The sequence below is a fragment of the Cryptomeria japonica genome, chromosome 11 (genome assembly GCF_030272615.1).
Source record: "Cryptomeria japonica chromosome 11, Sugi_1.0, whole genome shotgun sequence".
NCBI lineage: Eukaryota > Viridiplantae > Streptophyta > Pinopsida > Cupressales > Cupressaceae > Cryptomeria > Cryptomeria japonica.
The window spans coordinates 134,559,933-134,704,111 of record NC_081415.1 but is presented as its reverse complement, the minus strand read 5'-3'; the positions used below and the strand labels follow the sequence as shown (position 1 = coordinate 134,704,111).

General features: G+C 36.2%; 1 protein-coding gene across 3 annotated transcripts; it reads left to right on the top strand.

Moving 5' to 3' along the window:
• Window positions 1-56,463: 56,463 nt before the first annotated feature.
• Window positions 56,464-142,626, top strand: LOC131032632 (187-kDa microtubule-associated protein AIR9). 3 transcript variants are annotated; one of them, XM_057963648.2, is made up of 40 exons: window positions 56,464-56,636; window positions 56,800-56,905; window positions 56,995-57,043; window positions 57,412-59,243; window positions 59,758-59,829; window positions 68,584-68,649; window positions 68,897-68,968; window positions 69,083-69,148; window positions 69,310-69,372; window positions 69,472-69,537; window positions 69,828-69,927; window positions 70,244-70,345; window positions 85,774-86,006; window positions 86,132-86,246; window positions 94,012-94,132; window positions 94,211-94,386; window positions 94,872-95,007; window positions 97,201-97,301; window positions 97,400-97,447; window positions 105,713-105,900; window positions 106,126-106,243; window positions 107,776-107,903; window positions 108,033-108,201; window positions 108,338-108,456; window positions 108,598-108,766; window positions 109,841-109,925; window positions 110,048-110,121; window positions 125,588-125,707; window positions 125,824-126,019; window positions 126,143-126,303; window positions 126,416-126,623; window positions 126,752-126,825; window positions 127,068-127,206; window positions 127,286-127,464; window positions 128,319-128,474; window positions 129,863-129,994; window positions 131,713-131,771; window positions 131,875-131,907; window positions 132,122-132,259; window positions 141,965-142,626. In XM_057963648.2, exons 4-40 carry the CDS (start codon window positions 58,215-58,217, stop codon window positions 142,133-142,135), a joined length of 5,382 nt encoding a protein of 1,793 aa, XP_057819631.2. In that variant the 5' UTR covers window positions 56,464-56,636; window positions 56,800-56,905; window positions 56,995-57,043; window positions 57,412-58,214; the 3' UTR covers window positions 142,136-142,626. The 3 variants fall into 3 exon arrangements, with proteins under 3 accessions (XP_057819631.2, XP_057819632.2, XP_057819633.2); XM_057963649.2 differs by lacking the exon at window positions 56,464-56,636 and having other exon boundaries at window positions 56,658-56,905; XM_057963650.2 differs by lacking the exon at window positions 56,464-56,636 and having other exon boundaries at window positions 56,699-56,905; window positions 126,182-126,303.
• The last annotated feature ends 1,553 nt before the right edge of the window (window positions 142,627-144,179 follow it).

Here is a 144,179-nt window from a genome sequence, read left to right as displayed (position 1 = left end):
ATGTACTATTTCAAGCAAGGAATAGGTCCTAACCAAGAAACACACATGTACCTGCATGAAGAATAATTCTATGCAAGAAAGGATGGGTTGTGAAAGATGCGACTCATAAAAGAAAAAATGAGTCCTTAGAAAGAGGAAAGAGATAGAAAATCATCCTTGGCCCCCAAGCATACAGACAAGAATAAATAGATTATCATGTTATTCATTGAGTATGATTGGACATGGAATTGTACCAACATGAATGACAATGAGCCCCCAATAGGTAAGCTAACAATATCACATAGTAATGAGGAACATAATAGGAAATTGAATATAATTTGAAATGACCATAAGAAATAGGTCATTCATTGTCACATGTTAATTTTATGATATTTAAATCAATATATTGTTGTATTTTAATTTGCAAAGCTTGACATTCATTAGTGGAATGGCCATGGATTTGATGATACTTGCAAAAAGTAGAATTTTCATGATGTTGTCTATATTTATTTCTTTGCTTAGGCCAAAGAAGAGAAATTAAGTTGGTGTGAATAAGGTCAGATAAAATATTATATCATTGTAATGACATATTGGAATGAGAAGACATGGATTCACTAGACAATGGGGGAGGGGATGTTGATAGAGGAAGAGGTTGGAAACCTAGCTCTTCATTGGAAAAATGTGATTTCTTGTGACTTTCAAGAATTTGTTGCACAGATCTTAAAACATGTCCATTGTATCCATGTGTAGGATCAGATATACGTATTCAAATGTCCAGAAGAGAGGGTTTTTTCTTAGGTGGAATTGGATTGAAGTTTAAAGAGGCCCAATCAACATCTAGACATGTGTTAGGACAAAAAAATTGAATGTCAAATTCAGGCATCATAGATTTCCTACAAAAAGAATGTGTGAAATCTGATGACCCCCAATCATCCTCCAAGAGTTCCTCTTTAGGAACATCTTTAGTAGGAGATAGTGTACTTGTTCGAATTGGAGAGAAAAGTGTAGGAACTAAAAAACTATATCCTGCTTCGATTTGTACATTCTCATTGGCTTCCAAAGTAAACACTTTGTTATTATATGTGTAAGGTATTGCATGATAATCGAGTTGATGATTCACTCTACCCTTAAAAATAATTTTTGGTTTTTGTTGACGTTAAAAGACATCTTGATGGAGGTGGACAACAACCTTAGGATTCTCAACAATGTGAATGGCATTGATTTGATCTTGGTTAGGCTCTTCATTTTTTGGGAGAGGGAGCACTAGAAACATCATGATGATGGGAAATGGCACCATCCTCTTTCTCTAAGGTATCTTTATGATTAAGATAAACTTTAGGAAAGGGGCTATCATATATCATTAATGCTTCGTCTCTAGGGGGGAGGTCATTGAAATGAAAAGATGGTATGGTATCACTAGGAAAGGTAGCTATAATATCATCCACTCACAACAAAAGATCCTTATGGGGGAGGTAGATTTTAGGAGAAGGATGAATATAATTCTCCAAATCTTCATCTTTAGGAGGGAGATCTTCGAAAGAAGTGGTCATATTCTCTTCTTGCACCAATGTGTCCTCATTGGTGGGACCAATTTTGGGAGAGGGTCTAACATAGCTATGAATGCAAGGGAGAACTAAATTATCAATCTATGCATGAAAGGGAACACCATGAACGTCTTGAATGTAACTCGAAATTGAACTAGCAAAATGAGATGAGAACTCAATCTGCATTTATGATCAAACAAGAAACTCATATGCCATATGAAAGATGTAACCAAAGTAATGTGCACTCAATATATGTGATGGAATTATGAAAAATTATATTTGACAACACCAAATCATAAATATGCAAAATGTAAGAAGTGTCGTGTTCACCAAAATGTAAGGTAGTGCAATAGGGTTGACTAGTTTTTGCATGCAAACTAATAATCTTAGGCATATTTCACTCTCACACATTGGAAGGAAGATTATCCACTTGGCTCAAGACCCTTGAGAACAAGGTGAGTCCAATGATCCTTCAGTGTGAGTTGAAAGAAATGTAAATTGTGGTAAGAGTGAGGAGATGACCTTTTATGTGCGTACCAGATCATCACAGACTAAGAACCTAATTTTGAGAGAGGAGATAGTAAGGCAAAATGTAATAGACTTGTAGTCCAAATTTGAGGCAAAAGTGTAGGGACTCAGTCACCCAGCTCGACCTACTCATGGGACCTAGTCACACAACTCAATTCAAAGCTGTCAATTTCAGCTCTAATGAATTATATACTGTAGATCTCTAGCTTATTAGTTTGTACCCATTTCCATAGATTTTCCACCTATTCCTACACATAGAAAAGAGAAGAAATTGTTGGAGACAAAAGGGTTGCCTAAGTCAAAACTTGATTTTGGAATTAAACTTGAAATAGAATTGAAATGAACTTGAAAGGAAAGAGTTTCATTAGGTAGTAGAGGCTAGATCTAAAAATGGAAGTGTCTTATACTTTGTTGATGCAAATGCTTATTTGAAGATGATCATGAATGTTGATGTAATAATATGACTCCACACAAAAGACCTAAAAGGAAATCATAAAAGACATGCTTGCATGAAGGTTGTTGAAGGCTTCTACAATGGATGCTTGAATATTTGAATGATTGCTTGAAATCATGATCTCTCTATGACTTGATGATTTATTCCCAAATGAGGGACGATACCTTGGTTATATACCTCTCCCAAATATTTTGCGGTGCAAAACACAAAGCAAGCCGACACAAGAAAATATTTCCTGCTAAATCCACTTGACCATTGTGTGGATCAAATTTGGGACCGTATTAGGGGGAGCGGGGTGCCTAAGGCAACCTATCCCTAAAACAGGGTGCCCTAGGTGCCTTGCTCCCTCCAAGGTGGTCTTAAATTGGGACCTGAGGTCCTAAATGAGGAGGAGATGTTGGAATGGTATGTTGAATTGGGTTTTGATGAGAGAAACTAGATGCAAGAGGCCATGCATGCTAAAATAGGGTCCAGTTGAGCAAGAAATTGCGTAGGGATGCAATTATGATGCTACAACTTTGTATTCACCAATGTGAGAATTAGTGAAATCCAAAGATCCCCAATCATTTTCCAAGCATTCATTCACTTTAGATGGAGAAGATGTCTTAGTTGGAGATGAAGTAGGAATTGATCTAATACAAGTAGATTTGGGACTTTCTCCCTTAGAAGTGTCTACCTTTGGAGAGTCCTCTTTACAAAGATCATGTTTCTTGGATGATTCTTCTTAAAAAACAACTTCCTTATTCAAGCCCTCGTCTTTAGGGGATACCACAAAAGTATAAGTTGTTATATTAGAAGACAATGGTGGAATATAATTTTGAAATATGGAGTAATCATAGTTTGACCAATTGTTGCCATTTGACATAACTGCATAGCATCAAGGTCAACCTTGATTGTAATTACTTTATTATTGGCTAATTTTTTTATAAAACCATGAAAGGTAGATGAAACAACCCCTAGGGCATGCAACAATGGTCTACCTAGAAGAGTATTTTAAGGTAGAGGCCCTGACATTACATATACCAAGGTTGGAATTTAGTAACTGGTCTAATCTTCAAAGGAAAATCACAATACCTAAGGCGGTCTTACCAATATTATTAAAGCCATAGATAAACAACAGAGATGCAATGAGAATATTTGGATCCACTTTTTTTTTTGGTAGTAAGTCTAGACTACTAACCTTGAGCATTGAACCAGTGTCAACGAGAGCTTGTCTGCTACTGATGCCACTAACATATATAATTATCATCAAAGATTTTCTAGATTTCTCAATTCTAGAGATGGTAGTTTGTGTGGATAGAACGTGATATTTGGCATATCTGCATGAATATGATCCATCAATACATTTACATCCACTATTTTAATGGAAGAGGGTGACAAAATATTTTCAAGAGCTTCTTGAAGCATACCCTGATGTGTCAAAGTAGTTTGAAGCAAATCCTATAGTGATATCTTAGTAGGAGTAACATGGAGTTTCTCAACAGGATCATAGTCATCGGGTTGCTTGGCTATGGGTTTAGCTGATTGAGGAAGGTCAAGTTGAGAAGGTGGTAAAGAAGTAATAGGTTCATCCGCATTCTGCTTATTTCTTCTTGTATTATATGTATGAAAAACTGCATTATAAGAAGCATCCCTAGACTAAGTGAATTTTGTAAACAATTCAAGAGAACTACTTTCAAAAGACTTGTCATCGATAGACTTTACTTTCTTCAAGGAAGGGCTAGCTGTAGTCATGTAAATAACCAATCTCCTAGGCTTTTGAGCAGAACAGACTATGATAACCTTTACAGACTTTTCATTATTCAAATAAGACGAGTCTATGCACAATTCAACCTTAACGAGTTCACAATCAGAGGGAGATGCCCTTAGGAAATCATCTAAGGCATCATCCAATATGCCAAAGTCATATTTCAAGAACACCATATTGAATGCATCAAACTCTAAGAGGAAGATATTTGACATAAGGGTCCATGTCAAGTTCACCAAAATGTAGAGGAGATTTGCTACCCTTGAGATGATGTGATCTGAATGAACAATTCAACCCTCATTGCCTCAGTTGACTGGCACTCTAGTGAGCTAGTGAGATCAAGAATAAATAAAGGAAAAAACTATAATGGAAAACACTTAAGAGTAACTGAACATTAGAAATACGCAAATTAATAGGTATGCCTTAAATGAATATTGATTGTATATAGAGTTTACCCTTAATTTGATAGTCTCAATTTTTTAATGCTAGTAAATCACGAAGGTTTTTTCATGTTGGGTTGTCATCTATACAACCAAAAGACAAAGAATTACCATAAATCACTCCAAAACTAGCTCTATGTTCCTTGAATTTGTTCACCACCCACACACACACAAACAGGGAAACATGTTGGGGTTGTATGGGGGCTTACCTTAGCCAAACCCTCGCTTTGGTGTTTCCACCTCCACAGATAACCAAATAGATAGATTTGGCTAAAATGATAAATATATAACATAATAGAAACAAACCCCGCTTAATGGAGTGAAACCCCTATTACAAGAGATACAATTAATAACATAATAGAAAAAAACCCTACCTAATGAAATAAAACCCTTATTACAAAAGATATAATAGATAAACTAAATCAAAGGAAACTAGATGATAGATGCATTCAAAGATTTGATAGATTAAATAGCATTACAACTTGAAATATAAGAGAGAAGAAGTGTGTTACTCAACCAAGACCCCTCTCTTGAGATGAAAGTGTGATTGAGCTTTGAGATTGATCGATATATTGCGATGTTGAGTGAGTATTTTGACAAAAAATTCCTAAGATCATGAGAGCAAGAGACCCAAGAAATATTTCTCTAAAAAATGAGAAATAATGAAGGGTTTTGTTGCTCAGCATGGGTAGGAACGACTGTTTCAAATAAGAAAAATCCAAGGGATACATGTCAACAAAGGTCTGATGCAGAATATGCTAAGTTAAATTTGGGATATTCTTGGGATGTTTGCATGGTGTGTAGATGTTGTCATATAACCAAGTTAACCCCAAATCTAACTCAGGGATGGCTAGCACTACTTTGTCTTTAGGATTCATGGCGTTAAAATGATAATGTCTCGATCATGGATCTTTGTCATAAATGCATTAGGATCAATGATAAGGTGTAATAAATGCAATAGGTGCAATTTGTGACACTAAAGTGACATATTTTCCCTCCTTTATCATGAATGTGATCTTCAAGTAGACAAACCCTAACCAATCTTTTCATTGAAAGCTTTGACCCTTTCAAAACAACTTCCCTCCAAACAAAAATGTAACTTGATCTTGGGGACAAAAAGGCTTTGAATACTTTCTAACACTATTTAGGTATTTAAAACCTTATGAAATGTCAAAGTTCCTCATAAAAGATTAAGTCATGATTAATTAACTCTATGTATACAAAACACAACAATAAATTTTTATCTTGGAGACATTTTCAAACCTTTTCCCCATATTAGGATCCTAAAGACACTTAATTTGATGACTATTTCAACCAAATAATGAAATACAATAACAATAAATTCTCTGTGAGTTGCACTCAAGGGGGGGTGTTGTTGTAATTAAGGTGCTTTACCTTGTTTATTCTTCACCTTGGTCCAAATTAGGGACCACATAGGATCTTTTAGTCCAACATCTCCACTTTATGTGGTGTTATCATGTTATCACATTCCACTTTATGTGGTGTCTCTACCTTTATTGGTCTCATCATCCTATCACTTACCCTCCTTAAGTGGATCTTCCACCTTTAGTGATTTTGTCACGTCATTAATTTCCCACCTTTAGTGGACGTATCACACTATCACTTTTTCACTTCAGGTGGGATGATATCATTTTTTTTTATCTCATGTCATAAGATTATGACACTTTTTGTAATATTATGCACTCTTATGTCTCGCCTTGGCCTATTTAACCAAGGGCTATTATATGTACTTTCATCCCTTGTCATTCAATCCAATTAATTGATTCTATTTGCCTTATTGATAGAAATACAATTTATTCTTGTCATATTAGTTCTCTCTTGTTCTTGTGCTTTCCATTGGGCCTCTACCTTAATAGCCAAATCTTATAGGATTCCTCTCAAGGTCATAATATTGTTCTCCTTGTGTTACTGTGACTTTTGCATATTGGTCATGTTGAGAGATATGAAACACATTTTCAATTGCATCAAGAGAGGTATCCAAAATAATCTCTCCTGATAGGCCATAGAATATTCTCTCATCTGACTTTTTCATGAAACAAGATAGCACCAAGTCTAGATATTGCAAGGATACAAGGAAGCCTATAGCTAATACCAATCTTGAGCAAACCAAAGATGTAGCCCAAATTGTCTAACCATTAGGATTCAACATCCATCTTAAGAATGGACATATGGACATATGAACTATTGAAGAACCTAGAAAAAAATGGGAAAGAGATGGATGAGAAAAGGAAGGAAGATGATAGAGATCAGAAGCAATGGAAGCAGGACATGGAGGAAAAAGTTAAAAAAATGGTTGCTCAGATTGACTTGCTGGAAGAAGGGAAAGTGGCAATGAAAACCCTGTTGGGTTTTATCCCAAATATCTTGTCTGTTGTCACAAAAAACCTAGAGGATATTTTGAAGGTCCTCGACAACTCCAGCTCTCCCAAACCAGTGGTGGACCTCGATATGGATGAAGTTGCAATCGAGATTGGAAGTGGTGAAGCTACACCGAGTGGAGCTGCAAAGAGAACCAGAGCGAGTGTTAAGAAAGTTGATGCTGCTTCTGCTAAGGATATCCCTAATCTTAGGGAAAATATCAAAGACCTATATGGGATTAGCAATAACTTGGCTAATGCCCTGAAAAATATAAATTATTTCCTTTTATTGGGTCTGGCCATTTTTTGCTGGTTTTTTAGGGCTTTAGCTGGTTTTCTCTAGTTATTTTGTTGGTTTTTCTTTTGTTTGTTCCTCCTAGTTTCTTAATGCTTTAATCTTGTAAGTTCCTTTTGTAAAGGGTTTCGGGGCCCCTTCAAAACCTACTTTTACATTAATCAAAAACATCCATCTTAAGAAGTCTTGCAAATCTATGCGTCTTAAGTCTATATCAGTTATATTTTTGTCCACTAAGACCATCTTGGTTAGAGAGAGGTGATTGTTGAATTTGAACTTCATTGGTACTACTTTCTCTTGAGACATCACTAATTTTTCATGAGAAAAAATCCAAGTGAGAAGTTCATTATTTTGATAAAGGGAACTGTAAAGTGGAAAATTGGATCCTAGTGACTCCCCACCTAGGAGAGAGAAAGGAAGCCACTAGAATGATTTTCACTTGGAAAGAACTTTACATTGAAAAGAGGGGTTGAATCCACTAGATCCAAATCCAAGGGAAACAAGGATGTGAATTATGAGTGGATTGCAAGTTGTTGAATGATTTACCCTCTTTTGTAAATGAGAAAGTTGACTTGTTGACTATGTGGAAAAGAGAGAGGAAATGAGTGAAATGAGGTGCTACCAGTTCAAGATCATGATGTAACTTCAGATCTGAGCTAATTAAACTGACGCGGATCTACCCTGCAAATTTGGAGAAAACTTGTCAGGACCGTGGCGAGAATGTACATGGTCTGCCACAAAATCCGTGAAATGAAAAGGGTTCTTTCGTCTTTGCAAATGAAGCCCAAACCTACAATTACAGTTACGCACCTGCAACCTACACACATAAAAGAGGAGAAAGGGGGGTTGTGGATAGGGTTTTTCCTTAGTCAAACCCCGATTGAGGAATCAACCTAGAAAGAAAGTAATTGCAAATGCTTGAATGTAAACAATGGAGATGTATACCTTGTAGATCTGCAACTTGTTGATGACGATTGCTTTTCTTCTTGAATGTAACTACAAATGTTGTATGAAATGGCATGTAACATGACAAAATGCTAACACACACACATGCTTGCAAATGAATGTTGTAATGTTGCTCCAATGGATGAATGAAGAAGACTTGAAAGCTTGAATGCCTGATAATGACCTTGAAATCTTGTATCTTCTCCCTATGCTCTCTATCTCTTATCCCCTGTTATTTGTTTATGCGCTATCCATCCATCCTTTAATGAGGGTATTGAATTCCTTTTTATACATGCCTTGAGGATTAACTTCAACTAGCGAAGGCTAACAAAGAGGAATAACAAGCCCCAAAGACAAGAAGTTCATAGGAGATCGGGCAACCCACACACAGGACCACTCGAGGAGGTGGGGACTGTTAGGGTTCCCACAGATACTGAGAGGGGGGGGTGAATCAGTATCTGACCGATAATGAAATTTTCTTAAGACAGAACATGCAGAACATAAAGTAACAATATACCGGTATGCAAGAATTAATGTAATTAACAGAATCAAAAGTATCCACATGAAAAGAACACCATAACACAAGATGTTTAATGAGGAAACCCGGTGTGGGAAAAACCTCAGTGGGATTTGTGACCCACAATATTCACTTACTGGCCAATAAGAGAATATTACTTACAATAGGGGCCTGCACATGTAGGAAGGCCAACTGCCTAGAGCACACTGCTCAATAAGAAGTCACACTGACTTACAATGAGGATTATATAAATCCAATATTCTGTACTGCTTTACAATAGCATCTTCGATGCCAGATTCAGTACCGGTTCTTGCTCTTGTTCTTTGCATATACCCTTGACCTATAATTTGCACATTAGGTCTGCCTAATAATTTTCTTTATGCTTTCTATCCATCTCTTACAAATGTCTACAATGATCTCTTTTATATACAAGAGTCGTTTTACAAATTTGCCAAGTCGGCTTACAATAATAAACAAAATATTACATATCAAAAATCTTGTCGGCCTATGTGTCGGTATACATCTTTTCTTCTGTGTCGGTGCCGGTGCCGGTGTAGAGTGGTCTTGCTAATGTCGGTGCACTATCTTGCTTGAATAATGCTTTTCTGGTAGAATGTCTTGTCGATGCCATAGGATTGCAAGGTTGTCTATGTAATACTTTGTCGGTATGATGTCTTGCTGGTACCATAGGATTGCAAGGTTGCCTATGTAATGCTTTGTCGGTATAATGTCTTGTTGGTGCCATAGGATTGCAAGTTTGCCATCAATGACAAAACCTTCAATCACACACAATGTCTCATTGGAGTGTCCATATGCCAACAATCTCCCCCTTTGGTATTGATGGCAACACTCATGAGAAATTTCAAAAAGATATCCAAAAATGTGTAGACCAAAAATGTTACCAAAAATGTGAGAGTTCCCCCTGAGCATATAATTCCTATGTTTTGAATTTTCTCATCCTACTACTCCCCCTTTGGCATCAATGACAAAGGTTGTCAAGATGTCAGTAGAGTTTGTAGGTTCAGCTGTCCATATCCTCAACCTTGTAGCTGGGTAGTTATTATCTGAAAAAGATCTCCCAAAATTAATTTTATACTATCCATAAACTTCTTAATGTCTTTTATTGTTGTCTCAGTTCTTTTTACTGTACCGATGAGATATTGCAAATGCTCTGCCGGTGTTTTGCTTCCCTGTGTTAATGCCTCTGAAATTTCTTTCTGCAAAGATGCTAAATAGTCCAATCTTGGACTTAGTTTAGATCTCAAATGTTTTGCCTTATTTATTTTTCTCTCTTTCTCTCTTTCCAATTTGAGCAATTCTTCCTCAAAATTTGCTATCTTCTCTTCAAAAACTGATAATGAATCAAGTGAGTTGACAAAGTTGTCTGCAAGTTTATTTATCTCATCTTGTGCCTTGCTTGTTTTCTTGTCAATATCTATAGTCAAAAAGTTTGTTTTACATGTATCTTTATACATGTTTTTGTACTCTTTTAACAAACTACATAGTCTCGGTAGAAGTGTGTCAAACTCTCTGTTACACTTCTTTATTCCTTCCTCAAAGAATTTATGTTTCTCCTTTTCTACAATTTCCTTTACAGATTCTACCTTTATTTGCTCAAAATTTCCAGAAATATATTTACATAGTGTATCCAGCTGTCCTAAAGAATCTTTATTGTCTATATTACAATTAGGAGCTATTGATTTCAAAAATCGGATTGAATCATCTATTGATTTGTAAGCTTGTGAGCTATAGTCAGTTATTTTCTTGATAGATTCAAGTAATACCTCAGTAACATTTGTTGACTTTGATGGTGATCCAACAAACTGAGTACCGATGGAAGTGACCATGCTTGTATTGACCTCTGGTAGGTCTATTTGTGTCTGCATTTCTTTAAGCACTGGTTTTCCTGCTTCATTTCTTACCGGTGGCATCTGTTCTGGAGCCTTTAGCTCTATTGGTTTCTCTGTTTGTGTTCTAGATTCCATCTTTTTCTTTGTATCCGCTACCGTTTGCTCTGTATTTCCTGTTACCGGAGGCTCTTTGGCTATATCTTATTTATCTGTTGTATCCTTATCTACCACTATGTTGATCTTTTGAGTATCAACATTCACAGTATATAGGACTTCAGGATTAGGATTATTATCCTTTGTATCCATGCTCTCAGCTGTCGGTTGATCTTCAGTAGTTGTTGATTTTACCGGTGGGGTATTTAAAGGAGGTGGGGGTAAGTTGTCTCTAACCTTGATACTTGGTGGTCCACCAACTTTACCTTTCCCCTTGTCTCTATCTTTCTAATAAACCTTAATAGGCTTGGGATTCCTATATTCTTCTTGTTTTTCTTTTTCAACCAAAAATATGTCCCAACCATTTTTTGTTTCCTCTGAAACCTCTATAACTCTACCTGCCATTAGTGAAATTTGCCGGTGTGCAGTGGAAAAAACTATTCGGTTAGCCTAAGCTATCAAATCATCAATTTCTTTAGGTGATTTTACCGGATATACAGTAAGTAATTTCTCAATTTTTATTTTCTTATCCAATTCTATCACTCCTTGCCTTCTGGCCTCAAGTCTTTTGTATAAGTCATCAGGAATTTCATTTAAGACTTGCATCAAAAAAATTTTAAACATGTCCATGTGTAATATTACACTTTCCTCAACTTGCCCTTTCTCATCATCCGATAGGGTGTCATAAATTTTCCCTATGTTCTTCAGTTTTCCTTCCTCTGTGATCTCATTTAACAAATTTTCTAGAGGTGCCAAGTCAGTTGTTGTCTTTTTCTTTTTCTTAGGGGTCAGCTTCCTTTTAGGTGTGACCTTTCTGACTGGAGATCTCACAGCTTGTTGCTTCTGCCTTGTCCTTCTAGGTGAAGGAGTGGTTTTCGGTGAGGGGTCTCTTTTCCTAACAACTCTTTTGAAAGTTGCTGGCATATCTCCTTCTGAGGAAGTACCTACTGGTGATAGATGAGCTTCAGGTTGTTGGGCTGCCAACTCATCTTCAGTTATGTCGGTTTTCTTAAATACATCTTCCTTTATGGCTTTTGCTTGTCTGGATCCTTTTCTCACAAATGCGTCAACCTTTTTCACTCTTTTCTTTGACTGAATTTGGTTTTCTATGGTCTTAGCACTACCAAATACTTCTTCCTTTGGTTCCCTAGGTGCTTCCAGAAGTGCTTTAGCATAAGTTTCAATGATATGATCATCGGTCTCATAACCCATCTCTATTACCCAAATTGTTCTAGGGATGACTGCTTCCATCCATATTTCATCCATTTTTATTACAAAACATATATCATCCTTGTATTTGTTGACAATTTCCTGTGATAGTCTGATTCTTTTGTTCATTCTGACCTTTAGTGCTTGAAAATACTCATTGATATTCTTTTCCTTGTTTTCACCCATGTTGTTAAATAAGTCAGATAATTGTTTTCCTACCGGTATGTCAAATCCAAAATCTTTGTTGCCTATACCGAGAACCTATTTGGTTATATGTAGCATTAAGCATACAAGTAAATTTCCAAATCTAAAAGTTCCTTTCTTATCCTTCTTGATCTTGCCTAAGTTATCAATCAACTCATCTTTTAACCATTCACATACATCAATTTTCACATTTTCTTTTACCATATCATGAGCACTCTTAATGCATAAACTGGAAACTGAGTTAAGTCTGTTTGCATGAGTTGCTTTGTACCCTAAAATCATGCTAACAAATCTAACATTTATATCGGTCACATCATTAACCCTTAGAGACCTTCTGTCTGATGTTGCATCAGTTAAGTTCATTACTAGGTCATTGGAGACCACCTTAGTCTTGTCGGGCCTGTTATCGGTGGAAGGTAACCCTGTTACTGCTTTCATAGCTTCCTTTGTAATTTTGTGAACTGAATCAAGCCAAAAGAATGAACCATGTACCCTGCTTAAAACTATCCTAATCACTTCCTTGGGAAATCCAAGAATGCGGAGGATTTCAGTGAATCCTAGGGTTTCAACAACTTTACATTCAAGTTTTACATTTCCGAAATTGTCACATATAACAGTCTTATACATGTTTTTAATTTCTTCATCTCCTAATTCCTCTATGTTGCAATGAATATACATTCTAGGATCTTCTGCATAAACAACACCTTTTGGAATTTGGGAAAAAGCACCTGTATTGTCATCTTTCTTAGCTACCTCGGGAACTAGCTGAAATACGGGCCTAGGGCATTTTATAACCTCGACTACTGTAGGGTTTGCTATGAATTCAAGTGCAGAGGAGGATGCCATGATGATAAATACCTTTTTCTACCTTTGGATGGATTGATTGCTGAAATGCTTTGCCTCTTTGCTCAGAAATCTTCGCGCTCTCTGAAAGTTTGAATGCTCGGTGAAGTGAAATGGAGCCAAAACCTTGTTTTATAAAGTCTTTTTTGCTACCTAGCACATTAATTGCTTGTCGGTAATGTATTAGCTTAACTTTATTTTCGGGTAATGAGTGATTTTCAACTTCTTTTCTCTAACCAAGGGAATAATAGCACATGTGTCATTAGATTGCCAAACCCTCAAGATAATTTTCTTCAATTTGATGAAGAACTTCCTGCCGATGGAGCACTGCTCTGTCCTGCCGGTGGAGCATCACATTGTCCTGCCGGTGGAGCATTTGTTGGTTCTACCAGTGGAGGAGTATTCCCAATATTTAGATCACCTTTTCTAATCCATTGCTTTGAGAATTCTTGCTTAACCTCTTCAACCTTTTCTTTACCTTTCAAGATTGTACTTTTGTTGTCTACCGGTGTACCTTTACTTGTACAAAATTTAGCAATATGACCAATCTTGTTACATGCATAACAAGTTACATTATTTTTCTGAATAGCTTTCCCATAACCTATGTCGGTTTGTGTTCTGCATTGATTTGATAAATATCCAAATCTTCCACAAACATAACATCTTACATTCATTCTGCAGTTTTCAAAGTTATGACCAATTTTGTTGCATTTGGAGCATTGACCGATGGGAGGATTGATATTCTGATAATTCTTAGATCTACATTCGTTTGCCCTATGACCATATTTATTACAGTTAAAGCATTTTCCATTGAATTTGTAAGTATTAGGAGGTCTTACCGGTTTGCTGTGATCCTGAGTATTTGCAGTACTGGAGCTTTCTCCAACTTCAAATCCAATTCCAGAAGTGTCACCTTTGGGTTTTTGATTCTTCAATAAGGTACCAAGTTCTTCTGAGTTTTTCTTGAATTTTTCTTTGTGTTGATTTGCAGTTTCCAATTCCCTTTCCAAGATTTCTTTTTGTCTCATTAGTTCATTCGAGTCATTCTGAGTATGCATCAAATATGTCTTCAACATGTCATTTTCATAGCTAAGTCTTGTGTTCTCATTTGCTGCATCACTTAGTCTTTTGGTCAATTCTTCTTCATTCTTCTTTCTGTCCTCAATCTCTTTGCAAAATCTCATAGTTATATCCTGCATTTCATTTTTTTTTGTCATGATCTCTTGTTTCAACTTGCTTATCATATCATTAAGTGATTCCTTTTCATCATTCTCATTTTGCAATTTTTCACAAAGTTCTCTTCTCTTATTTCTTGTAACAGTAAGATTTTCTTGAAGTGCCTAAATGATATCCTGAGCTACTTTTAAATCATCTTCTAATTTGATATTTTTCAACTTCTCTGCATCATAGTCAGTAAGAGCTCCTTCAAGTTGCTTCATCAAATTTTCCATCTTTACCAGTGTCAAGATCTTCCTCAAGCTGTTAGGCTTCTGAAAATAGAGGACCAAGCTCTGATACCAATTGTTAGGGTTCCCACAGATACTGAGAGGGGGGGGGGGTGAATTAGTATCTGATCGGTAATGAAATTTTCTTAAGACAGAACATGCAGAACATAAAGTAACAGTATACCGGTATGCAAGAATTAATGTAATTAACATAATCAAAAGCATCCACATGAAAAGAACACCATAACACAAGATGTTTAACGAGGAAACCGGGTGTGGGAAAAACCTCGGTGGGATTTGTGACCCACAATATTCACTTACTGGCCAATAAGAGAATATTACTTACAATAGGGGCCTGCACATGCAGGAAGGCCAACTGCCTAGAGCACACTGCTCAATAAGAAGTCACACTGACTTACAATGAGGATTATACAAATCCAATATTTTGTACTGCTTTACAATAGCATCTTCAATGCCAGATTTAGTACCGGTTCTTTCTCTTGTTCTTTGCATATACCCTTGACCTATAATTCGCACATTAGGTCTGCCTAATAATTTTCTTTATGTTTTCTATCCATCTCTTACAAATGTCTACAATGATCTCTTTTATATACAAGAGTCATTTTACAAATTTGCCAAGTTGGCTTACAATAATAAACAAAATATTACATATCAAAAATCCTGTCGGCCTCTGTGCCGGTATACATCTTTTCTTCTGTGCCGGTGTCGATGCCGATGTAGAGTGGTCTTGCTGATGCTGGTGCACTGTCTTGCTTGAATAATGCTTTGCTGGTAGAATGTCTTGTTGGTGCCATAGGATTGCAAGGTTGTCGGTATAATGTCTTGTCGGTGCCATAGGATTGCAAGGTTGCCTGTGTAATGCTTTGTCGGTATAATGTCTTGTCGGTGCCATAGGATTGCAAGGTTGCCATCAATGACAAAACCTTCAATCACACACAATGTCTCATTGGAGTGTCCATATGCCAACAGGGACAGGGGTGCCACACCATTGTCTTAGGGGGGCAGGGGCACCACACCCCTGCTCTAGGGGGGACAGGGGTGCCACGCCCTTGTCCTAACCTATTTCAGAGCCCGAACAGGGTCTAGAGAAAATACAAGACATGAAGGAGGAAGAGAGAAGGGTCAGAAATGCAGAAATAGGTCCTGGATAGGGAAAAAGATGTCATCGCCAAGGTGAGGACCCCAAATGTGTTTTAAATTGTAGGGATCACAATTTGATGACACTAATTTAGCCCCCACTTTAGCGGGAATATGTCTTACGCCACTACTATCGATAAAGTAGAAGAAAAAGAGAGATGAAGATGAGAGATGCAGAGCAAAACCACAAGGAGTATAAGACATCACTAATATTGAGGAGCAAAAATCCCCCAATCTTAGGGTCTTAACTCATGCCAACATATGCAAGAGCACACAAAACAAAAAGAAACAAGACACACAAAATAAAGACAAAGCGCAAAAAGACACATGACAAGAACAAGACATAAGATGACAAACTAACTAGTTGAAGAGATCTCAAGCTCAGATGTCTCAACAACTAATCAGGACACAAAGACCAATTCCATCACCTAAACACGAGCGACTACATAAAAGAGCAAAGCTGACATCATCCATGAATTGTCAATAGTAAAACTGTGAGTTCGTGAGAGGAAGAAGAGAGAGAACATGAATACACACTTTGGTGATCAATGAGAAGAAAAGTGAAGAAGAAAGAAACTATGGATGTCTTGCCCCTAAAACTAGGTGATCCATGGAGAGAAGGACATGGAAAATCTTGCTTCTAGAGCTTGCCTAGGTGATCCATGTAAAGAGAGAGAGTGAGAACTTTGTTAGTTCCACTCAACCTCATGTGTGTGTGTGAAAGTGAGGTTTGAAGCGCCTCATAGGAGTCTATGCTTGAGTATGCTACAACCTGTATAGAATGTATAGTACAAGTGTCAAGAAAGGTGTGAGATCTTTCTCTAAGAGACCATGCTCTAGTTTCAAGAATAATCACCCCACATAAGAGAAAAGTGGTGTGATCTTGCTCTAAGAGATCGTGCTCTAGTTCCCAGAATGACCCATTATACAAGAGAAAAGTGATGACATCTTGCTCTAAGAGGCTTTCCTCTAGTTCCAAGAATGTCTCACTGTACAAGACAAGAATAAGTGAAGACATCTCGCTCTAAGAGACTGTGCTCTGGTTCCAAGAATGATCCATTGTACAAAAAGTGACGACCTCTTGCTCTAAGAGGTTTCCCTCTGGTTCCAAGAATGTCCCACTATTCAATGCATGCAAGAAGTATGGTATAAAGGAGCAGTGTGGGTGCGCCCCCCCCCCCCCCCCCACCTTAAGATATCAATCATAGGTTGATGTTGATATAATAAGGAAAGTAGAACAAGGATACCTACCTTCGTCACAAAGAAGATATCTGCTATGCAGCAATGTCATAAATCCAAGCAAGAGAGGGAAAACCCTTCAAACAAGGATAAGATAGTTGAAAAGAGATATCTTGTTGTGAGTGTAAAGGTGATCCTTGGAGGAGAAGATATCTTTGTTCAAAAAGACATCTACCCCCAAGAGGAGTTTTCTTGGACAAATATAAAATCTTCTAGAACAAGAATGCAATCCTTCCTCCTATTTCTAGGTGAAAGGGATTCCTGAAGAGGGATGACTCACGTTTAGCCCCCAGAGGGATGGTTGGATTTATCATATATGTACATAACCAAGTGTAAAAGAGGTCGTAGTCAAGGATTAACACTTCTTGTATAAGAGAGAATCCTTAAGTCAATAACCAACAATTATGCACAAGGAATGACATCAAGTAATAGAATTCACACCATCCACTTAATAGGAAAAAGTGGATCCCTAGAGAAAGAGAGAGAGATCATAGCCCACCAAGCTAAGGGAGAATGAGAAGAGCTTACACAATTTACTAGAGAGAGATTAAACATAAGCAAATGTGCAATGAACTTACATGAACACATGCAAGAAAAGACATTAGTAAATGTAAAATACATGTCTCAAGAAGTGGTAATCTTTGAAAAGAAGAGAGAAAAAGCATCATACATTCCCCAAGGGAGATTAATCATAAAAGCATACCATTGTAAGAAATGATAATCACATATGAAAAATGCAGCCCCTAAAGGAAATAATGATACAAGAGAAAGGAACGAAAATCCTTGCCCCCCAAGTGAGGAGAACAAGGAGAAATATTACACATTTTCTGATGTTGATTAGTTTCAAATGATATGTTGTCCTAGTGGAACAAATCCTTTCAAGGAAGGGATACATACTTCTCAAGAGATCATTCCCTACTAAGGGGCATATCATACTTGCAAATAATCGAAACCATAGAAGAGGTAATATTTCCAAGAGAATGAAGGAAAGAGAAGAAGTGTAGTACTCCTTAAAGATGCCTCTCTCCAAGCAAAGAGGAAAACCAAAGAACAATTATATGCTCACATAAGAACAACCTTATGCAAGAAAAGAGATCTAATAATGAATAATGCACCAAGGTAGAGAGATATGTATAGAAGGGAGAAGAAAAATGGACTTCATGTTACTGCCCCAAAGTATGTTAAAGTAAAATACTACCACCACTAATGATAAAGAGCCCCCATTAAATGGGCTAGTTATGTCATTGGGTGAAGAGCAACATGAAGGGAAAGGAAGTGCTAAGGCATGATGTTTTTACCAAGAAATACAACTAGATCCTTTGTGAGACAAATGTGTGCAAGATCGTATTGTAGTTGAACAAATTTCTTAAATGCGTAACATTTTCAAAGAGAATGTGAATATAAATCATGAAAAATGCAATATTCAATACCTTTCACTTGCTTAAGATTTTTGTTTTTATTTTGAGGAGGAAAGGAAATGTTCTTGTCATATTTCAACCTCCAATAGATTCTTGTAGCTAATTTGTCATAATGGTAAATATTGTCTTCCCACGTAGAAGAAGGTTTGTTAGAAGAAGAAGTTTCATTATCCACAATTCTAATTTTGCCACTTTCTATGCCATCTTGACTAGATTTTTAAAAATCAGGGCAATCATCAGCATTATGGTCATGAGTTTGATGAAATGAACAAAAAGGACGCTTTGAAGAAGAAGCATTCTTGCGGGCTCTCTTGATTTGTTGTTTTTGAAGGTAATCTTGAAAGTTTTGAAGCCTAAGGAATTCATCCATAGAAAGAGGGGTACCACTTCCTAGGCCTCTTGTAGTAGTTTGTGTAGGAGGAATTATAGGAACATGAGTTCCATGCTCAAATTTCCCAATTCCTTGTCCTTTAAAAGCTTGTTTTGTGATTATATGGAAGCTACATTTATAAGAATGTTGCAATTGACTAGATGGAGGAAAAAGATCATGAATATATTTGAAATCTGATGTGTAAGGAGGCAGAAAAGGATTTGTAGATGAAGGAGGAGTATCATGTGAAATGAGAATCTCTTTGCCTTTATCAAGCTTATCCTTTTTGGAAGATTGGGGAAGAATATCCTTATCATCTAAAAGCTCATTTTTAGTGATTTCTATGAGAGGAGAAAGATCATGAATAAAATGCATGACATCATCCTCTCTACATAGACTTTGATGTTGAAGATAGGTCCTAGGAGAATAAGGAGGATCTAAAGATGTAAGAATATTGATATTGTCATATTTCCCCATTTTCTCAAGGGTATGTGTAGAAGAAGAAAATGGATCCACATTACTTTTCAATGCTTTCTCTCTTGTAGTAGAAAGATCATTGGGTAAAGCATTAGATCTCATTTCTTTCACACAAGATACCCTAGGAGAGGTACAAGGGTTAGGATCTCTAGGTCTAGGATCTACAAAAGCTTTAAGGTGATTAACATAAGAAATTCATTTTGTTAGCAACATCACCATAATGCAACATAAATGATTCATGAAAGCTTTGAGATCTAAAGAAAATAATTTGGAAATCCTAACAACACTATAGGACCAAGTGCTATGAAGAAAGAGAAGCAACAGAAAATGGAATAAACTCTTATCCAACACATGATAAATATATGCAAAAATTAATGTGATCACATGTGAAAGAGCAAGTAAATCCAATTTAGTAATGGCCATTAAAATGTCTGTTAAGTGAGATCTGAATTTGCTAGAAAAGCAGATCTAAAATTAGGACCTTTTTATGAAATTTAATTTTAAGATTTGAATTTGATGAAATTTGAATTTTTGTTTAACCTTAGAGAGTGTTAAGATTGATAAAGTATGTTGATTTTCTAGATCTGAGCAGAAAAATACAGTCAATTTCGTCTCTCAAAATTTTGGGAAAAAAGTCGAGGACCATGGTGGGAATGCACACGGTCTATCCAACTTTTTAAAAAATTTACAGGGATGATAGAGATTATGATTTTAATGTGGAATCCAAAAAAACAATCTATTTGGAGATGTCTAGATCGGTCAAACTTGCAGTCAAATGTCAAAAATAGAAGAATCTTTAAAATTAGGGTTTTATGATTTAACCACTGAATTTTCAGAATAAAGAGACAGATTTGAATTGCAATTTTTGAAATAGAAATCAGATCTAAAACAAGCAATTAAAATTTTACACCTCACAAGCTTAATTTTCTCAAATGAAAAATTAGGGTTTTTATGCAATTAACCTCTAAAATTTGCAAACAAATCAAACTTGAAAATGAAAATTTGAAATTCAATTGCAATTAATCAAATCTAAGAATGAGAAATTAGAATTAATGTGTAAGACATCGGGTTCACCAAAATGTAAAGTGGAAAATTGGATCCTAGTGACTCCCCACCTAGAAGAGAGAAAGGAAGCCACTAGGATGATTTTCACTTGGAAAGAACTTTACATTCAAAAGAGGGGTTGAATCTGCTAGATCCAAATCCAAGGGAAACGAGGATGTGAATTCTAAGTGGATTACAAATGGTTGAATGATTTACCCTCTTTTGTAAATGAGGAAGTTGACTTGTTGACTATGTGGAAAAGAGAGAGGAAATGAGTGAAATGAGGTGCTACCAGTTCGGGATGGCGCTGTAACTTTGGATCTGAGCTAATTAAACTAACGTGGATCTTCCCTACAAATTTGGAGAGAACTCATCGAGACCATGGCGGTAATGTACATGGTCCACCATAAAATCCTCAAAACGAAAAGGGTTCTTTCGTCTTTGAAAATGAAGCCCAAACCTACAATTATAGCTGTGCACCTGCAACCTACACACAGAAAAGAGGAGAAAGGGGGGTTGTGGATAGGGGTTTTCCTTAGTCAAACCCCGATTGAGGAATCAACCTAGAAACAAAGCAATTGCAAATGCTTGAATGTAAACAATGGAGATGTATACCTTGTAGATCTGCAACTTGTTGATGATGATTGCTTTGCTTCTTGAATGCAACCACAAATGTTGTATGAAATGGCATGTAACATGATAAAACCCTAACACACACAAATGCTTGCAAATGAATGTTGTAATGTTACTCCAATAGATGAATGAAGAAGACTTGAATGCTTGATAATGACCTTGAAATCTTTTATCTTCTCCCTATGCTCTTTATCTCTTATCCCTTGTTATCTGTCTATGTGCTATCCATCCATCCTTGAATGATGGTATTGAATTCCCTTTTATACATCCCTCAAGGATTAACTTTCAACCACTAAAGGTCGACAAAGAGGAATAATAAACCCCGAAGAGAAGAAATGCATAGGACATCGGGCAACCCACACATAGGATCACCCTAGGAGGTGGGGACAGGGGTGCCACGCCACTGTCCTAGGGGGGACAGGGGCTCCACACCCTTATCCTACCCTATTTTGAGGCTCAGACAAGGTCTAGAGAAAATACAAGACATGAAGGAGGAAGAGAGAAGGGTCAGAAATACAGAAATAGGTCCTAGTTAGGGAAGAAGATGTTGTCGCTAAGGTGAGGACCCCAAATATGGTTAAAATTGCTAGGGTCACAATTTTATGAGACTATAAGAACAAATATAATTTACTTACTTATGTGCTTTATTGGAAATCAAATTTGAAAGCTAAAGCTACAAGTAACAACTAACTAACACCTATCTAATTATCTAAGCAACTAAAATTTAACAACAAACTTTGTTGAGAAAACCAAAAAAAACCTCCTTTTGGGGGGTCACCAGTGTCAATATCCCCGATCCCTACTTAAAGCCTCAACATAGGAAATTTAGGGGTTGGGAGTGTGGAATCCCTTGATCCATCAATGAAGAGCTGAGCTATGCATATTTGGGGGTCAAGGATATGGTGTCCCTAACACCCTTCAGATATCAAGGATGTGACATCCCCGATCCTCGCTTGTCGGTGGGAGGTGCAAGATAAGTGGTTGGAGATGTTGAATCTCCAATCCCTTTTTTTGGTCTCTATGCAAATTATGGGATTGAGGATCAAGAATGTGACATCCCCAATCCATTTTGACTCTTTTCATTCTCTAATCCTCATAGGATGACAAGTATACCGTGACCTTGGGCCATGGATTAGTACTTTGGATTCACTCTTTTTCATTTGACTCTTAGCTATTTATTTTGAATCGTTGTGATTCCATTGGAATACATATGTAAAACCCTGATTGCTATCTAGATTTTGAAGGACGAGGGCATCGCTAGAAAAAAATTTCATATAGACACTTTAACTAAACCCTAGTTGTTTTAAATGGACACCTCAAGACATAAATCATGCACATACACGAAGAGAGATGTCAGGCCAAAATAAAGAATCTTAGTACACCTTCTTCACACCGTGGAATGATGGGAGTTAATCCTACAAGGCCACACCAAGGAATCAAAACAAAAAAAACACATTCCTATTATACATGGACAATAACATAATAGTCATTCTTCCTTGTCTCCATGCTTGGGGGACAAGAACAACATTTCAATTTTCTATCTTTTTTGAGGATTGCCTTTTTCCTTTGAGTTGCATTGTTCATAACTTTTGGTCCTTTATTACATAGACTAGTGGTCCTCCATGTGAGTACATATCCCTTAGTTTGACTCAATCTTTGTTTGCATTGATGCATTTTCTTATAAACAATCTCTCCTTTATGAATGTGTGCAATCCTTTCTCCAAGAATCCACTTTTTCCCAACAATGGGAGAAGGTGTATATTCTCCCTTCTCCTTTTAATATATTTTCTATTTATCAAATATCCCTTCTATTTTTTGAGGTGAATATCTTTGGATAAATATTTGTGTATCCCTCAAAAGGACCCCTTTACACTAGTTGCAAGATATCTCTTTTACAACTATCTTTTCCTTGCTTGTAAGAGTCATGTCTCATTAACTTGGAGTTATGTACATTGTTCTTAAAGAACATCTCCTTGGTGATGAAGGTGTGTATCCTTGCTTATACATTCCTTAATACATCAACATAGCATTATGTTTACATCTTAAGGTGGGGGGGAGTGGAATATGTCATGCCCTCCTTGTACCATATTTTTTATTCAAAATGTGGGTTGCCTTGCATAATGCCTTGATTGGTTATCCTTTTGTATGTCTTATAAGGGGTGGACATGCTCGAAACTAGACCTAACTCTTAGACAAGGTGCTTATATGGGGTGTACATGATCATTCCCGAAACCAGACACAATCATTTTGTATGTCTTATATGGGGTGTACATGATTAATTCCAGACCTAACTCTTAGACGAGATTTTTTCATTCCCAAAATCAAACACATTATTTTTTTTCAATTGAATATCTTATATAGGTTTTTGCATGCTCGAAAGCAGGCATAAAGTATTAGACGCGATGTTTAACTCCCAAAACCAAATGGCAAAATATTCAGTAGGATGAGTTGACTAAAATAACACAACTTGGTAGACCTTTCTACTCTTCCTTTTTTGACTTCTTTAAGGTAGGTTGACTATCATAACACAACTTTCTAGACTATTCAACCCTCCTTGTGCAACATTTTAAAGATGAGTGGAACTAGCATAACACAACTTTCTAAACTATCATTACTCTTTTTTTATACATGAATCACACAACTTGTTATCCCATGAGTATTCATGCTTACGTGGATCACCTAGAATAATGTAGCTTGCTATCCAATGAATTTTGTGTTCTCTCTTGCTTTTCTCTTCTCGTGGATCACCTAGCATAATGTAGCTTGCTAGATCGTGACATCCATGTTCTCTCCTTTCTTCCTCTCATGAGCTTATAGCTTTGCTACTTGCTGGATCATGGTTCATCCCTCGATGCATTCTCTTTCTCTTTCCATGTGACCACTTGTGATATTGTAACAAAATTCCAAGAATGAGATTGGTGACTGATACATTTTGATTATCGAGGTCTCTTCGACTAGTTAACTTAGAGTTTTTTGTTTTTATTACTAACCCCTTTGTTCAGTGTCTTTTGTCTTCGTTTATCTTTGTTTGGCTTTTTTGTCTTTGTCTTATTTTGTGTATCATTGCATGTGATCGTGTGAGTTAAGATCTTAAGATCAAAGGCTTGGTTCCTCCAAATTAGTGATGTCTTATCTCTTTGTGGCCTTGCTCCTAGTTGCTTAGATTCTTTTTCTCTCTCTTCCTCTTTATACTTTGTGGTGAGTATTTGCATAGACTCATACTCCCATTAAAGTGGGGGCTAAATGTATCATTGTAAATTTTAACCTTGTACAATTAATTCACACCTCATATTTGTGCTCCTACTTTAGCGTGTCTTATCATCATTCTCTCCTAGGCCTGTTTTGGCCCCTTTTACTTCAAATTTGATGTCTCATTGTTGCATGGCTGAGTGGACCCCATATCGAGATCTTACTCTCTTGTTTTCATACTTTTTGGCCCTATTTTGGGAGGATAAAGGTGCTTGGGGTGCCCCTTTCCAAACTAGGGCGCCATGGTCCTCCTTAGACAAATCCTAATTCAAATAAGACTAGACACTCTCTCTCCCTGATGGATTTTGGTCCCTGTGCCTCAATGTGACCATTGGAGGTTGGCTTAATCAACACTTTACCTAAGGAACCCTATATAAATACATCCTATCAATTCATTTTTCAACACACTATCTATTTCATACCATAGCATTCACTCATCCATAACCAAGCATTTAAGGCAATATTTCATTCCACCATATTCTTCAAGAATCATGGAGTAAATCACATCAATATTCATGCAAGCATGTGTGTTTGATCAGGTCATTCATGTTTATGTGTTTGTCATGTTATTATATTCAACATTTATAATTACATCTAAAGAGCATTACATCATCAATCTTCAATCAAGCATCATAGATCTAAGGTATATCATTCAACATTTACTTCAGAATTTCATGTTTCAATTATCATTTCAATTCAAGGTTAAAACCTAAATTAGGGTTCAAGACCTAAGGCAAACCCTTATCCACAACCCTTCCTTCTCTCCTTATGTGTGCAGGAAATTGATTTAGGTGCTGCAAGAAGATTTCAACAGAGCAGATGATGACAAACAGGTTTAGATTTTATAGGCACGAAAAGTGGAGGACTAGGTAGTTCTAATCGTCCTAGTCCCAAAAATTTAGCATGATCTTCTGGCAGTGGATTCTATGTGTTCTCCTAATCCAAAAAATATCTTGCTTGTCTGCTCTGGAATTTGTAGGACTGCGTCACTCCCACCCTCTTGGTCCTAATAATTTGGAGTGGATTTTCAACAACAAGTTCTGATCAATTTTTCCTTCTTGAACCTCTAAGTATAGCTTTGTGTGAAATCTGGAGTTTTGGTCCACTTTCTCATTGTTTGCCCCAGAACTTGCATAATTTTAATTTAAGTTTTGACTCAAACAAGGAGGAACACCAGTCTAGTCCACATTCAATCCCTTGAGGATTGGATCAATCAGATTTGTCTTTCCCCCTTAATGTAGGTTTGGATCTTAGTGGCCTTATCAATCCACATAACTTTATTTATATGTATAATTTTTGTTTGTTTAATCTAACTATGAATACTATTGTATATGTCCATACCCTCTTTGATAGTATGGTGACTCTCTACTCCCATTCATGCATGCATGTAATTTGATACTTGATCTCCATCAGTCAATGTCCACCAATTCTCCTATGGTTCATTTTGAAGAGGGGAAAAACAACAAAGCAAGATTCAATGGTTGTATTCAAACAAATCATTAAAAACATAAAATAAAACCATTTATAACTTGTTATTTTTACCTTCTCCTCTGGATTGGGATTGATGAAGTGAAGATGCGCCCTTGTGCTCCACTTGTTTGGATTTGCCTTTCTTGATTGATGTGGATTCCTCCCCAAGATGTACAACAAAGATAAAAGGGATGGAGTGATATGTGCTCAAGTGATGGATATGGACTATAAATGCATAATTGAATATAATGGTAATGTTCTTGATGAATTGCTAAAGCTAAAATGACAGCATGAAACTACTAGACTTGGAGATGAAAAATGAAGGGGAGTAGACCCCAATTTGTAGATTTGAGAGAGGATGAATGGATGGTCAAGATTGAAGATGAATGGATGGTCAAGATTGAAGGAGAGTTAGCACATGGATTGAGAGGACATGAGGTGACAAGTGTGGAGACCAAGAGATTTTTCATAAAGGCAATTCTTGTCTCCACACTCCACAATGTACATGGGAAAGATATCCTCAAGTACATTGGGGAATTAAAAATTCCTTGGGGGATGGATTAGGAATTAAAAATTACTAAATAATGAACTGCGTGGGGAAAGGGAACGAGAAAAGGAATTTGAAATTCCTTGGGAAGGTGAGAGGCATAGGAGAATGTGAGATTTTGAAATCCTTGAAATGATCCAATTGGGTGCATTTAAGGTGGAAGGTGAGGAGGGGACAAGTGGATTTAGCCATTTATGGCTATGAGTTGACTTGGTGGTTAATCATGGGGATTAGCCACTAGCAAATGATTAAGAAGGTGATTAGGTGGAATAAAGAGAGATTAGAAGACAAGTGGGATTTGTAGGAGGATTTGACAAGAGGAGAGAGAATGAGTGGAGGAATTAAAAAGTGAAGAATAATGTTAATCATGATTACGGGGGATTCTAGAAGAATTAATTAGGCTAATGAGGAATTAGAGAAAGTGATTTGTAAGAATCACATGACTGAGTTAATTATTTGTCATTAACTAACTAAAGGGAGGTTTTGGAAGAATTAAATAATTAGATAACCTTAGAAGAATAGGGTGTAATTGATTTATTGAATAAATCAATTACCTAGACCATAGTGACAAGATTAATTAAATTTAATTTAATTAATACTGAGAAGAATAAGGACTAACATAATTAAATTAATTAATTATGTAGAAAGGATAAAATTAATTAATTTTGGACCTCTACATTTTTCCCCTCTTTTACCCAATGGAAAAATTGGTGATGAGTAAAAGAAGAAGAGGATGCCCCAGTGTGAAGACATGGCTGGTATATACCCCCTCAAGAATTGAACTGGGAATTTTTGAAAATTTTCGGGAAAATTCTCAAAAAATGAAGAATGAAAGAAGTGAAGAAGGGAGTAATGATGAGAGAAGAAAGTGAGTGAATTTGCAAAAGGATGAGAGAACGGGCTATGGTGGGCCCTATATAAGCCACATGGGGCCCAAGGAAGGGTCATTGTCACATACATCTTTAGAGATTATAATGAGCATAGAGCCCTTGGAGAGAGATAGAGCGCATTCGCATACACAAGCACCACGCAAAGACAGTCTAATGGCACCAGAGACCAAAGGAATATGGCCCACTGGTAGGTACCCTGACCCGACTTTGTGCTTTAGTAGGTTAGAGAATTTATTAGGGCCAATAAATGGGGTAAAAAGTCTAGTGGGGTGGAGGCATTGATCGCCATTTCAGCGTCTCCACAGGTGAACAACGCTAGCGCGAGCGTTGAAAGGACTAAGGAAGGGGATCGACGCAAGCACATGCGCTGATGGGGGTAAAAGGGGGTGGATGGGGGCAAAGACTGTGGGTTGATGTCTCTACCTATGGTGCAACGTATGCATCGCAGTTTTGATACCTCCATTGGGGATTAATCAACATCTCCGCTAGGGAAGCAAAGGGGGGTAAAATAAGGATCAAGAATGGAGGGTAATAGGTTCAAGGGGATCCTAGATGTCCCATGAAAGGGATAGAATAATAAATAGGCTAGGGTAAAATAGGATATGATTATGGAGGTTAACGAAATGAATTGGCTGGGTGCAAGTGGACGAGGAGTCACTTACATTACGAGAGCATTGGCCTTTGACTATGAGGCTATACAGGTGACTGCAATCATATGAGAGGGAGATCCTGAGCACAATGGGCTTATGATTTGTTAAGAGATGGCCCAGGATTAGGGCGTACACAACTATGATGACTGTATTGGTAGAACAATGGGACAACATGACCTGTACTTTCCACCTTCCTACTAGGGAGGCCACCATCACATTGCTAGACATCTGGAAGATCTTGAAGATCCCCATCTAAGGTGTCATCCAAGAGTATAGATTGGATGGCAGAGACTATTATCTATGATAGGTGTACGAGTATGTATCCCTACCCATGGAGCGGATGAGGATGCACCTAGGCTGAGCCATGCATATTCGATACATCTCATGCCTTGTACTATTTATTTGCGGATTGATTAGTGGACGGATGATGCTAGACCTGAGCGGACATGGATTCTTGATTGGATGGGCCCGTTGCGTTTACTATATGATCGAGGATTGTGTGACATACTGTTGGGGTGTGGTGATGATAGGGCTATACCATGATATGTATTTATGTTTATACCGAGATTACCAGAATCTAGGGCTAGGAGTTACACTGCTTCACATCTGGGCATGAGACCATATTGCGGTAGCTCAATCGATTGGTCGATAGGACAGGCAACGACGGTACCCGTAAGTTGACAAATACTGAGGTTTGTTACATTATCACCACTTGGGAGCCATGTGGTTTTGGAGGTGGTTATTTGAGGAGATGATATTCTTCTATTAGCGCTCTTACATGGGCTCCAATAGGTGGAGAGAGGACAGGCAACCAGCATGGGTACAGACAAAGTGCTAGCTTTTTGGTAGATTTGTTTATTTCATTAAGTACTATGCTCCACACTGGGTCATGCGTCAGTTCAGACACATGTAGAAGTTAGTGGACTATAAGAGGTTATACCCGCATATCACACTAGAGGTTGGGACATGGGGGTAGACACCAAGACCATTAGAGGCCCAAATCAATTGGGAGACAATAGATAACATTGTCTGGGACGAGTAGTATTAGGTGGGCGAGGATCCAGAATCTTCAGTGATGTACAACTGCTGGTGGGATGCTCACAGGCCAGTTCGTCTGAGTATCCCCGGAGTTTTGGAGGCCGATGAGTTGCGACTGCCAGCTAATGAGGTCATAGGGGGAGATGAGGATGGACTGATAGATAGGGTAGTAGTAGGGTAAGGAGGTCAGAGACGAGGAGGAGGAGGAGGAGGGAGAGGACAGGCTAGATAAAGAGGCTAGGGGAGACAGGAGGTGCCTCGAGATGAGGTACCACTATAGGTAGAGGCAACAACAACACAGATTGGATAGTACCTAGGGAGGGAGAGGTTATAGAGTCGATGGACATTCCAGATGTATAGGTCCGGGATGAGTAGGGTACATAGGCCATTGGTGGACAGGGAAAGGCAGGCTGGGTCTCCCAGGCGGAGTATGATAGAGTTCTCCGAGAGAGGGATGGAGCCAGGGAGAGAGAGAGGAGACTGGAGGCCGAGCTGTAGGTCTTGGAGGTTGGTCGGGGGAGGATAGATAGCTTGTAGGAGGAGCTAGCGGTAGAGTGGGCCAAGGCAACCAACTTAAAGTCAGAGATGGATAGACACATGAGGGAGGCAAAGGACCTAACAGAGAGCCTATAGGCGGCTCGGGTGGAGGTGTCATCTCTAAGGGAGGGAAGGGAGGATACATAGCGACTTTTGGAGAAGTCCAGGAGTGGGGGAGCTATCAGCCAGCTAAGGGTGGATGGGGAGATGGATGCACTCCACACCTGATTGTCCAGAGCAGAGACAAATGTGGTTAGATTATGGGGTGAGAAAGATGTGGCCCGCCAACTTTTGGTGCACGTCGGTTTTGCACAGGTATATGCAGATTTGACTAGTCAACAACGATGGGCATAGAGTTTGAGTTGGGAGGTTGTGTATTAAATGGGTCTATATCATGGGGCAGTGCCAGCAGAGCAGAGAGCAGCATCATATACTAAGAGTATGCAATCACACAGGGCACAAAACCAACATACGAGTAGATCAGTGGCTATGGGGCCACCCAAAGGAGGGGGTGTGGGACCATTTGGAGGTGCAGCTAGTGGTGGAGATGGTGATGGGGATAGGGAGAGTGTGGGGTAGCCCTTATGTATGTGACATTGTATTTTGACCCTTCGAGGGTTTTATATCATTGTACCATGTTTGACACATCCATTCATTTTTTATAAATGAGATGATTTTTGGCGGCATATATGCATGTACGAACTTTATTGTGGACTTTGATGGACTTTGATTATTATTTTATTTATAATTGATAGATGATGATGTTATGATTATGATTTGATGCATGTGATGGATATTATCTGACTTACCTATGATGCAGGATGGATGTTTATATGTTTATATGTTATATGATATGTAATGTTGTTGACATGTTTGTGGGTGCAGGATGCATGCTTTTATATGCATATGTTATCTATGATGGTGCTAACATGTTTGTGGATGCAGGATGCATGTGGATAATATGTTTATATGATATTCACATTTTGGATTTCTATGTGATGAGATCTAAATAAGATATCCCTGAGGTTGCACCCTTTGGGTCCAAATTGATAATCTGTAATGAAATTTGATAGCAGATATGATCTAGTATTGCCAGCATAATGATAAATTTTACCTTTTAGGTTGTTAAATTTCTTGTCATTTTCATTGTAGATAAATGATTCCTTTGTATACATATTGTGGAGATTAATGACATGTTCCAAAATAAATGATAACTAAATGCATCGGGTAATGTGATCCTAATTGTGAACATGCATGACATATGTTTTTTGATACATAGTTAAGATTGTATGTACCAGTTTGCATGTTTGTAATGCAATAAATATTGCAACTAAATGCACTAAATGAACAAAATGATTATGATGATAATAAAGTGATAATGCAACTAAAGGCTAAAATGATTATGCAACTGAATAATGCAACTAATGTCTAAAATTATTATGCAACTAATGATACATAGTTAAGATTGTATGTACCAGTTTGCATGTTTGTAATAAATAACGCAACTAAATGCACTAAATGAACAAAATGATTATGATGATAATAAAGTGATAATGCAACTAATGGCTAAAATGGTTATGCAACTGAATAATGCAACTAATGACTATGCCACTTAAATGTATGGCGCAATTAATGCAAGATGTGAATGCAACTAAATGAATAATGAGACTAAATGTTAATGAATTGTTTTTTGTTTTTTTTTTGGAATGTGCCAACCATTGTACAACAACATAGGACCTAGAATAAACCAAGAGAATGAATAAATTGAGGTCTCCAAAATGCATAGGGAAAATTATGAGATGGGGATTGAGGGATTTGTTGTGCAAAAATATGGAGAGAAAACCTAGTTTTTATTTTGCCAAGGATAGTCTACACTGCTGATTATAGGAATTAAGATGTTATGAAAAATCCAAGGCATGGACTGACTCTCAAACAAATAGGAATCTCTAGCACGCAGTCGTGTAAACACCATATAGATGTAGATACAGGACTCCAGGTTCATGTGAGAGAGACCTTCAAACACGCAACACCACAAAAGTATGCCCCAACTTGTAACATACCAAGATATAGATTGATCCTAGCAGCTATGGGTAGGAACAGTCATAGGACAAAGTGATGAAAATCAATGCAAATAGACCAAATTATTCAATCAATATGCACAAGGCCAACTGACATCTCTTTCCAAGAGTAGGACTTAGGATTTGAATAGGTTATCAGACATAGGAAGGATGCATCCCGATGGGTGGGAATGATTGATGGAACTGAACAGGCAATAGAGCAGATAGCGTGGGCACATGAATTCAAATGTGGTACTTGACTGCAAAGACTTGATGGAGTACATGTGGATGAATATTTGAATAACGCACAAGTAAAGAAGAAGCTCAAGCTCAAGACTCGGGATTAAGGTCAGCGTGACAAGTGAAAGCTCAGTTTGATGGGATGAAAGATCAGTTTGGTGGGATGGAAGCTCAGTTTGATGGGATGATCCTTATTCACGATTCAGGCAAACACTCATCATCATGTATCGGGGGGGAAATATATAACTGACCTGCTAAGAATAGTTTGGTGGGAAAAGTGGGTAGGGCTGTTGTGGAGGATACTAAAATGAATCACGACATTTGTGAGGTGGTGAAGAGCACCTTTTTCCTTCTTTTTGGGGGAGAGGGGATGGATGGTCTGGTCATTGGATCGATTTTCTTGATAGAATGAAGGAGACAACTGACAACGATCAAGGGGACAGATGCTATGAGAGAAGTTTTATGTAGTGGCATGGATTAAAGAAATGAATGGTTGCAAGCAGGGAAAGGCGAACAAAATAAGAATGTCTTTTTTTTTTTGTAGAATGAAGAAGACAACCGGCTGCAAGCGAACAGGTGGAATGTGGAGAAGTATGGAAGATCATACAATGACTCATGTCATGTTAGAGCATATTTACTCAACGAATCTGACTACTTGAGTCATGTCAATTAATTTTGCACACTTTAATTGGTTGCCTCCATGTATATCAATTCACCACCTTCAATTTAGAGTACAGGGTGACTAACTGCACAGATGTTCCTATCCTTGGGTGTTGAGCGGGGAAGTGCAAGATATGTGAAAATATTCAATTTAAGGAATGTGGATATCAGGTGAGTGGTTGGGGAAGATAGAGTTTGACCTGATAGATAATGGTTCTAGATTATTTACCTTGATGCCTATAAATAGGTTTTCACCAAAGTACTTGCCCATAATGCCACAAAGTGATTTTCACTGATGGAGGATTTGATTTTTCTTTACTTTTTTGCTTTTTTCATTTTTCATTTTTTTTACCAATTTTTTTGATTTTTTATGCTTTTAGACAATTGGTGACCTTCCGAGGTTTAGGCATAAAAACTCTTCAGGTGCATGATATTCATAGGCTCCTCTAAGAGATCACCTTTGGGAGTAGCCAACTGATATGCACCTGATCCATACTTTATGTTGGGATCTAAGAACATTGAGAGGGGGGGGGTGAATCAGTGTTCTGCTGAAATGATTAAATTTAACCTTATTAACACAACAACTCAACAACCTGTAAACATAAAAATAGATAATAATAAGTAATAATGCAACCACACAGATGAAAACCATAACACCATAGATTTATACATGGAAAACCTAAATGAGGAAAAACCACGGTGGGATTGGAGACTCACAATATCTATCCACTGATCAGATGAATAAATATTACAACAAGGGGCTTGCACATGCAGGAAGGCCAACAACCTAGAGCGCACTGCTCATCACAAAAGGAGTCTCAATGACTACAGAAAACATCGAACTACAATCTGGAATGAAGATTGAACTATTGGAATAGCATCTCCTATGCCTGAGTATAGTTTCGGTTAAGCTCAATACCGAAGGTCTTAAACCTCTTACACAAACCCAACTCGATCACCTATGATCGACCAAATCCTCTGCATATGATTACAACTTTATTTGCACACAGATAATCACATAACCATCTGTCCATGATCTACAAAGAGATCTTACATCATATTTATACCAACCCAAGACCTAAACAATTAGGTCAACCACATAAAGATAAATACAATAAATTCATTACATAAACCTACAAACCAATGATAATCCAAGTTGGCCTAAGACCGAAACAACATTAACCAAACAATAAATCCAACTAATAACGCATCGGGATCATACACCAACACGTTACATAAACCGGTCCATAACTTAACAAAATAAGACCGGACCTAAAATAGGTCACCATAAGCCAAATGAAATAACACCAATCAATTGGAACATGAACAAAATAACCATCAACATCCTAAAAACCTTCTAGAAGCCACACCAACACCACTTATCAAATCCATAAAAGATCTTCAATAAAGCTCTACTGGTAGAACCCTTACAGGTAACCAAAAGGCTTACTAGAACATATGATAGCTTCCGGATCACCAAATCCCAAACCAAATGAATGTGACACACATTTGAATAACATGAATGACTGAACCAAACCAATTCCAGCAATCGGAACATACTGGAGACAAATCTCCCGATCATCATCAAAGTCCAACCACTCTACCGGAGCTCGGTAAACAACCAAAGAAGCTAGTGTTGACATCAATGACAAACATTAATGCAACATATAATCAATTCTTCCAAATTGCCAACACTTTATTGTGATCACATAAGGTCTGAGTCAAATAGGTTTGAACTTGCCTTTCTTTTCTCTTTCTTGAATGTTTATCTGATTTTCCATAAGGACAGGATCACCAACTTGAAATTCTCGAGTTCTGACATTCTTGTTGTAGCTCAAGCGTAAGCGATTTTGATATACTCGAAGATGGTTTAAGACTTTGAGGCACCTTTCATCCAATAGTTCTAGCTCTTACAATCTGACGACTCTATATTCCTCGTCAGGGAGGATATTCTACAGTGATACCCATAGAGAGGGGATCTCAATCTCGAGAGGGAGGACGACTTTAGAACCAAAGACAAGGGAATATGGAGTGGCGCACGTGGGTGTGCGGTAAGCCCACATAGCGGGATGGAGTTGGAGGTGCCAATCATGATCAACTTCATTGATTGTCTTTGTAAGTATTTTGATTAAGGTTTTATTAGAAGCCTCGGCTTGACTGTAACCTTACGGGTAACACGGTGTGAGCGGTGCTAGATATCAAACTTCTAGAAGAGCTCTTTAACATCCTGATTCTTGAAAGGTATATCATTATCCCTGATGATAACTTTGGGGTTTCCATGACGACAGATTAAGTAGTTTGAAATGAATTTAGAGATCTGCTTCCTAGTGGTGAAGGTAAGGGGAATAACCTCCACCCACTTGGTGAAGTATTCAATGGCGATGATGATGAATTTATGACCATTGGAGGGTGTGGGGTGGATTTTCCTAATGAGATCGATCCCCCACTATGAGAAGGGGCAAGGTATGATAAAAGGGTGTAGATCCTGTGATGGAGCGTGAATCTTGTCACCATGTTTCTGACGAGGTATACATTTCTTTACATAATTATATGCATCTTCTTCCATTGTAGGCCAGTAGAATCATGTTCGCAAGAGCTTTTTAGCCAAAGTGAGACCACTTGAGTGTGCCCTATAGATACCCTCGTGCACTTCATGCAGTGCCCATTCAACCTCTTGTTTGTCTAAACACCTTAGGAGGGAACCATCAAAATGCCTTTTGAATAGGGTGTCCCCAAGGATGGTGTAATGAGCACAATGACGAATGAAGGTTTGTTGTTGGGTTTTGGTGAGGTGGGGAGGGATAACATTGTCTCTTAGGTAGGTGAAAGTCTCTTGATACCGAGGGGATTCAGAACCAATGAGTACAAACACTATTTCAGACTTAGGTAGATCGTATGTCGGTATGAAGAGTTGCTCGCCCAAAAACTCACATTTTTTACTATGTGTCGACATCTAAAGGAGAGAACCAATAGTAGTCATTTCATCTGCAACTCTATTGTTTATGCGTGGAATCTGATCAAACTTGATTGATGTAAAGTGTTGCTTGAGATCCTCAACCATACTATAGTAAGAAAGAAGTTTTTCATCCTTTGTTTGATACTCATCGTTGACCTGTTTAATGACAAGTTGGGAATCATCATAGACATGTAATTCCAATGTCTTCCATTGGATGGCCAAACAAAGTCCAGTGATCAGTGCCTCGTATTTTGCGATGTTATTGGTGCATGTAAAGGCTATCTTGTGTGATTTAGGGATTCAATATCCTTGAGGTGTAACCAATAATTTGCCTGCCCCTAATTCATTTTGCATGTAAGAACCATCAAAATATAACTTCCATGTGGAAGACGTAGTGATAGTCATTATGGATTCATCTCGGAATTCTACGAGGATAGGATGATCACCTTGAAGTGGAGTGTCTACCAGTTGATCTGCTATCACTTGTCCTTTGATTGCTTTCCTATCTACATACTCAATGTTGACCTTGCTTAGTAACATGACCCATTCAGTAGTTCTCCCTATGAGAGCAACCTTTGACAAGAGATAATTAAGGGGGTCAATCTTAGCAATCAATTTTTGTTTTATTGTTAAGCATGTATTGCCGAAGTTTCTGTGTGCTGAAGACAAGTGCTAAGCATGCCCTTTCAATAGGGGTATAATTGAGATCATACCCTACTAAAGTGCGGCTAATGTAGTAAAAAGCATGCTATTTTCCCTGATCATCTGTCTGTGCCAATAATGCTCCCAGTGCCACTGTGGTTGTTGATTGTACAAAAGGAGTGGTTGTTGTGGAATGGGAGGCATAAGAAGTGGAGGTGATGCTAGACATTCCTTAAGTTTCTCATAAGCCTTCTAGCACAAGAAATCCCATTTGAACTTGGTATCTTTGTGGAGTAAGTGTGCAAATGGGTGACATTTATCTATGAGCTGTGAAATGAATCATCAAATGGATTGGAGCTTCCCTTGTAAACTGTGTAACAATCTGAGAGTCTTTTGGGGAGGCATTTCCATAATAGATTTTACCTTTGTAGGATCAACTTCTATGCCTCTGTAGGAAACAATGAAACCCAACAATTTCCTAGATGTAACACCAAAGACACACTTCTTAGGGTTTAGGCGCAGCTTATACTTTTCCAATCTCTCAAAGATCTACCTTAGGATAGTGATATGCTCATCTCTTGTCTTGGATTTTCCTAGGAGATCGTCCACATAATCTTCCATGATTTTGTGCAAGAGATCATGAAAGATTGTTGTCATTGCTTATTGATAGGTTGCTCCAACATTCTTGAGACCAAAAAGCATGAATTGGTAACAAAAGGTGCCCCATGGCATTGTAAATATTGTTTTGTGTTGATCCTCTTCTGCTATCCTGATCTTATTGTATCTATAAAATCCATTCATAAGTGACACCATTCCATGTCTCATTGTGAGATCTATGATCATGTCTATGTTGGGAAGTGACAAGTCATCCTTAGGGCATTCTTTATTCAAGTCTCGAAAACTATGCAAATTCGAATGCCCCCAATAGCTTTGCTGATGGGGACAATGTTGGACACCCACTCAAGATAATCTATTGGTTTTATGAATCCAACATCCAACATCTTTTGAAGTTCTGCCTTGATGAGGAGTGCAATGTGCGGATGCATTTTACGTAATTTCTGCTTTACAGGTTTGGCATCTGGATGAACAACAAGATTGTGGACTACTAAGCCTGGATAAAGGCCTGGCATGTCAGCATATAACCAGGCAAAGTTAATCTTTATTTTTGTGAGAAAAATGATGAAGTTATGTTTTTCTTGATCCAACAAAGACTTAGCAATAAGCACGTTTCTTGGGGTATCTCCAGTGCCCATCGGACGTGCCAAAATGAAGAGGGGAAAAACAAGAAAGAAAGATTCAATGGTTGTATTCAAATAAATCATTCAAAACATAAAGCAAAACCATTTATACCTTGCTATTTTTACCTTCTCCTTCGGATTGGGCTTGATGAAGTGAAGATGCACCCTTGTGCTCCGCTTTTTTGGATTTGCCCTTCTTGATTGATGTGGATTGCTCTCCAAGATGCACAACAAAGATAAAAGGGATGTAGTGATTGTTAGGATAACTAGTGAACAATTAAGAGTGGGGGAGGGGGTGAATCAGTTGTTAACAGATTATAACTTTTGATCCACAATACAACCTTAAACAAATCAAGTATCGATAAAGCACATACATATGCCGATAGGAATAGATATCGGTAAACAATACAACTTAACAATTAGCCATATAATCAATGCAAAGCAACCATACCACATAACACCATGATTTTTACGTGGAGAACCCAAAAAGGGAAAAACCACGGTGGGAAGCCTACCTACAGTCAGATGATACTTCTACAAAAAGTATGTGATACAACAAGGGGCCTGCACATGCAGGAAGGCACACTGCCTAGAGCATGCTGCTCATTACAAAAGAGTCTCATTGACTACATAGAGGCTACAACCATCTCAAGATAAATGGACAACAATCCAAGAGAGTGAACTTCCAGAAACAACATCTACCATGCCTGATTACAGTCTTGGTTAAGCTCAGTGTTAGAGGACTAAATCCTCTTTTGAATCCAATTTGATCACCAATGATCGACCAACTCCTCTGCTTGAATGATATTACAATATTCACACATTACATTCCTTGATCATGACCTTTCCAATAACCATGATACATTACAAAGATTTTCCACCTCTGATTTATACAAACCCTAAGGCCTAAACCAATTAGGGCGGTCACCTAAAAGATATTACAATAAGATCATTACATAATTCCTTATTACAATGATATGCCATGTCGTCTTAAGACCAAAATAACAATAACAAATCCATAAATCATCTTGAAACATCCCGGTAACATGTAGAGTACACGTTAGCATGACATTGATCCATAACCTAGATAGGTACCAGACCTATTCTGGGTCCACCACACCAAAGCAATGTCTTCAAGAAGTTGAAGCATGATCAAAGAACATCTTCAGCATCCTGAAATCCATGAAGAAACTATACCAACATCAATTATGCATCCTATCACGATTCCTCAATGAAAGCTCTGTCGTTAAAGCCTTAAAACAATGTCGATAAGGGTTTACCAGAGTGTATGATAGCATCCGATTACCAAGCCAATAACAACTGACCAAAACATGTTCATGGAGCATATAACACGTGAAATCAAACATGCTTCACTAATCCAAACGTGCCGGAAGTGTCCAACAGATAGTCTCTTTTGTCGGTAACACTAGATCATCTATTGGTAACCAAAACTTGTTTATCGGTAATCAACCATAACAGCTAGTGTTGACATCAATGACAAAACATCAATGCAACACATAATCAATTCATCCACAATGCCAATAGTGATAGGTGCTTAAGTGATGGATGTGAACTCTAAATGGATAATTGACTATAATGGTAATGCTCTTGATGGATTGCTGAGCTAAAATGACAACATGAGATTACTTGACTTGGAGATGAAAAATGAAGGGGAGGAGACCCCAATTTATAGATTTGAGAGAGGATGAATGGACGATCAAGATTGAAGATGAATGAACAATCAAGATTGAAGGAGAGGGAGCACATGGATTGAGAGGACATGAGGTGACAAGTGTGGAGACCAAGAGATTTGCCATAAAGGCATTTCTTGTCTCCACACTCCACAATGTACACGGGGAAGATATCCCCGAGTACATTGGGGAAATAAAAAAGAACTAAAAATTCCTTGGGGGATGGATGAGGATTTAAAAAATCCTAAATAATGAACTGCATGGGGAAAGGGAATGAGAAAATGAATTTAAAATTCCTTGGGAAGGTGAGAGGCATAGGAGAATGTGACATTTTGAAATCTTTGAAATGACCCAATTGGATGCATTTAAGGTGGAAGGTGAGGAGGGGACAAGTGGATTTATCCATTTATGGCTATGAGTTGACTTGGTGGCTAATCATGGGGATTATCCATTAGCAAATGATTAAGAAAGTGATTAGGTGGGATAATGAGATATTAGAAGACAAGTGGGATTTGTAGGAGGATTTTGATGGGGAGGGATCCTCAAAGAGAGTCTCACCTTGCTCAATAGGAATTTGAGTGATATGTAGTGGGATCCTTTCACTCTACACTGGTCTTTCAACAAACCAAAACACTCAAACTCTTTAGGAGTGCTCCCTATCAAATTGTGCTTAATAATTGCTTAGGCATGGTTGAGATTCACAAGGGTAAATCCAACCTTAAAGCTATGCAATCTTTTAACATATACTTGCAGGGGTTGTAGTAGGTTTTCTCAAGGTATTTCCATTCCAACCAACTAGATTTACAATTGGCTTTCCTTCATTTCTTCATCGCTCCCTCTTTCTCCTATTTTCTAGGTCTAGTAGCCCTAGAGCCCCAGTTAGCCCTACCTAACCAGTTTTTGGGGAATTGCTCAAAAATAACTCAAATAACCTAGAAAACTCTTTTGTGATCTGAATACCCTTTTGGATGAAATTTTAAATCCATCAGGTGAGGAAGTCAGGTTTGTCCGTACAGGTACGAAACCCTAAAATGACATTTATGGAGGGTTTTGGGACTTTGTTGTCTTCTTCAAAGGGTTTATTGTCTTCCTTGCTCTATCACACCTCCAACCTTCCATGTATACTCTTCCACACCTTATTTACTCATGCAAAACACTTTGCATCTTCATGATTGATCATCCCTGCAAGCACATGCAACTTTTCAATCATTTTCCTAATCGGGCTATGATTGAGCTCACCTAGGAAATGATGCCAAATTTCCTTTCGATGACTTCCAGGCCAAAAAAATACTTATTTACACTATAAAAAGGTTCCATGGATCTATTCCAAAGGGTTATTGAGCAAAACTCAAGGGATTTCAAGTTGGAACCATAATTGGGCTCTTAAACCCTTGCTTGGGCTGAGAGCAATACAAAATCACTAACACGCTTCAAACCTGCACTAAAAACTATTACAAACACCTTTTGATCACTACAATGACATGTAAAAAGCAATCATGAAATAACATTAGTGAAATCAATCCATTAAGTACGAACTGCTACTCAAAACTTAAGAAAATGCAAGGTAAAATCTGGAAAATCTCTTCACAATGTATTCAAACGTGCTCAAGACTTTTTCCAACCTGTTTACATTCCTTCTCAGAGAATTTTATATACTATTTTAATCCTAACCAACTCTTCATCAGTTTCCTAACCACTAATGTGCTCAAAGATGCAAAAAGTTGCTCAAAGGTTGCAAAATGTTGTCGAGCAACAATGACAACTTTTGCCAAAATGTGCATTTTTATACTTCATGCATTGCCACTCATCCTAAACCTCCTAGAATGACTTACAAACACTAAAATGACATGTCTAAATTCCAAATAAGGTGTTACAAGACATTTTACACCAAAATGCAAGTTTATGTCGTTTTAGGCTTACAAGGGCTCATAAGCCAAAATTGAGTAAATACATGATCTAGTTGACATCCATCCTTCAAATGCATATCCAACACACAAGTGGACCTATGAGTAGTCCATTATTCATAAACCTCAACCAAAATAAAGACTAACACACCAAAATCTAGAAAATACACTCAAAACTAGGTGCTCCTGCACCAGATTTGACAAGAGGAAAGAGGATGAGTGGAGGAATTAAAAATTGAAGAATAATGTTAAGCATGATTATGATGGATTCTAGAAGAATTAATTAGGCTAATGAGGAATTGGAGAAAGTGATTTGTAGGAATCACATGACTAAGTTAATTAATTGTCATTAATTAACTAAAGGGGTTTTTTGGAATAATTAAATAATTAGATAACCTTAGAAGAATAGGGTATAATTGATTTATTGAATAAATCAATTACCTAGACCATAGTGACAGGATTAATTAAATTTCATTTAATTAATACTGAGAAGAATAAGGACTAACATAATTAAATAAATTAATTATGTAGAAAGGATAAAATTAATTAAATATTTAATTTAATTAATGTTGGACGTCTACACATTTCATTCTTAGTTATGAAGTGGCTCCATGTCAAATTGTGTAGATTTTCTATGATCACTTTTTGCATCACCTGATGGATAATAACACAAGTGGCGTCTAGGGTATCTATCACCAACATGTGCCTAAAAGTTTATAATTTTTATTTTCAACAAATCTTTATTGTGCATATCTGCAATATTGTTATTAGTGACCATATAAGGTGAATTGCAGGTAAACTAAATACCCATTTTTTGCTTCTACATTATGCATGCATGGCTTCCAAAATAGATAGCAAGTAATAGATTTCAGCTTCTTTATTATGTCCACGTGAATCCTTTATTATGTCCACGTGAATCCAATCTTTGTAATGTGCTAAAGTTGTATCTTTATTCGCTCCTCTTAGCTACAATCTACAAGGAATATAAGGCCAATAGGAAGAGGTTGGCTCGTCTTTGAAAAAGAAGAATAAATTATTTTAACGTCCACAAGACTAAATATAGGTATGGGACAAAACTGCCAACCGCACTAGATTAAGCATTGATTCCCTTTTGCATTTTAGCTCTCTTCTTATGCAGCGTGATGATAAGTGCTCCCAGCTTCTCAAGAATACCCTCACTGAAAAGATTGTCCCAAGAATGAGTTGTCAAGATGTTAATATAGATGTCCCTGTTGTCCTTGAAAGCTTCACATTCTAAAATGAAGTGTTTTTCCATTTCCACTTTACCCGTTGAGCAAAAACTGCACACTCTCTCCTCCCAATCTTCTTTAGGTCTTTTCCAATGACCGATTTCACTATGAAGCTGGTGAGAATTAGTTCTTAACTGAGCAATAAGGATTTTGGCTCTCCAAGGAATATTGACCCCTGTGTACGTCTTTTGTTGATAATTACAAGTGGGGTTAAACTCTTCAATATAGTGTTTTTTTCTTTCTCCCAAGGTTCTTATCCCAAGTGCACTTGCGAAACTTGTCTATAACAAATGCTTTTATCTCCTTGCTATTGGTGGGGCATGCGTTCAAGTAGATATTCCATTTACTTAACCATTTGTTATTTTGTTGCATCCAAGTCTTCTTTCTTTTGCATAGAGTATCATTAAAGACAATCCCAGGCCATCGGTCCTCATCCATTCTCTCAATTCTTTTTAAATAACTTATGAGTCTCGTCATAGCAATAGCCTCAATAGATGCTGCCCCCACTTCACTCAACTTAATGTCATAAGATACTGAATTTTTAAGCTTGAACTTGTTTGTAATCAAACGTTTTTGGATTTTCTCAATTTGTTTCCATTACAAGACAAAAGTACTACTGCCCCACACTTCACAACCATAAAGGACAACCAAAAGCAGTAAAAGACCAAAAAGAGTTTGAAAGGTCTTCCAGTCCCATAACTCAACCTCTCTACACCTATTCCAAAAGGCATAAAATTCTTTCCACCCTCCCAAAACTCTCTTGTTTCTACACCCTTCCAACTTAAGTTTTTGTTGAAGTTAATACCAAGGTACTTGTAATCCATTACTTCTTCAAGAGTATTACCTTCAAAATGGAAAACATGTTGGTCATGTTTTCTTTTGGTAGAGAAAATCATCACTTTTGTTTTGCTGATGTTAACTTGCATCCCCACAGTTCTACAAAATTGCTCAAGGGAGAGTAGGTGTTCTTGTAAACCAATAGCAGACTTAGCAATAATGATAAGGTCATTTGTATATAAAAGGAGCCTTATGAAAAACTTGCCCAAGTGAACACCATCCCCATTTTGTAAGTTTAACCAATCTTCGAGTTTATCTCAACTGCCAATTCAGAATCCATAGGCCTTGAATTTCTTCTAAAGTGTTCATCTATCTTCACATTTGCACTCTCAATGATTTTCTGCAAACTTTTATTAAAACATCTATATGCTTTGCTCTTAGATGAATAACCAAGAAATATCCCTTCATCACTTCTGGGATCAAATTTACCAATATACTCATCTCTCCTAATGTAACATTTGCTTCCAAATATTCTGAAGTACTTAAGAGTAGGAATATTACCAAACCATAATTCATAGGGTGTCTTACCGGTTTCACCTTTGATGTGAACTATGTTAAAAGTGTAAACCACTGTATTCAGTGCTTCTCTCCAATACACATGAGGTAGATTTGCTTTTGATTTCATGCTTCTAGCTGCATCTAGAATAGTTCTATTCTTCCTTTCTACAACTCCATTTTGTTGAGGTGTCCAAGGTGCTGATAGTTGTCTTCTAATTCCACTCACTTCACAAAATGTATTGAACTCCTTAGATGTAAATTCACCTCCTTGATATGATCTTAAACATTTGATTTTCTTACTAGTTTCATTCTCTACAAGTACCTTGAATAATTTGAATTTTCCAAATGCTTCTGATTTCTCCCTGAGAAAAGTAACCCAACACATTCTAGAATAATCATCAATAATTAGCATAAAGTATCTATCTCCTTGTAGACTTATTGTTCTTGCCGGACCACATAAGTCAGTATGAATTAAATCAAGAACATCATTGGATTTCTCAGATATACTCTTAAAAGTTGTTCTAGCTTGCTTTCCTATTTGGCATTCCTTACATACCAGATTATGAGGTTTTACAATCTTAGGTAAATGCCTTACTACCTTAGATGAACTAATCTTTACAATGCAATCAAAATTCACATAACAGATTCTTTTATGCCTTAACCAACTTTCATCAATATGTGCAATTAAGCATGTCTTTTCATTGTTATTCAAATGAAAGATATTACCTCTAGTCCGATTACCAATTGCAATCTCCAAACCAGTTCTATTCATGATTTTTCATTTACCATTCTTGAATTGTAACTAAAATCCCTTTTCAACTAATTGACCAACAATCAAAAGATTATGCTTCAAACCTTCAACATAATAAACATTGTCAGTTTACCATCAAAAGATATAGTGCCTTTTCCTTTGATCAAACAAGTTTTTTCATCTCCAAATCTTACTAGACCTCCATTGTATTCTTGAAAAGATAAGAATTTACTTTTATCACCAGTCATATGATGCGAACATCTGGAATCTATAATCCATTCATCCTTTTCTTCAATTTTAGCTACCAGGGCCTGCTCTACCAGTGGAACAGTAGGTGCCGGTTGATCTTCTGTTATTGCAAAAAAAGCCCATCCATTGTTTGTCGGTTCTTCATCAGAATCATCAGTAACTCCTTCATCAGCATAATAACATGATTTGTCTCTATTCTTCTTAAATTTGTATCTCTGATATTCAGGGTTAGGCTTATATGTTCTTTTAGCTTCTTCTCTCAATCTTGCATGTCTGACAGGACATCTAGATGCCATATGACCAATTTTATTGCAGTTAAAACATTTAAAGGGTGCTTTACCTTCATACTTACTTCCAATAGGACCTTTAGGCATTTTCCTTGCAAATAGTGCTTCAAGCTCTTCAAGTTCTTCATTTTCCCTCCTGATATCTTCAAGTTCTCTTGCATAAAGTGCTTTCCAATCAGATTTATCAGTTGATGATGATGATGCTTTGAAAGCTAAATCTGTCTTAATTGTAGCAATTCCACCAAATTCCTCAAGCTCAAATGCTGAAAGTTTTCCAACCAAGGTATCTTTGGATATTGATGTATTAGGCATTATTCTCAACTCATTAATAGCAGTTACTTTCATTTTGTATGCCGGTGGCAATGCTCTCAAATTTTTTGAAACAATTTCATCTTCACTCAAGGAACCTCCACAACATTGTATTCCTAAAACAATTTCATTAACCCTTTCCATAAAAGCAAAAACTCTTTCATCTTCTTCCATTTTCAAATTTTCATACCTAACCTCGAAGCATTCCAGTTTTGCAATTTTGACAGTGGTATCTCCTTCATTAAATGTCTCCAATTTATCCCAAATAGCTCTAGCACTGGATCGGTTTGATAATCCCATGATTTGTTGATCTCACAAGGCGCTCAAGAGTGCTTCTCTTGCTTTGCAATCATTCTCTTGATCCTTACCCAATGTAGGTGGATTAGGTTGACCCAGTGTAGGACCAACATAGCCATTATGTGTAACATCCCATATGTCTCTTCCAATGCAATTCAGATGTGTCTCCATTCTGATCTTTCATATACCATAGTTAGTTCCATCAAGTTTCAGACTGTCCTTCCCGAAAAAGTTAGTTGCCATAGAATCTTCTCAAGTTGTTAAACTTCTAAAAAAAGAGAACTTGGCTCTGATACCAATTGTTAGGACCCATAGAAAACTGAGAGGGGGGGGTGAACCAGTTGTCTATTAATTTCAACCCAATTATAACTTAATCAAACTTGATATACAATACCGGTAAACCAAACTTAATGTCGGTTAACAGGTTAACAGTTAATATTAATATCGGTGAAACTTAATGCATGAAATAGAAAGAGAAGCAACATCCACAACACATGACACAAATATTTGTACATGGAAACCCCATAAGGAGAAAAACCACGGTGGAAAACCTTACCCACAATCAGATGATACCACTACAAATAGTATGTGTGTACAAATGGGGTTTGCACATGTAGAAAGGCCAACCGCCTAGAGCTCACTGCTCAATCACAAAATAGGAGTCACGCTGACTACAATTGGATGATTAAATCCAATGATAATGTACTGCTTAAAGTAGCATCTCCAATGCTAGATTCAGTATCGGTTAAGCTCTGATTATCTCCTTCTCTATGATCTGCTCATATGATCTTCAATATTCGCACATACCATGTTACGATACCATAACCATATATTTACACATACCATGTTACAATACCATAACCATATATCTTTTCTTCCTTCTACCTTCTTGCTTCTTTCTTACATTATCTCACAAATGAGATCTTACATATATACCAAGACCTAAGACCAAATGTGTAGGTCAGCTAATTAAGAATATTACAATAAAATCAATTACAACAAGTAAGTCAAGATGCGATGCATTATGTTGGCTCAACAACAATACCAATTGATTAAATAATCTCCATAATGTGTCGTGCTGATCTGGAATAGATGATGCATGTCGGTCCATAACCTAGACCAATTTGTTGGTAACATCAAATATGTCAACCCGATTAGACTAATAACCAAATCACCAAAACCAAGTGTCCAAACCATGTCTCTGACATAACCAAGTGATCTCCGAATGATAACAAGTCATCCTCAGTGCCGGTGAACAATATAACCTGCTGGTGAACCAAATACTGGTGACTATGCATAAGTCACTGAACTTGCCGATGAACATAACCAAAGATCTCCAGAAGGATAAGTGTTGATAAGTGTTGAAATTGATGACAAAACCAATGCAACACATCCATAATACCAACAATTTATTGCCTTGTTCCACCCAATTGCTGATCCTGCTTTCTATCATACTCCCCAACAATTTTACAAATAAAGGATTGATCATAATGGTTCTATAATTGAAGGGATTGTTGATATCACCACTCTTGAAAAGAGGTATTGTTAAGCTAGTATTCCAATATGCAGGTAAGCTTTGTTGAATGATATTGTTGAAAATATTTGTAATATGAAGAGCAAGGATTTTCATACCCCACTTTAGATATTCCGCTTGAAGCTCAACTAAGTCCTTTGCTTTGCCAATACCCATCTTTTTAATACCCATTTCATTCTCTTGAACAGTGTAAGCTTAGTGTTGGTGTTGACCAAGGGTGGCAGGTCAACCTGAGAATCTTGCTCATAGAGTTGTATAGCATAATCAAACCACTGAGATGCAGTAATAGTATTTTCAGTTTGTTTATTTCTCGACTGGAGCTCCTGCCAAAATAGCTTGGGGTTGTTTTTCCCAAGGGAGATTAACTCTTCTCTTCTCGTGACCATAAAATCAACATTTTTCTTTCTTAAAATCTGCTTGTAGGCTTTGTGATTTATTTTCATTATTGTTGGTTTCTTTCATGACCCTTCTAGCTTTTTTGCATTCTTCATCAAACCAAGCATTAACTAGAAAGCAATTTGTATCAAACTTCTTATTCTTAGCTCTCTTGCATCCATTAAGTGCTCCTTGAATAATGTTTGTTAGTTCGGAACTATGAAGACCATGGAAAGGGATTTTTTGTTCTTGAGAGACCTCTCTAGAGCCATTTGGAAAGTATCACAATTTTTTTGAGATAATAAAATTTTGCCTTTTGATAGAGGTTGCTTAATATGAGTAGTTTTCTTCCCAAGATGTTGCTGCCTAGTCCAATAAAAACTTAAATAAATCGGTTTATGATCAGATTTCAAATCCTAGTGTTGTTCCCCAATAAGGATTGACTCCATTCTCTCAAAGAGGCCATGTGAACACATAATACAATCCACAACACTTGCCCCATTGTAAGTGTTGCAAGTGAAATTACCAGACTTCATCCATCTAGCCAACCCATTACAAATGAATAAATTAAATGTCCCACATAAAGCAAGCAGTTGCTCCCCAAAAAGATCCCAGCCTTTGCTGTCTTCTGAGACTCTATCCCACTGACGGTCACTTTCTTCTGTAAGCCAAATAGGATTACAATTTTCCTTATAACAGAGAATGCTAGCTTGTTCATTTGCAATTCTAGCATTAAAATCACCTACCAAAAGAACTTCTCCTAGTTGAGAATAGATTGTGATATCCTTTTTCAAGGCTGCAAAAGGGTCTTTGTGGTCAATTCCCCTACCCTTGTAAATTTTTGACACTTGAGGGGCGAAGTAACATGCTGCAATTCTGATGAAATTCCCATTTTCAGAGATTTTAAACCAAAGAAATTGTTTATTTGTGTCTTCTCTTTCTAGCTGAACCAAACGACCTTCCTTTTCCCTTACCAAGACCATGATACCACCATGCACTTTACCATTCCCTGCTACCTTGTTTCACGATGCCATCTTTGAGTACCCTTCAAACCAAGGTGTCTTGCACCCTTCATGATCGTGAGTTTCGATGAGACAAATAATGTCTTTGTCCCCTACAATAGGCCCTAACCTAGGTCCACACCTCTAAGGATATCCTCTGCAATTCCAACAAACTAAACTTAAAGAAACCTGGGCAGGCCTTGATTGCTATATGCTTTGGCATGTGAGACTCAAATTTGAGTCTACACCCCTGTTAACCCATAATGACCCTACTGCTATGTTTTCTGCCGAAGCTTTTATTGTCATTTCTTTGCTACCAACCTGCCATGCCATTTTAGAGTAGGACCCAAATGAGGCAATGACCACTTTGCCATTGTGCAACCATGCTCTTTTACCTCCATCTCTTGTTGTTTTGACTTTAGATATTTCTTCCCTCCTTTCTTCTTCTTGTTTAATAGTTAAATCTTCGTCTAAAAAGAAGCAAGAACCCCTAAGGAGTTGCTTCTTGCTTAAGAGTACTTGTTTGTCTTGGATGCATGGTAAAATAATTCTAATAGGTCTTGTCTTTTCCTCGTTAGGCTTACCCATCCTCCAAGCTCGATAGATCCGCCCTTGCTTTACAAGATCAAGAGTATGTTCATTCCTTCCGTAGTCTTTTACACCTTTAATAATCAGATTTGCTGCTCTATTTTCTCTTTCTTTGGATTCTTTATCCTGCAAATTACCAGCCTGGAAGTCTGGTTTTGCTACTTTGGTAGCAACATTATTAACAACTTGTGCCCCAGTTTTGGAACTGCTTGCACCACCCCCATCCTCTCCCGCTCTTTCTTTTGTTACAAGCTTGAATGCTTAGTCAACCAATATCTCTGCAGGTTGAGGTGTTTTATAACTTTCTATTATATATTCTTTCATGTTGTTCCATTCAGTTTTCATGTTTTGCCATTCAATTTTTCTGACCAAAAGGATTTCTTGCACCAGTGCCATTTGCTCTTTTAAAAGCTTGTTGCTTTCTGCTAGAGATTGATTTAATACTGTTAAGGAATGGATTATGTGATCTCTTTCTTGTGCCTTGAATTCCAGAGCCTCCAACCTCTCCTTGACATTTAAAAGTTCTTGCACATAGAGTTCAGATGACCAAGTGAGAGGTGTGGTAGTGGGGCCGTAAAAAATAGATTTTACAAAGTCTTTGTGACATTTAGGTGTGCTACATCCACCTCTTTGCAAAGGGGATTTTTGTATGTGTTGTTTATTGTGGAAAGCCAAAATGTTTTACTTCTTTGTCTCCTTTCGTCTTAAGCGTGCACGTCCGAGTCTTAATATGCCCTGAAATTATTTGTCATTAACCCAAACCCATTTTCCTACTTTGAGTGAGGAAGCAATTTTGACTTGGCCTAGATGGTTTGATTCAACCCAACCATATGTGTTTTGCCCATTTTGTGTGTTTTGTGCATTTTGCATGTTTAATGGTACATTTGTTTCCATTTACAAAATACAAGAGAAAGAGAAAACAAAATAAGAAACAACTAAATTCATGTCTGCCTATTGGAGGCAACCAGAATAGAAAAATGTTGTAAAGAGCACTCGATGTTACCAAGAAACCCTGATCCAATTATCCACATTTTTAGGATGAGAATGTCTTTGATTCTTTTATCCATGTGGGTTTTAGCCTATTGGAAGTCTCAATCATATCTTGCAGACAAAGTGTTACTAGATTAACTTTTTATGAAGGTGTTATGCCTTAGTTGCAAGTATATTTTGCAATTACTCTCTTGCATGCAACTTTAGTTAATAAGGTATTGTACTACAATGAAAATGATATATAGGATTACTCTATGAAAGTAATGTGTTTATGGAATAATGATTACATATTTTGAGTAAATACTTTGATATGTTCCTTTAGATACATCATTGTAGTTGCATCCTATAAGTAAATTATGGAACTAAGAGGGTTTAAAGGATAACTCAAACATGATATTATGGTCTTATCCTAAACAAATGTGTACAATTACTCTCATTAATAAATTTAAAGAATAAAGATTGAATAAAGATTGTAATCTATTTTATTAGTCATTCACTTTGAAACTTAGTAGGAAGTCCTTATATTAAGTGTCATAACTTGCATTAGAGGGAATTCATACTAAAGTTAGATGGGGATCAATATTTTAAGTATTTTCAAGAAGGTGCGATGTTAAACATATAGAGTTTTATTATATCCGTTTAGGAAATGAAAGACTCTAGAATTTTAGCACAAATTTCTATAATAGTTGTAGACATATAAAAATGACCATATTCCTAAATGAATATTTTATGTTCATTTTCCTATTTAATTAAATCCAATTTAATTAAATTATCCACATTCTTCTATTTAATTAAGTAAATCACTTGATTAAATTCACTATACTATTTAATGAATAAATCATTTTATTCAATTAAATCCCCCCTATCCACTTTTAATTAAATTCAAATTTAATTAAATAGTTATCCTAAATTGAATAAATCAAATTTATTTAATTGCAACCAAATTGAATGAAAATCAAATAATTCAATTAAATCCTACTATCCTCCATCCACTTGCAAAAACCCAAACCCCTTCCTAATCCCTTCTAGAATCTTCTAATCGATTCTAATTAACCTAACCCTCCTCTAAACTTTGTCACATCCCTAAGCAAAGGGAGGTCACTTCTCAAAATGGCCCAAAGTCTTGGATAACCATTGAAGGTTTTCAACCTTCAACCACCAAAAACCCCAGAGTCTTTGAAAACCATTGAAGGTTTCCAACCTTTAACCACTTAATCCCCAAAGTCTCCAATAACCATTAATGGTTATTTCAAACCCTCCCACATGGTTAAAACATTTGTTTTGACTCAACCTCTATCCAACCCAAGGGTCTCATCAGGTCATTAATGCTTTGACCATGATTATCTCTTAATCATTTGCACAAAGGTTTATCCTTGGATTAACTCTTAATCCAATGGATAATCTTAACTTAGACTTGACCCTTAGCCTTTAGATAACCATGAGGTCTCCTTAGGCCTTTAATGCCTCCAACCTCTTCTTTCAACCCAATCCTATGTTGACATTTGTCATCATTTCATTGGTGCAAATTGTGCACATGGATCCTCAACTTTCAAACCTGGCCCTTGATTAAACCTTTTAATCCTGACCATCCATTGCCCTGTTTGTGCTATAAATAGAGCTCTCATTCCTCCATTCTTAACAATCATCTTTCAAATTTGAAGCATCACACTTATGCTCAAATTGTTTCAAGCTTTCATATCATCTTATGCTCATCATTTAGCCTCTTTTAGATCAGAATTAATCATGAACATGCATGCTAAAGTAGTTTATTTATCATTTTAGTTCCATCATAGAGTAAATATAGTATGCTAGGATAATCGTCATACTAATCTCGTCATCTTATCATTCAGTTTGTTGCATTTCTAGCATCTCATCTAGCTTATAACACATCTCATATAAAAAAAACAGTTAAAATCTCTCTCGTTCTCATATTTGCCATCCCTAAACCATTTTGCTCAGTAATCTGAGAGCAAAACATTGGTTTGAGGGACATTGTGAGATAGAGAACCATGGGACCCTCCTTGGGAAGCTGAGTAACGCATCGTTACTCCATAGCTTGCATCAAGAAGTCCTGTGTGTGTGTGTGGATTGGTATATTTACATAATTTTCATGTTTTAAATTCTAACAATCCATTTTTCCCACATACAATAGTTTCATTCAATTATATCGCAATTATTTGATTAAGTAGTTTAGTATTATTATTTTCTATTTTCAAGCTTAAAAATCAATTATTTCTATAGGATGATATAGCTTAAGACTAAACATGATTTTTTACTTAGTCCATGACTATATTGTATCATGTTTATCATTTTGCATGAAAAGAATGAGAGTTATTTTTACAATTTGGCATATGCATGTTATGCTTGAATTGTCTTTGTTACGGAAAGTGGTTTTCTTTCTATGTGTGATTGGGTTTTACCTTTTGGGACGGGTGCTGAATATGGGCTAACAAAGGGAAGCAAATTTGCTTTTCTAGATCTAGCTACCATTTTTTGGTTTAAATACTTTGTCCAAAGCTATGTGTACCATTGAAATAGATAGACATTGTTTAATTGTTTTAATCTCTTTGCCATATACCGATAGTAGGGCATAAAATACGTGGAATGCATGTAGACATATCATATTGCACTGGATTCCATCTTACCTATTGTTTCCAAGTTGATAGGCATCTCGTGCAAGGTTGCGTATTCTTTGGGCAGGAAGAATTTTGCGAAAGTATAAGTTTCATGTCTGGGTAGAAAAGCACTTGAACCATGTTCTCATCTCTTGGTTTGCCGATAACAATTGAGTTAGTGGTGGTCAAAGGCTCCATTGATCACACACCACTCGTATTGTGGTGACTAGATGAACATGAGAGCCCTATACACATTCTTTGTACGTCATATTTCATGTACTATATATCCATGACTAGACATTTTTACATGCGAGATATAAAATGTAATTCATAAATATCAATGATATTCCATTCCATTTCTATATTAATGTGAAATTGAGTTATTTATTAATTTTTTGATATAGTTTTGGGTTATATCTCTAACACTATGTTGCATTGTTGTTCTTGTGATACAAATTTTAGTTTCAAGATAAAACATTTATTAGGTTTCAAATGAGTTTTGTCCATAGTAAACTCGTGGGTATTACATAAAGCTTTTGATGACCTTTAAACAATATGCACATTAATAACATTTAATTTTAGATTTTATGTAAAATCTCAATCCATATGAAATTTTATAAGATCTTCCAAAATATTTGGTCCTCTTAACCAGCTAGTTTCCATTTCATCTTACAAGATTATCATCATTGATGCACTAGAGGTATGCAATACTTGGGTTTTACTAAATTTTGACCTTTACAAGCTTACACATTATATGCAACTAACTAAATTCCCTTACTAGATATATTAGCCAAATGTAAGTAAGTCTCATGACTTGGACTTTACATGTGTTAGGAGATGTGAAATATTGAATTCATTCTTTTCATGTTATCATTTGAGATTCATGATTGATTAGTAGTTTAGAATCTTTGACTTCTTGATAAATTTCTTCTTACAATGATACTTAATATCCTTTACAATATGTTATTTTACAATGATACTTAATATCCTTTACAATATGTTTTCTTAGCCATATAGGGATTTTTTAGATTGTTATTCTTATCTTGCTTGCTAATTAATTCTTGTGGAAAACTATCAACATCACCATTTTTCTTTAAACTAAACAATTATCCCTCTTATTTCATGAAAATCTTGTCACAAATTTTTGAAATTTAAATAAATATTCTTATTAGACTTTTTGGCTATATGAAACACCTTCCTTTATCATCACCTACTATACTCCCCCCCACCACATTTAGATTTAATATCCCAAGTAACATTCTCAAAGAAATTTTATACATGTGTATAACAAATAATTTATGAAAACTTTTGATAAAATGTCCATGTAAGTGATATGAGTGGTCCTTGAAAGGTACTTATTCATAATCATGCGTTTATTCATGCTAAATGCATTAATTGAAATTTCATATTTCTAGTTAGTAAACCAACACATAAATTTGTTAGTCCTTTTTAGATAATCTTCATCCTATAATTATAAGAGGAATGCATTATCCACACAAGTGTAAAGTCCAATTTTCCCAACTCTAGGTAAAATCTAAATGTCTATTGTATATAGTATAACCCATCATGATGTCCTTTGCAAAAATTGGATTATAAAGAAATTAATATAGAAGAAATCATCTATCCATCTATCTTATTATCAAGGTTCAACTTAGGTTAAAGATTTCATGTTTGTCAAGGAGATAACCCCTACATAACTTTATTGGAATTACTTATAACTCTTGGATAATTATGATAACCCGATTTTAGAAGGAATTTCTTTATTGACGTGTGTGCAATATTATGCTATTTTTATCTTTAAAAATGTAAGATCTTCATATTTATTGTTGAAATTTAATCATATCTTTGAAAAACATTTATATCATACACACAATCAACTACAAGGAACCAAGTACATGGGGTAACTTTTGAATTCCCTTGTACTATATTATTAGGATACAAATCCTCTTAAACGTATAAATAAAGATGGTCTCCAACACATGCCTTTTTTTAGCTTATAATAAATCACTTCATTAGAAATTATATTATTTAGTCATATATATATATATATATATATATATTTTAAGTCTTTATGCTTTTGCTTTCTACACTTATGAAAAATTAATATTGCTGTTTTTCTTTAAATTATAACCATTATCCATCTGTTGTTTTGTCCAAATTTTAACACATATTCATGGACATTTAATAACCCTTTCAATAGGAATTTTGGTTGTATGAAACATCTTTATCTTCACCTACTATCCTCCTTCCCTTGACCACATTTAGTTTTGAGACTCCAAGGATCATTCTCAAAGAATTTATATAGAAATGTGTAGACCAAACATTAATGAAAACTTTTGAAAAAAATGAGCATATATAAGTGATACGAGTGGTCCTTGAAAGGTACTTATTCACAATCATGTGTTTGTTCCTAACATATACATACATTAAAAAGTGATATTTCTTCTCGGTAAATCAACAAATAAAATTTATTACTTCTTTTAAATAATCTCCATCCCATATTTTCAAGGGGAATACATTCTCCTATTCCACACGAGCATAAAGTGTAATTTTTATAAGTCTAGGTAAAATCAAGTGCCTAATATATTAATGGTATAACCCATCATTATGTCCCTTATAAAAAATGGGTTCTTCTTAATTGAATCTCGCTAGATCTTTCTAACTAAAGAAATCAATATTGAAGAAATCCTCTAGTCTAAGGCTAAGGTTTAATTGGTAAGAGGTTTCATGTTTATCAAGAAGATTAACTCTTTATAATTAAATACCATTGGACTTACTTATAACCCTTGAATAACCATAATAAACTAATTTTACAAGGAATGTCTTATATTCAATTATGTGCAATATTAGGTTATTTATAGCTTGAAAATACAAGATCTTCATATTTCTCGATGAAATGTATGCATAACTTTTGAAAGACGTTTCCTCTATCTACACATAATCAACTACATGCAACCAAACACGAAGAGGTCAATTTAGAATTCTCATTACTTTATAATTATGATATAATTTCTCTTAATTTTACACATAAGATTACTCTCTAATGATCATATATCTTTTTTCCTTTATAACAAATCCCATATCACATGATTTGAAATGTCTCTTGAAAAACTTCTAATTTTTATTAACTAACAACTATACTTAACTTTTATAAAATATAAAACTTTACATACATATAAGAAAAATATTTGGTACTAAAGCTTGGTACTTATCTTTGAATTAGATTTGAATGAAGTACGTACCTTACATTCATAATAGTTTACACCACTACACCAAACATCCAAGAGCAAAATGAAATTTTATTATTAATACTCAACATTTGTATAATGAATAACTTTGTATCAAAAGCTTTGCATATTTTTTATAATATGAAAACTTATATTTGTATCGCTAATCTAAAAGTAATATGTGATTTTTTTTCAAAGATATGTTTAAGACTGTTTTTTAATTGACATTATGAGATTTTTAGTATCAAAGTTTTTAATAAGATTTTGATTTATCATTAGGAAAAGGATGATTTTTTAGCATCAACAAATCATACTTAGATCCATCATTATATATCAAAGTTTCAATAAGATTTTTGATTTATCATTAGAAAAAGGATGGTTTTTTAGCATCAATAAATCACACTTAGATCCATCATTAAGAAGATAATAATGATAATAGACATTTTTAGCATCAACATAATCTATCTTCTTTGATTTTTAGCATAAACTCTTTGAACTACACTTCATGATCTATCTTCAAAAGAGGATGTCATCACATAGAATATCAAATGTTCTCTTCCTAATATGATCAAAACATTGATAATAGTTGTAATCGACTTACTCAAATTGTTAAAATAAACTATAAATATAATTTATTTAAAAAAAAAACATACTTATACATGAATGGAAATAGCGCACCCCTTAAAATGCTTATCCAAAAGTTGAGAAAAATGTTTTTAATTTTTAATTTTTAAAAAGGAAGCCCTAGTCTAGGCTTAAAAAGAGCAAAAACGTGGATGTATAGCCACGCCAAATTTCAGTGCTAACTTTGTCGGGACTGATTAAATCATAAATCTCGCTGCCGCTCCAGCTAATTTATCGGAACGCTAAACATTAAGTACACAGCTAAATCCCAGATGTCCGCTTTGGATTCCAAAATACCTTTTCCCTCCATTTTAACCACTACTTTAGTGCTTTCCCTCTAAACCCACGGTCACATGAACCGGCCCTCGCCAGCTAACCAAACAACTGACCGGTAAACCGAATTACAATCTGATAAGCCTAACTACCAGACGCCAGCCATTCTTCAGCTTTACAGCACAGGGCATAATTTTTACTGTAGCCCGGGCAGGCCCATTTGGCTTAGCGGGGGGTAACGGCGGTCACATGGTGACCGGGGGCTCAAATGTCAAAGCTGTTTAGTTGACAGGTAACAGCAGAGAGTAGTAGCAAGAACAATTGTAGATGGATGCAGGGTCTGTATGGTACAAGACAATACATACATTGCTTGCTATTTTTGCACCTTTTCTAACAAACAAACCCCACAGAAATCCTATTATTTGAGCACTAAAAATTCTTGCTTTTGCTACCAGATCGATGGATCTCAGCACATTCTCACCACATTCTGCTGCATTTTGAGCATTCTCCTCAAAATAAGCTTCTTTGCAGCTCAATCGCGGTACTGAACTCTGTGATAAGGTATTTGGCTCCTTTTTACTTGTTTAGAGCCGTTTAACAGGTTTTTTTACTGCATTTATGCTGATTTCATGTTATTACTGTTTCGACAGTGGGCAGAACTTGTATTCTGGTTTATAGGGAGTTTTCTGCAACTTTAAGGTAAGCTGATGTCGTATTGTGATTTTGAGCTTTTAAAACTGAGTTTCACAACAGACTGAGTTTAAAATTACGATTTTGGGATCTGGAAAGAGGCGTTTACTGTGACTTCAAGTTATTCGTGGTTTATGTAGTGATTTTATGATTTTGAATGCGGATATCACAGTGGTCTGAGCTTGGAATTTGTGGTCAGAGATCTGTATATGAGCGTTTTCACTAACTTAACGGCATTCTTTGTTTCTATAGTGATTTGAAGTTTTTGATTAACTTAAAAACTTTGATTTATTAATCTGAGTAAAACTCTCTTCAGCAATTTTAGATCATTTTGATATTCTGTACTGATTTCGAGCTTCCGAATGTGCTTTTCGCAGCATTCCGGGCTTGCCATGTCAAATTTGGTATTGGAGAAGCAGTATTTTCAGCAATCTATTCTTAAATCGCAGTAAAGAGCATCTTTATTTTGGATCTCGTCATTATGCAGAAAATTTAAAATTGTCTTTGACGTCCAGACGGCATTCCGATCTGGAATCGAGCTCCAAATCGAGAATTTTGTAACGTTCATGTCTGTAAATCATGAGCTCGAAGCTCCAAAATTTTACAGCATATTTAGGTCATCTAGCTCCGAGATAAAGCTGTTGGGCTGCGGTTGCCGTTTCGTGCCTTAAATCGAGATATTATTGACATTCAGGCCTGTAAGTCGCAAGTGCAGCCTTGATATTTAAAATCATTTTTAGCATCTTGAAACTCATCAAGCTCCCAGATAAGTTATGTTCAGCATTATGATCTGTCGTGGGGTTTAGAGCTTTAAATCGAGACATTACCAGCACTGTGCCCTGTGAATCCTGAGCTTCAGCTCGAGGAGAACTCCATTTACAGTACTTTTAGTCTCAGCAAGTGCTGAAGCTCAAATATTTACATTATTGACAGCATTAAGTTCTGAGATTCCGTTGGAGTTTGAAGCTCCTGTAAGATAAAATCATTCACGGCACTCTTCGCCTTGAACTTTGGAGCTCAAATATTTAGATTATTTACATCATTTTGACGTTTTGAGCTTCTGTTGTAATTAGAAGCTCCCAACATTTGAAGTCTTTTACAGCATGGAGGACAATTAAGAGTTTTTGAAAAATTATTTCCTGTCATCTGTTTGGCATTAAGCACAACTCGGCTCCACAAAATGGACGAAGATAATACTTTAGGTGTTCGTGAAAATCTCCCAGCAGAAAACGAGGACAAAGAGAAGCAGGACTTAAGTTCTGATCTGTCCGGTGGAGCCAACACTGTGAATTCTCCCGCCGCTGGAAAAGCGCGAAAGATAGCCTCCAAACCCTCAAATGCTGCCTCAAAAGGCCTGAAAACCAGCAAACCTGTGTCAAAACTCTCCACTCCCTCAAAGACACCGGTCGCATTGCGAGGATCCACAGACAAATCTGTATCTACAACACCGGGCACACGATGCTCACCATCCACAGCAGCCAAAACCAGAAAGATTGATAACAATGGGAAAGTAATGGAAAACAGCAGCATTTCAAGCTCAAAAACTGCCGTTGGATCAAATTCTGTTAAGAGACGGAATAGCATGGGGGCATCCACACCGGGAATTGCAGAACGGCGGTCAAGCATTGCCACTCCTATTGGTAGTACTACTCCCCGGCAGCGTCTCATGTCTACTCCCGGAAAGCCAAGTATGTTAACTGTTGAAACTCGCCGAGCTTCTCTGTCAAATGTTTCTGCCCGTCCAGTCATGAGTTCTACTCCCACGGAGCTCAAAAAACCCTCTCTGGGTTCCAAGACTTCTCCTTACACCACTTCTTCAATATCTCCATCAATTGTTGGGCCCTCGAAGTCTGCAACACCATCTGCTAGATCTTTGAAATCAACAGAAGCTGTTCGTCACACTAAACCCTCTGTTGTTTCCTCTCGTGGCACTGTGTCTCCTAGTTTGTCTGGTGCCACTAAAAAGAAAACCGCTTCTTCATCTCTGATAGAAGCTAGGACGCGAACTTCAACCTCTTTAGATGGAGGAACTAATGGCTTGAGAAAACCGGCGTCGTCTCTTGTTAGCAGCACAAAGAATACATCTTCATCTATGTCTACAGAAAGAATGTCAAGCCTTTCCAATCGCCGAAAATCATTGACTCCAGAAAGTAAGGATTCTCGGCTCATCACTCTTCCGCAAGTTGAAGTCAAGGCTGGAGATGATGTGGTATGTATCGATTCCTTCATTAAAAGCAAAATTTCAATTATGAACGGTTTTTTTGTTCAGTTTGAACGATGCTGGATTATAAGTGGTTTTCTGCATAAAATGCTATTTCCTAGGGAAAGCTGGTGCTGTAAATAAATGTTTTGCCGATTTTCTTGTTTCAAATTTTCCTTTCATAGATTCAATGTTATAAAAAGAAAGCGCAGACTTGAGTTGCAAAAAGTAAGCCACCTTCGATGAACATTGTGCTTTGAGAAGTATCCTTTCCAGAGAAGTTTGTGGATTGACTGTTTTTGAGATTTATTTATTTTACATTGCTCAGGATCCCAAGTTCGTCATGACTCTTGAGCCTGAAATGTCAAGCATCTAGTCTCAAATGTACTGTTCTTCATGACTATGGGACTTGAAATGTCAAATGAATAATCTCAAATGCAGTCACTTTAAAAGCTTCTTTGAAAATGAAATCGAACATTGGAAACTAGAAATATTAATTGTATATGTTCTGCATATGCCACAGAGGTTAGATTTGCGTGGCCAGAAAGTACGCAGCCTTGACTCCAGCGTGCTCAATTTATCCCCAAATTTAGAGGTAACTATTAAATTTCTCCCTGCTTTGAAGGGTTAACGTTTTTTGGATTCAATCAATTGTTCATATTATGTTTGAGGCTGATGTTCATTGTTAGCTATTGATGCTGCTGTGTTAAATTTTTCTTCAGATCCAGAGACTATATTTTTTACTTTTTAGATTGGTGGAAACGGTCTTCTGTATTTATATGTGTAATTAATTAATATTAATTTGCTGAATAAAATAATTAAGCATAGGCTAGTGTCTGTAAATATACTTGCAACAGAATACTGAGCTGGACCATCTAGCAGTCCAAGTTTATCTATTTTTTAGTATCATAAACCTGAAGCATACTACACGTGCACCATTGCAAAATAAACAGCACAAAAGCATAAAAGTGGAGAATTCGCAATCTTCTAGCATGTAGTCACTCACATGAAATTACTTTTAGACTGTACATCGTGATTCCTTATTCTATAGACGGTTCAACTATTAGGCCACATGTTTTGGCCATCTGAGATGTAACATTGGTTATGATTAGGCATGGTTAGACCTTTTAATCTAATATTTCTTACTTGGCGTTTGACCTATTTTGACATGCATATAAATTATGAAGTTATATAATATAAACTAAGCAAAAAACTTTAATTACAGCAGTAATATGGGCAGTATATTGGTATTTATAAGCAGGAAACAAACTATAAAAGCACAAGATTTTTGTTCGTTTTGAAAATTATTGTTCATTTTCTTATGAAAGGAGCATTTAACTTATTGGTTTTGCTGGATCTGTTCCAAATTGCACAATTGTTTCCGGGGATGAAAATTATTGTGGAGAAGTTTTTCATAATTGTACTTCAATGTAGAGTTTTACATTTTTGTGATGTTTGTAATTGAATATCAGACAGAGAGTTGGAGATAAATAAAAACCTCAGGGTAATGTGACTAATAAATTTGTTGAATTCAAAATGATTAAAACTAAAAGTCCAGTGCAAATGTTCACAGCTTCCAATTCAAGTTTCAGAACCAGTGCAAGTTGTATTTTCTGCCAAATAATGCAATTTGGGTGAAAAGTGGTTTAGATTTTCTACATTCTTTAGAAGGTATGCACTCAACAAGTTTCAGTTCAATTTGTTTGCTTGTGACAGGATAGCTTCCTGTGGGATTTTGGTTTGCCTTTTGGAAACATAAATTCATGTAGTATATTTACACCTGTACTTCAGATATGTTTTGATTCGTCATCAAATTTTTTACTGTGAATGAGACATTTGTTGAACCTCTTGTCTGGAAGGTTATTTACCCACTGGTTGTGCGCCATTGATTGAAGTTACTTGGGTCTTGGGGTCATTCATATTCTAAACAACAATTAATATGAATTGAATTATTCAAAAACTTTCAAAACTTAATTGTTTTACTGGTATAGGTACCTACTAGCTGCGTCTGGTTTGAGGTTGAGTTCATACAGACACATGTAACTATGAGATGTGCTAATTCATAAATTTGGCCACATTATTGTAAGCATCATATTATATAGTGGCTTTGACAGTGTTAGACTGTTGTGCATAATTAGTTAGTTTTGTTAGAATATGTAAAACATTTATTAACTCAAAAACTAATGCAAGTTATAGAGATTATTAAACTGTTAAATATAAATGGTTAATGAAATTAAAGTAGCACAACAGAATTAGTTTTTTGTCAGAGAAGCGCAAAAGCTCACAATAACTTCATTCGTTATGGTCATCAAGGAAGGAAGGTGTTACAATATATAGCCTGAAGATTCCAAATCTGATGAGGATGAAAAAGACGAAGGAAAAAAAAAGGAATTGCTTTCTAAATTTGTGAGGATAAGGAAAAAGCAGAATCCTACGAAAGAATGAGAATGTGTGCATCATTAGCCTGTCTTACCTAAGTACAAATAAATTAAGTAAATTTAATTAACTAGTGCAATATCACAATTAGAATAAAACATATCTAAAGTGGAATATTATACCAACACTCCCCCGTAAGTGCGATTGAGGTAAGAAGAAATGGGTCCCAACAAGACAAGCATGTCAGGTACCTATGTACAATTTGAAATAACAGCAAAGAACAAAGAGAGTGTACCTAGAAAGAAGCAGAATAGGAGAAAACCTGTAGTACAAAACTCCATCCCAACTGTGGTATGTGAAGGAGGACAAGATAGACCCCCAAAAGTGAGTGTCTTGAAATCCCTATAAGAGCTTCCACAAAGAAGAGAGAGAATAGTAATGTAGAATGTCTCATTATGAATGTTGTAATAGGTTCCTCTGCAACAAATGATGCACCTTCCTTTTGGAAGATAGAAACCACGAGCCATCAAATTGTTGAATTCCTACTTGAGTGGAATGCAAAAGGAATCAAGATGTATGGATTTGGAAGTTGCTCATGTTTTTCGATGCTGATGTTGAACTCTGACTGTGCCATACAAGATTTGAGAACAGTGATCTCTTAAATATGAGACATGGATCAATGTGAATCATGATGTGTCAAGTGAGTAGCATGATGTGGCAGAGAGAGAACAAGCGAATCTAGAATGAGAGGTGATACAACTCAACAGAAGTTGTATTCAAAGAGAAGACGAATATCCTCAATGGTGTTATCAAGATTTGAAAAGTAGAGGTACAAACAAATATGAAATGTTTGGTAAGTAGACCTTGGAGACACGAAGAATCCTGTTGTAGAAAATCGCTTGAAGCCCTTGAAGTAGTGACTCTAAATTTTCGTGAAGCAACAGGTGATAGCCCTGCAAGAGCAAAGCTAATCATCCTCAATGGTGTTATCTAGATCAAAATGTGGGACTCATCAAACAAGGAAGAGATATTTTGTAGGAATATGTCTCAACAAGGTGAATCTAGAAGACATATTTTGTTTCAAAGAATCACTAGAAGCTGTTGAAGAAACAACAATAAACTCTAAAGTATCTACAAGTACATGAGAGATGTCCTCAATTGAGGTGGGGTATTAGGAGGAGTATTAGTAGTAGTATCATCTATATGTGAAAGGTCCTCCAAGAAAGCATCACTTTCAGGTGAAGAAGCAAGGTCTCCATATGGCTGCTAGATGAAAGTCCAAGCAGTTAGAGGGCACTTGTACTCAAGCTGAAGCAAAATATACTTAAAAATAGTAAGACATTAGTTTGTAGACCATGTCATTTTGTTAAACCACAAATGCTTTTGTTCATAGTCACTTGGCTCAAGAACAGGTTCAAGGAGATAGGGCAATAGATCTTGCAAAATGTAATTATCTTATATCCCTTGTTTTCAGGACAAATAGACTTCGAATTTATCTTGACAATAGAATGATGGAATTTACTACCAAAATCCATTATGAAACCCCCCCAAAATGGAGCTTTATCTTAGTTTGTGATTACAAAATGTTTGCGTATAAGCTCCCCAAGTCGAGTACATGAAATTGACACTTTATAAGTTGAGTATGTGAGCATTAACAACCCCCAAATTGTTCAATTTTAACACCAGTAGTTGTTGATACGACCCCCCTAGCAAGTACAGTGTTTGACACTTTATTATAGTGTGCTTACAATGCAAGATTCCAAATTTAATCAAGTTTTACAAGGCCCATAAGTGGCCAAAATGTTCAAAGTAATATGTTCTTACAGAATAGGAACATAAAAATCACACCACTATGTAGAGCTTGGAAAATTACCCACAGCACCCAAAAAGGAGCTCATTTGTGAAAGTTACAAAAAACATGATTGAGCAACAAAATTTCTGAGAAAACTGAAATTTTGGAAAGCAGGCGCATTAAAGCAAAAGGTCATTTACACCACTGCAAAGAGCACTAAATTCTACCTGAAGTAGCAAAAAAATTGCACTTATTTTCAAGTCCAAATTAGTAAGTTAGGGTCTTCCAAAGTCAGGGTTAAAATCAAAAAAACCAATAGAGAGGGGTTTTTGAAGTGATGACATTAACAATCCATCCAATCATGTTAGCATTGCATAGTAGCAAAAGCACTGTGCACATATGTACATAAAGTATGGTGGTACAATTGTATGGATGAATAGTGCCAGGCCAAAAAAATATTCAACCTCTTCTAGAGAATGAATTCGAATAATGACAAACTTTTAATGGAAATGGGGATTTGGGTCTTCTGTGTGCAATGGTGAGGTTTGTTTGGCTTGAAAATGCCCCAAAATATAGCTGATTGCTTGAATCCTCAAACAAATCCCTATTTACAATTATGCTTTTCGATCTCTGATTTTGATGAAATAAAAGCCAATCTCGATTTTTTTGACCCTTTTAGGCACTATGGAACAATAAAAAATGCTGCTAGTATTACCAAAGAGATGTAATCACCCTGATCTCAGAAAAAAACAAGTGTAAATTTTAGTGGTTGAATTTTTAAACATTAACTGTTTTGATTTTGCAGATGATCTAGGGTGCAAGAGAAGAGCATATTGGGTATGCGGAAAATTTACATGCAAGATAAAAAGCACATTTTAATCTCTCACAATTAGGAACTAAAAACCTTATCCTAGCACAAAGCTTTGATACTATGTTAGAATTCTCAAAGCAGATATTAATCCAGAAATTAATGCAAGTGATAGAGATTATTAAACCATTAAATACAAATGATTAATAAAATCAAAATAGCGCAACAGAATTAGTTTCTTGAGAGAGAAGTACAAAAGCTCACAATAGCTTCATTCGATATCTTCAGCAAGGAATAAAAGAGTTACAATATATAGCTTCAAGATTCAATATCTGATGAGGATGAGGAAGAGAAAGAAAACCAAAAAACAAAAAATTACTCTCCAAGTTTCTAAATTTGTGAAGATAAGGAAAAAAGCAAAATACCGTGAAGGAAGGAGAATGTGTGCAACTCATTATTCTATGAATTATTTGAGTAAACTTCATAAACTAGTGCAATATCACAATTCACACTTTGGATAAAACATATCTAAAGGGAATAAAATATTATGCTAACAGTTTTACCTGCACTCTATGATGAGTCTTATATATTTTGACAACATAGTTGCAAAACCATTACTATCTTTGAATTCACATTTGCAGTTCTAGGGGCACAAGCAGATTTGTGACCATGTTGCTAAATATAGTGGACTTGTCACAGGGTACAGGTAAACAGGTAAAACCAAAAATTTATGCGTCTCTCTAACATATTGGTCCCATGTGGTATAACTCAGTTTTCTGGGCGTGTACCACTCAGAAAATGGCAGAGCTTTCAGCAGGAAAATGGTGCTATGTTTCATAAATTTTTATACTATGCTACACGATTTTTGGAATATCCATCAATGACTACCACTAAATTTTGCAAACAGTATCAGCAAAAAAAAACTTATTTACTCACAACTACCATTTGTCAGAATTTTCTGAAAATCTCTTAAGCCAGCGCTAGAAATTATCTGACCCTCACTGTTAGCTGCCACTGGTAATTCTCTTCCTAAGCAGTCACCTCTCTAAATTATAAAGGAAAGATTTATACAAGTTTGGGGCTGGGTTTGAGTTCTTAGATCCAATTTGTGGATCCATACAAAAAAATTTAAAAATCGCATATATATTTGCAGACTAAAAACAGGAATTAAGTTTAGAATACCACATAGCCTGATATAATCAACAAAACCACCATAAACTCTAATGTCGTTTAAAATATAAATGATAAATTTTATAAAATACTCGTTGTTCGAATTTCAAGTTCTATATTAAAATAATAATATCAAGTTCAACAAGCAATTTCCAATGTCAGAAGGATTTTCTAAACCATTAACACTAGCATCATCTTCGACATTAGATGATGTAGGAACATTTGAAGAACCACAAGCATTGCCACTGCAACTTGCACTAATAGTGTGCTCACTTTTCAATCTCAAGTGCAACATGTTGGAAACTGGAATCATCCAAAAGTCAATTTGCTCTGGCTTCATAAGCCATAAGCTTCATGGGGGTATGAGGGCACTACCCCCATTGGGGTCAAGGGGCAATTTTCTATGTGGGGGTTTGAGGGCAGTGCTCCTCGTGGGGTCTGGGGGTAGTTCTCTTTTCACGTTCCTTGTCGCAATACAGGGCAGGGTAGGGCAGGGTTGAGGGGTAGAGCCCTTGCTACCAAGCCCAAACGAAGACCTTCAAAACTATATAGATCTTCATGGCATACATTTTAATATGCAACATCAAAGATGAGTAGGATTGTCTTGCCAGAGAGAGTGACTATCAGATTGCCTTAATCCTCTATCCCCAATTTCATAGCGATAGGCCCGTCCATCCACCTAGGTATTTTTTTTTAAAAGCAAAAAAAAGAAAATGGATGGATTTGCCCTAGGTTTGCTTGAGCCGAAACAAACCAACACCATTCTCTTGCATCCTGATCATATTTGTAGGTGGATCGGACTGGATCACAGATCTGGTTCGAATTGAACTCAGTCTGGCCAGTCTGTAGGCAGATTTGGTAACAGAGAAAAAAAATGATGCAAGGAACATCCTCTGGTTGCCTTGGGACAACAAGATGTCCTCGGGCATCTCCCTTGGGGGGAACATTCTTGAATCTGCAGGGTCATCTTGGGGGTAGGTCTCCATGGAGGATGTCCTGGTTCCTGAAGATTGGGTAAAAATCCTGGGGACGCATCCTTAGGGAACACTGAATTAAAATAAAACAGTTTTGAAACCCGTACAGTTGATTCTATTTGATCCACATCCTAGAAAGAGACTAATTATGTGGAAAAGTGGACTGAACCTACAATTCAATAACTGTCATTGATATATAATTAAAAAGATCATGAGAGCCCCTCCTCCTTGAATTGTTTTTCCCTAAAAGAAATTGTAAAGCTGAATATTTGTGTCTTGAGATTTTCCTTCTCCATAAACATTCAATTTGTTTGTTGAGGTTTTCCTTCCCCATGAACATTTCATACTATCAATCAGATTATCATTACTGCAGCTTTGAAAGATTTCTTAATGGCTTTGTACTACAGATACATGCCATTGAAAATATCTAGCATGACAATTTTTTGTAATGCTTGTAACTGTTTCTATATGGAGAAACTTTATTGAAGATTTCACAACTACATTGGTGAGAGGCAGGTAATGCCCTTGGCGTCCACTAAACATTTAACATCACTGGCGTCATTTGCCGTAACGTTGGTGATTTTAGAAGCCAAAGTTAGGATAGCAATGAGAAAGATATTTTGTCTTGAGCAATTGGACTGCAACAAAAAGAGGAAGATCACAAAGGATTTCATTTAAGCACATAACGGAATTACTCTTAATACCTCTGCCGTGATTGCAAGGAACTTCTTGTTATTAAATTTGCTCGTTGCTTGAACCTTGCTGTTAAACTTTAAGAAAAATCTTAGGCATAGGTTCAACCTTTAAAAATCCTTTAAATGAGGCAAAATTGTTTCTCAGATATGGAACCCTAGTTTCTAGTTTAAATACAAGATATTTTCATTTAAACAAAATAACTGCATTGGTTTCTTGTCATGGAAACATGATACTGGATCAAACTAAGTTGCTTGAAGTACCTTTCTTTGTTAGATGTTCTTTACTAAGGGTTTCTCCAACAAAATCCTTTGTAACAAAATGTTCTAGCTAAATCTTCATTTCCAATCTTCATATCCATGAAAATTTTCTCTAGGTTTTCAATCTTTCCTGATAAGCTGACCGTTTATAATCCTTATATTCTTATTAGCATTTTATTCAAATAGCAGCAGCCACTTTCTTTGATCTTCTTCTCAGTGATTGACACATCCAAAAAATAGGTATTTATGAAACTCTTTATTGTCTGTTTCCCATAAATGTGAATATCAGCATTGATGGTTGAAATCTTTGCTACTTCTGTGAAAAGCTCTGCCATTGTTGGGGCTTCTCCCATGAGGGCAGAGAAGGGCTCTGATACCATAGTTATGATCCTAAACTGCTCACTGCTGGAAGTAAGCTGCTAATGCTATGAACAGATTTTGACAAGACTGAAATTTATAGAAGTCTAAAGCTACTGGAAATTTGAAATTGGTAGAAAAATCAATCTGAAGCTTTGGTAGAAAACAATTATGTAATATAACTAGCTTTCTTACATAAAGGTACTTTCACGAAACCTGAAATCAGCAGACCTTCAAGGTTGTGCTCCATTGACCATCAAAAGGCAAGACCGAGCAAATCAATCTCTTGTGGACTGTATACAAGTTGCCCCATTAGATTCACATCCCAGAAGAGCCTAATTACATAAAATATAAAGGTGGAATGAACCCACTACCTAATGACCAATATTAGCGTATATTTAAAATGTACATTCACAAAACTTGAAATCAGTGGACCTACAAGGTTGGACTCCATTGACCAACAAAAGACAAGACTAAAGCAAATCAATCTCTAGTGGACTGCATACAAGTTATTCCATTAGTTCCACATCCTAGCAGAGCCTAATTGCATAAAATGTAAAAGGTGGAATGAACCCTCTCTACCGAACAATCGATGTTAGCATAAATTTAAAACAAAATTTAATAGCATAATTTCTTCTCTTTAGGATATATCAAATTATTAATTGTAGGATGTTGTTATTGTCAGTTTTCATAATTAAAGGCATTATTCAGCTGTACTTCATGAAGGCTCTGAAAAAATATATGAATAAATGAGTATCTTTTTTAATTCCAAGGACTACCATAATGCATTTAGTCTGACCAATTAATGCGATATGAATATTTTTTATAATAATTGCATTCTCTCTTTCAGTTTGGTTTAAGATTTTAGTTTGACCGTGAAGCTGCATGACCTAAACTCTGGTTTTATGCAATTGTTCAGTTTGTTTATCTGAGGGATAATAAGTTGTCAACATTGGCTGGCATTGAGATTCTCAAGAAGGTGAAGGTGAGTCACAATGAAGGAACAAATCATGCTTTCAATGTAGAATCTTTACAAAAGAATCAACTTAGATTAGACTATTTTTTTCTAATATTCTATAGATAGATTGCTGCATAAATAAATAATTCTTTATGCATTCGAGAGGCATGCTTTTACAAACATATTGCAATGCACTAAAGTAGCTGGGTATCCATGCCTACAGATATTCTGTTATAGTGGCATTCTTATTCTTCTATATTCCCTTCACTTGTAGGTTTTGGATCTGAGCTTTAATGAATTTAAGGGACCTGGATTTGAGCCTCTTGGAAATTGCAAAGGTCTCCAGGTTTGTCAGGCCTACAATACTTTTAGCCTGTTGACATTCTTCTGCCATGAAACTTGTTTTCTGCGTAAAATTGAAATTGAAATTTAACTTGTTTTGTATATTTATTTGTAGCAGCAATTGTATTTAGCAGGCAATCAGATTACCTCACTCACTGGGCTTCCAGAACTTCCAAATTTAGAGGTATTTACATTTTTACAGTATTTTTCATATCTTACAGGCATGACAGACTATTTTCTTTCATTAAAAGACAGTTTCTATGCTTCATAAATGTAACCCTTTCTGAAGTTTCTATTTTGTGTAAAATGCCGCAATCCATCTGATTTCTTGATTTGGTTTGTTAGTTTCTTTCAGTTGCACAAAATAAGTTGAAATCACTTGCAATGGCAAAACAGCCTAGACTTCAGGTTTGTGATCTAAAATTGTCACCAATTTAAAGCAAGGTTTAGTTTTCACATGGAGATTACCATTTTTGCTTGAATCTTAATTTGTTTTTGTCATTAAAGGTTTTGGCAGCAAGCAAAAACAAAATATCAACTTTGAAAGGCTTTCCATATGTGCCTGTGCTTGAGGTTAGTTGCTTATTTAAATTATTTTATTTTGTTCTTTTTTTCTTGGTTGCTTTCTCCAATACCTGAAATCTAATATTAGCTTGTTGCTCTTATTCCAAGACATGATTCTTAGCAGTGCTTCTATTGTTCAGTTTATCCTTTTTTTTTTAAGTATCAACAATTGTTATTAACATGTTTTTGATCATGTGTCTTAGCAGTGTTTCTGTGGTTTAGTTTATCTTCAATTTTTTTAGTATCAACAAGTGTTATTAACATGTAAGTTCTATCCAATGATCAATTTATTACTGTAGCATCTGCGTTTGGAGGAAAATCCTATTTTAGAGATGCCTCACCTGGAAGCAGCTGCCATATTGCTGGTTGGACCAACTCTCAAGAAGTTTAATGACAGAGGTATTTGTGTTGAGATTTAGAATGCTATGTATGCTAGCTAAGAAAATCTGCATGCTAGAAATGCTACGTATTTCCACAACTAGTAGAGTGCTGACTTCTTGCATTTTTTGGTCTTTTATGGAATCTCGCTTGTATATTTTTCTTGTGCACAAAGGCCAGAATTAATTTGTCTAGTTTAGTTCTTTCTTTTGCAAATGCCAATTTAGCTGGTGATATTAGTACTGTGTTGCAAGTGTCTATTTGCCAATTATTGTTTGAGGGTTTGGACACTTGATATAGTGTCCTAGATTCATTCTAATGTAAGAATTCCTTGTAGATCTCTCTGTTGATGAGCAGAAGCTTGCAAAGCTCTATCCTCCTCACACTGCTTTATGCATTAGAGATGGCTGGGACTTCTGTGGTCCTGATGAGGCTGCTGGTGAGAATTCATTTCATCCCTCAACCTTTTACATGTGTCTGATTTCACTGTATTAATTTTAAATTCGTCATTTTTGTATCCAGTTTCTTTCTACATGCTACTGTGGTGTTATTGTTATATGCATTTATTTGTATCTTTTGAGTTTCCAATAGTATGGTCCAACTTATCTTATTCCATTTCATATTTCTTTCACATGGTGGAAGCAAATAATGTGTTCTTTCTTATGAGTCCAACTACACAAGGCTCTAGTATTTGCATTCTATTCTTAGTAATACATAAAATTCAATGGAAAATCTCCAGAAGCATGTTGCTGTAAGCTTTTTTAAGTGATCCAGATTAATAGACAGTAACAGCATTTGTCAAGCTTGATGATTTCTTACGAAAACATGTTGGGTTGTTACTGGGGATTAGGTTTTAAGCTAGTCACGCACTAAAAAAAGTTCAGTGCTCCCTGGAAAGGTGTCTTCTGGCATAGAAATGTATTCTACACATTTCTGTTACATGAGGGCACCTGCTGTACTGAAGATGGGAATGCCAGTGGATGCCCTCCTCAGGAAGGTGGATTCCTGTACATGCTCCAAAACATGAAATATAAACAATAAAGTAATTAAATATTCCACCCTTTATAATCACTGATTTATATGTGTTTATTTGTACTGATTGTCAAATAAAATCAATATTTTCTTATCCTTTTGAAATTAGTATATTTAATCATATATAGTTGTCCATGTGTCCCTCTTGATTTCCCTTGAGACTTAACACAGAAAATGCATTGTATTTTATTTAACATTAATATTAATTGAGCTTTAGCTTACCTTTATTGGTTGTATTCACCTTTGCTCGATGTACAATAATTGTTGGGAAAAAACCAACACTGTAACTTATAAATATGTTGAAATTCATAGTAAAGATCTCTATTTATTATCTAAAATGAAGAAGTTAAAATTCCATAGTATGCTTAAAGTACTGTTGTCCTTATGTTTTTCTGACTTTTCTATAGTTAAATCAGCATGATGACTTGATTCTTTATCATAGGTCTCAGGATCTCAGAAGGGCTAGCAGGGACAGGGTATTATCATTATGTCAAGTACTTAGGACTAGCAACTAGAAATCTTATCTAAGAATTTAATTTTCAGAAGTTAAAAAGTTGATATATTGGAACATTTCCTTACATATTTAAACTATTGGATCTGCCAATATTTTTCTTCACTAATAAAATCATTCAAAATCTTATATTTGCGAAAAATTCAATGGAAATGAAATTATTTGTAGGGTGGAGAAATCACTTTTAATGCTTTCTTCTATATAAATAACTTGTGCCACAACTTTGCAAACGGAAATACATACACCAATAGTTGCTTAGATTTTAAGAAGAGACCCAAGCTATGATTTTATTTTGTTTTATCAAATAGAAAGTGAAGTGCACATGGGTCATTTACAAAACTACAAAATGTTTAATAGTGTATGATCAACCCCATCTCCTTAGTCATTGGCTGCTTGGTACTCTTTGTTATCCTGCATACTTATTTCTATATGTTAATGATGTAATTTTGTACTCAACTATCCTTTGGGAGTTTTAGACAATCTCAAACTTAGTCCTTTTTTGGAGTTGTTTATATGGTGCTCTTGAGAATTTTATTTTTGTAATATTTATAATCCATTTGATGCTGCAAATTTTGACCAATTTAAAAGGAAAGTACAAAACAGTCTGAGAAAAACATTCTTTGAATTCAAAAGAAAAGTACACAATAGTCTGAAAAAAACATTCTTTGAAAGAAGTTCCCTATATGTGAGGCCTATCCAATTGGTCTTAAAATAAAAAAAATTAGATGCAAAATTTAACTGACCTATTATTCATTTGAATGAATTATTTTTATTCTCCATGATGAGCAACTCTGTTGAATTTTCATGTGTCCCCATTTGTTGTTGAGTGAGTTGAATGTGATAAAAATGTGCTATCAATCAAATCCTTAGGCATAAAAAATACCAAAATCTGATGAGCCTTAGGGTACATGTATATGAAGTGTAAGAGAGACTGTTACTATGATATGATCTTTAGGTAAAGTGGAAATCCTAATTCAGTTTAGTACTCAATCTCTCACTCTTATTTGCACTCAATTTCTTGTTATCATCATGCATGTTACTTCTGAATTTTTATATTATGAATGGATAATCCAAGTTATGTTTCATTAACTTTTTGAGTCTCTTATTCATTGTAACACTTTATACAAGTTACAAAAAGTACGTTACCAGGATTTTCAAGCTATTGTGGTGTACATGTTATTGCATGCTGGAGTAGTTTGGGAATGAAACATGGAGAGCAGCGATGCATCCACTATCATTTAATTCCAATAGTCAAGACTGCTGGGAGTTGCTTGCATCTTTAGGACAGATAAAATCTGAGAACTATGCAAAGTCAACACTGTCATAAAGGAACAAAAGGCAATGTGGATAATGTACTGCATCAAATGCTCATTCTTTTAGACACGAGCTTAGTTGCACGCTATTTGTTGGACTTGAATAATCTCTGTCATATTCCTCAGAGTCAAAATATGGAGTAATATTTTGTCTGGTTATGATTTGATGGCCACATGATGATGAGGATGTGCTTAGATCACCTATTAAAGCATTCACAAGAATAAATTTTGAACTGGTAATTTTTGATTATGGAGGTATGCAGATAGGCTCTGTTGATGTCTCTTTTAGCCAAAAGTTGTGAGATGCAGTGCGCTGGCTGCTACCAAGGGCTGTGAAGATTATGGATAGGGGAGCTATTGTATGGAAACATGATTCAAACCAAGAAGGAAGACGGCATGATACTTTTAGAAATTATATCCTTTATCATCAAACACATTTTGAATCACTTATTTATTGGATTGTGTATGGGTGTCTTTTGAGAGTTCTTGAGGGTCATTGCGTTGATTTTGCTTAGACATTGTGTTTTAGAGCAGCCTTCTAGCCTTCTTTGTTGCTCTCAGTGTTTATTCTTTGTTTCTCCCATTGTAGTGTTTGTTGTTTATTTCTAGATCGCTGGGGCAGTGTTGACGTGTATTTTATACACAATCATACACAGAATAAAATACCAATAGGCATCTTATCCTCTCTTGAGAAAATAGTCCCTAACTGCTGAAGATTCGCGTAAAGGATCAGTTAGGTAGACTCCAAGGTTCTTTTAGTAGGGTCTCTACGTGTGGACAAGCTTCCAGCGGTATGATGTGATTTGCTGTTTCCTCCAAGGGGCCTTACGTATTCCGAAAGTTCAAGATTTGCTAAACTAAGAAACTTTTCAAAAATAACAAAAGAGTAGAGTTTGAAAGAGGTCTAATCTAATCTAACCCTATGAATGACTTAGTATGGACAAGACTTGGCAAGATTCAACCAACTTCAATTTTGCCATAAGATAACAACTCAATTGAAATTAGTGCGATCTTCTAAGGTAATAAAATGATATTCAATGCATCAAAGATCACGGGCACTACCACGAAGGTACATATCCAAGATACGATAATGATTGAAGATTAAGGGATTCAAGGTATTCTCCAGTCGACCACGCAAGGCGTTCCTACAATCAGCAAGAAGCTAGTGGTTTGGATTACGAATCCTACCAAAGATCAAGTCTCACACAATGTCCTTCAAATTAACAAGCTACTTTGATTGAGCACAATTCAAGTAAATCAAACAACCATGAAGATAACTCAAGAAATTTGCAACAAAACACCATAACTTCAATATTTCATTGATTTCCAAATCATCATGTACAACAATTGCTTGAATTCCTCTCTTCAAAACTCAATCTTGCTACAAATAAAATTGCTTCTAGCTCTAATCTCTCTTACATCAACTATTGACTATTACACTATTAACTATTACCAAATGAAATGAAAAATGGGGGTATAAATAGCATCCCCAATTACAATGAAAGGTCCAGATCGAAAGTAGATCAACGGTCAAGATCATGACACCCAAACCCTAATTAGGGTTTGTTACAAATGGCCTCCTTTTTACTGAACAATATTAAATGCATAGCCAAATATTAAATTTTGGCACAAAAACCTAGGAGACATAAACCAATGAGAAATAAGATGTCATGTCATCTGTAACAACCTTTCATCTAGAATCTTATTCCCTTTCCAATTCTCTTTCTTAGCATGTGCAATGAATCTTGAAACGATTCCTTCGATTTCTGCGATTGGAATCTCGGGAAGATTCTTCATACTCTCTTCTAAGTGGATGACCTAATCGAATGCATCTAGAAGAGCTGCGTCCCATGAAGGTTCAAGTTCCTTCGTCTTTTCAATCAGGAGCATGGTGGCAAACATCTGATCATACTGCTCATCTGTAACATTTGCGTCCTTGCAAAAGATGATCTTGATTCTATTCTCTAGTTCCTGCATATCCACATCTGTCTCGACCTCGATCCTTCTGCCAAGAATGGTACGAAGTACCTCAAACACTCTGTCCTGGATCGGATTGATCACCTCCTCAACTTGGCTACATCTAGTACTGATGTCCTCAAAGAAAACATTCTTCATATGGAGTAAGGTTGACCAATGGAACAAACTGTGAGATTCTCCCTCCAAGATCTTCTCCTGCGCTAAAATCTTCCTTGAAGTATGTCTAATAACTTTCAAGACAGGAATGATAACATCCTTGGTATGGGCGAATGCAGCTACTGTTATCATCAAATTGTGGATCATCTCAAGAACCTGGATAGCTTGATGAATAATCTTCATCATCCTTGTAACAAACTCTATGGCCACTGTATGAGATCTATCCATCCAATTACTTGTACGTTGGACCATGTTCCTGAATCTTTCTGCCTCATTGATCGATTGAAGTGGAAGTGCCTGCACTGGTGATCTAGCTGGATCCTGACGTCCCAAAGGTTCATTGATGTGACTGAAATATGTCCTCCATGCACCTCTCTCTCTCTCAAGCTTTCTATTCTTCTCCATTTCTTCTCTAAGCTTGTCTTTCAATGCCTCAAATGAATCGGTAGCATCATCTAAAGTCTGCTCTGCTGTGGGTGGTCCTAACTCAAAAGTCTGTATATCATATTCTTCTGCTAGGATCTCACCTTCATATTTGTCTGCTGCCGGTGTAGCTATCTGCAATTTCCTGGATCCAGTCTCATCTCGAATCATCTTGGACATCTTGGTAGCCTTCTTCTTTTCTGTTACTTCATGTGAGCGTCCAACAAGGCTCTCTAAATCAATTGCATTGTCCTCGTCCTCTACTACGATCACCTTAGTTAACCTTTCCTTCAACCAATCTGGGATAATCGATCTTGTTTCTTGAACTTGAATCTCTTTATGCATTATTTCTTCTTGTCTGGGAGGAGATGTCATTTCATTGTCTTCTTTGTCTTCATCTAACTCATAGTCTTGGAGAGATCTATCGGGTGAACCATGCTGTGCCTGTCCTTCTTCCTGCCTATCGTTCTGTACCATCGACTCCATGGATTCTTCCACTTGAATTGTTCTCTTCTCTGGTCTAGAAGATGTACCGGATGATCGATCTCTGTTAGCCTCTTGTTTCTTCTTGGAAGATTCTCTCTTTCCAGGTCTCTCTTTCCTCTTCGAACCTCTTGGATGGAGATTGCCCTCACTGGCACATCGAAGGTTTCCTTCACCTGAATTTCTAGGATTAGGATTGCCTTCACTCACACTAGCTCCACCTTCGGCACGTTTCTCTTCCGAAGTGAAAGACATAGCTATGCCTTGTTCTCTCAACTTCTGATGTTGTATGTCAACCCATCTGCGAGTACAAGACAAGACTGGTGCCATCAAAGTATCTAAATCCACGACCTCGGGCTCATTCCAATCTAACCTTATTGTTTTGCTTTCTCGATCATAGGAAGACTGGATATGTCTGCCACTGTCCTGAGCTTGGTCGGCCACTCTGTATATCCTGCATTTCCTGATGAAATCCAAAGGTAATCTAGAATGCATTTTTCGTTTCACTTCAAGATCATCTAAGAGATTCATCATAAAATCTTCAATCTGATACTCATGTCTAAACTTCCTGCCGACTGTCTCCTCTAAATGTCCACGTGGGTCAAAGCTTTCTCTCAAAGCAAAAGATGAGAAAGAATACAAGGCTAACTCCTTCTCTGCGTCATCCATAGCTAAAGCATTAGGACACCCCTCAACTGAATTACCCAAAATGATAGGTACTGGAACTCCATTCTGATGTCTGTGTCTGAATGCCTTCACATATGCTGCCAACTGTCTTGTTACTTCAAGTAACACAATTCTGTCTGTCGGATATCTCGGCAACATGTATGGAGGTAAAGGACATCCATGCACTCTAATATAAGTGAACTTGGGAAACTGAATGAACCAAGCACCGTACCTCTTTATGAATTCCTGGGCATCCTGAGATAACCTGTTGTGAATTCCACCTTGCAACGTCCTTGTGATGTTCATCGTGAAAGTATCATTAACCAACTTATAGTTGCTCCCTGGCGGATGATGCAAGTAGGCATAGGAATCACAAGCTCTGACCTCGTCGGGTCCTCTTCCAATCACTCCTCTGTGAGGTAGTCCTGCGTACTCAACGCTCCTAATCAAGGCATAAATGACATATGAACTCATGTGGAAGGACTTAGTAGCCTTGAGTCTCCTCAACTGTACGTCTAAGCAATGGCTAATTATCCTAGCCCAATGAATTGTACCTTTCCCTTGAACAATCACCTGGATGAAGTAAAACATCCACTTCTCAAAATAGAAGGCATGAGGTGCTCCTGTAACTCGGTTGAGCATGGTAATCAAATCTCGGTACTCCTCCTGGAAATCAATCCTGTGCGGTGTGTTCGGGACCTTGCTCAGACGGGGACGGCTCTTAAGTAGCCAGTTCTTATTGATAATGCTTAGACAAGCATCTGGATCATCTTCGTACATTGATTTGGCTCCTTCTATGCTCTTGTATATCATGTCCTTGTGCTCTGGAAGATGGAAAGCTTCACTTATAGCTTCCTCTGAAAGGTACGCCAAAGTGTTTCCCTCTTTGGACACGATCGTCCTGGACTGTGGAACATAGTGACGAGCACATTCGATCATCAACTCATGGCACTGAATGGCTGGAGGAAAGCCGGCCGCCTTAATGATGCCACTCTCTATTATTCTCCGGGCGACAGGTGATGGCTTGCCAATGTAAGGGACCTCCCGAAACTTCTTCGTGCTAAAGTTCCCCAAGTTTGTATCTCCAATGTTGCTCCACTTCGACACGATCTTGGTCTCCACTTCTTCGGTCTTCTGATCTTCTTTCATGAGAGCTGAGCGACTGGTGGATGCTCCCGCCTTCGGGGTCGCCATACCTACACAACATTTCATGATGAGAACTAGATTTTGCAATAAATAACATAGATTAGAGAGTATTTTAGGAAACTTCATGATAAGTCTTTGAGTTATCATTTCCTAAAATAAAACGATTGAGCTAGGAATTCAAAATTCAAAATTCAAAATTTAGGCTATGACGATGAACAAAATAAAACAACAAAATTCGCCTAGGCAAAATTAAGGTATAGATGGTCTTCAACGTGATCTCCTCAAGATAGTAATTTCGCCACCTTTTGTGTCCTTGACGTGATCTTCAAATTCCCCTTTAACGTGATCTTCAAGCCTTGGCAAATTCGCTCAATATAGATTCGCACCACCTTGGAAGTTACTAGCGCCACCTTGTATTGATAGTTCGCACCACCTTTGATTAATAAACTTCCAAATCGCACTTTCAAACACAATTTCGCACCTTCTTCCTCAAAATCGCATGTAAGATAGGTAAAATGATGATGTGAAAATGAAGATTTCACTCTCCCTTTATAGCGCTCACCTCTCCATTCACCCCCAAGGCCGACTTGGTAAAAAATGAGGCAATTTAAAAAACGATTTTTAATTAAATAACAAGGCCGACTCACCAAACCATGCGCTCATTTTAATTTTTTAATTAATTTAATAATCAATTATTAAATGCCATCGTTTTTAATTAATAAACTTCGATTTTTTTTACAAGGCAAAAAAATAATAATTAATACCAAGCGCAATATTTAAATGCCATTTTTAATTAAAATATCGATTTCGCTAGCATTTAAATAAATTCAAAATGTTTATTTGAGCGCCAAAATGTTTTGAAAATGAAGTATACGTACCTCATCGCCCTGGTCCCTTGGAGAGGGACAGGAGCGATCCATCATGTTGGTCTCGATTTTTGCATTTTTGACGTTCAACCCCTGCATTTCTACGTTCAAATCATCATTTTGTCGGGTCCTTCGAGTTAGATCGACTTGCATGTGTGCATGAGTGCCTTTGGATGTATCATCGCCCTGGTCCCTTGGAGAGGGACAGGAGCGATCCTAATGTTTTCACTTGAAATTCTCCATTTTGATATCAACTTTTCCTTGTATGGTGAATAATAACCTTGCTCGTTCATTCCATGCTTGTATTACTTGACTTTTATGAGGCATTTGGACGTTAGAAGGATCATCGCCCTTGTCCCTTGGAGAGGGACAGGAGCGATCCTTGTCTTTTCTCCATTTTAAGCTCAAATCGGTGATATTGAACGTCCATTTCCCTTTGTATAGCCTTCCAAATGACGTTTAAAACCATATGCGACTTTATCTCAACGTGATCTTCAAAGGATATCATGCGTTTTGGCAAATATCGTCCTGGTCCCTTGGAGAGGGACAGGAGCGATCTCCATGTCCTGGCTCAAATTCGTAAACATTTAACTTTTGTTCTTCGTTTATTGCCTTCCAAATAACGTCCTTTACCTCGTCTATCTTTGCCTTGCCTTGATTTTGAAGGAGCATAAGTGTTTTTAATGAAATCGCTTTGGTCCTTGGCCAAAGGACAGGAGCGATATAAACTCCTTAGCTTGATCGATAACATTTGGACGTTCCAAACTTTGATATATCACTTTCAAAAGATGCCTTGAACCTTGTATGACCTTGTGAAGCCTTGTCTTAACGTGATTTTTGCATGAATCGGCCAATGCATTCAATATCGCTCTGGTCCCTTCCTGAGGGACAGGAGCGAAGTTCAACATTTTGAGCTTGTTCTTGTTTTGATCAATTTGCAATTATCTTCAACGCGTGAAATAAAGTCCCTTGATTCCCCTTGGTCGCTTGAAACTTGCTTAACTTTTGAAATCTATGCCTTTATGCAACTTTTGCTCTGGTCCCTTCCTGAGGGACAGGAGCGAACTGGGAATCTTAGTGCAAATTCCCTCAACGTGGCGACCTCTGTAACCTTGTGCTTGATCGAAATGTCTTGAAACGCCTTTGCCACCTTGTTCCTCGTCTTGGAATGTCTTGAACTTGAATAAGAAGCAATATAACCATCATATCGCCCTGGTCCCTTGGAGAGGGACAGGAGCGATTCTAGCTCTGTGGGCCTTGTTTCACTTCGTCATCTTCAAAATTTATATTCAACGGATTCGCAATGTTCCATTCCATTCATCTATGCCTTGAGATCGATTGAAACTTGGCAAGAAAATCATCTGTAACAAAAATCGCTCTGGTCCCTTCCTGAGGGACAGGAGTGAACTTAAACATTTAGGGTCCTTACTGACGTTTCAAAATCTTCAATTTGTCTTCAATAGCTTCATTTCACCGTCTTCCTTGCCCTCAAACATGAACTTGACTTGATCCTCGCCTGAATCTCGCCCTATGAAGAACATCGCTCTAGTCCCTTGGAGAGGGACAAGAGCGATCCTTTTCCTGGAGGTATTTCTGTGTTTGTGAAAATATTCAATTTATATTCAATGGAAAGATCACGCCTTTCTTCATCATTTCCAACTCGAAATTCATCTTGACCCTGCAGGAATAGTAAGATATTTGAAAACGAGCTCCTGTCCTTCACTGAGGGACAGGAGCGATTTTGCTCCTACAGGCCAAAATAACATGATTTTACACACTTTATCACTTCACAAGGCGAAAACAAATCATTTTCAATGCCCAGGATCAAAAATCAAAAAAGTCAAAATTTGGTCAAAATTAGTCAATTGGACAAAAATTCACATCTCACCCTCAACACTTAGACAAATTTAAGCTCTGCATTCAAAATTCCAATTGAAAACGGACCATCTTGGCGAAATCATAGCATTCAAAATTTGCATTCAACGAAAGGAAGCTCAAAAGCTCTCAAAACTGACTGGATTCTGGCTTGAAAAGACGTTAATTAAAACCCTAAGGCTAGACCCTAAATCCAGACAACTGACTGACTAACAAAATCCTAAAAAAAACGAAGCGAAAGGCGAGCAAAAACGAGCAAAAAAGAGGGGGTCCCCATTTGCAATGGGGCGATGTGTGAAATGGTCACAACAGGCAGGAAGGTCTGTTTGATGTAGAATGCTCTAAGTGTTGTTTGTTACTCGTTTCTGTGGGTAGGTAATCTACATATCTATCTTTGTTCCTTGACTTGTGGGTAGGTGGTACAGGGACATGTCATGTTAAGTTTATTGCACTTATGTTTTTCTATGATTGTGAAAAGGGTACTCAATTGTTAAAGTTCATTTGAAGATACCAATACATGGAGCTTGCTTATTCAAGGGTCAAAGCTCCTAGATGGCAAGTAGACCATGTGGCCCTATGAGTATGTGTTTCACGGTCTATCGATGAAGAGCGCTAATATTGCTTCCATTCTTTTCTTATTGGCATACCCTTCAATAAATTAATAATGAGGTTCAAGCTTCAATATGAGTTTGTTTCTTATCTTATTTGTTCTTGTTAATTTTTTTTTCTTACCGAGTAAAAATTGATGGAAACTGATCTTGTACTTGTTCGCAGTGGAGTCATATCTTTCGCTGAATGTGAAATCATACTTATAGTGAGCTTTAGCAAATTGGGAACTCCGATGTTAGGTTCAATTGCTTTTCAAATACACCCTAGATGTAGCTGCTTGATGGTCCTAGACTCCTAGTGACGACTTCAGCATTTTTGTCACCTTGAATATTAAAATAATTTTTTGTTTATGAAGATTTGTGAGATAAATGTAATAAGGTTTGAAATGGCTCAAGGCAACTTGTGACTAGTTTGATTTAATTTTATTATTTTCTCTATTATTTACATCTCCAACATTGTAATCTACATTCTTTGGTTGGTAATCTCTTCCCTAGGTTATATCAATTAGTAACAGCCCTAAGGTTATGAATTGTTTGACTTGCCAATGTTTTTTAATGATTATTTCACCTTAGTTAAGTTCAATCTGGGTTGTCATGATGGGTTTTGAGAATAAAGATCTTTAGTGCATACCGTTTGCCATAGGCTGGATAATGGACATCATGGTAAAGAGTTGGGTGGGCAAAAACTTAATTAATAACTATATATGTAAAAACTATGTTATCGATCCGCACTAGGTCTCAGGCCAGTCCGAATTTAGTTTGTTGTCTGGATTTGGGTTTGGTCATGGTTCCACTGTGGTATCATGCATTTGGCCCTAATGGACTTGGGGAGCCCATGATGTATTTTGGACATCCAAATGCCATTTTTGTCTTGTATTTGTTGGAAACTCAAAATCGTCATAGGGTGCAAGGGCCACCTTGGCTGTGTAGATAGGAGCAATAATGAGTGTGTAACCAACTCCCATGTCGGTCACCAACTTGCCCACCATGAGTTACGCAAAGGAGGGTGCTAGTGACATCACAACTGCACCCATAAAATATTTGTGTGCTATGAGAGCCATGGTTCATTTTTGTTGTATTGGTATCATAGGATTATCGCAACTTGAGGTTCTAATGTGGTGTCATATGATGGACCAATTGCACTCTCAAACAAGAGTTGAATATCATAATGTGAGACATTGGGACACCGTTCATGCCCATGTTGATTACTCCCACAAAATTTACATTGCATCCCTTATACAGATTCACTTCTTAAGATTTTCAAATAATTACAAAAACAAATACCCTCAACATAAATAGAAACCTCAATATGATGTATATTGAAAATGAAGTGATTAGATCAAAGAAACACCTATCCAATTGTCAATATGTCCAAATAATCCACCAGGATGCAAATGTAGCAAAACTGAATCAAATATATACTTGGGATGGAATTTGGAAAATGTGCATGGATGGTTTGAACAAACTCCTCAATATATTCCAATGTCGCAAGCATCGTGAAAATTAGAGATCGTAGCAAAAAAACATGACCTTGGGAAAATGAAGATTTGACTTTAAAAAACAACAAATTCTAGCAAACAATTTTTTTTGAAAAATGACTTGCACAAATAGAAAGTAGACGAAACCAACTTTTTGATAATATCTTGTTTTCAAAAAATTAATATTGTACCTAAGTTATGAAGAAAAGAACACCCCCACTTACCCACCCCCTTATAGGCACATGGGGGGTCAACACAAGCTCTTGAGTGCTAAAATTTTTCGGCCCTTGGTTATTCATATGACCGTAGGGTGCTCGGGCAAAAAAATAAGCACTGCCTCCGCAACAGTGGTTGTTGGCAGGCAGGGTTGTTTGTTCCCGCGTTGTCGGGGCTTAGCCCCCTTGCAAAGATTGTGGTTATTATGTAGACCTTGCGACATAGGATAAAAGCACTCGGGCGATAAATCCTCGCCCATGTGACCAAGCCACTAATAATTTTTAATTAATATTATTGTTGATTTGTACTCAAATATTTATAAAGCCATTGACCAACTGCATACGAACTGACCAATTGGAGTACCATACAGCATAGAGAGTATGATTGATGCAACAATGTTGCTAAAAATTGCAGAAGTGATGCCAGAAAAAGTTGAATATGCTTTGTTGATGTTGAAATACTCATAAATATTCTACACAAGAGTGACACACCAATGTCGCCAAAAATTGCAGAAGTGATGCCAGAAAAAGTTGAATATATCTTTTTGATGTCGAAATCCTCATAAATATTCTACACAGGAGTTTTTTTTGTTGCCAATTTCGACCAATCCATACAATACGATTGCGTATGGATACGTACAGTCGTACAGGTTTTGATGGACTATGAGAAAACCTCTGCGTCCCCCTGATAAAAGTGTTGGATTTCGACGATTTGACAATCAATCTATAGTTTTTGGGCCTTCTGAACACAATGTCAGTGTCAGAATTGGCGCAAAGTGCCTTGAAAATTCAGCTCTCTCTTGGATTTGGCTACTGAAACCCTTGCCCTTTAAGATCAGACAAGAAATAACAAAATTTGATGAAAGGAAAGGAAAGGCAAAATTGACTTTATTTGGTGCCCTAGATTCAACTATGACCTCCTTGAAACCCCAAAATGCACCTAGCAAATTCTTCAAGCCATAACATGTCCCTCGAATTTGGGAAGGAATCTGCAACACTAGAGCTTTGATACCATGTAGGAGTTGATTGGTGACTCCTTAACACCCCTAGAAACCCTGCAAGACCAAAATAACTTCCACAAGAAAGAATGGCAAGTGTAGCTTGCTTCAATAATGCAAGATTGAATAATGGTTGAATATAATATATAATGAGAGGCCTTTCTTAGAGAGGTATGATTAGATGGGATTGTGACATATGTCTTAATCCTATGACAATAAGAAAACTATATCAATCAAATATTAGATGACCTAGGTAACTAGAATTAAATAAAGGTCATAAAGCTATGATATGATGTGTCTTATCTTGACAAGTGAGACTTCTAGAAACAATACCTAAGACCTAAGTAAACTTAAAGTCATTTGAATAACTCCCCTACTAGGAACTAGCGAATACATTTGGTACAAGACCTTTACTAGGTGCAAGACCTTATTCTCAGCAACTTCAAATTATTAGCATTTTCCTAGCACCTAATGGTGCTATTGCTAGTAAGAATAGAATAGAAGATTTTTAATGCCCACAAGGCCGAGGTTAGCCTATGGGGCAGAAGATTGCCATATTGGCTTTTTAAAGTGCTTATTTTTTGCTATTTAGTTTGATGATGAACTTTCCTGATTTCTCAATTGTCTTCTCTTTTAACAAATCTTGTAAGGAAGCTACTACTAAAAGTACTTGTGTAACTGGTCTGGATGTCATTGTAAGCTTCACACGCTAAAATAAAGCGTTTTTCTGATTCAAATCCCCCATCTGTGCAAAAGACACAAACTCTCTCTTCCCATTCTTCTTTTGGCCTCTTCCATCTATTCATTCCACATAGAAGACGATGTGAGTTAGTCCTTTATTGAGCTATGAGATTCTTTGCTCTGCAAGGAATATTTGCTTGGTTTTGCCCATCTATAGGCCTTTTTCTGATGATCATATGTGGGGTTATATTCCTCAAGGTAAATGAGCTTCCTAAAAGTTCACCATTTCTATCTTAGTTGAAAGAGGCTTCTTAAATATTTAATGATCTTGACAGGGTTTTTATGCCTTCTAGCAATTGGATGTTGCAGCTGAACTTTTGCAGTGCTATTCATCCCTTCAAACAAATTGTGAAACTTGTTTTATGCATTTAAACCTTGAAAATCGTGGGAAACTTTAAAGACTGGAAGTTCTTATATCAATAATTGTACTTTAATACTAAATTCAAATAAGCTTTGTACAAAATATTGAGCTATTGTTTTGGGATATTTTATGATCTGAAAAATGCTAAAAGTTTAGCCACCTGGTTAAAGTTAGGTCATAACATTTTGCATGCTTTAGTATTGTTGCCAAGTCTGCTTTTTAGATTTTGTAAAATCATCTTCCTTACCAGTTGTTTTAAAGTCAACCATTTTAATAGGAAACATTGTGTACCAACTGCAGAATATTCTTTTCTGCTATTTCTGGAAATTTATTCAGTATCCCGTGAACAGGATTATTTCTTAGACTAATAGAACAAATTACAATGTATTTTCAAGCATCAGTATTTCACCAATTCTCAGCGGGGACTGATATACTTCTACTGATGCTCATAGAAAACTGAAATGTTTAAGACAGTGGTCAAAATATGAGTAGAGACCTGTGGATTAAAGTCCTTTTCTGCAAGCTCCAGAAACATGCTTCTGTTTGTTCTGTATTAGTTGATTATCATCATTTCCAGAGTCTCTCAGCTTGCTGCGTTCCTTTGCAATCAAATAATTATAAACAATTGGTTGTGGCTTGTGCACGCTGTCTCGGAATGTCTTGTTCCACTGTAGTGAGGGCTATATTTAAAGTTGCAAGATAACTGTTGATCTGTCTGAAATTCATCTATGCCAGTTCTGCTTTGGACTGTGTCACAGATGTCTTCTAATGTCTTGTGATAACTGTGTCCAATTACAGAATTTTTTCTGAAGATAATGGCCAGTATAAAGTGGTATCTCTGCTATAGAATATATTCTTGGCTGGGGTTTTCTATTTTCACATCTCCATAGACTCTGTTTCATGAGATCTGAGAATGTCTTGTACTTTAATAGCTGTTGCATAGCTTCAATTGCTTTCAAATCTATTTTTCTATCTACAATGTTTGCAGTCTCTAGTTTAATAGTATTTTTTTCAACAGATTCAACTATGCAGTTTCTCGTTGATCAATGGAGAGATCACTTACCACCAGGGCATGTGCTCAAGAAAGCTTCAATTGATCAGCCGTTTGAGGAGGATGCCTGTAGCTGCCATTTTGTTTTTATGAAAGATCGGAGCATATATGATGAAACTGAATTGGTTCTAAAATATCAGTGGTTTATTGGAGACAAGACACCAACAAATTTTGAGATTATTGAAGGTGCAGTGACTGAGGTAAGAAAAAGTAACTCATTGCTATAATTTTTTGGAACATTTGTTTGGTGTTTATACCTGAAGTGGGAAAACTTACAAAACATTACCCAGGCTTATATGTTTGTACATTTTCTTAATCTTACTAGGTTTATTGGCCAAAACACGATGAGATTGATAAATTCTTGAAGGTGGAGTGCACTCCAGTTTTGAGGGGGACTGAGTATCGACCCATTTTTGCTGTGTCTTCAGCAATTGCTACTGGTTGGTGTTTGCCATTTTTGCCAGTGAAACACTTATTAAATGATTGTTGAGACTTATATAGTTACACAAGTTTTTGCAATTTCTCAATTTTCACTTCTTTTTCAAAACATGTGATGAAGAGATTCTTTATTTCAGATAGTGCGTACTGCATTGCATATACAAATAGTGCAAAAGTAAAAGTTTAAAACAGATGTAATGACTACAATATCTCAGAAAAGAATTGCTTTGGTGAAAGAAATGTGTCATCTGTTCTCACCTTCTGCTGTCTTCTTTCTTGTAAACATGGTAAGCGTGTCTATTCCATTTGACAGGATAACTCAAGCTTAATGTGAACAATCAATTCTAATGGTGGTTTGCTAAAAGCAGATCCATAAAGCTAGTCTAATGTTATACTTAGGCTGCCAAGTTTACACTCAACTACAGGCAGAATTGATTATTAAATATGTCAACTTTCTAACTGGTCAAGTAATCCAAGATGAGTATACATCAGTGTAAGAACCCTGCTGGTTCTAACTCTCCTGAAATACTATTGCTGATGTGTTTTTGGATTTTCAAGGTTTTTGAACAATTTTAAAGCAAAAAATAACACATGTGCTAGGCAAGAATTGCACATAGAACCAAATAGAAATAAAATTGAGAGCAATTGAAACTATATTATGAATAAGATAACTACTACAATAAATTCTACTGCTAATTGTATACCCGTAGGTCCTTAGCTTATTTTAAATGAAGAAGTCTGGTGTTTGCCAACCAAAACTGGGAAACTGACCAAAATTGGTGTACAAGTCCAGAATGTGATTTCTCCGAGCCAGAAAGTTGACGGAATAGCCTGAATAGGCTTGGCGTTGGGAACTGTGCACTCAGAATACAAATTAGGGAGGCGTTTCAGCCTCCAGCCAAATCGTCCTTCTTGGAATCCCCATGTGGCAAGCTGAAAGTGTACGGCCAGAAAAGGAGAAGTGTACGACTGCTTTTATTGAATTCAAAATGCTGCAAATGGGACGTCTAAACTTGAATGCCCCTCTTCTTATTCAAAATCTATAAATAACTGAATAAATTAACCTTTGATGAAGCACATAAAGACTTTTAAATGAAGCCCTCTCAGTTTGCAATAATTTAGCTGATCTTTCACAGCCTCAGAATCACAGATCCACGAAGAATACACATTCTTCAATAGCAAACCCTCTGAAACCCTTGTCTCAGACAATCCATAGAGAAAAAATCAAGCAATGTCAAATAATCAATAATATGAGTTTGAATTGCCTTCAATTCCCATATAACCCCCAAATGGCTAGTTCTCAAAAAGTACGCCCAAATGCAAATTTAAATACATTAAATGTATTTAAATCACTTTTCAATAGTTCAAATTCATCTTGAACGCACTTTTTCATTTAAGTGATTTAAAATCACTTTTAATATTTAAAGTGACCTTTTAATTTTTTATAAAGTCACCTTTTATAATATTTAAGTGGCTTATAATTTTAGTAAAGTCACTTTATGACTTTATAATATCTTTATAAGTTAATTAAATAACTTAACCACTAAAATATTAATATCTCCCTCAATATTCAGTCTTTTGAGGTGCCATCAGAAGCTGAGGTCAACACTGAATAACTCCCATGTGTCTAGGTGCCCTAACTAAAAATATCACAATTGCCAGATTGACTTACAATAAGTAGTAAGTCCCTCAACCAAGCCCATACACTGACTGCAAAGGCCTTGGAACTGAAACCAAGACTGAATTGAAGAAGTGGAACTGCCACTGAGACTCTCTATCCCGAATGTTAGCCTATGAGAGTCCAAATAATAGGCTAATCCATCGAACTCTGATGCTCATGAAAACGGGGACGTTACAATCAGTAAGACTCATAAACACAAAATGACAAGAGATGGTAAAAAGTAGTATGTTATTAATTGTGATGATTTGGAATTTTGATTAGCATAGATTAGTTCACAAGGATAATGATAATTGCTTCCTATATTAGACTAAACGCATAAAAATTCAAAAATAGGTTTACAAAATCTATTCAAATATAAATTCTCAGTCAGGCTTTGTGCATTTGGCCTAGTGTACTTACAGTATTAACAAGAGATGAGATATTGCAAAGGTTATTCTCAGCTTTTCAACTGATATATTTTAATGTACCTTCTTTTTATAAATTTTGATATTTTCTGATATTTTTTGTATTTTTTGTTTTATTTTTCTGATACAACACAACTGGAACAGCAACTGAACTTGTAATATAAATGCTGATTACAACTACGAAGCTGAAAACTTAACAAAAATCCTTAAATAACCCTAAGATACATTCAGATATGATTTGGATAATTATGGCAGCAGCAAGAACACTGATTTTATTTAATTTCAATATGTAAAAATGATTGCAATTCTAATATACAATGTGGAAACAAGTTTCAGAATTACAACTTTCCCAAATCAACTCACAAGTAATCAAATGATGAGACTTATGCAAAATTGCTGCTGGTAGGGCACTCCAAATGATTTTCCAACACTCCCAAAGTAAGATACAACACTACAAATGTCTAATATAACCCTCTAATGATTGGTACAACACCTTAAATGACTGATGCAACCCTCCAAAATGCTGGTACAACACCCTAGATGACTGCAGCAAGGCTAGAAATGAATGTTGGCATCTAGGAAAGGGTTTAAAGTGCTGTGCTAGCCTCAAAAGGCTTCCCACCTGCAGATCTGCCTCCAAAAGGTTGTCCAAAGGGCAGATCGTCCAAAATAAGTGGTTAAAAATGTTATAGAGTGTTGATCACTTCCATCCAATATAATTTGCCCTTCAAAACTATGAAAATTGCCTCTCAAAATGGTTAATACTGTTTCCAATGGTGGTCGCCCTCAATAAAATACTGTTTTGCTTATCTAGGAAAGGTAAGGCAGCCTCAAATCATGCAAATAATGTTTTCAAACAACAACTAGTTCTGAAATCTGCCAATAGAAAAATATAATGACCTCCCAAAGTGTGGTGCTCAAGGTGGATGATGGAAATCAACTCCAAAACAGCGATCTATGATTTAGAGTCTAATTTTGATTTAAGCGAGGATGAGGTAGAGGTATAACAGTATTAATCTTAGATTGTCTACATTTTGTCATTTTGTACTTGTAGCCTTTTGACCTTTTCATTTTGTTGTATTATGTATATGCATTGGTAATGAAAACTCAAGTTGAAATGATTAGATATTGAAAGTTCGTTAATTTGTGTCAGCTTCTGAATTCTCTATTCAGCTCTAATTGTTGGATTTTAGGTTTCAGATTAACAGTAAGAACAAAAAACAGAATTGTATCTTTGACAACTTATATTAACATGAAGGTTAGCTGAACAATTAAACAAACATAGTCTAAATGAAATGCATAAACAATATAACACAAAACACGAGTTACCCTGGGAAACCTCCCTTTCGGAGGAAAACCCAGCAAGGAATGATCCTCAGATCTGATTGTTACCAATTGGATAGATTACAATACTTATCCCCTTAATGCTAATGATGATGAACAAACAGCAATCTGTTTGTTCTAATCTGATAACTAGGTCAGCACACAAGCTTGACCAAGACTGCACCAAATCAGATATAAACAGCCTTCTTCTTTAGATCTGCTCCAGGTCTGATATGATGTCTCAGAGCTTTGATAACCTGTCTTCAATATCAATATGAAGTACACAGGTCTGCACCTTTTGATGATGAAGTCTGCACTCTTTAATGGAGGTATTTGCATCTAGAATTATGTCCATGAATGGGATTTGCCTTTAGTCTATATAGCATCAGTTCTTCACATACAATGGATCAGATTCTTCAGGCACGGTTTGCTCCTAACAGCAGAGATAGTTCACATCAAGTTGACTCAGATTCTTCATATACTGATATACTGATTGCACATAATAGCTGAGAAGGTTCGTACTGCACGACTGGAGAATTTCGCACCATAGGGCAAAGGTAGAGTTCGCATCAATCTTTTGGAGCAGAATTATTTGCTTGAAAAACTTGTTTTATGCACTCCAAATGACACCATATATATATGGTGCTTGCTGACTTATTGGGTCAGCCCAATAAGTAATTGGTGCCAACTTCAAATTTGATTTCCCACGCTAATATATATATATATATATATATATATATATATATATATATATGAATGCTTCCACCTTATATCATATAGGGTCGGCCCTATATTGAATTTGGCGCCAGTGTTAGTTTGAATGCCCACGCTACCTTTGGGTGTGGATACAAGTAAGGGCAGGCCCAACCCTATTTAGCGAACAATCAAATGTTGCCTTGGGCAATTTGATTTTTGCTTTATAATTAATTTTCGAACTAGTTACAAACAACACTAATGTCTCACAAAATGGTTCTATAATGTATATGATGGATACCTTATATATGAGTAATTGAAATTTCCTATATTTAAATTTCTTTTTTCTATTTTTAAAATTGTTTTCCTCACAAAAGGCTTCCTGTCCCCCACTATACCAAAAATGCATCCCTTCGTTTCTTGCTATCATCGTCCTTGAAACTTGGTGTAACATGGTTTATTTAATTTAATAATTATTGAAAATTAACAAACCTCAATCTAGTTTCACCTTTCAACTTTGAACTTTTGAAATAGAAATCCTAAACTTATGATCCAAATGGATCACAAAAATTATAATGCAAAGACATGGATTTTATGGACAAGTGTTTGGAAGTGTCTCAGAGTTGGAAAACACAGAGATTGTACCATGATTGTGGATGAATTTGGACAGTACTGCATTTGCAGAAGTGTCCATTAATAGAACAAACGTCAGGACTTGGAATCTATGCCAAATTGTCACTGTTTTGGCTTGCTTTGTCAACATATCTTCTTCTTGGGCCCAAGAGAACTCTGAGACACTTCCAATATGTGATTGTGTTGGTTGTAAAAAGGCAACAAGAGGACAGTTGTTTGTTGTGCTTGGCAAAATTCTTTATTTTTTGCCACCGAGTCGGTTCATATTTTGATCCGCTATGTCTAAATAATATTCACATACGTAGTTAAGTGATTATATGTTGTAACTTCCTCCATAATTTAGGAGAATGATTGTCTGTTGTATTTCCAAAAGGAGAGACCAGAGATGAAAGGAAAGGAACATAGAAGCATATGCAAACAAGGGAGATATGTAGCTAATGGAGCAAGGAGCAGATTGCATCCACAGCTAAGGTCTTGAACAAATGGAACAAGAGGTAGATTCTATCAATATCAATTGCATAGCTCATTATACGCTGATTTGCTGCATAATATAGGTAGTAGGCAATGGCCATTACCACAGTTTGGTTTTGTTCTTGACCACTTGTATGGGTTGTCCCTTGTTTCATATTTCTTTGTTTTTGTTCTTCCTCTTTGTGGGGCTTTTCTAGGCTTCTTTTCCTACAACTTTCTGTTGTAAACTTGTTTACTCTGGAGTCCTATTGACCTACTTTTGGTCATCCATAGACATTATTATGTTGCTTTCTTTGTTCTCTCTTTCTCTCTTCAGAGGGTTTCTAGGATAAATCTGGTGATCATAATTGTCCTCTTCCTCTTGCACTAAATTATTAACAATTATTCTTTGAATTTCAAGCAGTATAGTATGTTAGTAATAATTCTTGGTTTGTAAATTCTAAGTTTAAGAGTTTATGGATCAATTTGGAATCATAATAGATTGTGAACCCTTGAGAATTGTGGAGCTGCACAAAGGTGATTGCTGGATTTGTCAAAAGGAAAGAAGGGTGAGTGCCATCATTTGTATTGGCATTTGATTGACACACAAAGATCTCACAAATGGTGTGAATCTTGCCATATCCTGAATGCAAACTTTTGTGGGACCAAAAGCTCCTTTAACAAGGGAGTTGTGATCCATATGGATCATAAAAATTATAATACAAAGACATAAATTTTGTGGATAGGTGTTTGACATTGTTGTAAAATTGGATAACATAGAAACTTTACAGCTGTTGCCAAAGCATCTTGGATGGTACTGTGTTTGCAGAAGGATCCACCAATAGTATAGGTGCTAGAATTTGGAAACTGAGCTGAACAGTTACTGTTTTGGCTTCCTTTGTTGAGAATACTACTTAAGTCTGAGAGAACTCTGTTGTGCATATAAATTTATAAATATGTAATTGTACTTGTTATGAAAAGGCAACATCAGAACAATTGTATTCTGTGCCTTCTTGTAGAAGGGAACAATTGTGTGTTATACTTCTGAAAAGGGAGATGAGAGGTAAAAGAGAAGGAACAAAGAAGCATAGGCAAGCAAAGGAGGTATGCAGCTAACGGAGCTAAGGGCAGATTACATCCATAGTCAAGGTCTTCAAGAAGGGGCATATTGTATCTATGTTAATTGAATAACTCTATTATATACTGATTTACTATATAATATAGGTAGTAGCCAATTGCCACTACCACACTTTGGTTTTACTCTCTTCAGAGGGTTTCCAAGATAAATATGTTGATAATTCTTCTTTTCCTCTCTCTCTAAATTATTAAGACCTATCATTTGAATTTCAAGTAGCATAGAATGCTAGTAATGATTCTTGGTTTATAAATTCTAAGTTTAAGAGTTTATAGATCAACTTATAAGGATAAGAAATGAAAATCATAAATCAATAAAAAACAGCTATATATTAGCTTTTAGTTTTATTTAATGTTCATGGAAACCCTAAAGCCCCCAAAGTAGTTATCTATATTCTAATTTGAGCTTGCATTGAAAATGAAAATAAGAAATGAAACATACCTCCACCTTTTCCTCTCGCACTTGCAACTTGCTGTTGGTGATTTGAAATGAGGATGGGCAAAGTAATTTTATAGTTTTTTAGGGTGGGGGACCTTGGGGGCCTCCCTTTTCCCCCCTTTTAGTTTAGGTTTAACATTTTTGTTTTTTAAATTGCTGTGGGGATGCCCTATCATCATAGGGATGGTTGCCTCTTTTAGATTAGGTTTAGCATTTTGGTTTTTTAACTTGCTGTGGGGATGCTCTATCATCCCAGGGATGGTTGAAGAATGTTTGCACATCCTTTGGTCGTTTAGGGGTGGCAATCCATCCTAGATGAACTTCCTTGAAAGGGAGAATAGTGACTTCCTTTGCACTGCAGGGCCGTCTTGAGGACTGCTCCTTTGGGGGTGGCACTTGAGGAGACGACAGGGAAATGATTTGTCCTATCCCCTGGAATGTCATATTTATGGTTTACCATGTGGATTAATCCCTAGGAAACATTGATCTGACTTAACTTATATACACAACAGGCTGTCTATTGATTCCTTGATGATGGCTCTTATAACATCTTAATTTGTATCAACAAGCAAGTCTATCATTATATTAGATACTAAAAAGAAACAAAGTGTGTATGTGGTGTGATTAACATCAATACATTTTCATTATTTTTTCTAGTATAGTACACAAATATCAGTACCACTTATTATAGGTGATAATTATAAAATTGTATGTATTCTAACCTTTGAGATTTGAACAAGCTTTAGGAATATTTGCATTATTGTCAATAAGCTGTAAAATGTGTTTTCCAAATTTCTATTGTGCTACACTCTACAATAGAGACCTATCTTGCTGGCATGCAGCTTCCTAGTTTACTGCTGTTTTTCAATACTTTTTGCTTCTTAAAATTTCTCAACAATGTTTGACCACGCTACATACTATACCTAGGACTTATTTAGTTATTTATTACAACAATGTATGCAATCCACTATTTACTGATGTTGATCGACCTTATTTAATATTTATTGCAGGGACTGGATGTCCAAAAGTGTTGAATTTGAGAGTAGAGGGTGAACTTATTGAGGGTAATTTGATTAGAGGCTTTGCTGAAGTGGCATGGTGTGGTGGAACTCCGGGTAAAGGTGTAGCCAGGTGAGGATGAATTTCATCATTGACTGTCAGACCTATTATTTGGTTAAGTATTTAATTGACGATTGTTTCTTTGGATAGTTGGCTTAGACGCAGATGGAACAGCAGTCCTGTTGTTATCGTTGGTGCTGAGGAAGAAGAATATCGATTGACTTTGGATGATGTTGATTCCAGTCTTGTGTTTATGTATACACCTGTTACTGAAGAAGGTGCAAAAGGAGAGCCACAGTATGCCATGACAGATTATGTTAGAGCAGGTATATGTAAATGTAGATTTCCAGTTGACGTCCTTCATATTTCTCCTGACAGAGTGAATCTTTGTATGGAGTAAGGGGGAGGGAGAATTGAGTAGCAAAGTGAAGGATTTGTTTATTGTTTACTGGGTTCTTGAAGCTTCTGTCTGGTCAGTGTGATTGCTTTAGGTTGCATGGCAAGTGTCAAGCTGGCTGCAAGTTTTACTTACTTTTGTGATGTCACTAGTTCTTATTTTAATGAGTAGGTAATTCTTCTTGGACTAATGCATTGGAAACTTAGCTGCGAAGTCATTATTTGCAACTGAGTTACATTGGGCAAATGTTTTTATGCCATGAAATTTAGAACTAATATTTTAGTTATTTAGTTGTTATTTCTAAGGACTCTTGGATGTTAGTTGTTTATGTAGCGCACCCTTTGAAATGATACCATGCTAAATTAACTTTAGGTAATACTACTAATGCTATTTTCGTCTCCTCTTTGGTCACAGCTTTTCCTTCTGTCACTAATCTGCAAGTTGTTGGAGATCTTGTTGATGGTAAGACAATTAAAGGTGTTGGGACATACTTTGGAGGGAATGAAGGACCAAGCAAGTTTGAATGGCTACGAGAAGATAAAGACTCTGGGTATGTGTTATGGTAATTATATTTGATTTGGTGGTTGCTTTTGAAAGTATAGGTAGTCTTATCTGGAGCAGAAAGCTCGTATGCATTGTAATAGATAAACTTGAAGTCTTCAGTAAATATCACGTCAAATGTTAAATTATTGTACTGGGGAGAAAGCTTTGAGAGATGATTTAGGATTCTTGTTGAACTTAAATTAGTTCTACAGATATCCTACAACTAAGCTTTGCATGGTTATAAATTTTTGTAGCTTTAACAACTTAATTTCTGTTGGCTATTTTATTTGATCAAACAATATAACATTCACAAATTGGTATCACAGTTTTTAAATGGTTTTCTAGGTTAGATCTTGCTATAACTATTACCTGCTATTTTAAACATCAGGTTGGTCGATAAATAGTGCATTTTTGAAAGTATAGTTTAATAACAATTATATGTTTTATTCCTTGTGGTTAAATTAATAAAAGTGTGGCCAACCAAGACTTTGGATAGACAAGTTGGTATCTGTACTTTTATTCAATGCTTCACAACGGATGTTGTGTACAATTTATGCTCTCAACCAATTTGAGATGTTATTCTAATAATGTGCTTCCTTAGAGTCTGGCCATATGTTTGAGGGTGAATATATGCAGGTCCTAGGATGATTAAGTGTATAATATTAATACACTATTTGTTACGTGTTAGGGTTTTCCATGCTTTGCCTCTAAGAGCTGCAAGTTTCATAGCTTCTGAGAAATGCATAAAAGAATCCCCACTCATTTTATATCTATCATCTCACCCATATAACTATCTGTCAGCTCATCTTTTACATGTAGTAGAATTGACCTACATAATATATTATCTTATTTCTCTTGTACAAGATCACAAAACATCTTAAAATCTGTGTTTCTTTACTTGGGAATGATTGGCATTCAATCTATGGAATAATAAAAGAATATTGCAAGGTTCCAGAAAGTAATCCTCAAGTATTTCTAACTGTTAGTTCAAGTTAATTATTTGCAAATGTGAATGTTGTATTAAACAATATCAGCCAAGATACATCCTGACATTCCTTATTCCCCTGGAACATGAAGGTGCTCAAGGGCGTACCCTGCCATACCATATGTCAACATGGTATGGGATGTCCTCAAAGTGGGAACTCCCATGCCTGCCCCTCAAGCAGGTGGGATTCCTAGGTGTGCCCCAATTATAATTCAAAAATACGAAGTATGTAATTCTTCAAAAGGAATGTGAAGGCCTGTAATGGACCACATGGTGCTTTTCACATATATATGAGGAACCAAACTCTAATATAAGGTCAAACCAAAAAAACTTTCTTGCTTGGAGCAGAAACAAACAAGTGGTCTGAGGAAACATTGATAACAGCAGAGAAGGAAGGTTTTCTTCTAGATTTTAAATGTATGGTTCTGAAATTGTCTGTCATTTTGATTTATCAGCAAGGCTTATAATGTTAACACAATCGGGCTTTATTATTTAGGGATTCCATTATGCTCATTTCTAAGTAAACCATAAATAAAAAAAATCTTTGTTACTGGGTTCTTCCTTATCGCTGGATGTACCCAAACTGAACCGGTCCAGGTTTGCTTCCCGTGATGGGTTCAGCCTGGTACACCCATAGCACATCCTGGTCCTGTGCATTTGGCCCAGGTATGTCTGACTGAATGTGCAGGCCTGGTAATGTGGCCAGTATGTACCCTGGGCAAACCCTGGCAAACCTGGATGATTTAAAAACAGATTAAAATAAGATTTGAAAAAAATGGCCGTGTTCTCAATTCTGTAAATTTTTATGCAGATTATGGTTATACATGTATGAATGCACTATGGCCAAATCCAGCTGTACAGAGCTCAGGGAAAAACTCTTTAAATCCAAAGCCAAAACCTGAACCGGCAACATAGAAAAACATCATTGTTTTACTAATTTGAAATTCCTTTTTCATTTGATATATTCTGAATAGGTCCTTTAGCTGATGTCCTCTGAAATTTGGTTGGGTCTTCCCACACCTCTATACCGTTTTCCACATCATCTTTCCCGTCCTTGAAACTTTAGGTAACATTGCTAGCAAGCCAAATGCTCTCTACTTTTAATAATAAAAATTTCCTTACAAAGTGATGGGAACAAAAGATCGTATTTATAAGTAGACATTACTTGCTGTTTCTGTCTTCAAAGAGCCTAAGGATTTATTCGTTTTCCTGCAGAGAATTCATACTTGTGTCAAGAGGAGCTGCAGAATATACTTTGACTGAAGAGGATGTTGGTCGCAGAATGGTGTTTGTCTATACCCCTGTCAACTTGGAGGGTAATGATCTAGATTGTCCCTATTGATTTTTTCCTGGTTTGTGAAGTTATTTTCCTAGCTAGTCAAAAGCATAATTTTTCGAGTGGCAATCAATGCAGGGCAAGAAGGAACATCTGCTACTGCCATTACGGGAAAAGTATCACATGGTATGTCTGGTTAATATGAATTTAAAGTTCTTAACTTTGACATTTGATTAAAGCACCTTGAAATTGAATGAAACCACATTTTGTACTCTCTTATAATGATGCTCCTTGTCTGTAGTATGTAGGCTTATAGAACCTTGTGGTTTTGAAATTTCAAACATTGAAGCATGACATTCAATGACAACCAACGTATTCATTATGCCTTCCAAGTTAATCACATAGCCAGCTCAAATCAAATACCAAGAAAATGACTCAGATCTGAATTTGAGCAGTGTTACTTGGAAATGCGTTTCCAGCCTCAAGGCATCTGTCTCCGAAACGGAAACTGTTTCGGGGACTTGGAGACAGCTGGAAACGTTTCCAAGCCGTCCCTGAAAATCCGTACTGGAAACTTGGGGACGGTCAACCTTTTTCCCGGAGACCGTTGACCATCCCGGGGACGGCTAGCCGTTTCCAGCTATAAGGCAATTAAAAACTAATTTTTTTTATAAAAATTCAAAAAAATATTATTATTAAATTTTGAGAGCAATTATTTGAAAAAAAAAAATTCGGATCCCTGATTATTATAATAATTTTTTAAATTAAAAAAAAAAAAAATCGGTTGTAAAATATTATAATATTAATTATTTATTAATAATTATCTAAGTTGCCGGTACGGGTACGGGCACGGGTATGGGTACGTGGGTACGGTACGCTGGTACGGCAATTTTTTTTTGGGGGGCCTGGGTACGTATGGGTACGTCCATACAAAAAAATGTAAAAATCATAAATATATACATATATACAGTCTAATAAGTAGAAACAAAAATTAAATTTAGAATCCCACATATCATCCATATGCTAAACAAAACTTGGAACTGTCATATATGATTCATATTGATATTCATATAACTATAAGTCTATAACAAAATTACAAATTTACTATAAGTCTAATCTAATATGAAATATCCATTTGTCAAACTTTGAATGTTATGATAGATATCGAATTCATTGTTCACTAGCTCAACCGTTCAACAATAAAATAACACAACTAATAATCAACAATAGCATCATATGGGTCACTAGGAAGATCAAGATCAACATCATCATTGACATTAGATGATGTAGGTAGAGTACTGGAACCACATGCAGCCTCACCGCCACTTGCACTAGCAGCACATTGGCTATCAGACTCCCCAGAAAGTAAAGATTGTGTGGCAGCTGAAAAATCCAAATCAGTTCGCTCTGGATCTACATCCCAAAACTTTGTGCTCCCATCCTTATACTCATTTTGTTTATGAGTAAGAAGGCGCAAGTTTGAATGCACATAAACGAGCTCTTCCGCCTTACTTGCTGCCAGTCGGTTGCGTTTCACTGAGTGGATAAAGGAGTATGTGCTCCAATTTCGCTCAGATGAAGAGGAACTAGCAACCTATTGAATAATTGACACAAAGTGAGAGGGTGACAATTATAAAATAGTAAAAAATCTAAATTTAGAGAGCAATAAAAATTAAGAAACTTACTTGCGATAAAACTTTGATTGCAAGAGTTTGAAGGTTTGGTGATGTATGGCCATTGAGGTACCACCAAGCATGAGAATCCTTTTTATACTTGTCACGGAGAGCGGAAACACTTTGACCATTGGAGGCTACAAAATCAGCAAACTCACTTGTCATTAAATCCTCCATTTCAGAATCTGGGAAGAGTTTAGTAAGTGCTGTCCTACACCCTTCACTGACTTCTGAATCTCTATATGGTGGTACCCTTGATGGCTTAGCAAGCATTTCATCACTATAAAATTTGGGAGTCAATGCAAATGCAAGAAGATGTAGGGGGGTGGTCATTTTGTTCCACCGCTCAACACAAATTGATTGAACCTCTTTGAAGAAAGTTTCTTCGGGATCTTGCTGTTTTGCATTGATGATGGCTTTCATTTTCTCAATCATGGAGTCAATGCCATCATATACCTCTCCTAAACATGGGTGATCCATATCAGTATAACGGATCATACTCATGATGGGCTCAGTGAAACTCAAAAGATATTCCACTTGATCCCACCAAGTGTCATCTAGGATCATGCGCTTTACATTTGCTGCCCTTTCAGTATTGGATTGCCTCCATAGGGACCAACTTTGACTAATTACCATGCTAGCAAGTGGCTGCCGCACCTTCACAAGTCGCCTCAAGACGATTGTGTTGGATGCAAATCGAGTCTCGGCAACCTATTCAAAAATTAAAAATAAAAATTAGAATACAAAGAAGACATGATAAAAAAATAAAAATTAAGTAACCATCAAAGTGAAATGTAGATTTTAAAAATTGAAGTGTTTCAATTACCTTTAGCAACTCCAACTGTGAAAATGATCTGAAAATGGCCTGTGACATGTTATGGTTTGTGATGAACATTTGGATCTCTTCAACCTCAACATAAATTTGTTTGATCCAATGTATTTTCTTACCTATCTTTTGTAGCATGAGGTTGAGAGAGTGGACAGCACAAGGTGTCCAAAATATGTGTTCAAACCGTGTCTCAATCAACATACCTGCAGCTCTACAATTCTTTGCATTGTCCGTTATTACTTGGACAACATTTTGAGGTCCCACATCCTGAATGCATTGTATAAGGATGTTAGCAATAAATTGTGCATCCTTCACCTGTCCCTCACAATCCACAGCTTTCAGAAACATTGCCCCTTTAGGGCACACTGCAATTACATTAATTAATGGCCGATTTTTGGTATCCTTCCATCCATCTGAAATGATGGACACCCCTGTTTGTTTCCATGAATTTCTAATGGGACCCAATGCATTGTCTATGTTTTTTACCTCCTTTGCTAGTAAGGTGCTACGCACTTTCTCATAACCTGGCCCTGTGTACCCTTGTGGAGCCTCATTTACCTTTCTCAACATATCCTGCCAATATGGTGATCGTACCACATTAAATGACAAACCGTTTGCATATAGACATCTTCCAACGGATTGATCTGCAATCTCTCTAGCATCATTCTTAAATGCTCTCTCTAATGGTCCCTTGCTTCTCTTCACAATAATAGGTTCTTCACTAATTGGGTCCAAGAATGGGTGGCTCTCTACCACGATATCAGGAAAATCACTATAAGATGGAGAAGTAGGGGGTTTCTTTGATTTACTTCCTCTTCCTGTCAACAAAGGATGGTTTGAGGCATGACCAACTCTTGCATCTGCTTCCTCTTGCTCTCTAATATATCCTGCTATTTCTTGAGGTGACATCCCATTTCCATCCTTTCCTAGACATGGTTTGATTCCTTGTTGGGGAATGGCACAAAAATGGGCTTTGACACGACTGTAGGAGCTAGTTTTTTTCGTACTACAGAAGTTGCATATCCATAAAAATGTTCCACCACCTTTTACTTGGTCTATTATTTTGACATATTTCCATAAAGGTGAATTTGGGTCAGTTTTGAAAGTCCGTTGAGGAGTAGAGCTAGTAGTCGTTGCCATTATGATTTCTACAACAAATTAAAAAATAATTATTAATATTTAATAAATTAATAGTAAACAATAGATTCTAAATGTTAAATTAAAATAATAAAAATATATAAAATTAAATTTAATAATTTATTTAAAATGAAAGTAATTAAATTTAAATTTTTAATTACAAAATTTAATATGGACTATAGTTTGTTAAATTGTTTGTTAAATGAAAACAAACTAACTATTAAAAATATAATTTTTTATTTTTAAATAATAAAACTATTTTCAATTTTGCTAGTTAATAATAATTATTTTCAATTTTGCTAGTTAATAATAATTATTATTAACTAGCAAAATTGAAAATAGTTTTATTATTTAAAAATAAAAAATTATATTTTTAATAGTTAGTTTGTTTTCATTTAACAAACAATTTAACAAACTATAGTCCATATTAAATTTTGTAATTAAAAATTTAAATTTAATTACTTTCATTTTAAATAAATTATTAAATTTAATTTTATATAAACTATTAAATAAACTATAATAAAATTTAACAAACTAATAAATTTTTTAAAAATTTATAATAAAATTTAGTTATTTAAAAACCTATGATAATAATTAAAAAAAAAACCTGCAGGAAGCCCGAAAAAATGGAGGATGCGCCGGAAAGAATGAGGGCTGGTCGTCAGCCGTCGCCCTCCTGCTCTGGCACCTCCCGTCTCGCCTCCTCTGTGCTGTCGTTGCGCCTCCGTCGCACCTCTGTGCCGTCGTCGCGCCTCTATGCCGTCGCGCCTCCTCTCACCTCTGACCTGCGTTTTTTGGTTTCACGTTTTTTAACATTTAGCTTTGCTTTAGGGTTTAAAACGTGAAAAGACATGATTCGACCCATGAAAAAACCCTCGAAATTTGTGACCGATGCGGATTCGTTAAAAAAACCCTATGGAATCGCCACGTCTACACCGGATGCGTCTGGAATCGTGACTCCAAAAACGGATACGTTTCAGGGGGCAAAAATCAGCACCCTGTCTGAATCCACAGGGATTCCAAGGCGAATCCGAATCCGATATGTATCGTATCCGGATTTGGGGGCAAAACCTGAAGTACCGGTAACTTCGATAATTATTAATAAATGATAAATATTATAATAATTTTATAATTTACAAATTAGAAACGATAATCATAATATTAATAATTTAATATCGATATAGTCTGATGACTGATATAGTTAATAAGTTTCGGCCTCCCGCCGATATCATAATTCTCCCAAAGTTAAAACACATACGGCAAAAGTAAAGGCCAAAAAAACATTGAACAAAAAATTAAAAACAGTGCTGGGCGTGCGACGCAGGCAGGGAGGAGTTCAGGGCAGTAGGGAGGAATTCACGCAGGCAGGCAAGGAGAAAGAAAGATACCATTTCAGATTAAATTTCATATATATATATATATATATGGCCATCCCCTGCCATCTTCTGTTCTGGAAAAAAAACATCCTGGAAACACGTTTCCCCGTCCCGAAACTCGGGGTGACATAGAATTTGAGTACATAACTAATACTCTGAAGTATTTTAGCTCCATGTTACGTGTTCAATTTGTCATGATTACCTTCTTGGAAGAAAATGCAACAAGTCGTGAATTTTTGAGCACTAGTGCCTTTTTGAAACAATCTTGTGCACTTTCTTATGTTATAAAACTAAATACCAAATCACTGAAAACAATAAATGGAGCCAGTCAAAGACATCTGAGAACAAAGAAGTAGATTATGGTTTTCTTCTGAATTTCTTTGTATATAATGATTTTAATCCTAGGTACACATACATTTATAATCACAACCTAGTACATGAAATCTTAAATCAATACAACTCGACAAAGCTTGAAGAATTTATTTAAAAATTTAGTAGCCATATATACATCTTCAAAACATGTAAATAAACATTTCTACATTCTATGGATCAATTGGACCAATAATTTTTTTTAGTCATCTCATAATAAAAGTTAAGGTTGCTCTTTTGTAGGTATCAGGTGTCATTTCATGTAGGCTGGTACATGACATATGACAGTTCATTTAATAACCAGGGATTGCAAAATTAAACCACAAAGGAAATAAAAAATGAAATATTAATCATTTTATGATATTTAATTCTCATCTATGCCTCCAGAAACAAGAACTGCGAAACATGATGGCAATGTCAATGTGTGGAGAAAGAGAGCTGGGGAAGCTTCAGTGTAGGAAACGTCCTGTGACTGTTGTGATCAGGTAGGAGCACAAAGCCCACAATCTCAAGCCCACAGGCTCACCAGCTCAATTTGGGCTTAAACTTGGGTGGCCATTGTAACAATGCCACCTCAATACAAATGCACCATGCCATTGATGGCATAATTGTGAGGATGTCAAGTATTTGGGGAGTGTTTTATTTGGTTGAGATCTCATGGAGATATTGTGACGAGTAGCTTCTTTCTTGAGGAGAATTATATGTTGCCCAATTTTTAAGGGTAATTATTTATTATTTGATATACTGGATATTTGGGCATCTTAGGCCACAAACATGTCTTGTGCTGCGTCATATATTTTCTATTTCTACATGTTATTGTTATTATTTGGCATATTTATGTTAGTGGATACATGGATCTTGCCATCCAAATTATTTCCCAAACAAAATGTTCAATTGTTTACAAGTACAACCATGACCAATTCTAAACTGTATAAATTTTCAAATCCAGTTGCTTTGGTCTATTAAGAAAGACTTTATTATCATCTCTTTCTGTGATCTATGATTAATAGAGATATTCCTTAGCTATTCACCAATGCAGATTTTGTTCAATTTCTTAGAGTACTTAGTTGATACTTGATGGTATGCTTGTCCCCTTATGGATTTCCTTGGGAAAATTATGAAGTGATATCACTATAAGAACAGAGTATAACACAAGGAGTTACTTGGGAAGAAACTCTGGAACAGTAAGGCAATTTACCTTCTTTTGGAGCATCTCCTTGCAATTCTACAAGGTCATCGCTTTCCTAATGTCTTCAATGATACATCAGTTTGCAGTATGCTACAATTGCAACCACTCTAGAAATTTCTGCAATTATATACTACATTTGCAGTCTCTCCCTAACACAGTTTTCAATGGAGAATCTCTCAATCTCTTCATGAAAGGATCAAAGGGTATCTATAGAAACCATGAATCTCTTTAGAACAACCCCCATAGGGTATGTGCACACAATACAACAAGGTTCGTACATAAGCCCCAAAGCCTAAGAACTGTAAGAAACATCATTTACAACCATTAGTCTACCTGTTCATTTCTGTCAAGCAAAATTTTCACACCTGCCTGGGCAAAACCAACACCTGATTTTGCAGAATGGCAATGACACTTGGTAAATTATTATGACACAATTAGAATTGCCAAGATTCATGCGAAAGTACCATGACACAAGCAAAATTGCCACCCTGCTATAAATGGAGGTTTCGTCACAGACAAAACTGTACCCCATCACTGCTAAAGTTTATCACAGGCATACTAAAATTGAATTTAACTCCAATGTGTGTGGATCACCTCAGAACCATCTGTGATCTGTGTAGACCCATGCACAACTTGCATGTGAAGTTTATTCTTCTTGCTGATAATCATCATATAAGAAGTGTTTTAGAGTGTTTCAAATTACATGCTTGGTTTGACTAGAGATGGAGAATTGTGTCTTAGCAAGTCAAACTTAATAACATTGTTATGATGCTTCAGATCACTCAAGTGTGATTACGCAAAGCATAACAAGTATTCTTTTTCCTGACATATATTTGTCTTGTTTGAGAGTCAAGATAGAATGAATTTTAAGGAAAAAAAATATAAAATTAAGATGTCTTTATAAGCCTCCCCCATAGATTGAGTTGATGTAGTAAACTTATCTGGAGCCCTTTTTTTTGTGTACCATCTTAAAATTCATCCTTACTCCACAATCATTCCAAAAACTAGTGTTTTTAAATTTCATTTCCAGAGGATGAACTTCAACTTAAGAAAACAGTGCCGAGGCTGTTTTGTTGACTAGTTTTAATGGTTTTCACCTCAATAAGACTGTTGTTCTCAGTTTAGAATGGTTAAAATGATCTTTTATAGCATCTTTATTCTCATGCAACTCTTGTTAATGTTAAACTATAAAAGATTCAACTATTTTGTCTAGAATAATTGCACACTGTTCAATCTCCAAGAATAGAAGACAGATTGTACACAAATATAAAAATGAGAGGCAAAATTTTTAATGCCCATGACCTGAAGAGTTTCACTACTGCCTGAATAATTTTGGCTGCATATTATTCAGTATGTAACCCCAAAATATCTTCAATTTGAACAGGATGGTGTAGAATTTGATATATTTTTTGAATAGCAGATGTTGCATTTCCTTATATAAGAAAATACCAAGCAGGACCTTTCAACAGCTAGATTTAAAATCTTTAACTCGTTCTCTGCAGTGGCTGTGGTTAGAATTTTTATCTTTATTGGGTTGTGAAACTTGCCCTGGAAAATATTAAAAGCATATTATCTAAGTAATATCAAGATTTAGTTTATTCATTCTAACATGTTGGAAGAGAAACCTGCTTCTTTTCCAGCAATTTCTAACATGTTGGAAGAGAAACCTGCTTCCTTTCCATTATTTTTGGTACAAATCATTTCAGGATGCAATTTCTAATTGTTACGGGCAATGAATTATCCTTTCGCTGAAGACCTTCAATTGTGCCAAATACTATATAATCTGAATTTTCATTTGATGGAAAAGTAGTTCTTGTTGATTTGCAAGTGTTGTTTATTTGCTTATTTGTGAATTGATTTCTTATTTTGTTTGTTCAGCTCCACCAAGGGTCACTCAATTGCGAATTGTAGGAGATGTGAGGGAGGGTAATAAGGTTGCAATAAGTGCTATTGTTCGCGGTGGGGTAGAAGGTGCCAGTAGAGTGCAATGGTTCAAAACAACTTTTGCTGACCTAGAACCTGATGAAAGTGGCATGGAAGCCATAAGCACATCAAGAATTGCTAAGGTTGGAAATTATGACAGCTATTGTTTAAATTTAGTTTTGCTGTCAATTTTCAAAACTGTAGTGTTGTCATTATGTTTAATTGTGAATTGGTTTCATGTTAAAATGGCTTTGGACAAACAAGCCAGTATCAAGATTTCTGATGTAAGAATGAAAATTAGAAGGCTCATACACATGGTTGCATGTCATAACTTGAAGTGATCTTATGCTTCATTTATTCAATTGTAGACATTTCGTATTCCACTTGCTGCTGTTGGGTACTATTTACTTGCAAAATACACTCCTGTGGCTCAAGATGGTGAATGTGGTGAACCAGCACTGTTTATCTCAGACAAGCGAGTGGAAAGTGAGAATCTAGCTCATGGCATTGTTATGTTTCAATTTCAATTTATTCATTTTTACAAATTTAGCTAGCAGGAAAGAAAAAAATTTGTGCACATTTATGTATCTTTTCTAGCATTTAGTTTCTCTTTTGAATGCTTCTTTTTACCTAAGTAGTTTGAAAAGATTCATTTGATGGTAGTACCATTAATCTTTACCATTGATGTATAAATTCCATCTAGTGCTCCTCCCTAAAGGAAAACTCATTAGTGTAAAAATTACAAAATTTAAGTTCATTGTCCATTATCTATAAATTTCTTCTATGTCTAAAGCTTCTTGTTGAGGAACAATATCATCTTCAATAGGAACCTCAAGTTCAATCATATGATGTGCATTTGATGAAGCCCACTTTGATGGCTCACCTTTTGCATCCTTGTTTGCTGCTGTATCTGTTGCCCATTTTGCTACTTCCCTCTCCAAATCAGCTATCTCATCAGTAGTAAACATGGGATTGACATTTGTAGAAATACAATTTGAATATGGATGGATGTCATTGAGTTCAAGCTCCACATGTGTTTCTTGTCCCTCCACCTTTGCATGAAACTGAAGGTTGTCCCATACAAATACAAAGTCCTTCATGGACTTTCTGCTGTGCTTCTTTGTGTGAATGGCCTTAGAAATACTCTAATGTGCTTTTAATCAGAAGCACTCTAGGGCTGGGACAAAATGTAGATGATGAGTTTTTGAATATTGAGTGTTGTACCAAAATCTTCCCACCACAAATTTACAAGGACAACAATTATAACATTTTAAGAATTTTAGTAAACTTAAATGTTAAGATAAATAGTAAACTAAAATTAAACGTATATGTTTTTTTACTTAGCTGCAAATCCCCTCTATGCCTTTATAAATATGCAGGTCATCATAAATGATGTCTCTATGGTTTTCATCGGGTACCATCATCACCATACATGGTTGACGCTATCCATAACCTCCTATCTACTCTGAATGAACTAGAGAAGGTATTTTTTGGGTACAAGTAGTAGGCGACAACATGAATATGCTAGCGAAATTGGCTATTCTACATCCAATCAATATATGCCAAATGGGTTCATATTTGTTTTTATTTGGCTCATATGAATGCTGGATTGTCTCCCTGGCCTTGTCCGTGGTCTCTCATAGACATTCCATAGAGTTTTTTTCCACATCCACTAAGACTGAGGCTTTTGACACCTAAAACAAGAAAACATATAAAATTGAAATAAAATTGTACTATAGCAGAAATTAGACATCCCAGATTCTGACTCATCTAATCAGAGTTTTAGAGACATCTGGCAATCTTCTGCAATATGTACCATCTTTTATAGAGGCTTACTCTACCATTGGGATTGTTCCACCTGCTTCAAGATTTTAATTTTACTTTTTTAATCATTTTCATATAGTCAAAGGAATTTATACTCTTGTATATAGTCTTATTATTAAAAGGACAATGCAAAATAATGTGATTTCATTTGTGATATAACTATTTATCTTCCTACTTTGTTGTCCAACATACAGCATTGCCACCAAGTTTGAACTTCCTTTCTATTACTGGTGACTTTTCTGAAGGGGAAGTTTTGACAGCCACTTATGGCTATATTGGAGGTCACGAAGGCAATAGTGATTACAATTGGTATTTGCATGAGGTAGTCAATACAATTTTCCTTTTATGAGTACTAGTGTTTTATGAAATGCATGTTAGAATAAACAAATAATGCCTTGAAATTGACCTCAATAACTTGGATTTCACTTTGCTGCTGTTTTTATGTAAGCAGAGTGAGAATGAACTAGGCACTTTAATACCTGAAGCAACAGGTCAGCTCCAGTATCAAATAACAAAAGATGCTGTCCATAAATTTATATCCTTCAAGTGTTTACCTATTCGGGATGATGATGTCATTGGAGAAGTACGGACTACCATGAGCCATGAGCGTGTCAAACCAGGTGTTATATTCCTCTTTACCGAGGAAATGTAGCAGATAAACATTTTTCTTGGCAGTATGTTCATTGAGGATTCACAGCTGGATCTGTAATCATTTGATTAATTCCTTTTTGACATGCATGATTTTAACTCCTGTAGGTTCTCCAAGGATACTTTCCTTGAAGATTGTAGGAGATTGCGTTGAGGGAGCTGAGTTACATCTTGACAAGAGATATTGGGGAGGAGAGGAAGGGGCTTCAAAATTACAATGGTTCCTGGTATTGTATATCTTTTCTTAAGTAAATTGATAAAATAATTTATTTGCATTTTAGCTCATGCCTGGAATTGTGTGTAGTTCTTTACCCTCAAATTTGAGAGACCTGTCATTCATGTCTCAAACGTGTTTTGATGCTTGGCAGACTAGCCCAGATGGAACGCAACATGAAATCAAGGGTGCTACTAGCACTTCATATACGGCTCGTAAAGAGGATATAGATGGTCTGATTTGTGTTTCATGTGAGCCTATGCGTATGGATGGGGCAAGAGGCCCTATTATGCTATCTCAATGTGTGGGACCTATCTTACCTGGTAAATTCTCATCTTTGTCTTCACTATAAAGTTCGAATGCTACTTTTTCAGTCATTTGCTTCCTAAATTAAGAAAGTACATTACCATTGCATAAACAAATTCTTCATGTCTGGGACGCACACACACAGACTCTCTCTCTCTCTCTCTCTCTCTCTCTCCACACACACACACACATATCTCACACACACAGAAACTCTCTCTCTCTCTCCCTCTCTCTCCCTCTCTCTCCCCGTTTCTTAAAAATTCTAAAGTACTTTGAAAGAGAAACTGCCTAGTATTTTGTGGTGGTATATATTTACTGAAATAAAGCATATCAAAATCAAAACACCCGTGTTTTTAGCTATCAGTCTGACTTTGATCTTTAATATATATGTCAGGATTTGCTAATAAACTCAACATAATTAATACTGAGTATGGGGACTATGATGTTAGTTGTTATATGTTTAGAATGGTAGCCTGCATTGTTTTAATCTTGTAGATTTTGTAGTATGTGTTTTACTTGTTTCCTTATATGGAATGTATAAGACAAAAGACATCATCACTGCTGTTGGTATGAATTGTTTGATTATGGGAAAGCCTTTTAATAAATGTTGGCAGTGGGATTTAATATATGTGCCTTAAGTTGTTTGTTATATAGACTTAACTTTTTATCGTGCTTAATGCTATTCATAATGCTTTACATTACAATATATTACAATGCACACTGGCACTATATTCCTCTTGGCAGCCCTTGGTTGATTATTATTACAACTTGAGAAACACCATAGAGGCATGCAAATTCTGAGTGTTATAAAGTAAATTTGTAAAATGAATCCACGTCATTTGATTTGATAACTCACACTTGGTTCTTTCTCTTAAAATTCCAAAATATGCTGGCTATTGATCTGTCAGCACTGTTGCAGATGTTAGAATGTGTGCTTTTTCCTAATGAAATTGAGATCTTGGTTACAAATTTCATGATGATATGTTGTTAGCTTGGTCTAGTTATAAATAAGTTAATATTTGACTTTAGCTTTGTTAAACTAAAGATATTTGTTATGTAAAATTCATCACCTAGAAATTGTTGTACTGCAGGCCCTCCTTGTTGCGAGTCACTTCAGTTGCATGGTCAACCTGTAGAAGGAGAATGCCTTAGCTTTTCAGTAGTTTATAAAGGAGGGTAAGAATCGTTTATCATAAAATCTGCTATGAATCTGTTTGCATGGTAATCACTCACATCCTAAATATAAATTGCATGGAATATATCAAAATTTGTAAATATGATACTGCTTTTTATTGCAGGGAGAAAGGTGATTGTATTCATGAGTGGGCTCGGCAGAATAGTAATGGAGACTTAAACAAACTAAGCAATGATGGTGAGCCACTTTTAGTAAGATTTGAATTTGCTTTAAAGAAACATTTAAAGGGTGCGACTACAATTAATATTGGTAATAATTATTAGTTAAAAGCTTTTACTAACATATAGGCTTGGCATTTTGAAAAGCACCAAGCCAAATTGAACTTTGGCCTACTTTATTTAAATATGAGCATATCATAGTATGTTAACACTTGCCAGATCAGTGTCTGTTCATCACACAAACTCGTAGATTGTTGCAGATGATAGAACTAATCCGAGTTATAAAAACTTATTGAACTGTAGATATAGATGATTAAAAAAATCAAAATAACATAATAGAGTTAGTCTGCAAAAGAGTAAAGAAAATGCTCAAAGAGGAAAATATCACTAGGAAAACATGACAACATGAAGTTATGGGATGCAAATAAAGGCTAGGAGATAGTATATATAGACTAAGTGAGATGGGGGAGGTGAAATACAACCAATAAGGAGAGTACACCAAATGTATCTAAGAATAGTAAATGTAGCTCCAATGGAAAATGCTGACACCTTACACTACTCACACTGATAATAGGAAAATAGATATCCACTAGGAAAATAAACCGTTTACTAAGACCTCCCCCTTAAGCTGTCCCTTTTTTGGATCACCTTATATTTTGCCCTAAGTTCACAAATCTAATAAAACGAGGAACATGATATAGTTAGAGATATAATTCTCACCCAAGGAGAATATAAGATAAATCAATGTTGGAAACCTGCAATCGTATTAGACAAATATCGAGGTTATAATCTATAGGATAATCCATTACTAGGGTTAAAACATATATTCATAAACATCTAACAAATCTAATCTACTATGTGGGGTTCAACCATAATGGGGTATGTGATGAGGAGACATGATAGGGTGCCCAAATTGATCCTCTACCCTAGGCTCAAGAGCTGATATACCATCCCTTGAAAGATCCCCAGCCAGGTTATACTGAATTTTTCTGATTCTTATGCTGCTGTATTGAGGTTTTAAGACTAATTTTCTGAGGATTTTTGCTTGGGTTTGTTATTAGTAGTTTGCATAGGGTTTAGTCATGAATAAATGCCAATAAACCATCACTTTGAAAGCAAAATGCAAGAATATAGTGGACTGTATTATTAATTTCAGAATTCTGATTTTTGAGACAGCAATACAATAACTTCCAAAATCAAGAAATCTATTTCACCAAATCACAATGAGCATACCAAGAGTCCAACACCTAGCCAGGAAAGGGGGTTTATTGAATAATCTTGAATAGAACACAATGGATGAGCGTCCAAGGATGTCCAATGACTCCAATGGAGTTTATTTGCATCAACTATAATTAACAAAAACAAATATTCTGAAACTGCTAAGATTTGTGCCTGACCTGCAGGCAAGATTATCGAATTTACTAAGTTTTCCTCAATGAATGATTGATTTGAACCCCATTTGCCATCTGTAGCCTGAAGAATTCATCAAATCTTTGCTGAAAAGTGATGACAATGAAGAACACTCCAATTTCAAACCTTCTACTGAGATGTACAACCCAATTTGTGCACCCTGAGGCCTGCAAGTGTTACGGCCAGCAAGGAGAAGGTACGACTAGCCCAAGGAATGGAATGGCAGCCTTCGGGGGGTTTCCAAACCCTCTTCAATCTGCAAGGTAAAGTCTGAATCTGCTGGTATAGGTCTGAATCCGCTGATAGAACTCTCAATTGAAGCACAAATAGGATAGGAATTCTGAAAGAATTTTCCATAATTATGAACTGGTTTTGCATCCAATTTACTGATCCCCAAGGAGTTTCCGTTCCCTGAAGGCTAGTCTGCTGTTGAAAACCCTTTGCAGAGCTCAATTCCAAAATAGCTGATGTAAAAATGATTGAATGAATGCCCAAAGAAACCCCAACAAGTCACTTTAATAGCCTCTAACCCTAAACGTAACCTTTAGGGTTTCCATGCTTTATTTTAAAACACTATATAATGTTTTATTAAAATACATGGCCTTCCTCAATGCTGATCGTACCTTTTCCCTAGGCTCCCTTTTATTATTTTAAGTTGCTTTAAAATAATTTATGTTACGTCTCCTAGCCAACGTGGGCCAAGGTGGTCCCCTTTATTATAATATTAAAAATACTTTATTAAGAAAGCACTTTAGTCAATTAAGTGTAATTATTAAAGTTATTCTATGTTACCCTGAGTTTTCAGGACAGGGACGGCAGGGAACAGGGGTACGTGTTTCTGGGACGGTGATTTTTTTTGCCAGTTTTGGGGATGGCTAGGGGACGGTAAAGGGGACGACTATATAAAAATAGGGAAAATTAAAATATATAGGGAAATTTAAAATATTCATATGAAAACATGGATAAAACATGCACATATACTTTATAGAACCTTAACATATAAGAACTAGCAGAGTTCTTATGGTAAATTTGTGTTAAATTGAGAGTCAAAGTCGAATTTCTTATAGAATTCATTGTCAAAATTCACTGTCTATATGCAGAAATTATGGGGACATTCCCTAGGAGTCCCTTGTCCCTGGGATGTCCTCAGGACGAGGACGCTTGAAAATAAAACCGGGGACGCGTCCCTGGGTAACATAGAAGTTATTACTTTAATAATCCAAATTTATCCTCAAATTCACCACATGAACTCCCAAACTGAAAACTGAATGATGATTGGATGTGGCAGTGCAACTGGCCGTCTCCTCCTAAAAAGTAGGGATGCTTCTAAAAATTAGGAGACTATCTCGAATTGATGATAAACACTCCTAAGCTCCTGTGCTATGCTCCTCGGCCTTTTGGTGGTCAAACAACCAACTAGTAGTCTCCTAAAAAATAAGGACCCTCCTAAAAAATAGGAAATTGCCTTAGAACACCCAAAATGTCTCCAATACTCCTTCAGAAGGTCACCAAACACCCAAATGGGCTCCCTATCCACCACATTAGCCCACGGGAACCCTAATTATAGGCTAACCCATGCTGACGATTGGATTGTCTAAGGAAGGGACATTAGATCCCTCTTGCCATTATGTGGCCTTTTGCCACCTCATACAAGGTGGTGTACCTAGTGAGGCATCCATAGCCATTCTCCCTCATCATGCCATCCTGCTTCACCCTTGTATGATTGAGACTCCCTTGAGTTCATCCCAACAATCGATTAGTGTAGAGGTTGAAGAGGAAGCTGCAATGGGGTGCCCCAAAGCGATCATTTATCCTAGGCCCAAGAGCAGATATCCTATCCCTCTTGGCCTCATGTGGCCTTTCACCATCTCATATGAGGTGGTGTGCCTAGTGAGGAGTCTACAGCTGTTCCCCCTCCTTTCATTCCCTCCTTTCATTCCCTAATTCTCCTTCCCATGATCGTGGTTCCTTAATCCAATAGTCAACCAAGGTAGAGGTTTCGGGGAAATTACATTAGGGTGTCCTGAACGTCCTTCCCTTCTAAGCCCAAGGGTGGGGCACTCCTTGCACCCCCTTGGCCTCATTGGACTATCATGGTGGTGTACTTAGAAGAGGACCTGATAATTGTTTCCCCTCCTCATATTCCCTCACTATCCCTATGATGGTTGTTTGCAGCATTTAAATAAATATAAGGGATTATATAATAATATAATATCAATAGATTGCATACATTGATTCATACATGAGTAATTATGCATAGAATCAAATCATGCTGCATACAAGTGATCAAGAATGCTATTGACTGCAATTAATAGTAATTACTGATTTTATCTAAGTGCCTGATCAGTGGTGTCTTATGAACTGATCTGCTCTTGATGCTTATTGAGGTGCTTTCCTTGATGCCTTCCTCCATCGTGGGTTTCCCTATTTTATGTCTTATGTCCCTTTGAGGAGAGACGATCCTTTGGAAGTGCCTGTCCCTTTAGAACAGACACAACCCTCCTTAACTGTGCCTTTTCAGGTCCAATACTTAATGACACCTCTTCACCACCAATTTGCCCTATCCACTTCTTAATCACTGCTGAAGGATCTTTGAATAGCTTAATCACTGACTTTATTAACTGCTGCTATACTTCAAATTTCTGATTTTCTTTGTTTATCTAGTCTGCCTCCCTTCTGATATTTCTGCTTTTTGAATAGGCTGATATATTTTATTTTCTGCCTGCCCCCAACTCCCATCTTATCTTCCTTTTATACCCCTTCATTCTTCTTCAAGAGGGGTGACTATTCAAAGGGAGGCAACTCTTAAAGGGTCGGTTTCTCATTGATAACTTTGATTTAATTTAATTTCCCACAAAGGAGGTCGGCCCAAATTATATAGTGGTCGCCATTTATTATTTAAACCTTTGCATTTGTAATAAAATGTTATTATTCCAATCTGGGTCGGCTGCCTAGGGTTTGGCATATTTTATTCTCATTAATAACTTTGATTTAATTTATTATTTAAACCTTTGCATTTGTAATAAAATGTTATTATTCCAATCTGGGTCGGCTGCCTAGGGTTTGACATATTTTATTCTCATTAATAACTTTGATTTAATTTAATTTCCCACAAAGGAGGTCGGCCCAAATTATATAGTGGTCGCCATTTATTATTTAAACCTTTGCATTTGTAATAAAATGTTATTATTCCAATCTGGGTCGGCTGCCTAGGGTTTGACATATTTTATTTACAACTCATTTTTGGGTTGGCCCTTTTATTCAATCGCCTAGGATTGGCTATTTAAAACTGTGATATGTCCTTATCAAACCCACAATTTCAGGCTGGGCATGACAGGAGGTGGGTGAAAAAATGGTTTTTGACAAATGAAGCCAGATGAGGCATACTTGTACATAAAAATCCCCCCCAAAGAGAAGAAGCCCCTCTAAGAAAATAGAGAATAGCTTTGATTCCCTTCCCCCTAAATAGAGAGAGAAAAGACCTTGAGAGTAAGGAAAGACTAGGTATGCCCCTAGAAGATGAAGCCTCCCACACCCCCAACAAAGTTCACAAATAAGAATACTTGCTTTATGTGAAGGGTTTGGTAAAATGCTGGAAACTTGCTTGGATGTTGGGAAATAGTAGAGATCGATGACTTGTCCATGAATGAGCTCCTAAATGTAGTGTATTTGGACCTCAATATACTTGGTCCTCAGATTATGGATTGGGTTCCATGAGATTTGAATAGCTCCTTGATTGTCTCAAAATATGATTGATGGTTGCTTGAATTGAATACTAGATTTAGTGAGAAGAATAAAAAACCAAATAGCCTCAGTAGTGGTGTTCACAACACCCCAATACTCGGCCTCAGTAGAAGATAGACCAATAACAAATTGCATCTTGCTCACCAACAAACAAGACTTGAACCAAGTGAGAAGCTATAGACTTGTGATCCAAAGAATCACCTGCTCAATTTGAATATGTGTAGCCCACCAAGTTGATATCAATGCTCATTGTGTAGTGAATCCCAAAATTGTGAGTATCTTGAATGTAGTAGGGAATTTGCTTGGCTGCTTTGTAGTGCAACTCATGGGGTGCCTGCATGAATCAAGAGACCATGCCCACAACATTTGAAATGCCAAGTCTTTTGTGAGTTAGGTAGGTGAGATTCTCAACAGGTTGTTGGTACAAAGTGCCATCAATGATGGGTGAAGAACTCTAAGCCTCAAGTTTGACTGTAGAAAGAAATGGAGTTGGAGTAGGCTTGGTTTCACACATGTGAAACCTTAAGAGCAATTCTAGAGCACATATGGATTGTTATCCTGGAAGTAGGCAAATATATCTCAACCTTGAGAAAATAGTGCAACAAGCCAGATTCGGTCATCAAAAACTTGTCATGGAGGGCAGTTTTCATTGCAGCGATCGTGGATGAGGAACTCCCTATGATCACTAGGCTATCAACATAAAGAGCCAGAAGGAGCGAATCATCTTGATGCAAAATGTAGATGTTTGGATCCAAATGGCACTGAGAGAACCCAAGTGTGAGAAAGAAAGAATCCATCTTGCCATACCAAGCTCAAGGGGCCTGTTTTAAGCCATAGATATATTTTCTGATACTACAAATCAAAGAAGAGTCTTGGATAAAACCTTGTGGCTGCTCTGTGTATATCTCCTCCTCATGGTCTTCGTAAATAAAACCAATTTTCACATCTGGTGAACCTCCCATTGATGTATTGTAGCAAATTGAGCGTGATTTGGATGGAGTTCATCTTGGCTATAGGTGCGAAGGAGGATTAGGAATGAAGTGAGAAAAGCAAAGAAGCAATGGTCTGCAAATTGTCGCGATTATACCTGATTAATTGCAGATCATGAAGAGAGGTGAGTTTTTCCCCCAAATAATTGTGATTTGGGAAAAAATTGTTGATCAGATTGTCAACAATTTTTTGCATTTAAGTCGCACAATAATTGCAGAAAAACAGGAAGAAGTGCAAAAAAATCGCTGCAAAAACATGCCAAAAAGAGGACCCATGAAATCCTTGTCAACAATTTTTTTGCATTTAAATCACATAATAATCGCAGAAAAACAGGAAGAAGTGCAAAAAAATCTCTGCAAAAACCTGCCAAAAAGAGGACCTGTGACATCCTAAAAAAATCTACAAAATTGTTGTAAATCTGGCTGCGTGATGGGAGGAGAAAAACCACGACGGGAAGTTAAATATTCCCGTGACATAGATGCAGTGATAGGTCAAATAACTATTGCTTCTTTGGTTGCCACTTATATATAACCCTGACATGCACTTCTTGAGGCAAAAGGTGATACTCGATTTCAAGTTCCTCAAATATTTCCTTCATTCTCAGTAGTAAATCAATTATATTTCTAAGGCAATGGCTCACTTGCATACTATTAATGTTTTCAATCTCCATAATAGAGAAGCTATAATCTGATTGCCAATGATGAGGCTTGCTTTCAATATAGCTGCATGAACAAACACAAAACTTAAATATTGAAAAAAGCAATGGGAATATTCATCTCCTGAATAAATAAGCTGAGTTAACTTTAGTGGCCTTGAGGGAAAAATGGATCAAAGGTCCCATGAGAGTTTATTTATTATTTCTATCAGTGCTTAATTTTAAGTATAATGTGTAATTGTGCCAAATATTATTACCATTGCTAAAGAAAACAAATAATCACAAATAATTTGACTTGCATATTCTCTCCTTAAGTGCAGCAATTCTTTCCACAGTAGTAGCAGATCCACAAAAAAATCAATGCTCTCTCCCATATCTGGAGTAATAGTCACTAATTGGTTTTGTAGATAATATGGAGTTGGGATAGACAAACATCTGTAGATTCTGTACCATTCAAAAACCAAATCAGTTGTATGGTGTAGAATTGAAAACTTATGCTGATTAGCTGAGAGCTTGAGACAATATGTTTAAGTGAAATAAGATGACTTAAAAAAATAAAAATGATGTTTTAATCTACATCTTCATATCCAAGCCCTCTTTATAGAGGTAAGCCAAGTATAAATTATTGCTGTAACTAGCTCCCTTAGTCCAGGTCATTTATCAGATTACATTTTTGGACTTTTTTTGGGATACCCTTCACCTGACAGATGGTTGAGAGTAGTATAGCACATGGGTTGTACTCTTTATGTCATGGGTGAAATATTTTCTTCTTTTCTACTTTTTCTTTTATAGTTCACTGGGGAATCTTGAGCACTCTTGCCTACTTTAGTTTAATGTATTTTTATTTCCCGTTCATCCATTTTAGTCTGTCATTCCAAGATTCTAGAAGTTCTAAAAGTGTACGTCTTACAAATAATTATTGATATTTAGTTGTTCATATTATTTTCAATTAAAATATGTTCAGAGATAATGTTGATACTCAAGATGAAGGCACCAAATCTGATATATTAGCTTCCATTACTTGTTCAACAAGAGGTTCTCTGTATAGCTGCTAAAAATGCCAACTGTTATATTATAATGTCCCCTTTTGGGATATACCTGATTTTTGCCAAAAATTAACAATTCCAACAATACAACTTATTTACAAAGAGTATTCTATAAATAAATTACATAATTGCAATTAATTAACATCAAGTAAATAATCCTTTATTGAAAATATAATATCCAAAATGCATTTGGATCCATTTCATTGCTTATATCCAACAGCCAATCATATTAGGAATTCGATGGGAAAGCATGATCGGGTGCCGGGAGACTGTCCTCCTCAATCAAGCCCAAGGGAACGGAACGAGCCTCCGAGTCATTCGGACCCTTGGCCCACAAGCATCGCACATCCAGCGTGGGGTTGGTGTAGTTGATGAGGGAACTGGTACTGCTGCATCTCCCTATCACACGTCTCACATTGATTCCAGATATGATTGCTTGTTGGAAAGCAGATAAATAATTACTAGTTCTTGATGAATTGGCAATTTAATTTAATAAATAAAATAAAGCTTCTTAACAAATTCATAAACAAATAAATAATAAATATTAAATCTCACCACATTGCATACCAACCACTTTTCAAAATATTGTAGATAGTTGGTCTTTTTCCGAACTAAACTCAGAATCAGAATTCTTATTCCATTTCCATTTCCATTTGATGTCCATTTCAAACAGTGTTCCACGGGGACGCGTCCCCCCCCCTTTTGGCCGTGCCTTGGAAATGGGGACGTCTTCAGGATGAGGGGACGGGGACGTGACGTCCCCCGCCACCGCCACCCAAGCGCTGCCGGAGATGGGGAGACGTCTCCCATCGCCCCCACGTATATGCAATGTTTAAAAATTAAAATTAAATTTTTTTAAAAAGTGACTTTTTTGGGGGTAAGGGGCAACCCTAATTGGCGATGCCCCTTGGCCCCCAAACCCCCGTTGAAAAATATAAGGGAAAACTGCGCCGATAGAAGTAGGGAAAATTTAACCTCTGAGTCTAATTAGGCTCTATATAACAACACAATTAGCATTGAAGAAATCTTGGTATTTAGATTTAGTATTTCAAATTTCCTATAGTCTCATTTGAAATGTAATTCTTATACTGTAATACTGTCATACATCTTTTCAAAACTATTTTTTCAAGTACTATATGTATATGTATAACTTTATCAGAACCACCACCCCGCCAACCCCTACCGCCATCCCCCCGCCGTCCCCAAACTTAGGCTCTTGGTCCCCCCGTCCTAGAAACGCGTCCCTGCGTCCCCTCGTCCCCAACGCCCATGGAACACTGAATTTTCAAATGAATTCTTCTTTCTTTTTACATTTTCCGGTATGAGGGAGAAGGCATGCCTCTTCAATATTTCTGCCCTTTAAAAGAGTCTCAACTCTTCCTCTTAATCGTTGGCTTGAAACTTAATTATATTTTAATTTTCTCTTATCCTAGTAAATCGCTGCCTTGAAGTATTTTGTATTTATTTTAATGATATTCCTTTTTGGTATCACTGGCTATCAGTTTCCTTAGATTGATATTAACTGACTCTCTTATTTATACGGCTGTTATCTTTAAGCCAGCTGTCTGGAATATAGTTTAAAGGCTGCGATTTGATTTAATTAATAAGGCTGTGACTTCTTATTTTGGCGGCATGACATATATTCCTTGAAAATAATCCTCTTGTTTGTGAATGTTATTTTCTACATTCATGGGTTAAAATCTCTATTTTATATCTCTATGCTATGGAAATGCCCTTAAGTTTAAAAAAATAGTAGTTTTTCTCTATTTTTCTACAATATTTTACATTTGTTGATGATGTTATAGCTAAGGTCGGATCCTTCAAAGGGCCAACTCATAAATATGCAAGTAGTCATTCGACTTTGCATATTTAATATATGCCTCTCTTGTCCATGTTGGATCTACCCTATGAGAGTAGCCATTGTGGTTGACATCTCGATGAGGTGATATGTCTTGTGCAGCTGGAAGTATCCTCCCTAGCTGAGAGGGAGTGTTGAAGATTGGCAGCGTCGGTCATCACTTCCAGCTCGAGGAAGACAAATATGTAAGTGGCCTAATCGGCTTAGAGGGAGTGTTGATGCTATTGTCGGATTCATTCAGGCCGTCATAGACAACATAAAGGTTGTGATAATATAATTATTGTGATATAATAATTATATTGATAATATAGTAATTAAATTGATAATATAATTATTATATTATTATTGTGATTATATTGTGATAATATTATTATGAGATAATATAAACATATTATTATGTGATAATATAATTATATTGTTATTATATCGTATAATTATTATATTATATGATAATATAAAAATTATTATATTATATTAATACTATATATAATATATATAATATTATATTTGGTGCCACTTGGAAGAGTGGTGTCCCTTGGTGAAGGGGCACTGCAAAAGGTATAAAGGAAGATTAATCTTCTCTCTTGAAGAGATAGAGAAATAACACACAATCTGCTATATTGAGAATAAGCAGTGCTCAGGGGAGACAATCGTGTATTGTCTATGGCTGGGAGGGCAAATCAGTGCCCGTGGTTAATCGAGCACCATAAATTCAACTTTTTTTTTTTTAAATCCGATTTTTTTCCAATTTTTTTTTTCTCTTTGTTTGTCAATTTTTTCCGCAAACAATTTTTGCTTCTATGGAGAAAATTTATAGATATGGGAGCGATGATCTTATCTCCTCATTGCAATTGTAGAATTGGTGTGCATCTTATTAATAACCACAAAGGCAAGAGTGAACTTAACCCACATGCTTGAATTTGTGTGAGTGTTTTGATAAACTAATAGGAGATTAGTTGACAATGGGGGTATACAATGTACATCTTAAATTGTGCCATCCCCTACACACCTCGACTAGAGTGTTGTTCTCCATTAAAATAATTGACATGGAACAAGGCTCCAAATGTGTGAACTCATCTTGAGATGAAGTCATGTGGTGCGAAGCATTCGAATTGAGAACCCAAGTGGATGGTGTAGAAGCAATTGCTACGAGGGCCTTGTCCTTTTCTTTTTCCTTGCTGTTACCTTTTGCCTTGTTAGACCCCTCATGTGAACTTTGCTTGATTGACTTAGGAACATTGATCTTATTCTTGTCTAGAATGTGTGTCAAGTGATCTATTTATTTCTTCAACCATTTATATTCATCATGACCAAGCCTTTTACAATAGGCACATTGACCTTCTCTTTCTTATGTTTGTCGCCTTTTGAAGAAAGTTCTCATTGGTTGTTTTGAGGCACCTGGTTTCTGATTATTTTTCTCCATGCCATTTTTTGTTTCTTGTCCTTATTACCCATAACCTTTTACTCTTTTTTCTGTTTTTCATCCTTATTTCTTGCTCCCCTATGTTCTTTTGTGCTTTTGAGACTATTGATGAGAGAGATGGCAAAGTCATCCAAATATGGCACGGTAAATTGGGTAAGAGCACTCTTAGTGGCATAAAAGGTAGAAACAAAAATTGAATAGTCAAAACCAAGCTAGGAGAGAATACTAAAGATCAATTGTTCATCTCGCTTGCCAATTCCACATTTCAATTTAGTTTTGATGATTTCAATTTTGAGAAAAAATCTTGAATGGTGTCAAAATTGCTTGAGATTTAAATAATGTGCTTGTTTTCCTAGTGATGCAGAATCTTGAATCCCAAACAAGCTTTCCAATTAGTCTAGATATCCTTTGTAGAATTCAGAGATTCAATATGAAAGAGGAGATTGGAAGATATAGACAAGCATAATGTTCCATAGGCTTCATCACCTTTGTTAAACCACTTAGGTTTTCCTACAAGCAAAGTAGGTTCAAGTTTCTAAATTCATTGTTATTGTATGCAAACCAACCTTTTTGAAGTGGATTATCATTTTTGATTTTCACTCAAAATAGTTGTATGGTGTGAGTAGAGGAATTGAACTTTGATCCATGATGTATAGAACTAGAAATGTAAAAAGAGGTGCACGAAAAAGAAGACAACACAAGTACATGCCCTATTACTAAATATTGAAATAACCCCCACAACAAGTACAAGCGGGGCACTTTATTATTAGTTCAATTTACAATGTAGATATTAGATTTTTAGGCTCTTACAAGGCCCAAAAATGACGAAAATACTAAAATTATAGTTTTAGTACAGTGAGATCAATTTGAGAGTGTCAATCTAGAGTATTGTAATGTCCCCTTTTTAGCAGTCATGCGTTGATCCGTCGTTAGCTCATCTTGCCATGGTCCCGAGGGCTAACCGGGACTTTATAGGGATCAGTGTAGGTTTTGGCTTAGGCGATTTCAGTTTTAGGCCAATCGAAGGTGTTTTGACAGGGTTTCTAGATACTTACTATTTATAGTAAGTTGTGGCTTAGTGACTGGGAATATTTGAAGCATTTTTGGATGTTAGTATTTTGGTGCATTTAATTCTTCATTAGGATTGCTAATTTAATGAGCCATTAATTAACTGGGCAATTAAATTAAAAGTTCCTAAAGTTAAATTTAAATATTTAACTTTAGTGATTAATTAATGCTGGGACTAATGTTTAAAGGGAAAAGATTAAAAGTTCCCTTTCATTTTAGAGACATAAGGGATATTTATATTTAATTACACAATTCTTTTATCCCACATTTATGGTGCAGTGGTAATTGTGCCCAAATGGAGTTATAAATAAGAGCATTAAATGTTGGTTGTATATCTTAGAAATTGTGTTATCTTGGAATTGGTGATTTTTGGAGAAATTTAAGAGTCTTCCTGGCATTTGGGGATGAAATCCTTCAAGTGTGACATTTCTTATGCCTGTGCAAGACCAGGTCTGGGAAATATTTTAAAATCAAATTGGCACTGTATGAGACAATGGGCAAAGATGTTTAAGTTTGATTGTGAAGACTCAACTGGGTAGGATTCACAACACTTAGTTAGGTATTTATACGGTTCCCAGCACTAAAGAATGTTGTTGCAGTTCGATTAGTGATTAGAAGGAAAGTTTGATTAAAATCTTAGAAAGACATAGCTATTTCAGACACGACATGGCTGCCACAAAGAAAAACACAGTCCTAAGTTTGTATTAAGCAACTATTATTCATAGCACTGAAGTTGGGAAACCCAATCAACACGTTTGGACAGTAAGGACTCCTCTTCACACTCATTGTAGTCGCAACTTGATTGGCCTGTAGAAGGCGTGAGTCTGAACCTAGAGCTAGCGACAAAAAATCTCAGAGATTGTAGGTCGCAGTCATTGTTCGAGCCATAAGGACCGCTGGGTCTATTCTGAGTTGGGCGTCAATGTTGTATATAGAGCTCATTCATTATTGCTGGGCGTGAATAGTATGTTGGGTGTTAAATCAATAGCAGTTGCAGTAACTTAACAGGTCGTAGATGAAGAATAGAGGAGGTGGGATTGCTGAAAGGAGTTCATGGCTTTGGCAGTCAAAGGAGGTGTCCCCAACAAACAACAACACGTTATAACAGGTTCTTGTGTTGTCTTGTGCTTGATCATTGTTACATGTAGGAAGCTGTGTTGTTCAGAATAAGACTGAAAAGTAACCTTGTGTTGAACTGTAACATTTGGTGATTTGAAGCATGATAATTCAGGCTAGTGGTTGTAATTGCCTAGAATTTGATTGTATGAACCTTTGATTTCTCTAAATATTGGTATGAAAATGGATGCCTGCAAACTGTAATGACACCAAACGCACCAGGTTAAACTTAACAGCAGTAATATGTTAGCCTGAAACAAAAACCCTCCATAGCAAGCAGGGTAGCCTATTACAAGTACATAGGGAAATATGCACTCCAAAAAAAGCAAGACTGAAAAAGAGTCCATATGCACAAGTAATGGTCCTTAGAAGGTCTCAAAGCATGAACTATGCAAAAAGTTTTGAAAAAATCTTCAATATTTGAAAAAGTAAAGCATCAAATACCACTATGATGAGCACAAGATTTTACCCCAAATTAAAAAATGTTCCTCTAGAAAGGACTTCCATATGATTGGGTACGAGTCGCTTGAAATTGGATTGTCAAAATAAAAAACTGAATTGAAGAGGGAGTACAGTTGGGGGCAAGAAATGCTAACATTAGTATGATGTCATCAGTTGAAAAATATTAAGATTCACTTGATTATTCCATATTCCACTAAGATTCCAAAATTGCCCTTGGATAGTCAAAAAACCACTTTTGTAGCTAAAAGTTACTCAATTGAAAGACAAAATTGCTCTCTGGGTGCCATTTAACCACCTTTGAAATCTGCAATTTTAGAGAGTAAATATTTGTAGAATATTCTTTGATTGGTAGCCTAGGTGGAGGTGGTTGTCGTCGGTGGTACAACATGATTTTGCTGCCTACAAGTGGTGGTAAGAAAGCTGCTTCTGCTACAGTGCCTTGAGCAGTGGCATCGAGTGTTTTCTAAAAAATACGTTTTTGCAAATTGCAACTGTACAGTTTGGCCTGTAAATTCCCCAAAAATGAGCGGCATGTCTAATGCACTATTCAAGCCCCCATTTGCAAATTGGCTTTCTGATCTTTGAGATTGATAAAATGAAAGTCAATCTTGACTTTTGCAAGCCTTTTGAATGCTATTGAGTAGTTGAAAATGTTCCTAGGGTTACCAAAAAGTTGCAATCACCTAGCTATAAAAAAACACAAGTGCAAATTTAAAGATTTTTTTCCTCAAACTTTTCTAATTCTCCAGAACATCTGAAGATGCAAGAGAAGAGCATACCAGGTTTTTCAAGAAACCTGCAAGTAAGTTGATTAGCTCCCTTGAATCTCTAAAATATAGAAATTAAAGATCTATGTTAGAATTTGCAAAACAGACGATAACCCAATATCTATTGCAAGAAATATAAACTTATTAAATTGTAAATATAGATGATTAAAGAAATCAAAATAGCATTACGGAGTTAGTCTCCAGCAAAATAATGCAAATACTCAAGAAACAAAATAGCAGTAGGAAAGCATAACAACATGAAGCCACAAAATGCAAATACAAGCTCAGAGAGTGAGTATATATAGACTAACTGGGAGGATGGAGGTGGCAAATACAACCAATATGGAGAGTATAACAAAAGTTTCCAAGAATAATAAATGTAACTCCCATGGAAGATATCAACAGCTCATGCCACTCACACTAATACTAATTTTATTAAATTAAGCAAGCTTAATCAAAAACTGTAGGAAAAACCTAGATAATATGAAAATAAATCTCCACTAGGAAAATAAAAATCTACACTAACATAGATTTCTTTCTTATATAGAAACCATTGTTCTCTTAGTTTCCTATGCTAGAACAAATTTTAACAGAGTTCGTACCATAGTTTCTTGCTGTGACAAAAATGCTATTTTATCATAAATAGCTTGCTACTGTGCGGTGGGCTGTGATATTTTAGATTTTAATGAGAAGCTCATGTCCTTCGATTTATTCCGTTCTGTATTCCATTCCATATGCTGCATACCAAGTTTGGTCTATGTATTTTTCTTTGAGAAATCATGCTGTTGCAAAGAACCTGCCATTAATTATTAATGGTCTTGTCAGTGGGCTCAGATTATTGTTTTTTCATGAGAAGCTTCTTTCATTTGTTCTCAACATTGCTCTTGGCCTAGGTGTATTTCTTGCTCATTGACTAGTGACATTATGTGTAAAAACTATTATGCAGAGGTTCTGGAGTTGTCATGTGAAGATGTTGGCAGTCGCATTGAGCTTATTTTTACACCTGTGCGAAAAGATGGCTCTATAGGAACATCTCAAAGGGTTGTATCTGATGTCATTTTGGATGGTATGTGATGCTCATTACTCTACAAACTCTTTTTTAAACTGGAATGAATTTGCACTTTGGCATGAAGAAGAACTATGTAAGCTTTATTGTTTATTCTATAATTTTGGCATTGCCAGCGGAGCCAGTGGGCCATGGCCTCACAATTCCAGATTGTTGTGAAGACAAAGAGGTGGTCCCCCAAAAATCATATTATGGTGGTAGGGAAGGTGGTGGACAATATACGTGGTATCGGATTTTGCAGGAACTGGATGAGAAGGAGCTACTGGATGCATATGATGCATCTGAGAATTTTAATGTTCTTGCAACCTCCAGGTGTGTAATTCATTCTTTAATGCTCTTTATTGGTTATGGTGGAAGAATTACGTTCTCTTTAATTGGTGATTTGACTGGTCATAATTTTCTAATGACATGCCAGTTCTTTTGCTGGTTATGAAGTTCATCTGATATAGCAGTAAAGATGATTTCCCATGATAGGACATATACTCCAAAGCTGGAAGATGTGGGCGCTTATCTGGCAGTGCGTTGGGTACCTTCTAGAAAGGATGGTAGACTTGGAAGAGCTTTGGTTGCAAGAAGCAGGCTGCCAGTTACACCAGGTTGAGCTGACTTTTAGTAATTATGAGTTTATTTTTTGTCTCTGAAATTGCAAACTTTTGATTTGATCTTAGAACTGAAGACACAGATGTATTTGATTTCCTTCTGTGGCAGCTCCTCCATCCGTACGCAATGTTTGCATCAAGGAATCATCATCTGGTGTGTATGTTGGAGAAGGGGAATATTATGGAGGATTGGAGGGAAGCAGTGAGTTCAGTTGGTATAGAGAAACTGAAGATGGAACCATGTCTGAAATTCGAGGAGCAACCTCTAAATGCTATAAAGCTACAGATGATGACTATACATGCCGTTTATTGTTTGGGTAAAGTTTTCTGCTATTCGATTTTATTTGTTCCGTCCAAATAACATTGGAACTGATAGATGTTAGTGTTTTAACAATGACTTCTGTACAATAGTAAACATTATAACAGTGAATACCAATATTTGCAGCTATACACCTGTCCGCTCAGATGGTGTTGTAGGTGAACTTTGTCTTTCAGAACCTGGCAATATCATCCTTCCAGGTATGCTGCGTATGGAATCTTCCTGCATGTGTGCTGTATTTTTTTATTGTATTCCCCAAAACTTGGTATAATGATGGAGAAGAAGCAAGTAGCTAACGACTACTTGAGGCCTTTTTTTCTTTCCATTCCTGAATGTCTGAATTCACATATTGTTTTAATGGTGCATGCAATCAATAAAACTCCTTCCCATGGTTGCATTCCAAAAATTTGAAGATGTCTAATTGTATTATGTTATCTTTCAGAGATACCGAAAGTACAGAAGCTTGTTCTTACAGGGAAGGCGGTAGAGGGAGAGATATTGACAGCTGTTGAAGTCATCCCAAAAGGCGAGTCACAGCAACGCATTTGGGAGAAGTACAAGAAAGAAGTTAAATACCAATGGTATGTCCAATATTTTTTCTTTCACTAGTTCCTACCTACAAGAAGAGAGATTGATATATGCTATTTTTCCAATAATCAGGTCACGTTCTGAATCTGGAGACACTCAGACATTTGAACCTTTGCATTCACAACGCTCATGCTCATATAAAGTTCGTCTAGAGGATGTTGGGTGTTGGTTGCAATGTGATTGTGTTGTATCAGATATATTTGGCAGGTTTTCTGAGCATGTCTCAGCCCTCAGTGGCCCTGTTTCAGCAGGTAAATTGTTTAATATCTGCGCAAGTGTGCATTTATTCTTGCAGTTTGGTTCATTAGGTATATTTACAACCACAATGTTTTTACTTTTATTTCTTGTGATGGATCTAGAATGTTGTTTCTTACATACAAATTATACTCTGGACCTATAGTTGTTAGGAGTCAGGGCTTAATTGTATTCTTTCTAGACCCAAATAATGCAGGTAGAATTCTTGTGGTTGAAATCCATGTATCTTTGCCATAACTGCCTCACAATATCACAACGTTATGAACTGTTTGCTTTGGGCTTAAATTTGCACAAGGACAAATATAGAGTACAAAAGAAAAGCAACCCAAACATTTCTTAAAAAAAATACATTTTAATTAAGAAAATCCCATATATTGATATTGTTTAGTTAGAGTTTCTTTTTGATATTGTTTTGTAGGAAAGCTTGCAGATTATGAAAAAATGTTCAGATTCCAAAACTTCTGATTCTTGATCGTTCACTCGGATTATATTTAATTCAGCAATAAATCTAATGCAAAAATTTATCAATAACAAATGTTGAAAACTCTTAACCCACTTTTCTTTCAGTGTTGGCTTGATTATTTTTATATTTTCTTTTGCTGTGTCATCTTTTTGTTATAAAGGGTGGATGTAACTGTAAGCATCAGGATTAAAACTGAAACCTGAGTTGAAACATAAGCTTCAATATTTCAGGCCGATGGTACAACTCTGGGCTTGTCTATTTAGAATGTGACTCTTATTAATGTCTGATAACTTTTGTTTTTAATTTTGGGAAAAGGTTGATAGTGATACCAATGATACCAATGATTGCTTGTATCTGAATAGCACTTAACCAAATGCAATTTTACAGGCACACCGAGAGTGGATAAGCTGGAGATTGAAGGTAGAGGATATCATACAAATTTATATGCTGTTCGAGGCATTTATAGTGGAGGAAAGGAGGGTAAAAGTAAAATTCAGTGGTTGAGATCCATGGTTGGAAGTCCGGATCTTATTTCTATCCCTGGTAAGGGATCTCACATTGAATGCAGCAAATTAGAAAGATTGACTTTTGTAGATTAATTCCATGAATTTTGAAGCATACTATATCTGGTTTTGTTAATTAGACTACTGCAGTTGACATAAATGTATGCTGGATGATCAGGGGAATTGTAAATAATTAGCTTATTCATTACTAAATATATGAAATCTTAAGATTTTTTCCCAAAATGGTCACGTTAATTATCTTTAATATCGGAAAATTTCTTTGTTGAAGCTCTTGCTAGTCTAATTTCTCATAAAAATATTTTAGCACCCCACTGAAACTATAATCTCCCTCATCAGTCACCACAAATAATAAAGATATTATTCTGTCCAGTCTCTTCTATTCCATGTAGGAATGATGTACTTTAAATTTGCAGATCCGGACCAGTTAGTTCCTTCCAAGCCTATATATGGTTATAGCATGATGAGAAATCCAGATTGTATGATCTGCATTTTATTGGACCATTGATTGTAATTCAAATCATAATTCTGTGTTCAAGTGTTGTGATTCAGAGTCTCATCTATGATGTCATTACTATAAAAGTATCTTTAGGAAATTCAAATCAGTGAAAACTATTGTTGCACTCAAAAAAATGAAATGTTGTAAATTTTTGCGTGCCTGACATGTGAAATGCCAAACTAGTGACTTGATGCCTACAAGTTTACAATTTGTTTGTTTGTCTTATTAATACTTTCAAGAAATTATGTAATAGATTGGAGTGGTAGGTTGTAGTTTTTCAAATGTTATTTTAAAGATGCATGGTTACCTTTGGTTGTTCTGTATGACACCTGGAAAGAGAATCAATCAGACTTTTGCACCATAGATTTGACATAGTTCTTGCAAAATGCATTGAAGTGAAAAGAGCTAGCATAGAAGTGAAAAGAATGAGTGAAAAGAGAATCAATCAGACTTTTGCACCATAGATTTGACATAGTTCTTGCAAAAATGCATTGAAGTGAAAAGAGCTAGCATAGAAGTGAAAAGAATGAGTGAGACTTACTAAAACATTACAACAGTAATGAAGCCAAAACCAGAATCTACGATTAATCATAATTGTAGAAGTTGAAATGTGAATGAAACAGCTGCATTTCATCCTGATGCCATACCACCTGGACTTCCAGTGACACATCCTCATGAATACTGCTTATGAATGTTTGGTATATCACTGGCATTGTGGTCTTTTTGTTTGTTTGTTTGTTTTGTTTCCACTTTTTTCAATTAAAGGTGAGAATTCTGTTGCTAGAATTTCATTCCTTATGGCATAAATCTGTCATGGATGTGTTTCTTGGCATCTTCATTGGTGTTGTATGGAAATGTGACATGCGAAGTTGCTATTAAAGCTGGAATGCTGATATATGATTTGTGTGCAGGTGAAGTAGGTCGCATGTATGAGGCAAATGTAGATGATGTTGGATACAGACTTGTAGCTGTTTATACTCCTGTCAGGGAGGATGGTGTAGAAGGAGTTCCTATTTCAACATCAACTGAACCTATTGCTGTCGGTAAGATTTCCCAAATGCTGTTTGACACATACCAATGTATAATAATATGAAAATTGAACAATTGAATCTGTGATTCAATTCCGTAAGTATTACTGATAATACAAGTTTCTGTATGTGGATAAGGCTATAGCCTTTGGATTGGCAATAACATTATGTTTAGAGATTACCTACACACAAATTAGGTATCTTGTGCTGTATTCCTCTTTATTTTGCTTGGGCTTTGATGTCATTCCCTTATCAACCATAAAATAATTTCATGCATGACTAGAATTACATTAGTGTTGGATTTGAATAGATTGTATAGGGTCTGTTCTTGGCAATCCTAATATCTTAGAGAAAAAGAAACAACAGCTCAGTGGGGCATAGTCTGGGTGGTTGTTATACATGGCAGCAGCATTCATAGGCATCCTCAATTCTCTCCTGCAGTGAGCCTTGGATAGCGTCTGTATGGAGTCTGGACCCATTTCTACAGTTCCCCTGATTTAGCCTGGGCTACTTGTAGGGTGTGCTTACTCAACTTAAATCCTAGCTTAAGGAGGCATATAAACAGGCAGCATGCATCATCTTTTCTATGCAATAAATAAAATGGTACATAGACTGTCCAGCTGTACTTTTGGTTTATTGGCATAAAGCAAATTTGATTGTAAAAGGTGTAAAGTGCAATTTGGTCAGACTGTAAATACTGATAATAAAGGGATAGGCTAGCATGTGCCCATCAAACGAGACTAGACCTCTGGTGTTCCATTACACCTCTCTTATGTCTCATCAACATATGGAGTAAAACAGGCAACCCAGGTAGGAAGCAAAAATAATCAGCTGTCTACTCTGGCCCGTGTCAAAGGAGCAGTGAGCTGAACATCCAGGTAGATATGGGATGTTGTAATCTCAATTAGCTCCCCTTTGTAAGAGAATTGGAACTTGGAAGGAGCGTTCTTGGTAGTCTTGAAGATACTAAGCTTAGCCAAGGTTCACTTTTAGCTGCTTAAGTTTGCAAAATTGAGCAAGGGCATCAAGTTTACTTTGCAAGTCCTCATTGGATTGAGAGAGGAGGAGGACATCATTGGAAAAGAGGAGTACAACAATCAAGACATGACGTAACAAACATCCATCACTAACATTGGCATGGTGTGTAAATAAATCTTAAAGATTGTGAATGTGAAGACCACAGAGGGCAGGAGAGAGGGTACATCCTCCTTTTGACTTCAATGCTACAAATAATATAGAATAAGATGAAGAAAGGGATATGTGTCACCTATCACTTAATTTTGGTTCCAAATAGTCAATACTGTTGAAAGTTGAGATAGGTATATTTGACATCAGTGATCAAATTCATATACCCAAATGACAAACATGCATCAACGTATAAGTACAGACTACGGAGAACATCTGGGTAAATATGCAATGGTAATGGTTGTTTGTGTACCAATAGAATTATCTTGACATTCATAGTTTCATTTTGTTGGAGTGGTTCCTTGGAGATGGTGTGAACTCTAGCATAAAAAAATGATTTTGACTTTGAAGAATGTGCAATTGCTACTGGGATGCTTCTCAGCTAGGTTTTTCATTTAAAGCAAGTGAAAAGTTGATGTTTGCAAGTTATTTACCTGTGTTCATTCACAACTCTCAATCCAATCAAGATGCCTTTCCTTCCAGAGTTCCTTTTTTATAGTTAGATGTGTTTCTTTAGGAAAAGTTTATGTTCTTTACTCTTTTTGCAGAGCCCGAAGTTCTAAAAGAGGTTAAGCAGAAGCTGGATCTTGGGGCAGTTAAGTTTGAGGTAATTTGAACCAATTGCTCTTATTTTCTTTGATAGTTTTTTTGTTTACAATACTTCTACCTTCGGAGTTTATGTGCGCATTTTAACACATATTCAACTGTAGGCTTTACGCGATAGAGACCGTTCACCAATGAAGGTATGGGAGCTTTGTTTACAATATTTGTACCTTTTATACTCTAGATTGGTGTAGACTCTAAACTGTCATTCTGTCTAGAGGAAAATAGACTTCTGATGATATAAACAGTGATTGAGAAATATAAGTAACTGATTGACTTATTCTAAGTAGTCATAGTGGGTTTCATGGTCTCTGACATCACAACTTCAATCAAATTGGGTACCTTATCATGCAGGCACAAATGCAAGGATTGGCAAGTTTGGAGAGGCGTATTCTAGATGTTAACAGGAAGCGCATTAAGGTTGTTAAACCTGGATCAAAGACTTCCTTTCCAAACACAGAGATTCGTGGCACATATGCCCCCCCTTTCCATGTAAGTATTTTGTAGCTGGGTTTTATAGAGAACGCATGCATAAAATAGGATCTACATGATAGCCTTGAGCTGAAATTAGCAAAGTAAGTGGGGTATAATGTTTTCTTGATATATTCTCAGAAGAGGGGGTCCTTCATTAAACTCACTGTATGATCTTCTGAAATTATTTCTACCCTTTTATAGTTAGTTGTTAGTGGGGTAAACAAATGTTACAACCTGTGAATTAGAAAACACCAGGATTTAAAGATGTGTGCTACTTTTTGTCATCCTTTTATCTTTTTCTTGCTATAAGCAATTTTGTTCACCATTTATAAATAACTTCATAGCTATCATTATAATGTATTCATCTTCCAGTTACTCAACTTGAAAAGCCTAATGCAGAATAAACTTAATTATTAGAAAAAGGTATGCAGCATGGATGGTCCTTTTCACCGTCTGCATGTTTGCTTTTGCCTCAAAAACTTCACTGTTATTTTTGAAGAAATGCAGCTTATGGTTACTCCAGTCTACAAATTATTAACGTCAATCAAACGTTATGGTTACAGTGAAAATCTTTCCTTATATGTACAAGGACAGAAAGCACCCAGGCCTCTGCTCCAATGGGTAGTTAATTCATATCCTTTTGAAACTGCCATTTCCTCATCTGGGCAAGGAAATAAAGTGCCCATGCCTCTGTTCAAATTGCTAGTAAATTCATATCCTTTTGAAACTGCTAAAGCTTAGCTTGTAAATCAAATTCAAATCTCATCTAAAAATTTGCAACTGCCTCATACCAAGTGGAGAAGTATTTTCTTGGAAATTAGCTTGCATCATGCTCTCCATCGAAACAAACTGCCACCAACTGATCTGTAGCAAGGGACCCTTGCAGCTCTCCCTAATCATCTAAGCACAGCTAATGGACTCTTGCAGCTCTCCCTAATCATCTAAGCACCCATAGATAGAAGAGATCCTCACCAAGAGAGAGGGGAAGTAAAAAGGAAACTCTAATAGGCTGGTAATTATCCCTCCAAAACCATCTAGCTAATAAACACTTACCAGAAGGTGTTGTCAATTAGCATCTCTTTTTGAGAGTGCAGAAAGCATCTGCAATGCCCACCTCACTTGATTATGTTTTGAGAGCTAAACTTTGATGCATTTGTAGCTAACCCTACACATTTTGTTTTAGGTGGGTTCTTGTTTTCTAAATAATTTGATAACTCAGTTGCCATCTCACCTTAGGATGCCTGACTTGCCACTGCTTGTTCATTTGGTAGTTGGCTCTCTGCCTTAATTATAGTGTTTGTTATCTTTCAATTGAAGTAGTTTGTGATCATCCGGTTCCAATCCTCCAAAATGGGCATACACTCTAATTGCATTTTGGAAGGACAGATTTCAGGAATCAAATTCATGAAAGGCTGGTTTCCCTGGCGGTTTCATCAAGTGGACCCTATTTAGGTCTCACCAAGAGTGGTGCTGCTGCAAATGTTGTTTATAGTTGTCAGAGTATAATTCAGACAGGTCAGCATTTATTAGCACGCTGAAGATACTCTGCTTAATAAAGGCTTTTTATTGATTATACTTTCTAAAGAGTTACCTAGATGTTTGCGTTCAGCCAGTGCACTAGGTATTTACTTCGTCTAAGTTAAGAAAGATAAGATTACATAAAGTTATCCTGGTATGGGCATAATGTCTTTAACAACACAATGGACAAACCTTGGCACCTACAAATACAAGAATATAATAGAACAGAAGAATAGAAAATTTTTAAAATCCACGAGGCCAAAGATAGCCTATGGGACAGTAGACTCGACCATTTTTTCTTTTTGAAGTGTTGATCTTTTGCTATTCAATTTTATAGTGAACTCCCCCATTCTCTCAATCATCTCCTTGCCAAATTGATCTTAAAATGAAGTTGCTATTGAATTACTTGTGTACTTGACCCTGATGTTGTTGAAGTTTTACATTCCAATATAACATGCTTTTTTATTTCCATTGTCCCAGTTGCGCAAAAGACAAATTCTTTCTTGCCATACCTCCTTTGGCCTTTTCCATCTACTTGTTTTGCATCAAATATGATGCGAGGTAGGCCTCAATTGGGCTATGAGAATCTTTGCTCTTTAAGGGATATTGGCCTCTAAACAGGCCTTCTGTTTTTGGTTAGATAAATGCTTTTGATTGTGAAGGAAAATGAGAACATCTCAGTAAAACCCCTGAGATCAGTATGTTCCTACAGTATTATGTGTTTCTTCAAAACAGATTACAACATGTTGATACAAGCATATAACACTATGCAATAGAAGTGGAAACAGACATAGTTGATTTCCAACAATTAAAGGAAAGATCATGCAATTTATAGATCTAAGAAAAATTTCAGCAGCATTATGACATACATATTCAACACTTCAGAATCATGAAACAAGAAAAATGAGACAGGAGAGAACACAAATATATGTGGGGAAAACCCTTTCGAGTAAAACACCTCACAATCCAAAACATCGAGCCAATGTAGCATTCAGTAACAAGTTACAATACATTTTCAGGCTCTAAGCCTTTACTTTGAGATTGACATCCTATTCCATCTTGGAGAAAATCTCATAGCGTAACCCCTGTGAAATGAATTCCTCTCCCCTCCTAAAAACAGCTAAGACATCAACATATATACAGAGCTCAACACAAAGAGGTAGGCACCCATGGTTTCCAAAACCATCTTCAACACCTAAGAGGTAAGTTGTGTCATAAACAACATCATGCTAATCCCATGACACTTTGCTCATAGCAACTTCCAAGGCAATAACACCTATCTCATCCATAACGGCCATCTTGTCAAATACAATTTAAGTACAACATAGAAAAGACTAACCTGGAATAGGCACCTTCCTTACCTCACACCACTTGTCAAAAGTGAACTCCACCATAAATGCCAATAGCTAAAATACAACTCGAATACATAATAGAAATAAAAAACCAATACTCTTTAGTCAACATAGGAAATTGCCAAATCAATTTCCACTCCAAAATGAAAATATATAACAATATCTTCCCAAAACATAGCATCTCCAAGTGGGTGCCAACTTCCTAAAAATAGGGAATATGCCATTTCATCACCTGCCATGTAGGATGCCACCTTACCAAGAGGTCCCACAAAGTGAATGACAACTAAGGATAAATCAATTAGGCAACAATTAATTAAATAATTCAACATTTTAGGACTCTAAGGTTGAGACACCTTAATCCCAAAGGATAAATCAATTAGGCAACAATTAATTAAATAATTCAACATTTCAGAACTCTAAGGTTGAGACACCTTAATCCCAACAGACTAGAGCTATGAACTGGAAGCAGGTTTTGAAAGGACGCCAAAACCTTGAACAACAAGATAAGGAAACATCAACATGAGACTAAAACCAACAAAGAAATGGGCCTTAAAACCAGACAAGTGGCTGAGAAATAAACAGCAAGGCCACAGCAGAGGAACAACCATAATAATAATGATGAAGGTTTGAAACTGAACCTTGCCAAAGAACTCTGAAGTAGAATCAAAGCCTAACTTGAATGGGCTATCCTGCCTTTTTTTGAAAAAGAGCTAGGCTCAACCAAAGGACACTTAATTGCAGCATCTGGTTTTCGTGTTCTTAAAAGGGAGGCCCCTGCACGTCCCCTTTGGGACCCACAGTTGCAATGTTCAAATCCTTTCCTCCATTCCTCATATCAGAGCACTCTTTAACAACTTTCTGACACTCTTTCCGATGCTCGGGAGGGTTTTCTGTCTAAATACGGTGCTTCTCTTTGACATCTTGGCATGACTGGGAGAAGTACCCAGTTTTATGGCAATGCAGGCAAACCTGTGAAGACTCGTACTGGATTCTTTGCTCCCAAACACCAAGTTTGGAGCATAATTTTATGATGTTTGGCAGCACCTTGTCAATATTAATACTCACACAAAATCTAGCAAAAACCAAATGTTTCATAGATTTTGTGACATTTTCAATAGATAAAAACTGACCAAGAGAGTTGGCAATTTATGATCTCTTCATCCTAGTATTCTTAAGGAAGCCCTAGGAACCTAACCCAAATAGAGACCTTGTTACAGTTCTTAGCACTTGGCAGCATCAAAACTAGTCGACTATCTTAACAAAGATCAGACTTACCAAGGAACCAATGACCTCCCTACAAAATTCTTGTGCTTTCCTCGAGTGTTTGAAAAGAGAATAAGAAAAGTCCATTTGTCATGGCATCCTCCTGAATCTTACCAGGTACCTGCCATCATTTTAGAACCTAGCTTCGGACAACATCAATATTCGAACGAAAGCCTAAGAATCTTCCAATCAGTGCATTCCCCATGCAGGTAGAAGTTCTGTCCCTCAGAAAGGCGCAAGATTCATACAAGGCATGAGGAGCTTGACTTAGGTAAAGGTCAGAAGCATACAAAGTTGAATTGGAAGACGAATCACCCACCACTGGCACAATAGGAGAAGCTCCAGTCTGCAGTGTTGACAGACCTTAAAACACACACCTCAGAGTCCAACTCCCTAGAAGACCCAATTTGCAGGTTCTGAATCAAAGGCTGCAAAAATAAGGCAGAAAAGGGACCTAAGGTCCCAAGAATATCAGTCTTGGGGAAGGTGCTGCAACAGAGGAATTAAAATCCTCTCTAGAATGACCCTATAGAACCCATGAGCTTGGCAGCATGTTGAGCCCCTCTGCAGCCCTAACAAGGCTCCCAAACCCACCAAAAATGTTCCCAGAAAACGTCTGAACATTGCCAAATATGTCCCAAGCAGAAACCTTGATGGGAGGAGATCCAAGCAAAGGTTGACCAAGGCAGATCCAGAAAGAATTTGGGTTGGAGAACCAACTAATGGGGGGAGCAGAAAACCTGTTCTGAGTCCCCTAACAGGACCACAACGTGACGAATCAGTCAGGACCCCATGGAATCCTTCCTAACGGCCATAGGTGCAGGTCACTATTCCTTCTACTGAGGTTCGATCAACAAATCTAGAAGCAGCTTGCCCTCCTCCTATCAAGCTCTAGACCATTCATCCTCATCTGTATCGCAAGGATTGCACCTCCATCATTCCCACCCATAGGGGATTTCAAATTCCCGCTCCAGCTTGCCATGTGTAGAATAAAATAAATAGGTTTTTTGTGTAGATGATTAGAAGTGGGGTTATATTCCTCAAGTTAATATTTTTCTTTTTTGTCACGGATTTGTGAAACTTATCTACAACATCTTTATTTCTTTGCCCTTATTAGGGCAAGTACTCAAGTGAATCTGTCATTTGCACATCCACCTTCAGTTTTGCTTCATCCATGACTTCTTTCTTTTGCTCAAAACATCTTTAAAGACAATATTGGGCTAGCGATTTGCTTCCATTTGCTTGATTGTTTCCAGATATCTTAAAAGACACACCTTAACAACAACTTTAGTAGGATCTTGAAGAATCCAGTGGACTGAAGTTTTTAACTTGAATTTGTTAGTGATTGTTGTAGACGTCTAAAAATGGTCAATGCTTGCGGAATCATACTTTAACATTTGGCGCATTGCCTTATTTTAGTGTTTTTTGCGTCGCGTTAACATTTCTCCTATGATTCGCACTTGGTCTTTATCATTTGCGAGCATCGAGTCCTCCTTCTACAACCTTCATCTGTCTCGCTTTCGAATTTGGCCTTGTCGATAACAATATCAGTCATGATTTTGGTCAATCTTATCCTGTCGCATCTATGTGCGTATTCATTTGTCATCATTTTGGACATCGTCAATCTTAATTAAGGTTTTGTCCTCTTATTAATCTTGTCATCATGCGATTGATAATTGTCATCGATTCATGTCTTTTGATCAATTTGTCATCAATCTTGTCGTCTTGTGATCTATTTTGTCATCGATCCCTGTCCTTTTGTCAATTTTGTCATTTTGTGATCAATTTGTCATCGATCGTCGTCTTTCTCAATAATGTCAATTTAGATCAATTAGTCATTGTCCCTTGTCAATTGGCGCATTTATCAATCACATCATTTATCAGCATCGGTCTTTTATCAAGTCAGAATCATGATCAAATCGAATCGATATCAATTATCCTTTGTCAAGACCTAATTGTCATCCTTGCATTTCTAATTCATCTTTTAGGGTTTCATGATTTTATTCATTTAACCCTGTTTGTCATTTCTCCCTCTAGGTTAAATAATTTATTTATTTATCCTAGGTCTTCGTGTCACAATTAAATGTTTAATTTAATTGGCTAACTAATTATTCCTCTTTTTGTGAATTATTTAATAAATGACAAATTATTAATTGATTTACCTAATTTCTCCTAATTCCTAATTACCTAGTTTTTCATCAATTTCTAAATTCCCTCTTTGTGAATTAATTAATAAATGAAAAATTATTAATTAATTCACTAAATTTCTAATTTCCTCATTTTCTAATTCCTAATTTCCTATTTTCCAATTTTCTAATTTTCCTAATTTCTAATTCAATTTCCTCCTATTTTCCTCATGAAATGGGAATGACATTTCAATTTGTCATAAATTGTCATAATTGACAATCAATCAATTTTGACATAGAAATTTGTCATAATTTTGTCATAATTGACAATCAATCAATTTTGACATAAAAATTTGTCATAATTTTGTCATAAATTATCAATCAATCAATTTTGACATATAAATTTGTCATAAATTATCAATCAATCAATTTTGCATAGAAAGTGCAAATTTGTCATAATTGACATTCTTGATTTGCAATTTCCATTTGAATCTCTTCGTGCTAATTTGATCATCTCTCCAATTTGTCTATAAATTGGATGATTTTCTTCAATCCCAACTAATCACATTATCGAACGAATCACTTTTCGAATCGATTCCCGAATCAATCACGCTTCGAGTATTCTTGAGCAATCATCTTGTCTACTTGCTTTTATATCATGATCATGCACTAGTAGGTGAGATCCACAACAAAGCTATTTGAAGGAGAAAGAAGGACAATGGAGCCACATGAAGGAGACATTCAAATCTGCACTTGGTTTGCTTAATTTTCAAATCTTGAATGTTTTGTTTTCATGTCTTTATTGAGTGTGTTAGGATTGATCATTGCATTTGAGCTTTTGTGATTGAGCTAGATTACTAATATTGATATTTGCTTTGATGATTTCCGATTTCCTAGCTACAATTGTGTCTTTGGATTCTCTTATCTGCATCCATTTGGTGTTTGAAGCAAAGAAGCAATACTCTGAAAAAAATTGCAAAAAATTGCGATTTGGAAAAAATCATAGGTGTTGCCGATCAATTCCCCAATAATCGGGTAAAAATCATTGACTTAGGTCAATGACTTTTTGGCGGATTAATCGCTATTAATCGCATTGTAAATTGCAATGGAAACCTGAAAAAAACGTATTTTCCATTTCCCGCGAAATTGACAGAAAAAAAACCCTACAATCTGCCTGTTGTTCGTATGTATAACAGGCACATTTTTTTCTATAAAATAAATTTTAATGGTCGCATTTAAGGGATTTTCGTGATTTTAGGGTTCGGGTTTTTCTTTGATCGAGTTTGCATATTATTTGACATGTACATAATACTGTATAAAATTTTACATTTGTGATGTAAAAAATATAATATATTTCCATTTTTAAATTTATATAATATTTGTTATATTTATTAATTTTTTATATTTAATATTATTTCATTATACTATATGTTTATATATTTTTAATATAATTTTTTATTTATATGTATATTATTTTATTGATATAAATATATTTAAAAATAATAAATATCAATATAATTATATAAAATTATATATATAAATAAATAAATTATATATATAATAAAAAACGTTTGAACTTTGTTATTTAACAATGTTATTTAAAAAATAGTTTTTGATTGTTTTTCTTCAATTTTTGACTTTTTTTTTGTAAATTCTATTTTTTTTTTTTTTTTTTAAAGGTTGATTTTTGCCATTTTTTCAAAAAATCTTATACTTTTGGTTTGTTGAATAATTCCCCAAATAATTAATGCTTTCATTGGACTTTGAAGTGCTGAAGCACGGATAGAATTACTAATAGCCCAAATAGGCTCTGAATTATGGAGCCAATTTACGTTGTCAGTACATATGCTATTTGCTCAGAAAATGGAGGTTATAAAGTTAATTTTAAACAATTTTTATTCACAAGAGGTGAAACTAAATGAGCCTTAATATGAATGGCTTTTGCCCTCGAATTATAAACATATCGATTTATTATTACTTCTGCTGTAATTTCAAATGTGGACAAGGAGATTAAGTGATGTATAAAAATTGGTGGTTAGAACGTCAAATTGTGCAAGCATCCATTTTCACAGTTGAGTAGACAGTCATGAATAATGCCGCTTGTGTGATTTTAATGGCCTGTGACATTAACAGACCATTGAAACCCTATCTTTAACAATATGCAAATTGAAACTAATGCATCCATGCAAAGAATAAATAATAACAGAACAATCTACGATTTTGAAAAATAATTAATTCATCCATTTTATTCCGGTGTCACTCCTCAGGTACCTTGTATGGATCTACCGCGACAATTTTTATTATTTTATTTGAAGAAAAGAAAAAATAGTTCCAATCTTTACAAAAAAACAAGTGTTGAAAAAAACCAAGAAGTTGGAATGATCAGATCAGAAAATGCTTGATCGATAACAAATGAAGCTTGATTTTAACCTTCTTTTGTTTGCGCCTGACGGCCATTGAAGAATCGGAGTCCCGGTCTCAAGACTTGAGCTTAAGCCTGCAGCGAGTCCCTCGGATCCTGCAAACACTCGCAAGCATCCTGGGGGTTCTAAAACAATGCATAGTTATTTCACGGTAAAGGAATGAGCAGAAAGCCAGCCATCTAAATGCTTTATTGAGGAAAGCATATAGAGATCTTTCCATATGGTCTTCAAGCAATCGGCATACCGATGGAATGAGATCTTTAATAGACAAAACACATAAGCTCCAAGATGCTGTTCAGCAGCACATTATTTATACAATCGAGGATATTTAGGGCAAGTCTTTATGTGGCTGGTTAGCTTATTTTAGTTAGCAGCAGTTGTTCAATTTTTCGAGGAGCAATTTGTGGAGCAGGTGGCTCCACAAATGATAAAATGGTTGTTTATTTTTAAGCAATCTCTCTTAAATAATCTCACAAATGAAATTAATAGTAATATTTCTTGTAAACAAAATTTATAGGCAAAATTATAGACAAATAAAAGGGAGATGAAAAAAAAATGGTGAAGTCACCTGTCATTTTTTTCAATAAGCAGTTGCTTCTTATTTTTAGACCCCTTTTTTTTCAAAGCATATTTTCAATTTCTAAGCAGCTGCTCTATTGAAATAGGAAAAGATTCTTTTTATCCTTTTTGGCTAATTAAATTTTTACATGGGAATGCTCCAGCTACTTAATTTAAGCTGAAAATGTTCATAAACAGCCGCATGAGGACACAGGTTATGCTCTAAAATTGTGTCCAATTTGGTAACAATGGATTAGAAATTATTTGAGCAGAGAATGACTCAAATAATGAACTGTTATTATTGTTAGAGTCTACATCCAAGATACCCCATATATTGTTTTATAAAAGTTTAGACTGAATATCAACTCCCGCACAAGTTTCTTCTGATCAGCAGTCTGCATAGTTTTATCATGTTGTTGTATAAAATTTAGTTTTCAGCATTCAATTTCTGCAACTGGTTAATTATAAGCGTTATCTGTGCAGGTAGAACTTTTTCGAAATGATCAGCATCGCTTGAAGATTGTAATTGACAGCGAGAACGAAGTGGATTTGATGGTACAAACGAGACACTTGCGTGACATAATAGTTCTTGTCATTAGAGGACTGGCGCAGAGGTTCAACAGCACTTCTTTGAACTCGCTTCTCAAGATGTAACACACAGTTGCACACTTTATATTATCTGTTATCATCAAGAACTACTGTATATTAATGGGGTTTTCACCCGAGGATTATCTCATGTTCCTGCCTGTCGAGAAATATTTTGAAGAAGAGTTATGTTGTAATTAGTGTACCCATAGAATGGATGGTGTTAAATAATGTAGTAGGTTATTGTATCAGAGGATTTTCTGCTGATTGCATACAGGATGTTCTGTTGTAAATTATCTTTCTCAGGTTGTCCTGAAAAATATCCCCAGTATTTGTATTATTCAATCCTGAGTAAAATATCTCCTTGTTTGTAGCTATTGAGAGAGTTGTATAGACTAAAGTCATACAAAAAATTTGTTTTACTTGCGCAAGGCAAAAAAGAACTTATTTCTCTGTGAAAGACTATAACGAAGATCCCTACTCGTGCAAAATCCCTTGCTATCAGTGCAAGGTGATCTGTTTAATAGTTTGGTATTTTATCTGAATTTTGCATTTGCCATTATTGGTCTTACAGTAACTGTGGAGAGCACATGTAATTTTGCATAATCTGTTCGTCTTTGTAAAATGAAAATTTCAATCCGTTGGGACATGCAATAAACGGGTGGTTTAAAAACTTGAAGCTTTAGAGAAATAAACATAGAAAATATTTATCTGGTATCAGCCTTATGTTTTCATTTATAATTTGGCTCTGACGACGGTGTTGCATATAGAAGATAACATTAACTTCGTCCAGATGCAGGGATGAATTAGTGCAGAACAAGTTTTCGTCATGGATTTTGTATGAGATGTCATTTGGAGAATAAATATCCAAATTAGAAGCTGATTGTGTTTATGGCCCTTATGATAGCACGTGATTTGAATCAACGTCCAAGAGGAAGACAACAAATCTTTATCCTACGTGGCAAGCATATTGTGAAATTTAAGTTTGTACTAACATTTTCTATATCGTGTGCTGTTAATTTTTTTTTTGTTACTCCTTTCCATATAAACAACACGTTTATGGAGGTGAACAATGTAGATCACACATGGCTACCCTCACTTCAAATGATAACATGTGAACTGTAAAATGTTTGTAGAGAAAATGACTTTGGAGTGGTTTAAGAAACATTATGGATGAATTAACAATGTTTTTGGTGGAAATTTCAAATATATTTGTTCAAAAAATAAATTCTAATTATTTTTAATTGCTAACATTTGACATCATAGTCGCATGCAAAGAAAGTTATGTTTTTGCACATCTAATTGGTACATGCACGCACTTAGAAAAAAGTTAATCTCTTTGAAAATAAGTGATTTTAAATTTATTAAAAATTGTACTTATCTATTATTATTTTGGTTTAAGGAGGAATCATTGGCCTAATGATTTGAATTAGCTTTGTTTTTAATGCTTAGATTTTATGGACAAGCCCCTCTAATCTATTGGCCGTACTTGTAGAGGCTTTTGGTATTGATGCAGTTTTCTAATCGATTTGTAAATTTGTGATTATTATTCATGTCTTTAATGACTCAAATCATTTGTCTAAATTTGAGGGTTGATCATGGTTGTATTTTTATTCTTATATGAATTGAACACTAAATGGTGGTAGATGAATATGCTTATATGTTAGAATTAGTGTATAGGTTTTTAAGTGAAAAACTTTGAATTAAATTTAAAAAATCTATTAAAATTTAAAAATAAATTGAATAAATTTGAGGTTGGATATTCTAATGGAGGCAAATTAATTTGGAAGCTTGGGCAATAATGAAGAATATATTTATTAAAAAAAGATTATGGCTCTTGGTAGGCTTGGGGAGGTGATGAAGAATTGTCTTCTATGAGAGCTCTTGCAAATACCATCCTCTTTGGATTTTGATTGGTTCCCTTTGTTGCCTTCGCAAACAACGTAATGCTAGCTCCCTATAGTTGTGTGTTAGCCTAGAGTGGTTTGGTTGCTTCGTTACTTTGCTTTGACTATTGTTGGATTTCACGTGGGCTTTGACCATTCATATTAATAGGTGGTGGTTTGCCCTTGGTAAGTTTGTTGTGTTAATGATATGTTCTCCTATCTTGGTT

Coding starts and splice junctions, on each gene's coding strand:
- LOC131032632 (XM_057963648.2), top strand. CDS start 58,215: ATGGACGAAGATAATACTTTAGGTGTTCGTGAAAATCTCCCAGCAGAA. Junction 69,928..70,243: donor CAAGAAGTTTAATGACAGAG/GTATTTGTGTTG, acceptor AATTCCTTGTAG/ATCTCTCTGTTGATGAGCAG. Junction 125,708..125,823: donor ATCTGATGTCATTTTGGATG/GTATGTGATGCT, acceptor TGGCATTGCCAG/CGGAGCCAGTGGGCCATGGC.